At 41.9% G+C, this 144,179-nt stretch overlaps 1 protein-coding gene across 3 annotated transcripts; it reads left to right on the top strand.

The window, feature by feature from the left end:
- Positions 1-50,470: 50,470 nt before the first annotated feature.
- On the top strand, positions 50,471-95,340 carry POLD3 (DNA polymerase delta 3, accessory subunit). Of its 3 annotated transcripts, XM_057750208.1 has the most exons (13): positions 50,545-50,654; positions 52,010-52,065; positions 59,324-59,507; positions 63,585-63,687; positions 68,378-68,417; positions 69,631-69,763; positions 74,279-74,543; positions 75,680-75,752; positions 78,402-78,567; positions 81,032-81,138; positions 87,549-87,661; positions 88,763-88,841; positions 93,112-95,340. In XM_057750208.1, the coding sequence occupies exons 4-13, from the start codon at positions 63,586-63,588 to the stop codon at positions 93,312-93,314; spliced, it is 1,281 nt and encodes a 426-aa protein (XP_057606191.1). In that variant the 5' UTR covers positions 50,545-50,654; positions 52,010-52,065; positions 59,324-59,507; position 63,585; the 3' UTR covers positions 93,315-95,340. The 3 variants fall into 3 exon arrangements, with proteins under 3 accessions (XP_057606189.1, XP_057606191.1, XP_057606190.1); XM_057750206.1 differs by lacking the exon at positions 59,324-59,507 and having other exon boundaries at positions 50,471-50,654; XM_057750207.1 differs by lacking the exons at positions 50,545-50,654; positions 52,010-52,065; positions 59,324-59,507 and adding an exon at positions 58,900-59,145.
- The last annotated feature ends 48,839 nt before the right edge of the window (positions 95,341-144,179 follow it).

Raw genomic sequence — 144,179 nt, forward strand, 5'->3', positions numbered from 1 at the left:
TGAAAATGTTGATGATAATGGATAATTAGTGATTTTGCTGAAGTGAAAGCAAGAAAAATTTTTATGCAATATATAATCATTTATGAGTCATATGTTTCTTTTTACTCATATATTGCTGGCCATCAATAGGACACCATTACGTTCAGTCATCTTTGATATTTTGATAACTTTCAATCATAAAAAATCCATAGCTTTGAGCAAAAGAATCCTGATGCAAAAGAGTATACTGATAATTCCATTTCTGTGAAGTCCTGGAATAAATTTACGACAATGATGGAAATTAGATGAGTGTTTGCCTGGAGTGGAGGTGAGGGGAAATTGACTGCAAATAGGCATAAGGAAGCTTTCTAGGGTAATGGATATGTTCTATATCCATGCGTGATTGGGGTTGGGGTTACACAATATATTTGTCAAAACTCCTCAAACCATGCCCTTAAAATGTGTGCATTTCATTACGTGTAAAAAACACCTTGATAAAGTTAAGAAAATTTTATCTCTTATTAAGTAACTGATTTAATGTGATTTATAACTTTTAAATATTTAGACGTATAGTATATGAGCCCCACTGTATTTTTGGCCTGAGCCCCAAGCATAATGCCTTGGCTTACAGCAAGGGTACCTGGGCAGGTGGTGGTGCCATTACTGAGATGGGGAAAGCACAGGAGGGTTAGCTTTGGTGGGGGCAGGGCTGATGTGCAGCTGGTACTGGCCAGGTCCACTGGGAAAACCGCTGCTGCTTTGAGCCCTCTTGCTATCCCAGCTGGCTGGCCTTTCCCCTGAGACCCTCAGATCCCCCCCACTCTCCAGCATCTAAAGAGTTAATACCTGGCACAGCTATGGGCCTTCAGGATACTGATCCTAAACCTTGGGATCTCTAGTTGTCTGTGCCCTAAATGTTTTTAATATTACTGCTGGTGGGATTGGGCAAGGAAGCACATAAATCAGAGTTCATTTTGGGAAATGTAAAGTTAGAGATGATTATAAGATATCCAGGTGGAAATGTCAACACAATATTATGTAAATGGATAGACTATGAGAAGAGAAGTCTGGGCTGGAGATGGAAATTTTTGGCTCCCCATTGCCAACAGAATCAAGTCCAAACTCCCTTAGGTTTATCATTCAGCTCTCACTTATCTTTCCAGCTCCATCTCCTGCCATCTCCCTGCCAGGACCCCTGCCATCTTGCTGCTTCCTAATCATTCTGTGTTCTAGGACATGCTGTTCCTGGAGCCCTGCCTGGAATGCCCTACCTTGTCTTCTCTACTTGCCACCCTCCTCCTCATCCTTCAGGGTTAACTCACCTGTTTCCTCCTCCCAACGCCTGCTGGCTCCTAGTCTGCCCTCCAGGGGCCTCTATGCAGAGGAGAGTACCTTGCCTTGTACACTTCTGTTTAGACCCCTGCTTTCTGTACTAAGATGTCAGCTCCTCCAGGTCAGGATGGGGTCTGGTGGCTCTCTGGGCCCAGCAGAGACCCTAACGTGGAGCAATTGTCCAGTAAATACTGAAGGAATGGATGGTAATACAGAGTCCCAACTGTATTCACCACAGCCCCGCCTATGCTGTGTAATCTCTGTGCCTGTTGAGCCACACAGCCCCACATTTAGACAAACTAAACTTGCTCTTCTCAAAAGAATAGGCTCTTTAGAGGCAAAGACCACTCCTTCCACATCACTCTTCACTCTCTCACAGCCTGAGAAAGAGCCCACAAACGAAAAAAATGGAAGAGCCCGGTCAGATGGAATTGACTCTCAGCCTGGACTCTCATGAGCTGAGTGACCTTGGGGAAGTTTCTTAATCTCTCTGAGCCTCAGGTGTCTCAGGTGTTAACAATACCTACCTCATAAGGTGGATATGAGGATTGAATTAAATAGTGTATATAAAAGTATTCAGGGACTTCCCTGGTGGCGCAGTGGTTAAGAATCCACCTACCAATACAGGGGACACAGGTTCGATCCCTGGTCTGGGAAGATCCCACATGCCGCAGAGCATCTAAGCCTGTGCACCACAGCTATTGAGCCCATGTGCCACAGCTAGTGAAGCCCATGTGCCTAGAGCCCATGCTTTGCAACAAGAGAAGCCACCCTAATGAGGTCTGTGCACCACAATGAAGAGTAGCCCCCTACTCACTGCAACTAGAGAAAGTCCATGTGCAGCAACGAAGACACAACACAGCCAGTAAATAAATAAATAAATTTATGTTTAAAAAAAGTGTTCAGTGGTTACCAAGGATTTGGGGAAGGGGGAGTGGCAGTTGTTATTAATGGGCACAGAGGTTCAGTTTGGGATGATAGAAATGTTTTGGAAATGGATAGTGATGGTTGTGTCATCAGAGTAAATACAATAGTGCCACTGAACTATATACTTTTAAAAATGGCTAAAACAATACATTTTATGTTATGTATATTTTACCACAATAAAAATAAATAAATAAATAATATCGCGAGTAAAAGAAGCCAGACACACACAAAAAGCATGGTCCCAGGTACCCGTGGATGATCTGTGTGTCTGAGTTTCTTTCTTCCTTCCTTCCTTCTGGATTCCTCTTCACCTGGGTTCCAGGGCCATGGCCAAGAGGCAGGATGAGGGAGTGCATGACGGGTGTCGAGGGAGGAAGTGATTAAATGTTGAACGAGGATATGGTGGTTGTGGGGTCAAAGCCAGGACGGTCCACTGGGAAGGCCAGGCATGAGGAGGCGGGCGGCCTCCCTGCCTGGAAGGAAGAGGATGTCCGGAGGTCAGGGATGACACTAGTGTTTTTGGCCCTGGGAGAGAAATGAGATATCCAAATTAAGGAGGAAAGGCGGGTGGGAATTGCAGGATGTCCATCTTGGCCTATGTGGCAAAAATAAATGCTTCTGGAAGTAAATACATACGTAAATAAAAGAGTACAGTTTTTTTTTAAGTCTCCAAACCCACCTTCTCGCTCCACTTTACCAAGGACAAGGGCGGCATAATAAGCTGAGAAGGGAAACAAAGAGATTTCTAGATTCCAGCTGCTATGGGGAAATTGCTAATGAGGTCTGACGCTATCTTTGTTTCTTTTTCATTATGAAAAATACCTTGCCTGACATGGGCACCCTGCCACCATTGGGAGAACCGTGAGAATCCAGTTTGTTCCCAAAACACTGCCACAGGGAGGTGAGGTCACAAGGGAACATGGCTTTCCCCCAAAGCGGCTGAAACCAAAAATAAATAAATGAATAAATGATAAATAACGTCCTAGGAGAAACACTGAAATAGGAATCAGAGCACATGGCCTCTGGTCTTATGCTTTCATATTCTAGCTGGGTACCCTGGGGCAAGCCATTTCCGCTCTCTGCACTTCGGTTGTAGGGCGCTTCTATTTCTAATGTTCTATGGGTCTAGGATATAATTTTTTGAAGTCTTTGAAGAGAACAATGATGGAAGTTGAAGAGAGGAAAAAACGCTGAGCTGAATGGTGGAACTGAATGTCCCAGAGCTAGAAGAGAGTTCGCCTAGATCATTCATTCATCCACTCATTCATTCGTTCATCCGTTCATATTCCTATCTGAGCAAATACCCTGTGCCTGGCACCATGTAGGGAAGTAAGGACCAGAAATGGATCAGACTGCACCGAGCTTGCAGTCTAAGGGATAGAGGGGATGATGTCGGGGCAGGGCAAAAGGGTAAATAAATGATTATACCCCCAGAGGCTATAAGCCTGGGGACTGAGTGTGGAGGGTATGGCAGGAGTGCAGAGTGGGCAAGACTCACTCAGCTTACACAGGCCAGGTAGGGTTTCCAGAGGAAGAATCCACTCAAGGGACAAGCATAAGGTCACCAGCCAGGTAAAAGGGGGAACAGCAAAATAGCATACGCGTAAGTGTGTGACCCAGTCATTCCAATCCCAGGAGACCAACGCCTTATAGCTATTCAAGAAAAGACATCCTAGAATTTTGGAAAGGATTAGACCACGTATCTCAAGCGTGAGTCTGTAGACCCCTTGAGGCCAATAGATGTACTTTTTTGGAGCCTGAGATGTGTCTCTGAGATCTTCTAAATGTTCTATTTCATTTTGGTGATAATCCAAACAAGTTAAAACACACGTGTTCTGAACTTGCTGGAAGACCACCGCCTGCCTTGCCAGTTTGGCATTTATTTGTGTTTGTGATCTCTCTAGTGCCCAATAGTGCTATGTTGAGTGTAGCCTGACCAGGAAAATAGGGAAGTGGACTTAATGCAAATGATGTTCCTGTGCGTAGTGAAAGTCAAATGGAGTCTTGGGGTGCTACCAAAATGAAGATTTTCCAGGAGTTTGCCCAGGGAAGCATGGTGGGAGCTTGCCAGACTCAGAAGAACTGTGCCACAGTCAGGTTTCAAACAGCAGTTTAATTTCAGCAAAACAACATCTTCTATCACATTAAATTGTTTTGAATTTTGTAGGTTTTATAGTTTCATTTTCCATGTGTCTTGGTTTAGAGTTGAAGAGCTATATAAGCACAAGGAATATCTACTGAGTGCTGTGCTTATCAGTATGTAAGTGGTATCAAAACTAAAATAATTTAAGTCAACTCTGGGGTGAGTCTGTGAGAGTTTTAAAAGGGGGCCCATCCATTACTTGAGTTTGAGAAACATTCTGTTAGCTGCTTAGTGAACATTCTTATCGTTAAGAATTTTATTGGAGTCATGGGTATCTTTCCTGCTGCCACCTAAGGTCAAAATGACCTCCGAAAAGATGAACCACAACCTATTATCATGTAGTTCCAAGAAAAGGTGCACAGACCTCTAGGATGTAACTGCATCTTCCAGGATTAGGCACATCTGACATTGCCTTTTCCATTTTCTGCTGCTGCCAACATGTACCTTCTGCGGCAGCCATGCTGTGGAGGTTGATACCTTAGCGGTGTTTACTGAGCAGTTTGGGTAAAGTCCTTAACTTCTTCAAGCTTCAGGTCCCTAATTTGTAAAACAGTCAGGTAAATGAAACTTTCCCTCTCAGGGCTATTGTGAGGATTAATTGGACAGGTGCCTGGAATGCAGTAATAGTTGTTCTAATAGTCACCCTTAATGCTAAACACGTTTCCTCCTTTATCTCATTTAGTCTTCCCAACAAGTCTGCATGGAGATGGTTTAGCTTAAGAAACAGGCTCACAGAGGTGATGGAAATTTGCTCAAATGGCTGAACTGGGGTTCAAAACTAATTCTCAAACATGCAAATTGCCTTTGCTTGTGACCACTGCCCCAAATACTCTCACCCTGCCAGCTTCACCTATGGAAATCCTGCCTGCCTTTTCAAAATCCTTACCAGAGTTAAGTGCTCCTCTGTGCTCATACCTGCAGCTTAGCCTTGAGGATTGCAGGAATTCAATCTAGTTTTGTATTATACAGGGTCAGTGTACCCAGGACACACCTGCTGGGGTTGGGGGATGCGGACAGATTATCTGGGGTCTGGGAACAATCAAATGTTCTCTGGCTCTGAGCCTCGACCTAGTGAAGTCACCTACACCCAGAGCCCCTTCCCAGAAAACCCTCACCACTCTGTTCCCTTGGCTGATTTCCCAGGGACTCACTAGGTGTTTGTTATACTGAATGGAATTGAGTGGAGCCAGGAGGCCTGGGCTCCAGCCTCTGCCTTGTGACTATAATGTCTAATTTGGGCAAGCAGTTGAGCTCTCTGGGCCCCACATTCTGTATAATGTGGTGCGGGTGTGTGTGTGGGAAATGAGTGCTTGGTGAAGTCCTACCTAGCTTCAACAGCTATGATTTCTAAAGTCGTAGCCTGAGAAACAATACGAGACCTGTGGCCAGGTTAAGTTTCTTGGAGCAGGGCATTTCCTGCGATAACATTTATTGTAGTATATCTTCGTGGATTGTAGCAAGAAGTGGAAAAAAATGGATATTGAAAACGAAACTTAGCATAGTCTTGTTTGCCTTCTAGGGAATGCCATATTCATCAGTAGAGAAAAGATTTTGTTTAGAAAAATACCATGAACAGCCTTTTTGGATATGAAAAGTGGGTCTTTCTCCCTCACCCCTTGGATAGGGTCTGATCTGAAAGGGGAGGGCAAAACAAAGAAAGATATAAATTGTACTGTGTAAGAGAATAACGAGAGTTTAGGTATTGTTCATGGACAGCTTGAGAGACTAGAAAGTAAGAAGTGTAAGAGCAGAAAGCGGAGAAATATATGAACTTTAAAGAGGGAGAAAGAGCATACAGAAAGATGCAGCCAGGTGGGGGTGGGGGAAACCTGTGATAGGGGATGGCTAATAAACTTTTAGGGAAGCAATGTTTGACATTCAATTTCTTCTTGTCTGTGATGTGATTATTCTCCACCACCTGTAACTCTTCAGTAATAGCCATGTGTTACTGCCACTTTGGGAGAAAAAAGGACAGTGGGGCAGGGGGGTTGGTGTCCAGTGTGGGGCAAAGGTGATCAGACACAGAGTATGGCAAGGACCAAAGGCGATGGTCAGAAGCAGGATACAGCAGAGCTGCTGAAACAATGCAGCAGAACCTGGACTGACTGAGAAGAAGGTAAGACAGTCTTCCAAACCCTTGGAGATGTGGAGGAGGGATCTGAATTTCTGCAGTATATGGCATGAAGAATTGATTTATTTCACTTTTTATTCTTTAAAACTTTATTGAGGGATAATTGACATACAATAAACTATACATACTTAAAGTTTATAATTTGATAAGTTTCAACATAGTCACATATCTGTTTTGAGAGCATCATCACAATAATATTTCCATCACCTCCCCAAATTTCCTCATGCCCCTTGGCAATCCCTTCCTCTGACCCCTTCATCCATTCCCAGGCAACTACTAATTTGCTCTCTGAAACTATAGATAAGTTTGCATTTTCAATGTCTATTTCTTCTTGAGTGAAGCTTGGCAGTTTGTGCCAGCAAGGAAATCGTCCATTTCATCCAAGTTGTCGAATATGTTGACATAAAGTTGTTAATGATATTCTTTTATTGTCCTCTTAATATCTGTAGAATCTGTAAGGATGTCACAGGTCTCATTCTTGATGTTGCTAGTTTTGTCACCTTTCATTTTTCCTCATCAGTGTGTCTAGAGGTTTATCAGTTTTATTGATCTCAAAGAACTTTCTTTTGATTTCACTGACCTCTGTTTTTCTGTTTTGAACTTCATTCATTTCTACTCAATTTTTTTTCACTTTCTTTGGGTTTAATTTGCTCTTTTTCTTACCTTAAGGTGTATACTGACATAATTCTTTTGAGACCTCTCTTCTTTTTAACATATATATTTAGTACTATACAGTTCTGGCTAAGCATTGCTTTAGAGATAGCCCACAAATCTTGACATTTTGTGTTTTCCTTTTCATTCAGTTTAAAATAATTTCTAATTTCCCTTTTGACTTCTCTTTTGACACATGGGTTATTTGGAAGTGTGTTATTTGGTTTTCAAATACTTGGGAGATTTTCCAGAGAACATTCTTTGTATGATCTCAATAGTTTAGTTTTAAATTTACTGAAACTTGTTTTATGGCCCCGAATGCGATCTGTCTTGGCAAATGTTCCATGTGAACTTGAACAGAATGGATATTCTGTTGTTAGGGATGGAGTGTACTATAAATATCAATAAGGTGTTTAATATTATTGTTTAAATCTATATCCTTAATGATCTTCTGTCTATTCTTTTTTCAATTATTTAGAGAGAGAGAGAGTGAAATCCCAATTACAATTGTGGATTTGTTTATTTCTCTTTGCGGGCATATCAGTCTTTGCTTCATATTTGTAAACTTTCTTATCAGATATCTTAATGTTTAGGATTATGTCCTCTAGATGAACTAACTCCTTTATCATTATTAAGTGATCCTCTTTTGTACTTACATTATTCTTTGCTCTGAGTATTCTACTTACCCATCTGTTCTTTGTTTCCTTTTGCTCTTCTTCTGCCTTCTTTTGGTCTAATTAAATTATTTAAAATAATTCTGCTTTATCTCCTTTGTTAGCTAATAAGCTATAACTCTGTTTTGTATTTTAGTGGTTGCTTTAGGGTTTAAACTATATATCTTTAGATTTTTCAGTCTGCCTTTCCGTGATGTTATACCATTTCACATATTGTCTGTGTGAGATAATAGAAACTATATGTTTGTCTCTGCCCCCAGTTCCTGGCACAGAACTCTTAAAACTCTTATAACTTCCTAAGTGATGAGAACACTAGGAGTGTCTCTTCTTATAATATTGGTCTGTGACCACTGTTACTGATACAGAGTTCCTGAAACCCCTGTAATTTCAAGGGTGATAGGAGTGTCTTTTGTTCTAATGAGGTGACTCTGGGTAAGCTCCTGGATGGCTCCTGGATGAGGGCTGGTCACCAGAAAGACCAAGCCATGATTAGAAACTTGGAATTTTCAGTCCCATCCTCTACTCTCTTGATGAGGGAGAAGGGCTGATCAGTCATGGAGTTAATGATCAATCATGTCTTTGTGATGAAACATCCATAAAATCCAAAAATTATGGGCTTCGGAGAGTTTCCAGGTTTTTGAGCACATGGAGGTACTGGGAGAGTGATGCATCCAGAAGAGGCAAGGAAACTCCATGTCCCTTCCCATGTACCTCATCCTATGCATCGCTTCCATCCGGGAGTTCACCTATATCCTTTATCATATCCTTTAATAACATGTTAAATGTAGGTAAGTGTTTCCCTGAGTTCTGTGAGCTGCTCTAGCAAATTAACTGAGCCTGAGGAAGGGATCGAGGGAAATTCTGATTTATAGCCAGCTGGTCAGAAGCCCAGGTGACAGTCTAGGTTTTTGACTGACAGCTGAAGTGTGTGTGTGGCGCATGGGGCAGTCTTGTGGGACCCGCCTGGTATTCAAGAATTGCTTGTTGGTGTGGGGGAAAACCTCCATACATTTAGTGACCAGAAATGTCAGAAGGGAAGTGTTCTGTGTGAATAGTAAAGAAAATACAAGAAGAGAAACACAGTAAGGAAGAACTACGTTTTCTCCTGCACAGAAGGAGAAAAAAAAGACTGAGTTTTTCCGAGGGCAATGTACGAATTGTAAAATAGTATTCTTTCATCTCCCTTCTCCTGCCCTTGGTGCTATTGCTGTCATACATTTTGTTTTTACATATGTTACAAACTCTAATTGTTCTTTTTGTTAAACAGTTAATTTTTTTAAAAGAGATACAAATAATGAGAATTCTTATATATTTTCCCATGCAGATACCCCTTCTTGTACTCTGCATTCCTCTGTATAGATCCATATTTTCATCTGGTATTTTCCTTCTTGCTGAAAAAATTCCTTCAGCATTTCTTTTAGTGTTTGTCTCCTGGTGATGAATTCTTTCAGTTTTTCTATGTTTGAAAATATCTTTATTTTGATTTTTTAAAATGATGTTTTCACTGGATATGGAATTCTAGGTTCACAATTTTTTTTCAGTACTTTGAAGATTTTGCTGCACTATATTCTCACTTGAATTGTTTTCAATAAGAAAACTGTTGTCATCCTTAGCTTTATTCTTTTGTATGTAACTTGCCTTTTTCTCTGGCAGCTTTCAATATTTTCCCTTTATCATTGATTTTGAACAGTTAGGCTATGATGTGCGTTATAGTTTTCTTCATTTCTTGAACTTGGCATTCATTGAGTTTATTTATTTTTTGTAATGACAAATTTATTGAGATATAATTTACATGCGATAAAAATTGACCTTTTAAAAATCGAAATATAGTTAATTTACAATGTTGTATTAGTTTCAGGTATACAGCACAGTGCAGATATATATAATGTATATATATATATAGTGCATATATATATTCTTTTTCAGATTCTTTTTCTTTATAGGTTGTTATGAAATATTGAGTACTGTTCCCTGTGCTATACAGTAGGTCTTTGTTACCTCTTTTATATGTAATAGTGTGTATATGTTAATCCCAAACTCCCAATTTAACTCTCCATTGAGCTTTATGTTCTATGGGTTTATAGTTTTAATCAAATTGAAAAAAATTCAGCTGTTTTTTTGCAAATATTTGTTTCTGTTCTCTTTGTTTATTCTTTGGGAACTATTACATGTATATTAGACTGATTGAGGTTGTCCCACAGCTCACTCATGTTCTTTTCGTTATTCTTAACTCATTTTTATCTCTGTATTTCATTTGTATAGTTTATATTGCTATGCGTTTTTTGATTTTTTAAATTTTATTTATTTATTTATTGGCTGTGTTCTGTCTTCATTGCTACACACGGGCTTTCTCTAGTTGCAGGGGAGCAGGTGCCACTCTTTGTTGTAGTGCACGGGCTTCTCATTGCTGTGGCTTCTCTTGTTGCAGAGCATGGGCTCTAGGCACATGGGCTTCAGTAGTTGCGGCACATGGGTTCAACAGTTGTGGCTCGCAGGCTCTAGAGTGCAGCCTCAGTAGTCGTGGCACATGGGCTTAGTTGCTCCATGGCATGTGGGATCTTCCCAGACCAGGGCTCCAACCCATGTCCCCTGCATTGGCAGGCAGATTCTTAACCACTGTGCCACCAGGGAAACCCTGCTATGCCTTTAAATTCATTAATATTTTATTCTGCTATGTCTAATCTACTGTTAATTCCATCCAGTGTATTTGTCATCACAGACATTTGAGGTTTTCGTCTCTAAAGATTTTATGTGTGTCTTTTTGTATCTGCCATGCCTCTACTTTCTGAACATATGAAATACAGTCATAACAACTGTCTTCATGTTCTGCTCTGCTAATTCAAACATCTGTGTCAGTTCTGGGTGTTTCAATGGGTTGTTATTCTTCTCACCATAAGTCATGTTTTCCTGCCTCTTTGCATGCCACTGCTGAACCAGGGTATTCCTGATTGCTCCATCCAGGACTCCATTAAATATGTTTTCCTAGTAGGGCTGGTGGGAAGAGAAACTTCCTGGACAGTGCTGGCCGCTGTCACTTCTAGTCTGTTCAGGTGGTTCTTTCCCTGGTCTTGGTAGTTTCCTCACATTCGTGTGCTGATCATTACTCAGCTGAAAGACTCAAGTAAGATATTCTGGAGTTCTTTCAGTGGAAGTGCTCACCTCTCTGTACAGTGTCTTTTGAACTCTAGCCATTCCTCTCTATTGAACACTTGAAAAATCACTGCATGTTATAATCAATGAATATATGAATGAGAATATTAATTAACATGTATTGAACAGTTACCATTTCTGAAAGAAGAAACTGAGCTTAGGAAAGTTAAGTAATTTATCAAAGGTCATTAAAACAGAGGTAATCTGTCTCTAGCACAATTTAAACCATTAAACTGTACTGCCTTACCATACATTTTATGTTACTATTTCCTTATTTTTATGATGAGTTGCTATGAAATCTATGGTGTGGTTTATAATCAGTGGCAGTTTAGAATAGAGAAAAATCATTAAAAAAACTGACGATAGAGATTACGGAGTGTGAGGTCATAGGAACTGTCTGATGACAGTAAGTATCACTAACATTTATCAAGCACTTTTTGCAGGCCAAACATTTGGCTGAACCCTCTGAATACACTACCTATTTTATTCTCACATTCTATTCAGCAAATATTATCTCTATTTTACAGATGAAGAAATTGGGGCTGAGAAAGATTTAAGTAGGTATTTGCCTACAATCCCACAGTAAGATGGCAGACCTAGACTGTACCTAGGCCTGTCTGACTGCTAAACCCATGCTGTTTACGACTCCACTAAATTGCCTGTTTTTGGAGAGTAGGGAATGACAAAAATAGATAATGCATTCTCTGCCCCCTCAGAGTTTATAGTTTAACAGAGGAGATAGGTATTAGTTGCATTATACTGTCCTTTTTGTCAGGATCTTCTCGACTACAAGGGACAGAATTCTGCTTTGGTCTTGCATAGTAAAAAGGGAAAAAAATTTCCTAGGTAATCATGATGAGCAGGGCAAGAAATCAGCTGGGCCCCTTAGGACAACTGGACCCAGAAGCTGGAATCTCCCCAGGACTCTCTCACTCTCTGACCCTTGTCTATTTCTTACCCCCTCCTTCAATAATTTATTATCAAAAATTCAATATACAGAAAGTTGAAAATTTGTACATGTATATACCACCACTTAAATTTTACAACTGTTACCCTTTTGCTCTATTTAATTTATCACATATCTGTCCATCCATTTCTGTTTTATTTTGCATTTTAGATTTATTTTCTCAGATTAGCTTCCCCACTGATGCCTTAAATACCCATCTCATGCTTTATAGTTTTAATTCTGCAGCTCCAGTTCAAAAACTCTTATGACAGAATCAAATTCATTTAACTTGGATTGTACACCTGCCCCCTGGACTAACTAAGGGGAAGGTATACTCTAATAGGCAGCTCCCAATAGGACTACATGGTGGGCATGGAGGGTGAGTCAGGAAATGGAGGCAAGCAAACAATATAGATGTGATAAGTGTTGTGACCACTGGAACAGCGGGGGAGTGTGGGGATGCAAAGGGAGGCACCTAATCCAGTTGAGATAGTCAAAACATGGCTTCTTTCAACAGAGGCAATTCCTGAAATGAGACTTAAAAGACATGGGAAGTTAAGCATTGCGAAAAGGTTAGATGTTAAAGAGATCACGGAACTCAAAGTGCAAAGTAGCGAGAGAGCCTGGGGAGGTATTAACTAAGGAAAGAAGATTAATGTGGCCACATAGGTGTATCCAGTGTCGAAATACTTTATGGTGCAGGCAATAGTGAACTGGCTCTCAAAGCAGACTGTATGCATGTTAGTCATGCAGGCAGATAACATCAATCTTTGAAACTGGCCATTGTAGGAGTACTTGTACCAAGGAAATCAGCAAATCTACAAATACAGGCTTTCTTTTTTTCTTAGACTGGTTAAACATTTACCAGCACCACTGCTCCCAGGCTATAAAGACCTGAAGATAACTATTATATCTTCTCCTAATGTTCTCTAGTGTAGACTGAAGTATTTCTATTATAAAAGTGTCTCCTGAAGATTCTGTTTCTAGCCTGTAATTCTTTTCCCTTGATGATTCATTCATTTCACAAGCCTGCCTACATGGTGTCATGCTTGTGCTGGGTGCTGCAGATGAGTGAGTGGGTACTGACACCACCAAGAAGTCATGGCACCTGCGGTTAAATACTCCCAGGATCCTAGGGCCAGTGCACTTATTCCTGTCTGGACTTCACAGAGCATTTTATCAGGAACTAAAATAGAGAGATTGCTATCAAGAAAGAAAGATTTCTTAGCATGTGGGATTAAAAAAAAATAATCCACTAACGTTAATGGAGTTCTAGCTGGCTCCAGGGTACCTCCTGCCTGGATCCCACAGGAGATTACCATAGGGGTTGGCTAACTTTCCCAAGTACTCTGCTAAGTCTACAATTCAAAATTTTCTTTCTCAGTAGTGGTAAGTTTCTCCTATTCAAAATTTTCTTTTTTAGCAGTGGTAAGTTTAGACTATCTTCACTATCAACAATGATTTATCAAAGTACTCGCTGAACTATGTTAGATGACACTTCCTGTCCTTACAGAGAGTCAGGACCCATTTAAAAATATATAAAGAAAAATAAAAACAAAAACGAATAAAAACAGTACTTAGAGAAACATGGGTGAAAGAAACTATTGTGCCTCCATTCTGTGTGTTGTGTTTTCATTTTCTTAATGATGTACTTTGAAACACAGAAGTTTTAAATTTAAAAAAGAAGCTTATTTTTTCTTTGTTGTTTTAGCCTTTAATGTCATATTCAAAAAGTATACATATTGCTTTATACAATTGCTTTTAGAATCAGTTAATAGAATAAAGAAGAAATATATATTTATTTGTCTTTTATAACTATAAAGGTAACATAATTACCTTTACCAAGCTCTTTGTTTTTTCATGTGGATTTGAATTACCATCTGGGATGAGTCTCTTTCAGGCTGAAGAATTCCTTTAGCATTTCCTGTAAGGTAGGTCTGCTAGCAAAAAAATTCTCTCAGCTTTTATTATCTGGGAATGCCTTTATTTCACCTTCGTTTTTGTTTTGTTTTGTTTTAATTTATTTATTTAGGCACACGGGCTTAGTTGCTCCGCGTCATGTGGGATCTTCCTGGAGCAGGGATCGAACCCGTGTCCCCTGCATTGGCAAGCAGATTCTTAAACACTGCGCCACCTAGGAAGCCCTCACCTTCGTTTTTGAAAGACAGTTTCACTGGAGGTAATTTTTTTACTTTCAGCACTTTATGTCATCCCACTGCCTCCTGGCTTCCACTATTTCTTACAAGGAATCAACTGTTAATCTTACTGGGGTTGTCTTGTGTATGATAAGTCATTTACACTTGCTGTTTTCAAAATTCTCTTTCAGCATTTTTTCTGTAATACATCTGAGTGTGGATATCTTTGTGTTTATCCTACTTGAACTTCACTGAACTACTTGCATGTGTTTATCGGTGCTTTTCATCAAACTGGGGATGTTTTCAGCCATTATATCTTCAAATATTTTTTCTGTTCCTTTCTTTCTCTCCTCTTCTCTGGTACTTCGTTTACATATATGTTGGTGTACTTAATAGTGTCCCACAAGCTCCGTTCATTTTTCCTTATTCTTCTTTCTATCTGTTCTTTAATTTCCATCATCCCTATCAATCTATCTTCAAGTTTACTGATTCTTCTGCCAGTTCAAATCTACTGTTGAGCCACTCTATTGAATTTGTAATTTTACTTATTGTAGTTTTCAACTCCAGAATTTCCATTTGGTTATTTTTTATAATTTCTCTCTTTGTTAACATTTTCAATTTGATAAGACATTGTCAGTGTATTTTCCTTTGCTTCTTTAAACATGTTTCTTTGAGTTTATCACACTTTGAGTGCTGAACATGGAATGTATGAAGCATAATGGCTGCTTTGAAATCTTTATTCAGTCTGACATTTATGCCTCCTCATAGGCAGTTTCTGTTGCCTGCTTTTAAAAAAAAAGTGTATGTGCCACATTTTCCTGTTGCTTTGCACATCTCTTAATTTTTGTTGAAAACTGGACACTTTAGGTAATGTATTGTAGCCACTTTGGATCCTAATTCCCTTCCCTCCTCTCTGAGGCTTGTTTTTGTTGATGCTTGCTTGCTCATTCATTTAAGAACTTGGCTGCACTATTTTAGCAAAGTCTATTTCCCCCACAGTGTGGAGCCTCTGATGTCACTCCTCAGATGACACAGGCTTAAGTATGTGAACAGTCACCCTGGGTAAACAGTGGTTTTATCAGGGCTCTTTTTGTCTCTTTCCCTAATTTCTCTGTTAAGCTGTCTACCTCATTGGTATCACACCAAGATGTTAGGCTTCACTAATTGCTGGCTGATTGCTCTATTGTTTTCATTAATGCCCTGGGGCATAAATTGCCCCGCAGCCTAATTTAACATTAGAGATATGCTCCCTCAGATCTCACTTCAAGGAGAATTTGTTGCCCCTGTTGCTAGGAGTGCTGCTCCAGGACAACTTCAGCTGTCAGTTCATTCAGGAGTTGCCTCAGCTATCTTGTCCTTCCAGGGGCAGCCCATGCTAGGTGATGGAATGAGGCAGAGGTATAAAGGCTTGGCCATTTTGGCCCACCATAGGACAACTCTGATGGGTTATAAATGTTCCAGAGGTCCCATGGTTTGGCTAAAGCTTTGCCAGACCTGTATGGCATTTGGGTTTTCCCTCTGCCTAGTTTTTTCTTTTTTTCTTTCTTTTTTTCCTTTCCCTCCCTTCCACAGATATGGATCCCTGATAAATATTCTGCAGGCTGTACAACTACAATTATCAGCATTTGCATCTGGAGAACCCAACCTATGGAAATTTGTGCCAGGAGAGATCCAAAAAAGCAGGTGGTAAGATGAGATTTTAAAACTGTTAGCCACCTGGTTGGCAATAAGGAGCTCATCACTGCTGATAGGTAGAGCATAAAAGGTTGCAGTCCAGTTCTCACTGGTGATGAATTAGGGTGGTATGCCCATGGAGAGGAATGGACTACATGGTGAGATGTACTAATCATTTGAGAAATATAGGAGAAATGGTAACTATAAGGATAACAGAATTGAGTGACTATTGCAAAGTCCATGGATATTCTAGAAAAAGATAATAACAAACTGCAGGCCATTAACAGGCAATGAAAGCCAAGTGTGAAAGCTTACAAAGAGATTCTCATCCCCTTCAGCAGGAGGGCAAAGAAAGCTGAAGACCTGGACTGGGACTTAGTAGTCAAGTTCCAGAGAAGGTAAATGACTAACCAAGGCAGGTCTGATATACCAAGGTGAATGGGACTCTGACACTTAGGATGGGGATGTCTGTGTGTATTTTGAACTCCCAGAATCCTCTAAGCCTGCAGCAGTACCCCTCTTCTCCTTTTAAGAATTAGCACACCCTGCTTGCTTGAAGGCAATGCAGAGAACTCAGAACCTTAAGACAAAGTGTGCCTCCCTCAGGGACTGCCCCCACCTATACCCCTGGCCACGAAGCCTACACTTAGGGTGAAGTCATAGCATAATCCAGCTGGGGATGTGCTGGGGCTGTTAAAGGAAGACAAGGACTATTCACCAAAGGAGCTGCAAAGGAACTACAAGGCCCAGCCATCATTTACTAGCCTGAGCCAGGGTGTACACATGAGACTGGACTCTGAGGAGACTTGATCAGGGGAAGCTGAACATCAGACTGGATAGAAGAGAGTTTGATTTAGTAGATAGGCAAACTTTCTGTTAGGATGGCTCCTAGAAGCATGGGAAAAGTGATGGCTAACACTAAGTGAAGTTAAAATATCACAAGTGCCAACGCAGTTGGTGGAGGAAAGGATTAAAAGGCTCAGGGAAGTGGATACACTGTGTAAGGCCAGAAGACTCACAGATAACTGTGCTGCAGAGGAACTTTACACCATTTACCAAAGCTACAAGGAATGTGCTGCTAAAAGGGGCACCAGCATTACTGAAAAATTCAGTGGTGACTGCTCCATATGCCAGTGCTAGTGGTAGGAGAAACTGTTACAGAACTAGGCACACTAAGGAGCAATGAGGATGGTAGAACCACAAAATGATAGAAGCCAGGTGGCAGTACTTAACCACTAGATTATAGAGGTAACTAGAAACCAAGTGGATGCAATTATCCTAATGAGCCATTGACAGTTATGGCCCCGGTTAAAATCTGATGATCCTGAGCCACTTCTCAGACCGGAATCCACTGAATGAAGAAGATGCTCGGTCTCCAGAAGGAAAAACCCTATAACATTCTGGCAAGTATACACGGTAATAATTCCCCTCCAAGTCCTCCCCCTACTGCGGAAATGAGAATACCAAAATATTTGGGAGAGTGTTGAGTGTAGGGTCCAAGTTGACATTTATGCCCAGAGACCCAAAGCATTATCATGGCTCCTCTCTTAGAGCGGGGACCGGATAATAGATTGTTCAATTTGCAGTGGATCTACTAGGTTTGCTGCCATACTCAGTGATCATGTCCCCAGTTCTCAAATGTATGATTGAGATTGACATACTTGACATAGTTGGTGCAACCCTACATTGAGTCCTTGGCCTGTGTGATAGAGCTATCATAGTAGGAAAGGCCAAATGGCAGTCTCTGAACCCACCTCTTATCTAGCCAAGATAAATCAGAAACGTCATACCCTAGTGGGGAGGTTGGAAATTAGTGACAGCTTTAAAGATCTAAATGATGCAGGGGAGATGGACCATATCGTATTCCATTTAATTCATCAGAAACAACACAATCCTGGAGGATGACAGTAGATGTCACAAATCCAACGAAGTAGTACCTTCCATTATAGCCAATATGCCAGGTAGATCCTGGAGGATGAGAGCACATTAGAGCAAACTCAACCAAGCAGTCGTTCCAATTACAGGCTCTGGGCAAGTTGTGATTCCTTTGCCAGAACAGATTAATAGGGCCTCACATACATGATAGATAGTCACTGACTTGGCAAATACATTCTTTTCTATTTCAATCAGAGAAGAGCATTGGAAACAGTTCACACTCATATGGACAGGGCACAAAATACATTTACAATTTTGCTCCAGGGCTACGTTAATCCTCCCTTCTCTCCACAGGTGTTGACCCTAATAAATACCCACCACACCAGACTCCATCTGAGCATCTTCTTTTGAAGAAGCCAACCAGCAACAGCAAGAATCATGAAAGTGTTAGTTCTCTTCTATCCCATGATCCTGGTGTCTTCATGTGAGCAATACCAGCTCTAAATGCCATAATGCAACAGAGAGGGTTGAATACCCTACTAGTTCGTATGGTTAAATCTCAGTGGGGTTATATTAATTTCCTATTGCTGCTGTAAAAAATTACCACAAATTTGGTGGCTTAAAATAACAGAAACTTATTCCCTCATAGTTCTGGAGCCTGAAAGTCCAAAATCATTTTCACTGGACCAAAATCAAGGTGTTGGCACAGGGTCATGCCTCCCTCCATTCTTTGCTTCTTCTAGCTTCTGGTGGCTGCCAGAACTTGCCTGTGGCCGCATCACTTCAGTCTCTACCTCCACAGTCATATTGCCTCCTCCTCATCTGTGGGTCACAAATCTTCCTCTCGCTCCCTCCAATAAGGTTATATGCATTTAGGGCCCACCCTAATATTCCAAGATAATCTCCCTATCCCAAGATCTTTATGTATACATGCAAAGACCCTGTTTCTTCATGAGGTAACATTTACAGGTTTCAAGGATTAGGACCTGATACCTTTAGGGGCCATTATTCAGCCTACTACAGGGGCAAATCCAGGTTTTTACTTAACTTTCGTTTCAACAGGGGAAGAGTGGTCTTTGGAAAAGAGTAAGGAAACAGGGACTTTGCATGGTAATACAATGAAGTTATGTTTTGAATGATAGTATTTTAAAAGGTTTTGTTTGTTTCATGGGTTTCTCATTCTTCAGGATCTGCAGGACATGAGATTCCTCCAATGATGTATAGCTGTTCAAGAATCTGGTGCTCCTTCTTCCATGATGGGGAGACACTACAGGGAGGCAGAAGATTAAAGAGACCAAGAAAATGATAAGGGAGGAAGGGAAGAGGGAAGAAAACCAGAGAGAGAGAGAGTATGCTAATGGTAAAATATTTCTTGGTACTGATCTGTATTCATACACCCTCCCAGATGTTATAGGCATTATATTTATTCTTTTGAGGTATTGGTGACTTGTTCCTGTGGGTGGCCATGATTGTAGATGATAGGAGATGATAGAGTACAGTCAAATATTGTTAAAGTCAGCTCTGTCCATTCAGTAGAGAGGACAGATGACTGTAGGCCAATGTTTCACACACTGACAAGGTTTCAGATAGGAGCTGAGCTAGACTGTGTAGATTCTGAAGGATGACAGTAAATGAGAAATATTCAGACAAGCCACGAAAAGGGCATTCAGCCTGGGCCAGTGGCATAAGTAAAGCAGAACTGCTTTTTCTGAATGTGCTCCTGACTTCCAAAATACATTGCTGGCATGTAGGACATAGCACTACAAGTACAGAGTTGGGGTGGGGTGATTAATCTACCCTTTCAGTCTGATCACCCAGCTCTAAGCACTATTTGATATATTACGTAGGTACCTAATTAAACTCCACCCAGGATTTCTACTTGGTAGGTCAGTATTAATTTTCTTATCTTTCTTCACTGCCTCTACCACATTTTAGTGTCTTTTTGAGCCAGTTATCAAGTTTCCTTGCCCTATTAGTAGCCAGAGGGTTTTCCCCCCTCTTTTTAAATAAATAAGCTATATATGGAATTCAGAAGAACTCAGCTCATTTCCTTTGAGAAGTCTCCTTACCCTTGTATCACCAACCAACAAACCAGTACAATCCACTGAGTCAATTTCACTTCAGAACAAAAAGTTGGTGTATTGCTCAAGTATTGAACCCTTGCTTTATCATCTTATTAGTTAATTATTCTCATAGTTATGACTTCCTCAGAATTTGAAGCAGTATTTTATCTTTCTTCAGGATCTCCATTGTAGAACTTGGCCCATAATGGGCCCTTAATAAATCTTAATTGAAATTTAACACCTAGGTTGGGCCAAAGTATCAAACTATTTAATGTAAAGGTGCAGTTTTAACCTAAGTGTGATAATAACAATAAACCCTAAACTTAGCCTCAGAGTCATCAAAAATCTAACATTTTTGAAAACCCATTTTTAGTTTTTTTTTTTAAACTCTTTATTGGAATATAATTGCTTTACTCTCTTGTACCAGCTTTTGAGGTACACCAAAGTGAATCAGCTTATTTATACATATATCCCCTTATCCCCTCCCTCCCACGACTCCCTCCCATCCTCCCTGCCCTGGCCCTCTAAGGCATCACCCATTATCCAGTTGATCTCCCTTTGTTATACAGCAACTTCCCACTAGCTATCTATTTTACAGTTGGTAGTGTATATATGTCTATGCTACTCTCTCACTTTGTCCTAGCTTCCCCTTCACCCCCTGCCTCCAACCCTGTGTCCTCAAGTCCATTCTCTACATCTGCATCTTCATTCTTGCCCTGTCACTGGATTCATCAGTACCATTTTTTTAGATTCCATGTATATGAGTAAGCATATGGTATTTGTTTTTCTCTTTCTGGCTTACTTCGCTCTGTATGACAGTCTCTAGGTCTATCCACCTCATTACATATAGCTCCATTTCATTCCTTGTTATGGCTGAGTAATATTCCATTGTATATATGTGCCACATCTTCTTTATCCATTCATCTGTAGTTTATTAATCTTAAAAAAAAAAAGCCATGACTCACTTTGTTCATAGCTAAGCAAAATTATAGAATGCTGGAATTGTAAGGAATTTTAGGGATAATGTAGCCTAAAATTCTTATTATATACCAGAGGAAACTGAGGACCCAAAGATATAAAGTGAGTACCTAGAGTAAGGGGTAGGCAGCTGCACCAGTTTATGAGTCCAGTTTATAAGGGGTGCCCAAACATCTCTGGGTACCAAAACACTGCAGGAAATTCAAGGTAGGAAAATTTGTGTATGCATATGAGAGGCCTTCTGGGGCAGTGAACTCCAGTCACTGTAAGAGAGACTTCTTTGATTAGTAATTTAAGATGAGGATGAATAACAATGAACACTTACGCAACAGCTTCTGAAGAAATCTGGATTGGACAAAGGGCTTTTGTTTTGTGAAATGGAGTAAGCAGATTTGGCTCACAGATGGATTGCCCTGGAAAATAAAGGTGAGGATTAGCCTACCACCTCCGGTCCTCCTTTCTGTCCTTCCTCCATCTAATTGTAGAACAATAGTTAAAGAAATCTGGTTTGGGTAAGTGTGCTAGTATCTCTTAGCCGCCAGACTATACTTCCAAACCCTAAGATGGGCAGGGACTCTGCAAACCACATAAACCACATTTCTCCTTTGCCAGCCTGGTCCTCTATTAAGCTCTCCCTACAAGGGGCACTGGAGGAAGACTGCAACACTGCAGGAGGGAGATAGGACTTGTTCCTTTCAGTCTATTTCCTGTTCCTGTCAGTGTCACCCTAGCAAAGGCCATTGACCTTGACAGCAGCAGTTGGTACCAGTTTCCAGATTGGGGGTGGGGGTGAGGGGAGGGGCGGTAGGTACCTTCTCAGAACAAGCCTGAGCTCCAAATTTCTAGATTTTGATAACCCCATCCTCTTCCCTCCCTCCCCTAGAGGGGGATGTAGCCACTAATGCAGTTATTCTCTCTTTTTCTCCTTTTTCTCTTCTTTTAGTCCTCTAACACCCATTTAACTAAGTCTCTATATTAAAATTCTACTAACATAACTAGTGTGAATTTTATCTGAAGGGATAAAACTGCTGAAAGCTGCCAGATCATTAATCTGCTCAGAGTTCCTGTAAGTAATTCCATTCTTGAGTGGGGCTAACAATAGCTACCATTTATTAAAATACCTGCTATGGGGACTTCCCTGGTTGTCGAGTGGGTAGGACTCCTTGCTCCCAATGCAGGGGGCCCAGGTTCGATCCCTGGTCGGGGAACTAGATCTACCTGCCGCAACTATGAGCCCACATGCTGCAACTAAAAGATCCCACATGCCGCAAATAAGACCAAGTGCAGCCTAAAATAAATAAATAAATAAATATTTAAAATACCTGTTATGTGCTCAGCACTTAAATACATGATCTCTTTGAATTCTCACAACTCTACGAACTAGGTATCATGCCCGTCTTAACAGATGAGAAAACAGAGGTTTGAATAAGTTGTTCATGGTTACCCAGCTAGTGAAGGATAGAATTGGGATTCAAACTTAGGTTTTTTGAACTACCAAACCTATGTTTTTGCTCTTTCTTTAATTTCTTTTTTTTAAAGACTTTTTGACACAGACCATTTTCAAGGCCTTTATTGAATTTGTTACAATATTGCTTCTGTTTTATGTTTTGGTTTTTTTGGCCACATGGCATGTGGAATCTTAACTCCTCAACTAGGGCTCAAACCCACGCCTCCTGCACTGAAAGGCGAAGTTTCAACCACTGGACAGCCAGGGAAATCCCTCTTTTCTTTTAATTTTTAAACATACTTTTTAAAAATTAGAGTAATATGTATACTTTATAGTAAGTCAAACAATGGAAAAATTAACATATAAAGCACATGTTCATAAATTCCTCTTTCTTCCCTCTAATTCCTTCACCACTCCCTTACCACCATCCTCCACCCTACCTCGATTAACAGCATTAACACTGTGTTGTATAACTTCCCACACCTTTCTTTTTGCTGATACAAGTATATAAACATTAAAAGGGGATTCTTTTTTCCTTTTCTTTTTCTTAACAAAGTTAGAGACATGCAATTCATATTTTTGTGCTACTTGCTTTTTCACTTAACAATATTTTGGACTCATTCCTTCTGGTTGGTACATATAGATTTAATTTATGTTTTTAATAGCTAGATCATATTCCATAATATAATATAAGTGCATGAAAATGTATTCAGTTATTTCTCTCCCGTTGGACATTGAGGTTACTTCTAGTTTTCCTTTTTCTTTTTTTTTTTTTGCCACTATAAGCAATGTACCCATAAATATTCTTGTACATGTATTTTTAGGTACTGATACTTTTACTCTGATAGCATAGAGTCTACAATAGATTTTTGGACCAAAGGGTATGTACATTTTATTTATTTATTTTTATTTTTGGCTGCATTGGATCTTCGTTGCTGCACGTGGGCTTTCTCTAGTTGTGGTGAGTGGGAGCTCCTCTTCGTTGTGGTGTGCAGGCTTCTCATTGCCGTGGCTTCTCTTGTCGTGGAGCATGGGCTCTAGGCACACGGGCTTCGGTAATTGTGGCTTATGGGCTCTAGAGCACAGGCTCAGTAGGTGTGGCTCATGGACTTAGTTGCTCCACAGCATGTGGGATCTTCCCAGACCTGGGATTGAACCTGTGTCCCCTGCATTGGCAGGTGGATTCTTAACCTCTGTGCCACCAGGGAAGTCCCGGGTATGTACATGTTAAATTTTAATAGATTCTTCCAGAATATTTTCCAAATAGATTATGGTACAATGTAATACCTCTACCAGCAATGTGAAATGTGTCCATTTCCTTTCTCTTTAACAAGGGCTGGATGTTCTCAATCTTTTATTTTTTTGTTAGACATATTGTTGAAAAGCTATATTCTATTTTTTAAAATGTGCACTTCCCAGACAAATAGTGGGTTTGAGCATCCTTTCATATGTTTACTGTCCATTTGCATTTCATCTTCTATGAATATCCTGTTCATATTATTATCATTTGTCTTTTCTTCTCTGGGGGTTGTTTGTCTTGTATGCATTCCACACTGCAACTTATGTGGTCAATGAAAGAATCAGGACTACAATCCAATCTCTCAGCTTCCAGTCTGGGAATTTCTCTACTTGGACCACTTTCTGAATCATTATGTATTTGTGTTGTTGTACTGTGTATTTGTTTTACTGTATTTATGCCTCCTCTTTTAGAAGTGTAACTAGTTTGAACAAAATGGACCCATACTGTTGCAGTTAGACTATCATATTTTTTCCCACCAGTTTCTCTAAAATTCAATTTACTAAATAGGTCTTTCCTTGCTGCTTGAAGAAATCCATAGGTATTTTTTGGTCCTCGGGTAATGAAATTTCTCCAATTCCTTTTAAGTATTGACTTTAGAAAGAATATGAAGTCAGAGGGATGTCCTCTGTGTGGTCTGGAAGAAAGCAAACATCTGTGTTGTGATCTGCAATGGGTAGGGGATGGGGGTGGGGGCCTTGTAACAAAATACCACAAGATGAGTGGCTTAAACAAACAGATTTATTTCCTCATAGCTCAGAAGGCTGAAAGTCTGAGATCAGAGTGCCAGCATGGTCAGTTTCTAGTGAGAGCTTTCTTCATGGCTTGTAGATGGCCACTTTATCTCTAGCTGCTCACATGGCACACAGAGTCTGCTCTGATGTCTCTTCTTGTAAGGACACTAATGCTGTTGGATACCTCACTTAACCTTAATTTTAACTTCCAAAAGTCCCATTTCCAAATACCATTCACACTGGGGTTTAGGGCTTCAACATATGAATTTGTATGGAGGAGGGAACACAAACTTTTCAGTTCATAACAAGGAGTCACATGGCAAAATATTGGGAGTGGACTACAGGAGCTGACAGTGGTCCCCAGCTGATAGCCAGCAGGGAAATAGGGATCTTAGTTCTGCAACCATAAGGAACTAAATTCTGCCAATAACCAGTGAGCTTCAAAGAGGACCCTGAGCCCCAGACCTGACCAATACCTTGTTCAGCCTGGGCAGAGAATTGAGTCACACATGCTATGCCCAGACTTCCAGCACATAGAAATAAGATAATAAATTTGTATTGCTTTAAGTTGCTCAGTTTGTAGTAATGTGTTACACATCAACAGAAAACTAATACACCCTTGAAGAAAAAGAATAAACATTATAAATATAAAATGTATGGGCCTCAGGGGGCCCATGCAAGTGAGAGGCTCTGAAATATAAGCTTCATTAGTTTCAAGGAACATCATCTCTGCCTCCAAGGAAGAGAGAAGATGAGGAACACAGGGCACCAATTGCAATATGATGCTGCTGTCTGGAGCAGGTCAGATATCCAGAACCAATTTTTTCTGTTTAGAAGGCTTTAGCAGGTCCTTTGGACATCCAGCCTTGGAGCTCCACCTACACTTCCCTTGACAAGGCAAGGCCTCTCCTCCAGGTTAGCACCTGAACTTCTGGCAGTCCATCCTCTTTGTTGGGGCCACAGTGGCCTCCATGCGATTCTTTTAAGGGCAAGTCACTCTTAAGAGGGTCCAGGTCAGCTCCCTTCTTCTAGGTCCACATCAGTCCCCAGAATACACCTGTGTTTGCCCCATGGCCAGTGAGAGAACAATACACTCTCAGCATAACCACCTCTCTCCTTGTCCTATGTGTTCCATCAGTCTCTCATCTTTAGGTTCCTCAAGCATGTGTCAAACTCTGTGTCTTATGATCATTGAATTTTAGGGTCTCATCAAGTGCCCTGAGCAGTTTTCTTGAAATCCCCTGTCTTCTCCAATGTAGAGAAGGAGGAGAAATCCCCTCCCATCCCCTGTGCACTGATTGTCACCAAGTAGGAACAACATTGGTCCGGGATTTAGGGACTCTGAGCTCTCGTCTGGTTTCTGATACTAACTCACTGTGTGTCCTTGGGAAACTTTTTTTTCTATTCTGGGCCTTCTTCTCTGGCTCAGTTAAAGAAAAATTTTGGACTTTATTTATTCAGTAAATGCCAACTGAACCCCTATTATGTGCCAGGAAATATCTGGGTACTGGAAATCAGCAGAGAACATACTAGATGACCTCTGGGGGCCCTTTCTGCCCTCACATACTCTGATGCTACCCCCAACCCAGTTTCCATACACACCCAACCCCCCACTGTAGGCAGTCACTCTTGGCCTTTCCATGATCGCCTTTTCCACCGCAGCTGTGCGTAGCCTCCTCTTGCTGGGACCTTTGATGGAACTAGGGGTGAGCTTCCTCTGCGGGCACCATTGCTGTCTCCTTCTGTTACTGCCCATCAACCTGGTCTGTCTGGCCTGGAAGTACTGCCTAACCAACGACAACGGAAAGGTTTATTTGTAGAGGTCAGGAAGTCCCCCATGACCCCTCTCCATCCACCTCTGGGACAGGAAGCCCCAGGAGGAAAAAACAAAAGATGAAACGCTGGCTGACTTCCCAGCTTCCAAGCATTCAGCAATACTTTGGTCTGGAGGATCCCTTCTGCCCAATGGACAGTGACCTCCCTCAGCCACCCTTCCTTGTCATTGGGCCCCAGGCTCTCAGTTCCTTTCCAGGGGATCCAGAAGGACTTAGGTGACGTAAAAGAGGTAAAAGAAATGAAGATTGACTCTCTGGGAAACGATGCATGTTGTCTTATCCTAAGCTAAGCCTCTGTGTCTGGAAGGGAGGGAGGCTGAATTCACAGAGTGGGAAAAACATTCTCAGTGGTTAAGGAAGCAAGTGACTCACCTGCTGTGACCTTCATCTATGGCCAGGGTGGCTTCAGGGAGGGGGTGGGGATGGAAGAGATTTCCAAGCCTCAATTTTTGCTTCCTGAGTTACTTGGAGACCCTTACTGATGACATCCCCTCCCATCCATCACTCTTCTCCCAACACCTTAGCTAACCTGCCTGGAAGAAAATTAATATCAAGAGGATATGACCTGTGTAGATGCCCAGGACCCTGTGCTTAGAAGGGCCTTGTGCTTGGTTTAATGCTCTGTTCTCACCATCTTGAAATTCTTAATAATTTCTGAACAAGAAGCCCACATTTCCTTTTTGCCTTAGGACCCGCAAATTACATAGCTGGTTCTGATTTTGGTGGACCAAGTATTAGGCTCTAAGTCAGGTACTTGACACACTCCTTCCATTCCAGTCTCTAACTATGCTGAGTTAGCTCCTTGCCACCAGTGATGAAATTCAGGCTTAGGTAAATAACTTGCTTAATGTCACATAGCAAGTACAGGGTGGAGCCAGGATTCAAGTGTTAGTGCTTGTTCCTGTCCGCAGTGCTGTCTCATGAAGGGAAATGCTTTCACTTACTTCCCACTTTATGGGAGAGCTCAGTCTGGAAAAGTAATTCAGGTGAGTCAGGCAGGGGTGGGTGAAGATCTTTCACCAGATCTGGAAGTTCATGCAGGCCCTGAGTGTATCTTTTTTGATAATGACCTGCATGCACACTCACACACTCACTCACACTCAAACACTCATGCACATGCACTTGTACCTGTTAACATCCACCCACACACACCATCTAGTCCAGAACCTGCCTCCAGAAGCAGTTCAATTACATGTACCATTCCAGTCCTAGAGTGTGTCAACACACTGGGACCATTTAGCAAAACATCTAATCTGATAATTAGATTCCTTTGTCTGATGGATGAGAAAACTGAGTCTCTGAGAGGGGAGAGATTTGTCTAGGGCACACATTTTACTAGTGGCAGAGCTAGGGGTCACACACCAGCCTCCAGACTCTCAGCTCAACAGCACAGCATGAGAGTGAATTGACAGGAGGTAAGACGGGGCCACTACAGGTGTATCTGAGCAGAAAGGAAGCTAGACCTTAATGTTAACCAGACTTTCTTTCTCTCCTGACCACCCTTCCACTGCACCCTAAGCAAAACTTACCCATCAGCATCCGAATAATGCTCTGCTTCTGACACTGGCTGGGCACAGAGTCCCTCCACCTCTGTATATGTATTTATAGTAATGCTATTTCTTAAGACCCAAAACACCTGCTTTAAGGGGTTAAGCAGTTGGATTAGTTTGAATTGTTCTTTCATTCATAAGCAAAACAAAAGACAAAAGCAAAATATAAACAGGATGAGCCATGAGGACTTAATTATCCTATAGAAACAAGAGAGTTACTATGAAGTAAAAAACAAAATAAAGTACCATGATCTGCCAGGAACTGCCCTGGGGGAGCAGGTGACCTGGTGCTGGGCCCAGCTTATGACCTTCTCTAGATAGTCTCCCAGCACCAACCCTTGACCAAACTGGGCCAGAGTCATAAGATTAAAAGAGCAGGGTTTTGATACCCTCTTTCACTCTAAAGACTCCTTTTATATTTCCTTTATGAAAGCTCTGGGTTCAAATTTTGACTCTGTCACTTGCTAAATATGATTTGGGGAATGTTGCATAATCTCGCTACCCTCAGTTTTCTCATCTATAAAATCAGCGTTGTATGCAAACCTATGGTCAGATCTCAGGGGATTCCCGGGATGTGTAGCTTTCAGGGGAGTTCCAGGCAAATTGGCAAGATTTTTCTCTTTAGGCTAGTAGGAAGATCATTTTAGTAAAGCACTTATAATGGTGGCTGCCACACAGTAACTGCTCTAAAAATGATTATTATCCTTTCTTCTTACTTCAAACATTTAAAAAGCACCTCTGCCTTCCACACTGTGTGCTTGGCACTGTTAGAATAAATTACTAGAGTAAAGTGTTAGAGCTCACTTTATAGTTTATAAAGTATTTTTGTACCTATTATTTCATTTAATCTTTACAATAGCCCTATGAAGGAGGTAAAACTCAATATCGCCATTTTACAGGTAAGATAGCTGGAGCTCAGAAAGATGAGTGACTTGTTCCAGGTCCCTCAGTGAATAGGTTGTTATGACTAAATGTTTATGTCCCCCCACCCCTGGCCATTCATATGTTGAAGTCCTAATTCCAATCGTGATGGTATTTGGAGGTGGGGCCTTTGGGAAATAATTCAGTTTACATGAGAGCATAAGGGTGGAGCCCCTTATAAAGGACTGGTGCCCTTATAAGAAGAAGAGACCAGAGCTCTCTCTCTCTGCCATGTGAAGATACTGCAAGAAGGTGACGCTCTGAAAATCAAGAAGAGGGCTCTCACCAGAAACTGAATCAGCTGGCACCTTGATTTTGGACTTCTCAGCCTTCAGAACCAAAAAGAGTTGATTTCTGTTGTTTAAGCCACCTAGTCCATGGTATTTTATTACAGCAGCCTGAGCTGACTAAGACATAGGTGAAGGGCTAGGATATGAACATGAGTCTCTTGGCTCCAGAGTTTAAGAACTTTCACATCATACCACATTCCCTCTCTTACTACCCCTCTCCCTCCTGGTCCACTGAGGCCATTGGTAACTCCTGTTCCTTTTCACCTTTACTGAGCAGGATTCCTTGCTGCAAGCAGGGAACATATTTGGCTGATTTAAGCAGTGAAGGAATTATTGAAAGTGAAACTGTGCAACTCAGATTGGGACTTGAACCCAAGGTCTTTTAATTGAGATCACACACCTGGTCTCAGGTGAAGCTCAGGTTCTTGACGTCTTGTGGCAGAAAGAATTCAGTGAGAGACAAAGTGATAGGTAAGAAGTGGATTTATTTAGTGAAAAACACACTCCACAGACAGAGTGTGGGCCATCTCAGAAGGCAAGAGGCCCCTAAATATGGTGTGGTTTGTTTTTATGGGCTGAGTAATTTCATAGGCTAATGAGTGGGGGGATTATTCCAATTATTTTGGGGAAGGGGCAGGTATCTCCAGGAATTGGGCCACTGCCCACTTTTTGACCTTTTGTGGTTGGCCCCAGAACTGTCATAGCCCTGGTAGGTGTGTCATTTAGCTTATGCTAATGTATTACAATGAGCATATAATGAGGATCAAGGTTCACTGGAAGTCGAATCTTCCACCATCTTGGCCCTCGTTGGTTCTAACCAGCTTTTTTTTTTTTTAGAACTTTTATTGAGATACAGTTAACATACAATAAACTGCATATATTTAGAGTGTACGATTTAGTATTTTTTTTCTTATTAGTAATGTATATATAGCAATCCCAATCTCCCCATTCATTCCCCCCCAATCCTCTCCACTTTCCCCACTTGGTGTCCCCATGTTCTCTACATCTGTGTCTCTGTTTCTGCCTTGCAAACCAGTTGATTTGTACCATTTCTAACCAGCTGTTGTTGTGTCTTATGGCTGTGTCATTCTTTTAAAGGTTGTGCCCTGCCCCCTTCCCTCCTGTTTCAGAAGAATACTTGGTAGCTTGTAGAATCTCCTGGAGGGTGGAGAACCAGGCTTGCACCTTTCCCCCAGGTTCAACTCCCAAATTCACCAGGTATAACTGGCCCAGTGAACACATTGACAGTCACTGCTCTGGGAATTAGGACCACTCATGTACCATCAAGATGACCAATCCAAGATCCTGGGCTCTGCCACTACAGCTGATGCCTCTGCTGCCAGCCATGTCTCACACTAATTCTACACATCTCAGCTTCTTTGCCTCCCTAGCTTCCAATTCAAAGTCTGTCTAAGGCAGATGTACCTGACTGGCAGGGCATAGGTCATGTGCCATGTCTTAGTTGCAGGAGGTACTGGGAAAGTGAGTTGGCATTTTCAGTTTCTGTAATGGGAAGCCAGCTCTACCCATCTCATAGGATGGGGAACTCTCCAAACATGAAAAAGTCCTAAAACTTGGCAGCCCAAATAAATTACAGTTGACATAGGTTTGAACTCTGTGAGTCCACTTATGTGCAGATGTTTTTCAATAGTAAATGCTATAGTACAACACAATCTGTGGTTGGTTGAGTCTGTGGATGTGAAACTGTGGATAGAAAGGAACTGTGACTAAGAAGGAATCATGGGTATGGAGGGCCATCGGTAAAGTTATACTCAGATTTTTGGCAGTGCAGTGTTGGCACCCCTAACTTTTGCATTGTTTAAGGATCAAATGTACAACAATTTGCTCTCTTATACCTTCTCCACTCTCTCTACACCTCTAGGCCATTCACCTCCAAACTTAAAATTTTATTGTGTCTTATTATACTTTACAAAAGACTCCCAGGTCTTGTGAATTAGTCCAGAGTGAAGTCCAAAGTCCTTAAAGAATATACACTTTTACACAGGTGTGTTAATATGGGTCCTCCAAGAAGCAAAGCCAAGCAAGGACTAAGCATCCAAGATTTTATAAAAATGGGAAGGGAGATTTTGATTGAACCATAAATCCTCCATTCAAGTCTGACTCTGAGTAAGCAGAAGGAAAAGCGGGGTTGCATGGAAGTGTCCCAGACCATGACATAGTCTAAGGAAGGTTAGCTTATCCTGAAGCCAAAGTTGGCTGTCAGAGGTCAGAGGAATCCCTTGTTTCTCAGGAATGCACCTGCCTTAGTCTCCCTGCTGTGCCTAGTCCTCAGCTGAGAGCAGCTCATGGAAGGTGATGTCTCAGCGCAAACTGGAGCTGGACTCTAGAGAGCAGCATCTGGGGCCTTTGATCTGTTATACTCCTATAGCTGGAGGACTGCAAGGCAACTTTTTATGGTTGCATAAGATGCTCTTCTCTCTGTCCCCAGTGCCTCCTTTCCAACATCTTTTTGGCCAATTCCTCTTGATTTTTTATAACATGTCTCAAATCTTCTCTGTGAAGTCCTCCTTGAACTCCCCAGTCACAATGCTCATACAGTGTCTTCCATCCAGCATCTCCTAGCAGCCATCTCACTCTTTATAACTGTCTGTTTAGATGCCTGTCCCCTCTCCAGACAGGGCTCTTCTAAAGTGGGAATCATTTCTGTATCCTCAGCACTTACACATCAGTAAATGTTGGGGCAGGAGTGAGAGGGCGTGTAGATAGGACAGATAGGTGAATGAGTTGATACCATGTCATCAGGGTCCTGCTCTCCCTTAAGCAGTTCTGACAAGGTAAGGTGAACGAAATTTTTCCTTATGCATTATCTCATATTCATCTCTGTCCCTCTCATTGACACTGCTACCACCCTGGTCCAGGCCCTCTTCTGTCATCTAACATCTGGGCTACAGCAGCAGCCCGCTACCTGACATTTTGCCAGAGATCTCCTCCAGTTCATTCTCTACACAGCATCAAAATGATGTTTTGACATGGAGGGGAGGGCTAAATCGGGAGCTTGAGATGAACATACACACACTACTATATAAAAGATAGATAAACAAGGAGCTACTGTGTAGCACAGGGAAATCTACTCAATGTTCTATGATAACCTATTTGAGAAAAGAATCTAAAATAGAATGAGTATATGTACATGTATGACTGAATCACTTTGCTGTACACCCGAAACTAACACAACATTGTAAATCAACTCTTCTCCAATAAAATTAACATATTTTTAAAAATTATGTTTCGAAAACAAAATATCCTTCAATAGCTCTCTGTTGAAAAGAGAGAAGACCAAACTGTTTGGTGTGAGCTTTATGACCCCTTATAATCTGGCCCCAGCGACCTTTCCAGCCCCTCTCACTGCGTCCTGTGTCACACCCTGAGCTTCCAGCACAGTGTCGCTCCTGGTGTCCCCCCTGCACTTGGCTGTTCCAGGCCCCTCTTTCCTCCCTTCTGCCTAGCAAGGCACCAACCCATCTTTTAAGATTCTCTTCAAAGTCATCTCCTCTGTAAAGGCTTTCTAACCTTCTCGCCAAGGAGAGTTGACCAGTCCCTCCTTTGTGCCTCTGTTTTACTCCTTATACTTTTAGTCTGTGACCCATAACACTCCATTTTTTCTCCTGCTCACTGTGATTGCCTTGAGGGTCAGGTCAGTGTTTTATTTGTTTCTGAGTCTATGGGGCTTAGCATAGAGCCGGCAAAGAGTTTTTAGGTACTTGATAAATGCTCACAGTGATTGCAGGCATGCATGAACGAATGCGGGCTTAAAGGACAGGTTAATTCAGAATATTTGCATTTTAATTGGGATGTTTATTTTTGTTTGTTGTTTGGTTTGCTCATTTGCCCAACCCCTTTTTTATATTTGGAGAATTCTCTGCATTATGAATCTTGGAGGAGGAGCAGATCTTATCTCCCACTATAAGTGATGAATGTCAAATATTTGCTTTCCCAGCTCCCCCTTACCTACATATGATCCAGACTCAATCAGGGATATTCTCCCAAAACTTAGAGTAAGAAAGACATTTGTGTTGCAAGGAAGTGGGGACAATGGAGAATTCATTTTGGTGGGGGGTGAGCGGCAGTAGTAACATCTAGGTTTGGGAGCAGCAAGGCCAGAAGTCAGTAGTGGCCTGAGTCCAGTGTTCAGGGCAGGGGTTGGGGTGGCAGTGGTGTTCTTATTGAATTGCTTCGGCAGCATGATTTGGGCTGAGGTTGTACCTACCTTGGCTGCCTTTGTTTCTGCCAATGTTTTAATAGCTTAATTGAGATATAAGCCACATACTACACAATCCACCCGTTTAAACTCTACAGTTCACTTTTTAGTATATGCATAGGTGTGTGCAATCATCACCACAGTCAATTTTAGAATATTTCTATCTTCTCAAAAAGAAACCCTATTCCATTTAACTATCACTCCCCTACCCCTTGTCCCTCCCCAGTTCACAGCAACCCCTAATCTACTTGCTGTCTCTAGATTTCCCTATTCTGGACTTTCATACGAATCATATAGTATGTGGTCATTTGTGACTGGCTTACTTCACTTAGCATAATATTTTCAAGGTTCATCCATGTTGTAGCATGTATCAGTACTTCATTCCATTTTACAGTTGAATAATTTTCCACTGTATACCAGATGTTGTTTATCCATTTGTCTGTTAATGGAATTTGGGTCTGTTAAAAAGAAATAAGCCCAAAATGGAGTCACTTCTGCTAAACCTCACCAAGACTTAATACCTAACCTAAATGCAGTTTCAGCCACTCCCAGGAGTGGAATTGTAAATCGATCAGTCTGGAATTTCCTGTCAGCATTAGTGAGGTAATAAGCGTGATAAGATACCCCCTTTGCTGCTCACTTAGGGAAGGTGACCTAGCCTAAAACAATTCTTTCTTTTCTTTTGCAAGTAACTTCCTTATCCTGCCCTGTTTTCTGCCCATAAAAACCTTCTATTTTGTTCAACTCCCTGGAGTACATCCCATCAGTAAATACACTATTTACTAGGTGGGATGCTGCTGGATTCATGAATCATTGAATAAAGCCAATTCAAGCTTCAAATTTACTCTGTTGAATTTTATTTCTTAAAGACCTTTTCAATAGTTTGGCCATAATGAATAATGCTGCTATAGACATTTGTATACAGGTGTCTGTGTGAATATATGCTTTCATTTTTCTGCCCATTTTTTTTTTCTGCCCATTTTTTGAGCCTAATTCTCCAAGCTTTCTGGTGACTCCATGAGCTACAGAAGATTACCTTAATAAATTTATTTCTTATTCTAATCAGCCAGAGTTGATTTCTGCTCTTTAAGTGACATCTTTACTCTTTTCCCTTGGGGCCCAATGCTTAGCCCCAGGACAAAAGGGCTATAATTGGCTAAGATGACACACTTCCCAACTAACTTTCAAAGTCTTGAGTTTAGCTTTCTCTGTACTTTGATGTGCAGAATAAGGTCCACAGAGGGAAAGTGACTTGCCCAAGGTTACACAGTCAGTCATTGGTATAGCTCGGACTAGAATATAGGACACTGTATCCCAATTTAATGTTCTTTCCACTACACTGTGCTGCCCTTCAGCAACTCAACACATGTTGTCAAGCTCTGTGGCCATAAAATATATGGAAGGAGCAAAAGATATAGAGTCCAAAGACATGATTCCTATCCCTGGCTTTGCCACTTCCTAGTTTTGTGACTTTGGACAAGTTACGTTTCTCTGGGCCTCAGCTATCTTATCCATAAAAGCTGGGGACTCGGGGGCAGGGGTTGGGTTAGAGGATGCAATCTCAAATGCCTACAGCCTCCTGTGGGTGTTACTGTTTCACTTATTCAATTATATTTTATACACTTATAATTTATTCCCTTAATTGCAGTTTATAGCAGAAACATTTATTTGCATTCGAAAGAATAAAGTCTGTTGAAATTTCAGTCCTTTCTTCCACAGTTGCTTTTTCATCTCACATCTTTTTCTGTATTCTTTTTGGTTCTTTTTGTGCTTTATTTTTGTATTATTTCAACACGGACACACTGCTTACTTCACTTTCACAAAGAAATGGGTTCTTCCCTTCCCCCCTTTTTTGGAACGTGTGGGCCTCTTAATCTATCTCTTATTTTCTTCCTTTTGTTGGAGACATTGGTTAAGAAAGATTTCACGTATAAGAAAAAGATTTAAGAAAAATGACAGTACAAGTACTTTGGTCAATGGCAAAAGACATCTGGCCTAAGTGTTAAGACCATAGGGAGTGGCAGGGACTACCTACGGGAGAGCACAGCCTGGACCAAAGATGGCAGCCAGATGTCTGGATTAATAATTAAAGCCTGAAATCCTATTTTAATATAAAATCCTCTATTCTTTCAATTCGGGCAATTAATTCAATTAAAGTTTGGCCCACAGAGCATTTTCTAATTAGTTGCTGAGGTCTTATCCTCATTGTTATTCTTCCTGTGAGAAGGAGCACCAGCAGCTCCTGGTGGGAGATGACAAAGGAAGAGCTGACGCTGCCATCTGCTGCTCAGGGATGGTATGTACCTGCCAGTCCTTTATTAGGGTTTGGAGATCTTTATTAGGGTCTGCAGAACTGATCAGATCTGGAAGGCCTTCTCATGGGCCCTTCGTTTCATGGATTGGATGTCTGAGGCACTTGGAGGGCCTTCATTTCAATACTTGGAAGCCATCTAGCCAGCCCCTGGGTAAAACCTACATGCAGAATCTGTCCACTGGTAAGCATCAGGGATGTGCCGACACAGAGCCCAAAGTGTAGAAGATGCAGGGAGAGGAGAAAGGATTGGAACAGGAGACACCAAAGGAAGTTGGAAGCTCCAGAAATGGGCACGGGTTAAGGAAAGAAAATGGGGAGAAAAAGTGGATTTGAGAAACAGTACAAACAAAAAACCAGACCTGGAGAGACATGGGATCCAGAGAATGAAGGGGTGGGACTACCAATGCTTGCCAGTGACTTGTACTTTGTGCTACCAAATTAATCTTCATAAAACTTCAGTTTGATCATTCATTAACTTTAGCTGATTTTGGCTTTCATACTGCAAGGCAATCTGTCATCAGGTGGACAACAAATACCCCTCCCCTCCCCCAGTCAATCTCCCCAACTAGTCTATCATGAATCCTAAATTTGGTGGGGGTCAAGAAGTCCCACCGTGAGTCCCAAGTTCAGTCATTTTCTGGCTGTGTGATCTTGGAGAAAGACACTAAACATCTGGGAGTTACGTTTTCTTGTCTTTCGTTTACTCATCTGAACAATGGCTCCCTCTATTAGGCAGTTATGCCGAGCCCAGTGGCACATGAGCTAATGTCTGACATTTATTGTCTTATCGAATCTTTGCAACTGCAGGGAATGGGCACTGTCATTACCCTCTTTGTTCAGATGAGGACACTGAAGCTCAGAAAGAGATGGAGTAGCTTGCCCATAGTTACGTTGCTAGTAAATGGCAGAGCTAGAATTTGTTTGCTTATTTATTTATTTTTAATTTTTTTTTTGGCTGCGTTGGGCCTTTGTTGTGACTTTTCCTAGTTGCGGCGAGGGGGCCACTCTTCGTTGAGGTGAGTGGGCTTCTCAGTGTGGTGGCTTCTCTTGTTGTAGAGCATGGGCTCTAGGCGTGGGCTTCAGTGGTTGCAGCACATGGGCTCAGTAGTTGTGGCTCACGGGCTTAGTTGCTCCGCGGCATGTAGGATCTTCCCGGACCAGGGCTTGAACCTGTGTCCCCTGCATTGGCAGGCGGATTCTTAACCACTGCGCCACCAGGGAAGTCCCCAGAGCTAGAAATGAAACCCAGCCTGCTTAGCTCACTTTATTGCACTGGATCTCTGTATCGTTAGCTTTTGCTATAAAATGACTCACCCTGAAACATAGTGGCTTGAAGCAACGATCCCTTTATTTAGCTCCCATTCTATAGGTCACTTGGTCTTGGTCAGCTCAGCAGATCTGTGCTGGGCTCCCCCATGAGTCTGTAGTCAATGGGCAAGTTGGGTGGTGACCTCACTCACATATTTGGGGCAACTTTGTTCTCCTCCAAGGTGGCCTCTTGTCCTCCAGCAGCCTAGCCTAGGCTCATTCACATGGTGGTCTCTGGACTCCAAGTGCGACAAGAGAAGGAAAGCCCCTGTACTTGAGCATGTATCTAGTCAAAGTGAATCACAAAGCCAAACCAGTCAGTGTACAAGGGCACTTTCAAAAGCTGTAGATAGAGGGAAGGGCCATTTTTACAATCTGCCATAGCTGCTAAACTATAATCTCTGACTATGTGACAGAGTTGATCAAAGGAGATAAAGATGTGAACAAGCTTTGTAAACTTTTATAAAGTACTGTCTGGATGAGAGTTACTGTTTATTAGATTATATTCCACTAGCATCTCAGACTCAATATGTCTGATTATTATCTCCATTTTACAGACGAGGAAATGAAAGTCCAGAGAGGGCACAGCATATGTAAAGACTTGTAAGTGAGAAATAGCATAGTATATGCAAGGACTTATGAGCAATCTCTGGTGCTGAAGTGAAGGTAAGAAGCAATGAGGGGTGAGAGGTAAGGTTGACGGTGTAAGAAACTTAAACTTGATCTTAGAAGCTCTGGGACCTACCTAAGAGAAATGAAAACATATGTTCATGTGAAAACTTACATGAAAACTTTTTAGCAGGAGTTTTAGCACCAAAACTGGAAACAATCCCAATGTCTCTCAGCTGGTGAATAAATAAAAAAAATATGGTACATCCATGAAATACTACTGAGCAGCAAAAAATAAAGAACTACTAATATTTACGCTACTATGAAAGAATCTCAAAAACATCGTTCTACATGAAAGAAGCTATATTAGTTTGCTAGGGCTGCATAGGAAAGTACCACAGACTGGGTGGCTTAAACAATAGAAATTTATTTTTTCACAATTCTAGAGGCTAGAAGTCTGATATCAAGGTGTTATCAGGGTTGACTTCTTCTGAGGGCTCTCTCCTTGGCTTATAGATGGCTATCTTCTCCCTGTGTCTTCACATGGTCTTCCATCTACAGTGTACATGTGTCCTAATTTCCTCTTCTTATATGGACACCAGTCATATTGGATTAGGGCCCACCCCAATGACCTCATTTTAACTTAATTATCTCTTTAAAGACTCTATCTCCAAATACAGTCACATTCTGAGGTATTGGGGGTTAGAATTTCAACATATGAATTTGGGGTGGGGACACAATTCAACCCACAACAGAATTCTTACCCAGAAAACTGCATATTTTATGGTCCCATTTATATGAAATTTCTAGAAGACACAAAATTATGGAGACAGAAAACAGATCAGTGGTTGCCCGGTGTTGGGGGTGGGAATAGGGATTGATTATGTAAGCAGGGAATGAGGACACAAGGGAACTTTTGGGGGGCAGTGGAAGTCTTCTAAAATAGGATTGTGGTTTTTAAGCAGGGAGTAACATCATCAGTTCTGTGTTTTAGAAATGTCATCCTGGAACTGGTGTTAAAAATGGACCAGGCTTGGGGAGGGGGGTTGCGGAGGGAGGGCAGGTTGGAATAGAGATCAGGCTAGAGAAGACGTGGATGAGCATGAATTTCCTTTATAAGCTGAAAAACAAGTTAAAAAAAAACACAAAAACAAAAAAGACTGATGATAAGGAGGGTCTGAAATAGGGCAAGTCCAGGGAGATCAGAAGGGTGATGGAGGCATTTCCTTGTCAGACAGAGAAAGGAGAAATGAAGAGAATTAGTTTTGGGGGAGTTTACAATCTGATTTTGTCTCTTACTCTATGGAGTCTTGGAAGAAAATATTGAAAGGTAAGATACTTCAAATTAGTCAACCCAAAATGTATGGAGTGTTTACTAGATAAAAATCCTGTCTATGAGGATTGTACATATAGGAATGCATGGAGCCTCCCTTCGGGGTCTCTTTGCAGCTGTCAAGCCTGTTTAGGATTTGGGCTTGGTCCTGACTTTTGTTCCTAAAAAGATCGGTCACCCCTTGGAACTTCCCTAGTGGCACAGTGGTTAAGAATCCGCCTGCTAATGCAGGAGACACGGACTCAAGCCCTGGTCTAGGAAGGTCCCACATGCCTCAGGACAGCTAGACCTGTGAGCCACAACTACTGAGCCTGAGCTCTAGAGACCACGAGTCACAACAACTGAGCTCATGTGCTGCAACTACTGAAGCCTGTGCACCTAGAGCCCATGCCCTACAACAAGAGAAGCCACCACACTGAGAAGCTGGTGCATCACAACGAAAGAGTAGCCTCCACTCACCACAACTTGAGAAAGTCTGCATGCAGCAATGAATACCCAATGCAGCGAAAAAAAAAAAATGTCACCCCTCTCCCCCTATTTCCAATCACTGAGCCTTTGAAGGCAGCTGAATTTCCCCAGTTAACTTATCAGTAATGCTCCTGATAACAGACTATGTACCAATTTCAGTGGTGGAAGGAAAGGAAAGACAACACCTTTCACAAACAATGTTCTGTAAATCAACAGAAGGGATTATAGAGCAGAACAATATTTAATTCCATTCCATTCATCCATCCATCCACTCATTATGCCATTCAGTTATCAGTCAGCAAATATTTGCAATGGGCCTACGCCATGCCAGCTATGACAACGCTGAGTGCTGGGAATCCAGGGATGAAGACACTTTTGAAAAATTCCCATTCCGTGGGAATTGAGGATCTACCACACTCTCTCTACCTGCAGATCCAGACCTGCAGTTTCTGAGGCATCCCTGACTGAGGGCCTTCTCCATAGAAAAGACCCCAGAATGCCTATCATACTTCCTTCTCAGACAAACAACCACTACCACCTCCTACCCCTGTTGCTTAGGCAAACCTGTTGTGAAATTCATGACCACTTTCACTCCCACCCGCCTCTCTGTTTCACAGAGTTAATTGCCAGAGTTGTCTCTACCCTCTATTTTCAGTTCCTTTTCTCAGTCTTCCTCACTCCTTAACTAACTGCAGTCTGGCTTTTGTGCCTCTCACTCCTCTGGCCAGTGTCACCAGAGGCCCCCTAACTGCCAAATCTAATGCATTCCTCTCAACCCCTACCCAGTGCTACTTTGGGGAGCAGTTGACACTGTCAAAAATTCCTCCTTAAAAAAAAAAAAGAATTCCTCCTTCAAGCTCATGTCTCCTCTTGGTTCCACTTTCAACCCTCTAAGTGCTCCTCCTTCTCCCTCTCAGTTCTCTTTTTAGGCCTTTTCTCCTTTGCGTGTCCCTTGACTGCTGCTGTTCCCTGGGGTCCTGCCTTAGGTTCCATCCCTGGTTCATCTAATCCCCTCCAGTGGCTTTAGTTCTCATCTACACGTATGGCTCCGCAAACTAATTATGCATCTGGGCACAGACATACCCCACAGTCTACTAGATATCTTCGATGGGTACACACTGTTTGTTTCCTCTCTTGTAACATGATCTTGTAACTCTCTGTTAACTTATCTGTTTCCATCCAGGGCCACATGTCTCTTGTATTCTACCGTATCTCACAGACATGGTCAGCTCATAGAAGGAACTCAGTCAACAGTTGGAGAATGAATGAAGGAGCAATTATCCCAGAGGAATCGTTCCACTGGCTGCTCAGTATCCTGAAAAAAAAAATATTGCTAATCTGAGATTTAAAAGAAACAAAAGCCTGAGATAAGCTGAGCACATCAGGTTTAACAATTTAGGAATCACAAAATGGGGAATTGTTGAGAAAATCTGCAGTGACGGGGCAAAAACTGGAGGCAGTGGGAGAGATGAACCATGGCAACCTATGTCTGTGTTTAAACTGAAATTATGAGGAAGTAGAAACTGCGGTTAAGCCAAAGAAGAAAACCGAATATTCATAGAGAGAGAAGCAGTGATGCCAGGAGACAGACTGAGAAAAGAGAGCAGCCCACTCCATCAGGACTGTGTCTGGAATGGTCTCTGCTCCTTCTTCACTGGAAACTAAAGCTGAGCCCACATAGCATTTCCTCAGGAAGTCTTCCCACCCAGCAGGGTTTGGGAACCAGAGAGCAATGGTCTCTAAGAGAAGGATCATATGCTTCTTTATAGCCCTGAAAGCCAACACCCTCCTCCCAATTTTAATAATTCAGAAATGATATTCTTGAGACAAAACTTCTCATAGCCAATTTCCAGTCATCTTAACTTTCACCTTCAGCACCAGTCCCCCACCAGAACCCTTCCAGCCCCCAAGGAGATGGACAAAGGAAAACAATATACAAAGCAACTGCAAGATGGGGTGGGGGTGGGGTCCTCCTGCTCTTTTTTCTGAATGTCCGAGGTGACAAAGATGGTACTGTGAACCTCTGGTGACTGAGCTGAGGGATAGTGGGCTGGGGTGTGAGTGTGTGCTGGGGGTGTGGGGGCGTGGCAGTGGGTGTGAAACAAGCAACAGTGTCTGATTGTCCTCTTGGCTCATCTACCTTGTTTTGATAACTGAGAGGTTTTACATTGATTTTTACAGAACTGATAAAGTGTTTTCAACAGCACCTGGATCCTTATCTTGCCCTCCCCCGGGCTCCTCCCTCCCAGCTATCAGGAAGATTGATGTGTCCTGGCCTTGGTGGCTGCATATTCCACAAGACAGTCTGTACAAGGTACATGTGTTCTTATAAAATAGCCTTTTTTTTTAAAGAGGAAATACAGGGATGTTGTATATTGTTAAAAACTATAAAAATGGCAGCACCCTGATATCATTTCTTTTATAGTTTGCCTGGAGTGAGAGGAGGGATCACACGGTATCTAGTCCTGGATACCCAAATCCACCTTTCCCCACATTTCTTCTGATCCTCAGGCTGGGTTAGTTGTTTCCTCTGTGTTCACAGGGCACCCTGTGCATCCCTTGCACTGTACTGCTGTTTATTCACCACCACCACCACCAACTCTAAAATCCCAGGAATGAAGACCATGCTGTGTTCCCATTAATCACATAGAGTCTGATAGGAGGCCTTTAGTAATGTTTGATGAATGAATGTATGGACAATCTGATGCTAAATACCTTGGTGTTGATAAGTCCCGGGCCTCTGGGACTCTGGAATGGCCCTCGGACAGTTATGTGGCCTCTGCCAGTCGTAATTCTTAATCTTGTACTCCTTTGTTCCAACCTGTTACTCTGACTGGAATGCTATCCTCCAGAGATCTATGGCAACCCTGAAGCCCAACCAGCTCGTGGGGCTCCTGAGTTGCTCTTACAGGCCCTCTTCCCCTACCTGTAGTCTGGGGATCCTGCCCACATATAGGTTGACGGCTCCTCATTCTCTCCCAATATTGAGCCCTGTCTAGATTTCCTGTCCCATGCCCTGTCAGAATCATTAGACCCTCCGATGCCAATCATTTCTGGGGTGAAGTGGGATGAAGAGGAGGGTCAGTCTTCTATTTCTAACATCAACCTTAGGTTCTGTTTTGAGACATGGAACCTTGATGCTATGGCTCCCACTACTGGTATCACCTGACACCGCCATCCCCAGAACTGCTCTTGTTCTCAAAACTAATGTTAAGCCTCATCCTTAAGGAACGAGGAGTGAGTTGTCTTATTTCAAGAAGCAGCATTTGAGGTGAAGGAAGGAATGCTGGTACTTTTCCTTTTTGGAGATTTGCCTTTAACATTTCAAATAGGGAAAATATTACAGATGCCTGGAGTAGGAAGAGGAGTTAATTTTACGTTGCTAAACGCACTTTTTCTTCAGAATGAAAATATGTTCATTTTTTCTAACCATAAAAAATGATACTTGTAAAAATGACTCGCAAAAATTCAAAGACGCACAAGAAAAAATAAAATAAGAAAAAGAATAAAAATCAGCCAAATGCTCTCCTCTAAAGACAACCACAGTGTTTGAGCATGGGCTCTGGGCACACCTGGGCGGAAACCTGTCTCCACCACTTACTACCCAGCTGGTTTGGGCCAAGTTACATAACCTCTGTGAGCTCCAGTTTCTTCATCTGTAAAACATGGATAATAGTAGGTAAGTAATAATATTTATTTACTTTATAGAATTATTTTGAAGATTAAATGAGAATATTCAAGTAAAAGGCCTAGTGTGGTGCCTGTACACTTTCCACACTCAAAGAATAAGTAAGAGGGAGCACTGTCTCAGCTCTCCATGTTTCTTTCTTCTTCTTCCTCTTTTTTTAATTTATTTTATTTGTTATTTTATTTATTTGTTGCACCAGATCTTACTTGCGACCAGTGGGCTCCTTAGTTGTGATTTGCTGGCTCCTTCGTTGTGGCACATGGGCTCCTTAGTTGCAGTTCACTGGCTACTTATTTGTGGCATGCATGTGGGATTTAGTTGCCCAACCAGGGATCGAATCTGGGTCCCCTGCATTGGGAGCACAGAGTCTTACCCACTGCGCCCCCCGGTAAGTCCCTCCTTGTTTCTTAATCCAGTGTTTTTCCCCCTCAAATCTCCCTTCCTTCAGTGTAATTGAACTTAAGTCAATAAACATCACTGAGAACTTATTAGATGCTAGTGAGATTGTTATTATTTTAGAAAGAGGCCAGTTCTAAAATTCTACTTAGTTATTAGTTTAAGAAAGCCTTTTCTTGGAACCTATAAGAAATCACTTCCCATTTATTCTTCCTATTAACAACATAAAACTGATTTCAAATCTGGGTTCTTTTTTGGTGAAAGGATAATAGATTTTAATAGCATTGTTGGAGGATTAAATGAGTCATTTTCTGCAAGGTCCCCACAACATGGTAGGTGCTCAATAAATGGTAGTTATTAACAATCCAGTGAGGCACATGAGCTGAAGGAGTTTCACACCTATGATTTATGGGCAGGAAAGTGCAGAGCGGTCCTTTGTTTTCTGATTTAGCTTTGACCCTGGAATTAAGCTTTCCGGCATTATTTAGGAAAACACTAATCTCCTGGCCACAGTCCTAGGCTGGTACACTGACATTTGTTAACTGTGGTTTCCTCCATAAACCTAATCAAATGTTCATTCCCCCACCCCACCACCTTTCCTTCCTCCACCTTTTCCCCCCTGTACCCACAAAAACTGCCTTGAAAACTTCTAAGATTAACTCCTGTTTACCTGGACTCTGTATTCCCACATCCTATAGATACTCAACATATATAATTTGTTACTTGGCTTCCAACTGAAAGCAATTCTCACTTGACTGATGTGCACAGGGATTCCAAAATTCTGCAATAAAGTGTGTTAGAGTTCACAGTACTTATTATTTTCCTATATGCAGTTGTAAACTAATAACGAGGCAGCAAAATACAAAATTTAAGATCATGGATGTTGGAGCAAGACTGGGTTATAACTCTGGCTTTGCCACTTTGTGATCTTGGGTGAATTACTTAACCTCTCTGTGCCAATGTTTACTTATCTGGAAAAAGGGGGTAATAACACATCTTACTTTCTAAGATTCTTATGGAGATTAGATGGGTTACTATTTGTAAAGCACTTGGAACAGAGTCTGACATATAGTTAGTTGTATGCAAGTGTCAGTTATATAATAATAGTTACCATTTTTAGAGCACTTAGCTATCTGCCAGGCACAGAACATGTTTCCTTCAATCCCCTCAATCACGCAAGTTCGATTATATTTATAGTAGTGTGTTAGAGCTGGCCTGTACTTACTTATGAGAGCTGAACTCTAAGATGGCGGAGTAGGAGGACGTGCGCTCACTCCCTCTTGCAAGAGCACGGGAATTACAACTAACTGCTGAACAACCATTGACAGAAAGACACTGGAGCTCACCAAAAAAAACCACCCCACATCCAGAGACAAAGGAGAAGCCGCAACTGAGACGGTAGGAGGGGTGCAATCGCGTTAAAATCAAATCGCATAAATGCTGGGTGGGTGACTCACAAGCTGGAGAACAGCTATACCGCAGAAGTCCTGAGGGTTTTGAGCCCCATGCCAGGCTTCCTAAACTGGCGGTCCAGCAACGGGAGGAGGAATCCCCAGAGAATCAAACTTTGAAAGCCAGTGGGATTTAATTGCAGGACCTCCACAGGACTGGGGGAAATGGAGACTCCACTCTTGGAGGGCACACAAAAAAGTGTGCTCACCAGGACCAGGGGGAAGGAGTAGTGACCCCATAGGAGACTGAACCAGACCTACCTGCTGGTGGTGGACAGTTGCCTGCAGAGGTGGGGGGCAGCTGTGGCTCACTGAGGAGACAGGGGCACTGGCAGCAGGGGTTCTGAGAAGTGCTCATTGGCATGAGCCCTTCCAGAGTCCACCATTAGCTCCACCAAAGAGCCTGTAAGCTCCAGGGCTGCCTCGCCTCAGGCCAAACGACCACCAGGGTGGGAACACAGCCCCACCCATTAGCAGACAAGCAGATTAAAGTGTCACTGAGCTCCACCCACCCAGCCCAACCCACCATCAGTCCCTCCCATCAGAAAGCCCCCACTAGCCTCCTAGACAGCTTCCTCCACAAGAGGGCAAACAGCAGAATCAAACAGTATCAGCAGTATTTCATCTTGTGGAACTGAAAATCACAGCCACAGAAAGACAGAGAAAATGAAAAGGCAAAAGACTTTGTACCAGATGAAGGGACAAGATAAAACACCAGAAAAACAACCAAATGAAGAGGAGATAGGCACTCTTCTGGAAAAAGAATTCAGAATAATGATGGTGAAGATGATCCAGGACTTTGAAAAAACATTGGATTCAAAGATTGAAAAGTTGCAAGAAAAGTTTACCAAAGACCTGGAAGAATTAAAGAACAAACAAACAGATATGCAACACAATAACTGAAATGAAAAATACACTGGAAGGAACCAATAGCAGATTAACTGAGGCAGAAGGATGAATAAGTGACCTGGAAGACAGAATGGTGATAATCACGGATGAGGAAAAGAATAAAGAAAAAAGAATGAAAAGAACTGAAGACAGCCTAAGAGACCTCTGGGACAATGTTAAACGTACCAACATTCGCATTATAGGGGTCCCAGAAGGAGAAGAGAGAGAGAAAGGACCTGAGAAAATACTGGAAGAGATTATAGTTGAAAACTTCCCTAACATGGGAAAGGAAATAGCTACCCAAGTGCAGGAAGCACAGAGAGTCCCAGGCAGGATAAACCCAAGGAGAAACATGCCAAGACATATAGGAGTCAAATTGACAAAAATTAAAGACAGAGAAAAGTTATTAAAAGCAACAAGGGAAAAACGACAAACAACATACAAGGGAACTCCCATCAGGTTAACAGCTGATCTCTCAGCAGAAACTCTACAAGCCAGGAGGGAGTGGCATGGTATATTTAAAGTGATGACCGAGAAGAAACTACAACCAAGAATACTCTACCCAGCAAGGATCTCATTCAGATTCAATGGAGAAATCAAAAGCTTTACAGACAAGCAACAGCTAAGAGAATTCAGCAGCACCAAACCAGCCCTACAACAAATGCTAAAGGAACTTCTCTAAGTGGGAAACATAAGAGAAGAAAAGGACCTACAAAAACAAACCCAAAACAATTAAGAAAATGGTAATAGGAACATACATATCAATAATTACCTTGAATGTAAATGGACTAAATGCCACAACCAAAAGACACAGACTGGCTGAATGGATCCAAAAACAAGACCCATATATATACTGTCTACAAGAGACCCACCTCAGACCTAGGGACACATACAGACTGAAAGTGAGGGGATGGAAAAAGATATTCCATGCAAATGGAAATCAAAAGAAAGCTGGAGTAGCAATACTCGTATCAGATAAAATAGACTTTAAAATAACAAATGTTACAAGAGACAAGAAAGGACACTACACAAAGATTGAGGGATCAATCCAAGAAGAAGAGAGCTGAACACTAAAGTTTCAAAAAGTTTACAAGTCAGTTGTTAAACAGAGCTGTTACTAAAAATTAAATTACATGAATTACTATAAAATTATATTAAAAACAAAGATAATATTCCAATCTTATTTCTCAATTATATTACTACATTTTACTATCATCTATGCTCTTGAGGTTATTCGTTGATTGTATCTGTACAGTGGAAATAATGGTGTGATAGTGTGTGTTTCTTCCTAACTCTGCATTCTGTGACATCACTATCTGAAGCTTGGAATCTGCTATGTTGGGAATATTTACACAACAGAAGATGGCAACCACTACAAATCAGGGCTTTTTTTATTTGGTAAATTGGCTGTTAAACATTTATCAGAACATATCATTGTCCCTCCTTTAAGATGCTGCAACTGAGGCCTAGTGAGGTTAAATGATTTGCTCAAGGCTACACAACTAGGAAGTGGTAAAGCTGGGATTCAAGCCTAGATTTTTGTTTGTTTGCTTTGCTTTCTTTTTAAAAGAAAAATATATTTCCAAAGCCTGCATGCTTTCCAGTCAGCTGCCCTCCTCTGAGGTAGGAATGTTCAGGCTGGGTAGGCCTCGCCATAAGCAGAAGAGATTTCCCTTCCCCCTCCAGCCCCCTGCCCTTAATGTACAAGCCCAACTCCCAAGCTGCCCCCTTCTGGGCATAGTAGTGATCATTCCTTTCTAGTCTCATTATTCCAACCCAGTCTTGGAGATGCCTATGATCATTTATCTAAACTTGATAATTCCATTACTGTCTTGCCTGGGGTCCATTTGTCCATTGTCCCTTCTTCCCAGAATCTCTCTTCTTTTTTCCAAGGTTAAGACTAAACCCATCCTTTCCAACATCCATCCGTACCTGTACCTGTTTTCTGTTTTCCTGATTTGAGAAGACCTGGCACAGTAAAGATTTCCTGAGTAATCATTTAAACTTTTTATAGATGTAAACATACATATAGAAAACCATATATATCAAAAGTGTACAGCTCAATTTTTAACAAACTTGACACACCCATGAGACTAGCACCCAGATCCAGAACCAGAAGACTACATTATTCTCAGACACCTCCTCCTACTCCCTTTCAGTTTCTATCATCCCAAAGACAACTACTAATCTGGCTTCTAAAATTTATGCAACATAGAACAGGGAGATCAACTCTGATGCTTGGTGATGACCTAGAGGGGTGAGATAGGGAGGATGGGAGGAGGGCTCAAGAGGGAGGGGATATGGGGATATATGTATAAATACAGCTGATTCACTTTCTTGTACAGCGGAAGCTGACACAACTTTGTAAAGCAATTGTACTTCAATAAAGATCTGAAGAAAATAAATAAATAAAAAGTTATGGAACTCTTTATTTACTTATTTATTTACTTATTTATTTATTTATGTTGGCTGCGTTGGGTCTTTGTTGCTGTGTTGGGTCTTCGTTGCTGCACACTGGCTTTCTCTAGTTGTGGAGAGTGGGGGCTACTCTTCGTTGCAGTGCTTGGGCTTCTCATTGAGGTGGCCTTTCTTGCTGCAGAGCACAGGCTCTAGGTGCATGGGCTTCAGTAGTTGTGGCACTTGAGCTCAGTAGTTGTGGCACATGGGCTTAGTTGCTCTGCGGCATGTGAGATCTTCCCGGGCCAGGATTCAAACCCATGTCACCTGCATTGGCAGGCGGATTCTTAACCACTGCACCACTAGGGAAGTCCCAAACTTATGCAATTCTTTTAATATCAGCAGATCTAGGACCATGTTGGGCCAGGTAGTCTATAAGTATTATCATCTACTCCCTTTAGGCAGGGAGGTAGTATCAAGACTCTTCTTTGGTCAGTTTTGACTTCTTTCCCACTCCTGTGGAAAAATGACAAGAAACTTGAGTTCCAATTCCAATACTACTGAAACCGTGCATCTCAGATTGGGACTTGAACCCATTTGCCAGGACTCAAACCTGGCCAAAACCCTGACTGGGACTCAAACCTATGCATCCGGCACTCAAACCTGGCCAAAACCCAAGTTCTTCCAACTGAGATTGCACACTTGGTTTCAGGACTTAATGAAGCTCAGTTTCTTGATGTCTCATTGCAGAAAGAATTCAGTGAAAGACAAATTGATAGGTAAGAAGTGGATTTATTTAGAGAGAAACACACTCCAAAGAGTGTGGGCCATCTCTGAAGGTGAGAAGGCATCAGGGTATGGAGTTGTCAGTTTTTATAGAGGTGAGTAATTTCATAGGCTAATGAGTGGGAGGAGTATTCCAGCTATTTCGGGGAAGGGGTGGAGATTTCTGGGAATTGGGCCACTGCCCACTTTTTGATCCTTATGGTCAGCCTTGAAACTGTCATGGTGCCTGTAAGTTGACTTGTCCGTCATCTTGGGCCCATTTGGTTCTAATGAGTTTATGTCATGTCCTCGGGTTATGTCATTCTTTCAAAGGTTGTGCCCTGCCCCTTTTCCTCCTGTTTCGATACCACTTAACTCTGTAACCTGTAAAGTCCATGTCTCCTCTCTTGAGTCTCAGCAATCTAGTCTATAAAATATGGACAAACACAAATCCATTTGCAGGGATCCTATGAGAATCAAATGAAATTTCACTCTCAAAGCCTGGTGCAGTGTGCCTGGTAAACAGTCATGTAATAACTTCTTTTCCCCCTTACTTTAGTCATTTTATTATTTCCCAATTCCAAGTACAGATACTAATTGTTGATTTCATTGTGTGCAGGCATGGCATGAGGGATATATGTATATTATCTCATTTATCTGGCCAAATACAATTCTTTAATTTTTTTCATCTGCTCTTTCTTTCTGTCTTCATATCTCGGTAGTCAGAGGCATAACCATTAACCTAAAGATTTAGGTTCCAAATCTAGGCATTTTCCTTAATTATTGTCTTTCTTATACTCCACTCATGTAATTCATTAGCAGGTTTTGCTGACCCAAAGAAAACCCAAGATCTCAATTTCAGTTCTCAATTTCCAGTACATATGATCCTATTTTAAGTTGCTACCATTCCTCACTTAGAAATCTCCAAGAAAATGTAAGCTGCATGTGAACAGGCTCTGTGTGTTATTGATCATAGCTGTATCCCCAGGGCCCCAGCACTCAGAACAGTGCCTGGCGCTTAGTAGGCTTTTGCTAACTATATCTTGAATGAATGCATGTTGCAACAGACATTTGAAGTGGGTGCTATTACTATTTCCATCTTATAGATGGGGAAACAGGCTTGCAGTGGTTAAATAACTTACCTAAGTTGTTCACACAACAAATATCAAAACCAGGATTCAAATCCAGGGTCTAACTCTGGAGCCTGCTCAGTTATCCACCATGCTGCCCTACTGAAATACACTGACATGCTGAAGGGTTGTTTTTAGCTGATGTTAGGAGATATTTTAGTTGAAATTCCCCAATTTGAAATTTTAGTTGAAATTTCCCAATTTCTCGAGAAAGAAGTTCACGTGCCCCTTCACACAACCTTATAGGCATAGCATGATTTGGCTTCTTCGGTTGCATCTCTCCTCATTGTCCTTTTCTCCCAACATCCCAACCATAATGAAAACTATTCTCTTCCCAGCAAACTGGAAAACCTTCCCTAATTTCTCAATTCTGAGAGATTATGAGGCAGTACTTTATTCCAGCTGACAGGACTTTACTAAAATACTTGTTTATTTCTGTCTTTATTGTTCACTGCTGTGTTCCAGTGCCTAAGAAATGCCTGGAATACACTAGGTACTTAACAAATATTTGTTGAATAAACGTATGAAAGGGTAAGGATTATTTTATCAATTTGCAGGTGGGAAGCCTGTGGTTCACAGAAGTGAGGTATTTTGCCCTGCGGCAGTCACTAAGTCGCAGAGCTGGGGTTTGAAACTAGGGCTCTACAGCCAGCCGCTCGAGACCACGCCTGCGCACAAGTCCTCGCTTCCATCCGCTCTATCAGCTCCGCCTAGCTCAGCCTGCGCTGTCTCAGAGACTAGTTTGACCCTCCGGCGGCCGCCGTAGCGCGTCGCCTCTGTTGCCGTGGGAAACGACCCCGGACCTGGGAGGGAGGAAAGACGTTTCGCGCCGGCGGGAGCTGCGTTGGTGGTGGCGAGGGGAGCGCAGAGGCGGCGGGGCCCGGCGCTGTGGCACCATGGCGGACCAGTTTTATCTGGAAAATATAGACGAGTTCGTCACGGACCAGAACAAAATCGTGAGGAGCTGGGATTGGGGAATGCGGACGTGCGACTAGGGTCCTGGGCCCAGCGAGGGAGGCGGGGGCCTTGACCCCTCTGCGTGTGACGCGTAGGGACTGGCCCAGGGGAGACGGTCCCCACGCCTGCTGCCTCAGGGCGAGCGAGGACTCGCCGGGGAGGACCTCTGGCTTGCGTGCAAATCCGCGTCCCTCGGGTGGGCGTGCTGGGCGCTGTGCACAGACCAGGAGCCGCGGAGTTCAGGCGGGGAGGGAGGAGCATTGGTTGATAATGTTTCTAAGGCGTCTCTACATCTGTGTGACAAGATGGTTGTTTGACGTTTCAAGTTTACAGTTGAGGAACTTGTGTTTTGACCGGGTTAAGTGACAAGTAGTTTAACCTTCCGGCCGGCTGTTGGTTTCCTCTTTCTGGAAGTTTGGAATTGATACAGGCTTGATTAGCCTCACTGGGTTGGAGTAAAGATCAAGTGAGGTGATGGATATGAGAGCGTTCGCCAGTCGTGATGATTGAGTGCCTGCTGTGAGCTTTGGATACACATTATTGCGTTTAATCTTTACAATGACGCACCTAGAGGTCGGCGGAAGTCTCCCTAGAAAGGGCAGTCGAAGCAGAGAGACCAAATAATTTATTTGTGATTAGTAAGGGATAGTCAGTTTTCCAGCCTAGGTCTGTCTCTTGCTAGTGCTTTCCCCTACATCACACTGCCTTTACCTAACCTATGTAAGTCTTCTAAGTATTGGAAACTCACCGTTTAGAATTGGAAGACTTTGAGAGGAGGGTGCCAGGTTACAAGGAAGTGGCAAATGACAGGAGAGTTCAAGGAAGGATGGAAAGAAGATTAAAGCTTGATGCTAATAGTTCCCAATCTAACCTCTGATACAGTATTCATCCACTTCACTCATTCCCTGACCCCTGCACCACCTATGCCCTTTAATGTTTGTATGGCTGCAAGTTTCCTCAGAAGTTTCTGAGTCATACACTCCAAAGTAACCTAGTTTCTGGGTGAGGTTGAGGATAGTTTTTGGTGGTGGCCCCCCAAAAGGGCAGAATGTGAAACAAAGGGCCTTAGTAAAACAAGAAGTGTGAGAAAAATGAGACTTTTTTTCTATGTATATTTAGCCTTTTTTTTTTAGATTTTTGCATTAATCTGTGATACAAACTTCTCAGTATTTGTAAGATAAATATCTGAGTCCTATCTGCCCAGATGGATGGTTCTTGGCAAAACTGGGGTGGCATCTAATGTAATTTATAAGCCTTAATCATCTAAGAGTAAGAATCTTTAGGAGCCCTTGGGACTGACTTGCATTCTGAAGTCATCTAATAAAACCTTAAAAAAAACTCCTCCTTCTTGCAGGTGACATACAAATGGCTGAGCTATACGCTAGGCGTTCATGTTAATCAGGCCAAACAGTAAGTACAATTTATTACTAATTTTATTCATATTGGAATTTTTTGTTTTATTTTCTTTTGCTTTGCTGTTAGCTTTGCAGGTAGTCTCTAGGTTACAACCCACACCCCACCCTCCCCAGGGGGCGCAGAATGGGAAAGAATACCTTTTTTACTACCCTTTACTGCTTTTGTCTATTATTTGGGAGATAGGTGGACTTGTATACAGATGTGTGGTGATATGTTTACTGGATGTATTTGTAGTCTTGCCCTCTGGTTAACCTCACTTTGTTATTTCAAATTTATTAAATGGGTTAGGCAATTCTGTTTACATCCCAGATTTATATGTCTTCATTACATTTTCACATGTGCTCCTTAGGCCCATCTCTGGGTGTTATTGAAATACTTTCATAATGAGGTCAACAGGTGTTTGACACAGGCTGTGTAACAGTGTAAAGACAAGGGAGAAGTATTTAGGTTAAACTAAAAAGGGAGTGTTTCGGATGACACAGAGCATTGCCTTTCTTGAATTCTGCCCTTTCCTTGTTGAAACTTGTAGTCCAGCTTGAAGCCGAAATGGAGAAGGCAGGCTTTTGAATTAACTTCAGAATTTCTTCACCTGCAAATGTACAGGTTTTGTCTATGTCCAGTGGGTGGGAATTGGTGAACAGGCTGAGAGCACATATATTGAGTTGAATACTCATTTCATTTGCTTTATTCCTAAAGCTGGTCTGTTTTTTTCCCTAGTCCTTGAGTCATAGAAACACTCTGTGAGTCTTAGAAAAATTCCTTATCCTTAGAATGGGTTGATTTGGCTTGATTTGGGTTGCTGTTTGACAGATCTAGGAGTTTAATTTTGACTGTCATGTTTATGCCCCGAAGACCTGAAACTCTTGTCTCAGGGATGGGTTTGGACTGATTTTGACTATTTGAGATTGCCGTTGCTAAGACCAGTCCTGGCCCAAACCTAACCGGTTCAGGTAACTTTGGGATTGGACACCCGTAAGAGTAACTATTTGTTATGGTTATGGATGTTTAAATATGAAATGAGGTAACTATTACTATATAAGTCTATTGAGTTTAAAGGTGCATATTGAGGCCTGGAGATGAAATGAGGTTGCCTGCAGTTTTACTGTAGCTGTAATTTTTGTGGAATTAATATGCTGTCTAGACCCTGCCTGACTACTAACTTCATCCCATACCACTCTCTACCTCACTTATACTGTAGCCATATTTGCCTTTTTTTTTAAGTTTTGATTATTTTATTTTATTTTAGGCTGCATTGGGTCTTCGTTGCTGTGCACAGGCTTTCTCTAGTTGCAGTGAACGGGGGCTACTCTTCGTTGCAGTGCACGGGTGTCTCGTTGCAGTGGCTTCTCTTGTTGAGCACAGGCTCTAGGTGTGCAGGCTTCAGTAGTTGTGGCATTCGGGTTCAGTAGTTGTGGCTTGTGGGCTCTAGAGCGCAGGCTCAGTAGTTGTGGCACATGGGCTTATTTGCTCTGTGGCATGTGGGATCTTCTTGGACCAGGGATTGAACCCGTGTCTCCTTCATTGGCAGGCAGATTCTTAACCACTGCACCACTGGGGAAGTCCCGTATTTGCCTTTGTGTTCCTCAGATATGTCAAGCTCATTCTCAAGGAAGTTTGTACCATTATCTCTGCCTGGAATGCTCTTCTCAGAGCTGTTCTCATCGTTCAGGTTTCAGCTCAAATTTCACACATTACTTCATATAACAACTCTTCCCTAATGCTCTATTTCAGGCATCCCTATCCCTCTCTCTCTGTCATGTCATCCTGTTAATTTCTTTCATAATTATTTTTTTTAAAACAGCCTTATTTAGATATATTTCATATACCATACAATTCACCCATTTAAAATGTATAATTCAGTGATTTTTAACATATTTGCAGAGCTGTGCAGTCAGCACTACAGTTAATTTCAGAACATTTTCATCACGCCCTAAAAGAAACCCTGTATCCATTAACAGTCCCTCATCATCCCCCCACCCACCCCCACCCCCGCCGGCCCCAAGCGTTAGGCAACCACTCATATAGTCTCTGTCTATAGATTGGCCTATCCTGGACATTTCATATAAATGGAATCATATAATTAATCTTGTGTGTTTGGTTTTCTCCACTTAGCATAATATTTTCAAGATTTGCCCGTGCTGTAGCATGTATCAATACTTCATTCTTTTTTATGGTTGAATAATATACCATTATATGGTATATTAGTTCTCTAGGGCTGCCATAACAGAATACTAAAAAGTGGGTGGCTTAAAACAACAGAAATTTATTGTCTCAGTTCTGGAGGTTAGAAGTCCAAAATTAAGCTGTTGGCAGGGCCATGCTCCCTCTGAAACCTGTAGAGAAAAATCCTTCCTTGCTTCTTCCTAGCTTCTAGTGGTTTGCTAGAAATCTTTGGCATTCCTTGACTTGTAGTTGCATAACCCCAATATTTGCCTTCATAGTCACATGGCATTCTCCCTGTGTGTCTGTATCCTCACATAGCCATCTTATAAGAATACCAGTCAGGCTAAACTGGGAGACAGATGAGGCACCAGGCTTGGTGTCTCCTGTTTGGAAGCCTAACACTTAAAGGGCTTATCCTGGCTCCCTCCAGCCAGTGCCAGCAGGGCAGAATTCAAGGCACTAGAGCCTTAGGAATACAGACACTGGCTTTGGAGGCCATGCATCCAGAATCAGAATCCACTCATTTAGCTGAGTAACCTGCTTGGGTCACCTTTCTTAGGTTCTAAGCATCTGTCTCAATTTGAAAAATGAGAATAATAAAAACATGCAGCTCCTAAGATCAGGGTACAGATCGAATTTTATAGAAAGTACTTAATATGTGCTCAATAAAAAACAGTTGATACCATTAAAAAAAAAAAAGGATACCAGTCATAGTAGATTAGGAGCCCACCCTACTCCAGTATGACCTCATCTTAACTTATTATATCTGCAAAGACCTATTTCCAAATAAGGTCATACTCTGAGGTACTGGTGGTTAGGACTTCAACATATCTTTTTGGGGGGGGGTGGGGGGGACACAGTTCAACCCATAACATATGGATATACAGTATTTCATTTATCCATTCATCAATTGAAGGACATTTAGGTTGTTTCCACATTTGGGGTATTATGAATAATGCTTCTATGAAGATTTGTGTACAGGTTTTTGTGTGGACATGTGTTTTCAGTTCTGTTAGTATGTACCTAAGATTGGAATTTCTGGGTCATATGTAACATTTTGAGGAGTTGATGAACTGTTTTTCAAAGTGGCTACACTATTTTACAGTCCCACCAACAAGGTGTGAGGATTCTGATTTCTCAGCATTCTTGTCAACTCTTTCCATTATCTATCTTTTTTAATTTTAGCCATCCTGGTGGGTGTGAAGTGGTATCATTATGGTTTTGATTTGCATTTCTGTAATGGCTAATGACATTGATCATCTTTTCATGTGCTTATTAGCCATTTGGGTATCTTCTTTGGAGAAGTAGCTATTCAGATCCTTTGCCCATTTTTTCCATTGTGTATATCTTTTTATTATTGAGTTGTAAGAGTTCATTGTGTATTCTAGGTACAAGTCCCTGATCAGATAATGATTTCTCCCATTCTGTGGGTTGTCTTTGCACTTTCTTGATGGTGCCCTTTGAAGCCAAGAGGTCTTATTATTGGAGTCGAATTTTTTTTCCTTTTGTTGCCTGTGCTTTTTATATAGTATCTAAGAAGGCTTTGCCTAACCCAAGTAAATCATGCAGATTTACTTCTGTGTTTTCTTCTAAGATTTCTGTAGTTTTAGCTCTTAAATCAGTAATTATCACTTTAACATTTCTACATATTTTGTGCTTGTTATACTAAAAATGCTTCAGTCCTCACAATAAGAATACACTATAGTTTTCAAATTAGGTGTTGGCTCAAGCTAATTTATAAAAGAAGCCCTAAAATGTACATAGGCAATACCTCATTTTGTTGTGCTTCGCTTTATTGTACTTTGCAGATAGCTGTTTTTTGTTCGTTTTGTTTTTGTTGTTTTTTTTACAAATTGATGGTTTGTGGCAACCCTGTGTTGAGCAAGTCTGTGGGTGCCAGTTTTTCAATAGCATTTGCTTATTTGTTGTCTCTGTGTCACATTTTGGTAATTCTCATCATGTTTCAAACCCTCCACCAACAAAAAGATTATGACTTGCTGAAAGCTCAGATGATGGTTAGCATTTTTAAACAATAAATTATTTGTTAATTAAGGTGTGTACATTGTTTTTTAGACATAATGCTATTACACAGTTAATAGACTACAGTATAGTGTAAACATAACTTTTTTTTCCCTTCAGATCTTTATTGGAATATAATTGCTTTACAATGTTGTGCCAGTTGCCGCTGTACAACAAAGTGAATCAGCTGTATTTATACATATATCCCCATATCCCCTCCCTGTTGAGCCTCCCTCCCCTCCTCCTGATCCCACCCCTCTAGGTCATCACTAAGCATCGAGTTGATCTCCCTGTGTTATGCAGCAACTTCCCACTAGCCTTCTATTTTACATTTGGTAGTGTATATATGTCAGTGCTTCTCTCTCACTTCATCCCAGCTTCCCCTTCCTCCACTGTGTCCTCTAGTCTGTTCTCTACATCTGTGTCTTTATTCTTGCCCTGCCACTAGGTTCATCAGTACCATTTTTTTAGATTCCGTGTATATGCGTTAGCATGTGGTATTTGTTTTTCTCTTTCTGACTTATTGCACTCTTAAACATAACTTTATATGCATTAGGAAACCAAAAATTTGTGTGACTCGCTTTATTTCAATATTCATTCTATTGCAGTGGCCTGGAACTGAACCTGCAGTATCTCTGAGGTGTGCCTATAAATAGTCATTATTTCTTCCAGGAATCATTTTGTACATGGTGTAAGGAAAGGGCCCAACTTCATTCTTTTGCATGTGGATATCCGGTTGTTGCAGCATTCCATAATTCTTATTCCTACCTGACATTTTCTTGCTTATTGTTTGCCCTCTTCCCACTAGATTATAAGCTCCTTGAAGGCAGGGAAAATGTTTATCAGGTCCATCACTTTTCCAGTTACTATTGCTATGTAACAAATTGCCCCCAGATTTAGTGACCTGAAACAGCTATTTTATTATGTTCATAGATTCGTTTGGTTGGAACTTAGGCAAGGCACAGTGAGAATGGTTATCTTTGTTCATGATGTCTGGTGCTTCAGCTAAGAAGCCTCAGTGGCTGGAGCCTGACCATGTGTACACATCTTTATGCACATGTCTGGCAGTTGATGCTGGTTCTCAGCTGGGACTTCAGCAGGGACTATTGACCAGTCATTGCATGTGGTCTGTTTACATGGCCTGGGCTTCCTAAGAGCATGATGTCTTCAGGTAGTCAGACTTCGTACACAGCAGTTCAGGACTCCAAAAACTCATGCTCCAGTGCATGGCAGAAGCTGATTGCCTTTTCTTACTGGCCTCAGAAGTCAAGGGGTGTCATGTCTGCTTCATTCTTTTGGTTAAAATGAGTCACTAGCCTTCCCAGATTCAAGGGGTGGGTATGGACTCCACCTCTCTGTGGGAACATGTAGAAGAGCAGGTGGAATGGGAGATGTTGTGGCAGCCTTCTTTGGAAAATACGATATCCCACAATCATTTTATCTTCATGCCTGGCTCATAATAGTTGCCAGTAAATGTTTGTTGAATGAGTACTGAGCACTGTGGTAGATATTTTCACAAATGTTTATCTCACATAATCTTTATAATAGTCCAGTGTGATGGATGTTATCAGCCTTTTTTTTATATAAATTTATTTATTTATTTTATTGGCTGTGTTGGGTCTTCATTGCTGCACATGGGCTTTCTCTAGTTGCGGTGAGCGGGGTCTGCTCTTCCTTGTGGTGCACGGGCTTCTCATTGCAGTGGCCTCTCTTGTTGCAGAGCACGGGCTCTAGGAGCGTGGGCTTCAGTAGTTGCGGCACATGGGCTCAATAGTTGTGGCTCACAGGCTCTAGAGTGCAGGCTCAATAGTTGTGATGCACGGGCTTAGCTGCTCCACGGCATGTGGTATCTCCCTGGGGCAGGGATTGAATCCGTGTCCCCTGCATTGGCAGGCGGATTCTTACCCACTGCGCCACCTAGGAATTCCGTATCAGCCTTTTTTAACATATGAGAAAACTGGGACTTAGAGTATCCTGTCACCCATTTTTCTTTCGACTATAGTGAGAGCATTTAAAATATCACTATTGGGGGCTTCCTTGGTGGTGCAGTGGTTAAGAATCCACCTGCCAATGAAGGGGACACGGGTTTGATCCCTGCTCCAGGAAGATCCCACATGCCGCGGAGCAGCTAAGCCTGTGTGCCACAGCTATTGAGCCTGTGCTTTAGAGCCCGTGATGAGCCACAACTGTTGAGCCCATGTGCTGCAACTACTGAAGCCCACACGCCTAGAGCCCGTGCTCCGCAATAAGAGAAGCCACAGCAATGACGAGCCCGTGCACCACAACGAAGAGTAGTCCCCACTCACCGCAACTAAAAGAAAGCCCGTGCACAGCAAAAAAGACCCAACACAGCCAATTAAATAAATAAATAAATTAATTAATTAATTAATTAAAATATATCGCTATTGGCACTGAGGGCAGTGACTGGGCATGGGTGAAAGGGAAGCTGAGACGAAACGAGAGAGTAGCACAGACATATATATACTACCAACTGTAAACTAGATAGTCAGTGGGAAGTTGTTATATAACAAAGGGAGTCCAACTCGAGGATGGAAGATACCTTAGAGGATTGGGGCGGGGAGGGTGGGGGGGACTCAAGGCGGGGGAGTCAAGGAAGGGAGGGAATACGGGGATATGTGTATAAAAACAGATGATTGAACTTGGTGTACCCCCCCAAAAAAATAAAAAAAATAAAAAAAATAAATTAAAATAAAATAAAAGTGGGCCAAAGACCTTAAGAGACACTTCTCCAAAGAAAATACACAGATGGCAAATAAGCGTATGAAAAGGTGCTCCACATCACGTCATCAAGGAAATGCAAACTAAAAGGAGATACCACCACACACCTATTAGAATGGCCAGCACCTGGAACCCTGACAGCACCAAATGCAGGTAAGGACGTGGAGCAGCAGGAACTCGCATTCACTGCTGGTGGGAATGCAAAATGATGCAGCCACTTTGGAAGACACTTTGGTGATTTCTTACAAAACTAAACATACTCTTACCATATGATTCAGCAACTGCACTCTGGGTATTTACCCAAATGATTTGAAAACTTCTGTCTGCACAGAAACCTGCACACGGATGTTTATAGCAGCTTTACTGCCAAAACTTGGAAGCAACCAAGATGCCTTCAGTAGCGAAAGGATAAATAAACTGTGGTACATCCAGGCAATGGAATATTATTCATCGGTGCTAAAAAAGAAATGCGTTATCAAGACTTAAAAAGACATGAAGGAAACAAATGCATATTAGTAAGTGAAAGAAGCTAATCCGATAAGGCTACATGCTGTAAAATTCTAACTACATGAACTTCTAGACATGGGAAAACTCTACAGACAGTGAGATCAGTGGCTACCAGGGATTGGGAGTGTGGGTAAGCTTGAACATGTAAATAGGAAGAGAACAGATTTACAGGGCAGTGAAAATACTCTGCATGGTGGATTCACGCCATGTGTTTTTTCAAACCCATCAAATGTACACCACCAAGAATGAACACTAAAGCAAACTATGGATTGTGGGTGATTGTCATGTGTCAATGTAGGTTTGTCCATTGTAACAAGCGTCCCACTCTCATGGCGGATGTGGATGATGGGGGAGGCTGTACGCGTGCAGGGCTGGGGGTGTACAGGAAATCTCAGTTTTGCCATGAACCTAAAACTGCTCTAAAAAAAATGAAGTCTTTAAATAAATAAAACCCTCAAAAAAGTGAAAAAAAAATTAATTAATTAATTAAAAAATATATCACTATTGGCACTGAGGGCAGTGACTGGGCATGGGTGTTACTGTTTGCTTGGATTTAAAAAAGAAATATTTTACAGCTTTTATTATATTTTTAGCATTATTTTAGGCTTTGTCATATAACAGCAAACTTGATAGACAAGGTCCTTCCCATCATTGACTTAAACTTCTTAAACTTAATTTCAGGTTATAAAAATGCTGTGAAGAAATTAGATTAGGGAAGACAATATAGACTATACACTGTATTCATCCTATGGGAAAATTATGGGTGGAACTGATCAGGAGGGATGAAAAGATGGAAGGTATAGTTAGTCATGTGTGTAGGAAGTGCATCTAGTAAGAAGTCATGTATTGTCATTCATATTTAAGAATGTTTTGTTGGTAAGATATGTGGCATAATCAAATTAAATGAACGTCTTAGAGATTTAAAAGGTATGCAGAAAATTTTTTTTAAGAGTTTGTGTAGTTTTGACCATCTTGTTAATATGAAAGAGAACTGGGCCTGATTTGGGGAGACAAGTGCACAGAGGACAATGACTTTGGTGATACAAGCAAGACTATGAATTGTTGGTAAAAGATGTGTTTCGCCAGCAAGCTGAAAGCACCTTGGGCATGGTCCGTGCCTACCATTTCTTCTGCTAGCGTGATCCTGACTAGCATAAATAAACCAAAACGTTCATCGCTATGTGTTCCTCATCTTTCCTAACATAATTGCTGCATGGAAGGAAACAGTAAAGAGAACAAGATAGAGGAGTCAACAAAAATGCTGATTTTTCCCCTCAAGACGTGTACAGTCTAGTGGGGATGGCAGATACATAAACTAAATAATTAGAGTACAGTGTGGTAAGTGCTGTAATAACAGATATGGGATAGGTCCTATTCGAACTTAGAAGGCAAGGGTACCCTGCTGGCCTAGTGGCGTTAGGGAAGGCTTCACATAGAAGGTGATAATTGAGCTGCTGTCTTGATGAGATGGATGAGGTCTGAGAAGAGCATTCTAGGCAGAAGGAGGTGGGGGCATACGGAAGAGCCAGGGGAACTGCAGAATGTCTCACAAGGCTGAAAATTGTGAGTGTGGGAGAATGGTGAGAGGTACAGGGGCCAGAACAAGAAAGGTCTTATGCGTAGAGCTGCTCCTTAGGGGATGGGGCGCTACTGAAAACTTTTGAACAAAGAATAACACTTCAGATAAGAATAACGAGCTACCTTTTCAACAGCACTTAATGACTTATAGGCATCTCAGATTTAACATGCCCCAAAACTTAACTCCTAACTTCTGCCACATCACTTCTTTCTCCTGCTTTTCTCCGTCTCAGTGAATGACAGCTTTATTCTCTGAGTCGCTTAGTCCAGTCATCCTTTACTTCTCTTTCTCTCATACCCCACAATCAATACACCCGCAAATCCTGTTGTTTTTCCCTTTAAGATATACCCACAATTCATCCACTAATTACTACCTCCATTGCTACCACCACAGTCTGAGCCACCATCATCTCTAGCCCAGATTACTACAGTAGCCTTATAACTGGTCTCCTGCTTCCTTCCTTGCCCCTTAGCAGTCTGTTCTCCACACAGCAGTCAGGAATCCTCCTAAGAGGTGAGATCATGTTATTTCTGCTCTAAACCTTCTAATAACTTCCTTCCTACATAGGGCCACGAAGCCCTATATGTCTAGTGCTTGGCTATCTTTTTCCCTTCTTCCTTATTCAGCACACTTACCTCTTTTCTGTTCCTTGAATCGTGCTTACATTCTTGCCTCAGAACCTTTGAATTTGGTGTTCTTTCTGCCTGGAACGTTCTTCCCTGAGATATTCACATTGGTGGCTCTGTAACCTCCTGCAGGGCTCTGTTCATGAGTCCTTCTCTAATCATCTTATATAAAATAGCAAAACTTCTCAGTCACTCTCTATTCTCCTAATCTTTTTTTTTTCCCCATGGGTTTACTACCATCTGACATATATTTACTTGTTTGTTTATTGTGTCTTTCTTTTCTGCTGTGCAGACTCTGAATGGGTAGAAACTTTGACTGCTTTATTCTCAGCTCTATCCCCAAGGCATAGAGCATGAAGTAGCCACTCAGTGAAGTTTTGTTGCCAGAATGACTTGATTTGCATTTTTAAAACTTCACCTTGGCAGCCTGGTGGATAATGAATGGGAAGGGGGTGTGAGGAAGGCATTGACACTTGGAATTGAAACAGTCCAGTAAAGAGATTTGGAAGGCATGGAGTCAAGAATTACTTAGGATGGAAAACTGACAAGATTTGACAACTCACCGGACTGGGAGAAGTGAGGGATAATGACTCCCAGATTTCTGGCTTTGGTGGTTTGAGCAGATGATGTTGTTGTTGGGAATAAATGAAGCCATGAGGATGAATGAAATGGATCAAGGAGAAGATGTAGTAAGGTGACCAATCATCCTGATGTGGCCAGGACTATTGGTTTTAGCACTAGAAGTCTGTGTCAGGAAACCCCTCAGATCCAGGCAAACTCAGATCATTGGTCACTCTAATATATAGAGAGAAAGATAGCTGAAGACAAGCCCAACAATACAGAAAAGGAGGAGGTAGTCACGTCTGTGCAGGAAATGAACAGAGGCAGTTAGAGAGGTCGCAGGAGACTCAGTGAGGCACTGGATCAAGGAAGCTAAGAGAATATTCAACAGTGTAGGTTGAGTTTGCCTTATTCTTGCCAGAAGTATGACATGTCTTAGAGGCTCAGTAAATGTTTCTTGAAATAAAGGACACAAATGATGCCTCTTTGTTGATGTTTTTGTTAAACTGTAAGGTATTGAGGGGAGTCAGCATCTGATACTAATTGGATCATAAGGATGGAAATGGATTTAGGGAATGTTACTAAAATCAGCATTGTTTCTATGTCGAGTGTTTGGCAGTCGCAGGTTAGTGAATGATGGGCAGTAAGAGCTGTTACATTTGCAGTTTTGAAACAGCATTGATTCTGAATGATCATAAAATTGGAATTTCGGAGCTGGACACTTGTGATCATCTACATACTGGTTCTTAATGTTTTCTAGTAATCCTTTTGCAAATCTGTTGAAAACCTTGAACCATCTCCACCCTCTCCCCTCTTTCCCCACAAAAAAACACCTGCATTTTGCTTCCAGTTTTGAGGAATGGAGGATTATGGATGGCCACAGGAATCCCAGGTTAACAGAGAATTGCCAGTCTTGTACAGTCCTCCTGAATTATACCTCAGGATATAAAGAGGCCTAGAAAAACTAATTAATTTATCCAGGATCACATGGCTAGATAGTGACTGAACTTATTCTTGATTGATTATTCTATCCATTATAAGTGTTTGCCTTTTTTAATGCAGGTTCAGTCCCACTTGACCAATTATTAGATTTCTTTTATTTCAGTTGGTTGGTCACTGTGCCAGCTCAGTACAAGTTGACCCCAACCCGTGTGTTCCATTCATCTTTTTTTTAACTCTGTCCATAGACAGAACAAAAATATTCTGTAGAGTATTTGACGTACTGTCAGATTTAATATATCTAACTTTTAAGTCATGAATTAAGAGTTGATGAGGTAGACTTTTACTAATGATTTATTTGTGCCTTTTGTTTGTAACAGGATGCTGTATGATTATGTTGAAAGGAAGCGAAAGGAAAATTCAGGAGCCCAACTGCATGTCACTTATTTAGTGTCTGGCAGTCTCATTCAGAATGGACATTCCGTAAGTTCTCAGAACCTTATAATGAGTTTAAATGTGTTTGAGCTATAAATAGTGTTATATAAAATAAGGCAAAAACAACAAGATTCAGTATTATGGATGTTTTAAAAAACTACTTGAAGATGGTGATTATTTTGGATTTTTAGACTAAACCTAAAACTCTTGAGAAGTTTGGGTAATATCTCGGCTGTGATACAGAGACTGTATCATCATTGTGCAATTTTCCTAGGCAACAAGACATTCGGAAATTGCTTGTTATTCCTCTCTCTTCCTTTTGAAGGTATATTGGGGACAGTGGTGGTTAATTTCCAGCCCATGTCAAGCCACAAATTCAGGTGTTCAGCAATTACAATTTTTTTTAAAGTGAACTTGATTTTAATTTGAGCTTTCATCCCAGAAGTGTTGCTGAGATAACTCTGTGCCTTCTCCTGTACCAGACTGATCCTTGGGAACTTTGATAATTCCTTCTCTCTTGCTTGCTCCCCAAACTGAGGCACACCTCCTCTGTTCTCACTTCCCAGACCTCTTACCTGAGGGTTCTTTTGCTCCCATACCACCAGCCCTAGAGAATTTAGCCTGAGGATCAAGACTCCTTCTCAGAGATCCACTGATACATGTTTTCCTCTTCCCTTTTGACTTTCCCTAAGACTCATAAGTTCAGAAGTCAGATTTATCAAAATACTGACTGAATTTGTCTTGTATCAATAGAGTCCCAAGCATGTGAGATTCCAAACTGGAATGGTGATTTAGTAATTTACAAGGAGAAACAAAACTTCTAGGGGTATCAGATCCTTATATGCTATGAGTAGCATATTCTGTCCTTGATGGTAAGCTATTTGGCAAGCCAGAGGTTAATTAAGATATTTCAAGTGTAGATGGAATTAGATATCATTGTATATCTGAAGCAAGATTAAGCAGACCTGATTCATTTGCTCTCAGAAGTAAACCTGACCAGAATCATCTCCCTGTATGGCCCTTGAATGGATTCTGCCAAAGTTTGCATCTGAATGTCTTCTTTCCTTTTGTTTCCAGCGTTAACTAGCCCCTTTCTGTCTCTTTCTTGAGTTTAACCAAAGCCTTCCATTTAGTCACAGTCAATTCTTTTTTTTTTTTTTAATATGTTTATTTATTTATTGGCTGCATTGGTTCTTCATTGCTGCACAAGGGCTTTCTCTAGTTGCAGCAAACGGGGGCTACTCTTCATTGTGGTGTGCGGGCTCCTCATTGTGGTGGCTTCTCGTTGCGGAGCACAGGCTCTAGGCACGCGGGCTTCAGTGGTTGCAGCACACAGCCTTCAGTGGTTGCAGCACACAGACTCAATAATTGTGGCACATGGGCTTAGTTGCTTTTCGGCATGTGGGATCTTCCTGGAGCAGGGATCAAACCCATGTCCCCTGCACTGGCAGGTGGATTCTTAACCACTGCACCACCTAGGAAGTCCCCACAGTCAATTCTTTACCTGGGAATCACTGTGTACCTTTAAAGCAGTGGTTTTTATTCTTTTTTTGGTCACTGATTCCTTGAGAATCTGACAGGAAAAGGCATATGTTGACATATTCATAAAATTTTCAGTGTTCACAGATCTTTGAACAAGGGTCCAAGGTTAAGAATTTATGTTTTAAGATAAAGTTGTAGATTTTTATTCTAACCCATGTGACAGAGGTTCTTAATTTTGGATCCTTGGATGGTCTTCAGGATTCAGGGGATTCTAGGGTGAACCCTTGAAAGTACATTCAAATTGTGTTCCTCAGTGCATTTTTTTTAGACCATTTTTCAAAATGATGTGTAACCCATAATCAATTAAAAACATCTATGCTGTGGTTTGCTTGTGTAATGCCTTCTGCTTCCAAGTTTAAGAGGGCATTTAAGTTCTTTTTTGTAAAAAATAAATAAATGAACTTTATTTATTTATTTATTTATTTATTTATTTATTTATTTATTTATTTATTTATTGTCTGTGTTGGGTCTTTGTTGCTGTGCGCGGGCTTTCTCTAGTTGCCGTGAGTGGGGGCTAGTCTTTGTTGCGGTGTGTGGGCTTCTCATTGCAGTGGCTTCTCTTGTTATGGAGCATGGGCTCTAGGTGCGTGGGCTTCAGTGGTTGCAGCACATGGGCTTAGTAGTTGTGGCTTGAGGGCTCTAGAGCACAGGCTTAGTAGTTGTGGCACACAGGCTTAGTTGCTCCGAGGCATGTGGGATATTCCTGGCCCAAGGCTCGAACCCAAGTCCCCTGCATTGGCAGGCAGATTCTTAACCACTGGGCCACCAGAGAAGTCCAGAGGACATTTAAATTCTGCCCACCTTTTTTTCTCCCCATCTTTTTAAAAACAGAATGCTTTATCAAATGAAATCTTAATTAGGATTCTAAAATATAAAACATATTAAGAGTAGGGTTGCTGTGGTTGAAGTGGTTGTGAACATTTTAGAGCCCTGCGCTGTGGAACCCTGTAGAACTACTGACCAAGTTTAGATGCTTACCCGTGCTTTTTTCTTTGAAGAGAGCCAGCCTATGAAAAGGCAGCTTGTTAAGCATAGTGTCAGGTTTTATTCTTATTCTTTCTAATTTCTTTTTAAAGTTTTAAGTGTTTCTAGAAAGACAAAAGATACAGGCTTTTTTTTTTAAAGGCTTTGTATGGATTTTTAAACATGAATAATTTCTATTTTTCCAATGATCATTATTATTGTAAAAAGTTCTTTATAACACACAGAAACTAAAAGCCTCCTTCTAATCTCATCCTGGAGAGTCTTCCAGAGAATTATTTGAAAATCTCAAGGAAATGTTCAGTCAATTCTTTTTGTGATGTTAGAGGTCGTTAGCCTGATCCATTCCTTATTAGGTTCCCCATTAGCTTTTCATCTAATGATTTTAGCTGAGATTGATTTTTATCATTGCCTAGATCATTAATTCACTAGGAGTTACAAAATGGTGATGTTCTAATTTTGTCATTCCTTCTGGATGTGTTGGCTGGAATGTTTCTGCAAAGGAGAACTTTCTCTCATCAACTAGCCATATTTCCCCTTTTTATTTAACTGATAGAAATCTTAGGGGGCTTGCCTGTAGCCAGCCTCTGGGTTTATGGTTACTGAACCTACTCCTGTGTCCCCCTTAACAGGAACCTACTGAATCAGCGCTCTACTCTGGTCTACGTTGTTTTAGCACTGGCATTTCCACTGTGTTGTTTTTATGCATTTCTAATATCCCCTAAGGCGGCGTTTAGTCACACTGAACTGTTGGTACCAATTATTGTTTTTAGGGCTCCTGTTACATGGCTTGAGTGATTAGTTCCTAATGCTCTTTTTCCCATAAACTCTGTAATTTTTATTGTACAATTTTGCAGAACGTGACATTTTTAAGAATTTTTTTTTAAGAGAAAAGGCATTATGAAGACATACCAAATTCCCAGTTCAGGTTTACAATTATATTTTTTTGAAACTTAATTGATTTTATATTGTTCTTTTTTCTTATGTTGTGAACTTTGGTTGTTCCTAACATTAAAACAAATATGTATTTGCTTTAGCCAAATATATGAGGTTTAGGAAAACAAAGCCAATAATTTTACTGATAATGTGATGACTGAAAACAGTTTAAGGTTTCTAAGTGATCCCAAGCATCACTCCATGGCAATTATAGAAATATTTCTCATTCCTTATTACAGCTACATGATCCTACATTGATAGATATACCTTAGTTTATTCACCAGTCCTTTATTGGTAGTTATTTATATTGTTTACAATCTTTGGCTATTACATATAGTGCTGCAGTGAATAGCTCAGTGTATATGTGTTTTGTATATTTTTGCCAGTGTGTTTTAGGGTTATGTTCCTAGGAGTAGGACGTATATGAACTTTGTTGGGTATTGCCAAAACCGCTCCATTTTTTATTCCTACTAGCAATGTACGAGAACTCCTGTTTCATGGTCATCTGCATTTCTCTTCTGTGAACTGTCTCTTCATATCTCTTGCCTATTTTCTTTTTCTGGAGGAAGAGAGAGATGGCTTTCTCTTGCCTATTTTCTAAAGGATAGTCTTTGTTTTCTCTATTTTACAAGCTATATAGTAATCCTTTGTGATGTAAGTTGCAGATTATTTTTCTCACTTTACCATTTGTCTTTTTATTTTGCTTAAAGTATTTTTTTTTTGTCATCCAAAAAATGATTTGTTAGTTTTTAGTGGGTTATTTTAGTTACTTGTGAATTTTGAATTATAGTCAGACTTTTCCTCATTCTCAGGTTGTATTAGTTTATAGAAGAATTCACTCATATTTTCTTCCTATGCCTATATGGTTTCATTCTTTACATTTAGATCTCTGATCTATTTAGAATTTATTTTTTTATATGGTGTGAGAGACAGATCCAAATTTTATCTAGTTCCATATGATTATACAGTAATTCTCATTATATTACTTACTAAAAAGTCCTCTTTTCCTTACACTAGTTTGAGATACTGTGTTTTTTGAGTTTTGGGGAGTTTTTTTGGTACTGATATCTATACTCTCTCACTTTCCTTAACCTGATTGAGAAGTTTCAAAGTAAGCAAGTTAAAAATGAGTCTGACTTTCTTAAACCGTAACATGTATTTTCAGGGGTACCTAGTGTTTCTAATTTCACATCCAAGTGTAAGTGAATTTTTGGTAAGGAAACTTTAAAATTGCAAGTTGTACTACTTTAAATACTAATGAAGTGTTATTTCCTTACAGTGCCACAAGGTTGCAGTAGTGAGAGAAGATAAATTGGAAGGTAAGTATTTTAGCGGTTTAGCAAGTTTTTCTTCTTATGGCATCAGTATCATTAACATCTCATATATGTTTAGCTGTTTTACTGGAGAGCCATATATTTCTTTTTATTAGTAATTTCTGAAACGTAAAAATATGATACTGCACTAATTTCCCACTTTTAAGGCCAAGAGCTGTTGACATTTATAAAGCATTTTATCATGGGATTTGAAAACTTGTGACAGACATGTAAAAAACTATTATGAATACCATCTGGAACACCTCATCAACTGTAAAAAGACAATGGTCTCTAAATATTGTGTTGTATTCCATTACAATATTTTTAGGAAGAAAATTAAAGAATGCTTTTCTGAAGTCAGAAGGACTTAGTATAACTTCTAGATTAAATTTGTCTACCCATTTCAAGACTATTAATGCTAATGTTCTATTTTTTAATACCCAGAGCAAAGGAATTTTGCAATAGCCAGCCATGTGATTTTGGATTATGTCTCAAGACAAAATCTGCACTTTTACTTAGTATATAAAGATGCCTACCAGTGGCATAGTTTTCTTATAAATTAACTTTGAGGTATTCAAGATGGTGGAAATGGCCAATATTTTCTTTCTGAATTCCCACAATGGTAGATTTATTCATTCAGTAGATACAGTGAGTATCTACTCTGTGTCAAGCTCTGTGCTAAGCACTAGAGTCTTGGAACAAGTTAGGCATGGTTCCTTCCTTCATGGAACCTAAAATTTGTTCTTGTGATGTTCTTTTGTGTTCTTCCTCTGCAGACTTAGCTGGTTAGTAGTATTTTTGTTATATAGAGTTTCTTTTTGTAAACTAAAATTGAATTATGAGACTTCTCAGATAGAAATTACTTATTCCTCATTTGCTGTGTATATATGCTAGAGTATAAGATTCTTCCCTGACTGGAAAAAAAATATCACATCATAGTATCATTAGTTATTCATTAATATTTACTAAGTGTCCACTGGATGAGTGATACCCTCACAGTACTGTAGTTAGAACTGACTCACCACCACTACCTTTCATAATGTCCTTGTTACAGACAGAAGACTTGGTATTATACTGGATATATGACTGTTTGGCCTTTTAGAGCTTTTTGAACCACCACAGATTACAAATGGTTTTAATGCAGAAGGGTTTCTTGTTAAAGTCCCCACATGCAATGAAGTTTGTGTATTAACAGACTGCTTTTCCTGTTGACTTGTAGCAGTGAAGTCCAAGCTAGCTGTGACTGCCAGCGTACATGTGTACAGCATCCAGAAAGCCATGCTAAAGGACAGTGGGCCTCTGTTCAATACCGACTATGACATCCTTAAAAGCAACTTGCAGAACTGCAGCAAGTGAGCTCCTTAATGTTTCTTGTGGGCTTCTTTACGAATTGATTTTGTAAGATGTTTACACAGTGGCTGCCTCTTAAGAGTGAATGCCAAGTCTAGTAAAACCCCATTTATCTTGCAGTAAGACACATGCCTAGTTTTATTAGAACATCATAAGGTGAAAAATAGCAGCCACAACCCATACTGAACACCTCAGTAGACTCCCCATAAATCTATTTCTCATGTATTTATCCTGTCATTACCTCCAAAAATGTTGTTTGTTGTGCCCCCTCATTACTCCTTTACCCCAGTCTCTGCTTGTCTAAATCCTACGCATCCATCAAGAACCAGTTCACATGTTGTCCTTCAAAAAACTATTCCTAATTTGATATACCTCTACCTTCCATCCAAAACCAGTTGATCTTCCACAGCCAGGATCAGGTCTTGTTCATCTTTTGTATCTTTCACAGCACAGAGAGGAGGTGGACTATAATACACGTGGGTTTTAGAAACTGATGGTCATGGGTTTCGGCTTTGTTGCTAATGGCCCAGTGGCTTTGAACAAGTTACTTAAACTCTTTTGAGCTTTGGTTTCTTCATCTTTAAATTGGATATAATAATGCCTACTTTGTGAGGTTGTATGGAGGGTTAAGGCCAGATCCCCAGACATATATTGAATAGCTACTACTTTGACAGGTACTAAGCAGGATAATTTGAATTAATTCAACAAAGATCTGATGAGTACTTGTGACATGCCACATACTATAGAGTGAATATGGCCCAGGAACTGATGGTCCTATGAGAGGCAATTACAGTGTAGTGTGACAGTGCTGTAATATGAATAAGGGTGTGGGAGGGTTTGGGGGGCACTCATCCCCCCCTTTATGGTTGGGGTGGAGTGAGGAGACAAGACAGAGATGGCTTCTTGAAGGGTATGGCATCTAAGTTGAGGCCTGAAGGCCTAGTAGATGTAGCCAGTCAGATGGAAGTAGGAGAGTAAGGACAGGCTAAGAGAAAACACGGTGCTTGTGCAGAACCACAGTAGTTTTCTGTGGCTGGAAATTAGAGTGAGAGGCAGGGAATAATCATACAAGGAATCAGACTATGCTTTGACCACTAGGATAAGGAGTTTAGGCTTTATTCCAGGGGCATAGGGGAGCCTCTGAAGATTTTGAAGCAGATGATTGAAATGATCAGAATTGCATTATAGAAAGATCACTCTGACTGTGATAGTGAAAATGGATCTGAAGGGAATAGTCTGAAGGCAAGGTCATCAGGAAAGAGAAATGTTGCAGGATGGAGGTGACAGTTGTCTGAAGTATAGTAGTGGTGTTGGAAATGGAGAGGTACACAGGTTAAAGGGTCATACCGTCAAAACCTGGATGGTGTGGTAGTGGTTAGCGACCAGGAGAGTGTATGGTGGGGATGGGGGTGTGGTTCATGATATTAAGGATAATGGTAGTGTTTCTGGCTTGAATTGCTGGATGGGTGATGGTACCATCACTAAGAACAAGGCTGTATGAGGAGGAACATGCTTTGGGAGAAGGGAAAAATGAATTGGGTTTGGCCATGTTGTGTTTGAGTACCCTGGGGAGAGTCCAGTTGGAGATGTCCTTTGCAATAGATAGGGCAGTCTAGAGCTACGAAGAGAAATCTGAGGTAAAGATAGAGATTTTGGAATCAGAGAAAATAGGTAATTAATTGAGCTACAGCAATAGATACAGTCATGCAGAGAGAATGTGTAGACTGAAAGAAAGGCAGAAAGTTAAACTCTACCCACAATTACTAGCTCTGTAACTTTGGACAAATTATTTAATCTCTATGCTTCAGCTTTCTCATCAGTAAAATGAAACTAAGATATTAGGATCAGTCTGAGAGTAGTAGAGTATTAAATGAATTAATGTATGTAAAGCACTTAGAACAGTGCTTGGCACACAGTAAGCACTATTTAAGTGATAGCTGTTTTTTAAGGGGTGGGCAGAAAAAGAGGGACCTAAGGGGGAGCAGCCAGAGAAAGGAAAATCGTGAGAGTGTATGGAATTCTAAAAACTAAGAAGAGAGTTTCAAGAAGGAGGGATGGGTTGACAATATCAAACCTTGCTAAGAAGCTAAGTAAAATAGGAACTGAAAAGTGATGGCCTTGGTAAGAGCAGTTTCAGTGGAGCAACCAAATTCTGGTCAACTGGATAGATGGGGATATAAGGAAATGAGACAGCAAATAGGGACAAGTTTGCAAGAAATTTGACAGTAAAATGGAGGAAAAAGAGAGGTAACCTGCTGCAGAGGAATTGAGACTTAGGGAGGATATGTACATTTTTAAAGTTGAGAATGCCTTGAACTTGTATTGTTAGGAAAGAGCCATAAGAAGAAGGGTTGAAGATACTAGGAGGGATGAGATTACTGATGAAGTTAGGTCCTTGAGGAGAAATAGATATAGGATTGCCAAAAATAATTTCTATAAGTTCCATGAGCAAAATAACCATGTCTATTTTGTTAACTGCTATGTACCCAAAATGGTGGCTGGCAAATGGTAAGCATTCAGTAAATAATTATTGAGTAAATTAATGGTAGATATTGGTTCTTTTTTTTTCTTCAGCAATAGGCATACAAATATTAGATAAATAAGTATAATTATACAGCTAAAGAGTAATTATGTCTCATGTCTTTTAGGGAAGAAAACATTAACACCTGGATATGTTTATGTAAATTGTATTATTAGACTTGAGAAATAATCTGTATTAAAATCTAGTTGCGGCACGTCAGTCTCTAAAAATCAATTCTGTTGTGTCAAGCAAGTAAGCAAACAAGAATAAAAGTGACTCAAAAGTCCAAAATGAAATTTGCATAGGGACTGCTGAAATAAACATGGCAAGTAGAAATGTAATAGTAGGAAGCATTTTAATGAAACTTTACTTAAATAAGGTATCCTCAGTAGAAATGTGAAGAATTTATCTCCAATAAAGAAGTTTATGTTTGGTCCTGAGAATTATGGGCAACTGAGATCTGACTTATTGTTTCATGTGTTTTCAGAAGTGCTGTGATAGGAAGAAAGTTGAAATTTTAGATTGAGCAGGTTCTCCTCTCTTCGGACATGTTCCCAGCCTAACTTGGTCTCTTCCTCATTGCCAGTTCCTAATCCTGACCCTAAGGTGTGGAATGTAGACCAAATGGAGAAGGAGTTGTCTCGGGGCCAACTTTAGATGTTGACAATGAAATAAAACATTGCTTTCTTTCCTTGTACATGGAAGCACTGCAGGGCCAGAGAGGAAGAGTGGTGGATGAAAGGAAATGATTTCCGTCTGTTCTTAACTCTGATGCACAAAATATTTGTGTTAATGTGAGGTTTTCTGTGTGGACTGTAATAAATCAGTGGAAGGGTTTTAGAGCTGTGGACGCTAGCTTGGGGCTGTTCAGCCTAAAGTTACTTCAGAAATTAAGTGATATCAGGGATTTTTTTCTTAGGCCAGATAATCTCAACTTGTGCCTGGTTGATCTCTAAGATAATTGCTATCACCACATAGTTTCTTAACCTCCATCTTCTCCTACTCCAAGTTGAGATGAAACACTAAAGAAGGGAGAGAAGCCAGAGGACTCACCTTCAGTGACTTAAATGATCTTTCTTTCAACCTGTATTTCTCTGTGCCAGGTCTTGTACTGGGTGCCTGTAATACAAAAGATGAATAATACACCCACATTCAAGGCTCTCTTACCTACCCTCAGTAAGCAAAAGACTGAGGGAAATAAAATGTTCTTCATTAGGAAATGTTGGAAAACTTTGCTTAAAAACAACCGTTTGAGAAGGTTGGATCAGTTACCCATTCACAATGTAGAACATAACATTATGGATTTTTGTGAAACAGGCACATCTACAGTGATTAGAGACAAAGAGATGAATGTTCCCTTTAATATGTCATGCAGATTGTTCCAGATTTCTTCACTTGACTATGGGCATATTTGTCTGGTGCTGTTAGTTGGGATTATTATAAATTATTAACAAATGAGTATAAAGGATCACAGTTTGTAGGAGCAAGTGGCTCTATTCCCAGCTTATTCCATGTTTTAAAGCATGATCCATTCTGGCTAGGAGAGTTGCCAGGAAATTTGTTAATATTTAAAGCTCTTAATTTTGATTCAGTCAATATTTATGGTATATCTAGCCCTATAAAGTGAGGTCTTTAAAAACAAGAGATAACCATTTGGTTTACTAAAGATGGTGAAATTACTAATCTTTTGTTATTTTGGTATATTCTTACTACTTTGAATTAGGATGCTTTTTTCAAAAAAGCAAGGATAACTCATATGGTTTGGTAGAGGACAGCTGCTTCCAATCTTAGTTTTATTACTAATGAGATGTATAATCTAGGACTTCACTCACTTCTCTCCAGTACTTTTTGCACAAACTAATTTCTAAAATCCATTCTAATTCTAAAATTTCCTAATTTTATAGTATTAGGGTTAGAAAGTATTGTGTGGAAGAAGCAAGAGTTTAAAAATAAGGTTTGATGTTGACATTAATTAATTTAACATTTCTGTCCTCAGGTTTAGTGCCATCCAGTGTGCAGCTGCAGTTCCTAGAGCTCCTGCTGATTCCTCATCTTCTGAAAAGTTTGAGCAGTCAGATCTTCCAGTATCACCTGAGACACAAGCCGATAATGAGTTGACCACCAATGGTCATAGCCCATCTGTCCCCAAACAGAGTTCCCAGCAGCCCAAAGGAATCATGGGCATGTTTGCTTCTAAGGCTGCTTCTAAAACCCAAGATGCCAACAAGGAAACCAAAACAGAGGCTAAAGAAGTAACGAATGTAAGTCTTCTTTAAAAATATGCTTTTACAGCTCAGAATAGGTAACTAGAGAAGCATTCCATAATTCCAGTGGTAGTAGTTTAATTATTTAAGGTTCTGATATTTAGTTCTGCCTTTTCCACTTTAGTGTAAATCCTTTAATTCTTGATATTCTAACCTGAAGTAGTCCTTTTTCTTTTGATAATGCTTCTCACCAAGCCTCAGATTCTCCTGTAAAATGTAATGCCTGCCCTGTACACATCACAAGATTATTGTGAGGCCCAGGTGAAATAATGCATGTGAGAACACCTCAAAAACTGTAAACTGCCAAGAATTGTACATTAGCACTTGTGTACATTGTGTTATTTGGGAACATGTTATATTTTGGACTTTGCCATATATGCTTTCCTTCCTAATGTGTTTAACATTCTCATTCTATTTTATTAATTTTTCTTTTTTTTCTTTCATCACTTTCCTTAGTTTTTCATTGTTCAGTCATCTGAACTAACTTAAGTGCATTGACTTAAGAAAAGTCTCATAAAATACTATTAAAAATAATCTAGAAAAGCATAATTATTGTCAATATTATTGTTATTAGTGTCATTTTAAAGCTTCCACTTTGGGAAAGGAGAGGAGAGGTAGAGGGAAAGCGCTGACAATTATAGGACTGCTACTGAGTGCCAATAGTTTGATCTTTGTTTAAATCCTCTTATCGGTTTTGTGAGGGAGATATTATCATCTTATTAAGTAATTTGGGTGTCATATTGCTCTTAAGTGGTGGACCCAGCATTTAGTTCCACTTAGGATGATTACAAATGTAATGTTTTGGAGGTTTTCCCCTATTTTATATTATATTTCCTCTGATCTGTTTTAATTCTGTCAAACTAAGTAGTTTTAAAATATACTCAAAAAAAGTTTAGACACATTCATGGATAATAATTTCATAAAAACTATGGGAAATTAGGCTTTGGAGATTAACACCAAATACTATCTGGTCTGGATTTGTTCACATTTTGGCATGGTAGTATAGAGACTGTATGATCGTGACAGTGTGCTCTGCTGTTGAAGAGATTTTTTGACTGTTACTTGAAGAACAGCCTAAACACTAAAAAAAAAACCCCAAAAATCATATGTGTTTTCTTTTTCTCTGCTTTTAGGCATCTGCGATAAGCAGCAAAGCACCAGGGAAAGGGAGTGTGATAAGCAATTTCTTTGGAAAAGCTGCTATGAGTAAGCATGTTCTTACCTTCCTTTGACTAATATGTGAATGTTGATACAATAACATTATATCTGAGGTGAAGGCACCTTGTCCAGTTTTTACCCATCTAACACACTACAACGTGGCATCCCTGCAGCCTCACATACACTTGCAGTCTGCGGACCTGTGTACTGATGAACATAACCAACTGGAACAGTGGATTTTATGGGTGAGCTGGGTTCAGTTGATGTATCCTGTAGGGTAGTTTACTTATTTCTATTTTTACTTCCTGCCTTGAAAAGAGAATTAAGTATTTGTTTCATAGTGTTCTTGAAAATGGGTGATAACATAAAAGGGAAGTTTATTTATAATGGCCATTTATAAATATTTACTTTTTGAGAAAGCAAATCTCCTTTATTTAAAAAAGTATATTTAGATGAGAATTCTTTCATATAGAAAGAACCAATAATCACATATTTTCATACTTCTCATATCAAGTACACGTCCCCTGAGGGTATGTGGCCAGAATGCCAGGAAGAATGCAGGAATTGCAGGATAATTATGGCACACTTCTTGGAGCATAACGCTTTACAAAGATTTTGTGGGAAGCATTTTTGTTGTATGCCTATGCAAACAAAATTAGTCAGAAATCTGCTTTTCTGTGATGGTCAAAATGGTAGTTAGGGAACAGATTGGGGTAATCGTTTTTTAATTTGCCATAAAAACTATCAGAGAACATTTTCATGTTCTGAAAAAATATTGAAAATTTGCTACTTTCAGGTTATTGGGACACACGATTGTATTATTGCAGGCACAGTACGTAAGGAGGGCTCCCTACTTCTCTGAAAATATGTGATGCTAATGTCACTGACCTGCACGGCTGGTACTAGTCCACTATACCCAATCAGATTATGTAGTTTCTTGGCAACTTTGATGAGGCCCACATGTTTATTTGTTGTTGTTGTTTTTAATGTGTTTGTAACCTTAAAAAACAGTGAATTTTAAAATTACTATTATTTCTAAAATACATAAAACGACTATTTGCAAAGTGTAAAAGTTAAAAAGAAGTATACATTTATTTACTCATGTGTTTATTTAGCAAATATTTGTTGAACACCTACTATGTGCTTGGCACTATTATATACTAGTGATACAATGGAGAAAATGCCCTCATGGCCCTTATATTCTACTGGAATAGAAAGACAAATAAATACAGAAAAAATAAAATAGTTAATAATTGTAAGAGCTAGGCAGAGAGTAACCAAATATTATGATGGAATGCAGTAGAGGGAGGGGGTAAACCTGGATAAAATAAAGGAATGAAATATTTGCCTAATTAAAAGAATGGCTTACAAAGCTGATTTATTTAACGGATTTTTTTTTCAAGGCTTAATGTTTAGAGTAAAATAATGTTTTTATTGTATTTGACACATGACAAGATCACTGCAATGAAAATGGAAGCTTGAGAGTTGGATGAGGAGCGTTGATTGTTGGTATTTGAACCATTTAAAACTTTATGCCAGACAATAGCAAGTGTTGGCAAGGATATGGAGAAACTGAATCCTTATACGTTGCTGTAGGGAATGTAAAATGATGTTCTCACTTTGAAAAACAGTGTGGCAGTACTTCAAAAAATTAAATGTAGTTACCCAGCACTTCCACTCCTAGGTATCTACTCAGGTGAATTATCAATAAAACTGTGTGTCCACACAAAAAACTTGTACACAAATGTTCATAGCAGCATAATTCATAATGACCAAAAAGGTCTATCATCTGATGAATGGATAAATAATATGCGATATATCCATATGATGGAATATTTTTCACCCATAAAAAGGAATGAAGCACTAATACATGCTACAACATGGATGAACCTTGAAATGTTATGCAAAATAAACGAAGACAAACACAAAAGGCCACATGTTATATGATTCCACTTATACAAACTGTTCAGAATAGGGAACTGTATAGAGACAAAGTATATTAGTGGTTGTTAAGGGTTGGGTTGGGGAGTGACAGCTAATGGGTACAGAGTTTCTTTAGGGGCAATGAAATGTTCTAAAATTGGATAGTGATGTTGTTGCAGTTAAAAACCACCGAATTGTACACTTTTAAAGGGTAAATTTTATGATCTATGAATTCCATTTCAGTAACAAAAACCTTAATGCTTTATATATTTAAAAAAATTACAACATTGGTGACAAAATTAAAAAGTCATCATCTGTTATCTTTTTTTGCTTAAAAAGGTGTTTCATATATTTTTGAGTATAAAAAGGAAATGCTTTTCTATTGTCACAATTCATAAGCTGCATACTCTTGGGAAACATCTTTTAATCCGTCTGACTCAATTTCCTCATCTAACAAAGGAGAATGTTGGTACTTCATAAAGTTCTATTCATTTTTTTCTAAGTCTTACCTTTACTATCATTTGGGTTGGGGGCTGTGATATAATGAGGGATTAGCAGGAGGCAGAAATGAAAGCAGTTATAGCTAGAGTGGTAGTTGGAAAGGAGAAATGTTCTCTGACTAGACCATGAGCTCTGTTAGGACAGGGACTGTTTTTTATCCTTTTAGCCTCTATTCCTAATATGTTACCTGGCACTTAGTAAACTGTCAAAGGAGTGATAGATTAATATTGCATGATGGGGTTATATATATCATCTGCTATACTTTATTTATAGATAAACTTAAAGTCAATTTGGATTCAGAACAAGCAGTGAAAGAAGAAAAAAAAGTAGAGCAACCTCCACTGTCTGTCACTGAACCAAAGCTGGCAGCCCCCGCAGGCCTGAAGAAATCTAGCAAAAAAGCAGAGTCTGTTAAGATGCAGCAGAAGGAAAAAAAAAGGTAGGAAAATTTTGTTACTTGTGGCGGAAGAGTGTCTCTGCTGGGGGTGAGAAGGCCTGTTTGGGCTTATTGACAAGCAGGCAGTGTTCAGTTGAGCACTAAATCCTGCTTAATGTCTTAGGGATACAGCTATGTAACCAAAATGAAGAGAGAAGCTCCATAGCTTATCTAGTGAAGCAGAACTCGAATCAGCCAGTTCAGATGATTTAGAGCCCAAAGCCAGTTTCTTGGGCCCCATTGATCTAAATTAATTGTCTTTTGTCCTTTACTTCATTTTATATTTGTGGACGTGGCATACGTGTGCCTGATTGTATGTCTCTGTGTCTGTTTTTCACCTCAGGTTGCCAAATGAGAGGTTACTATTTCCAGTGAAATTTAAGAGAAAAAGTTCTTTGTTTTCTTTTTATATCAATGAGTTTATTTTTCAAGTGGTAAAATGTAATTAGAAAAGAAAATAAAAAGCACACAAGCTGTTAAAAATGAATCCAGGAATTTGAGACACTACCTCATAGTTGGTAGAAACTAGTCTGTTGAAAGAAATTGTAAAAGACACTGTCAGCACTGATAGGCCCAGAAATACTTGACTTTTGTGGCAAGGTTGGGGCTACTCTATTAGAAAACACCAACAAAATGCTGAAGTTTCAGAGGGTCAGAGCTCTCTGTCCAGTGGGCCTTACCTCCTAGGAACATGTGATATGGATGGGTGAAAATGTCTCCAACCATGGGTACAACACTCATTGTTGATGGTTATTGCCAGAAATGCATTCAGTATTTCACCACCAAGTAGGGTGTTAACTGTGTGTTTTTAAATAGATGCCCTTTACCAGATTCAGGAAGTTCTTTTCTATTCCTAGTTTGCTGAGATGTTTTATGAATGAGTGTTGAATTTTGACAGATACTTTTTCTGCATTTATTGAGTTGATCGTATGGTGTTAATGTGGTGAATTACACTGACTGGTTTTCAAATGTTAAACCAACCTTGATTCTTGAGATAAATCCCGCTTGGTCATGATGTATTATCCTTTTTGTATATTGCTAGACTTGATTTGTTAATGTTATGTTAAGAATTCTTGCATCTACGTTTACGGGGGCTGTAATCAGTTATTTTCTTTGCTGGTAGTGTCTTTGTCAGACTTCAGTATCAAAGTTATGCTCATTTCAATTGAGAGGAGTTTTTTCCTCCTCTGTTTTCCAAAAGAGTTTGTGTAAGGTATGTATTGTTTCTTTCTTATAAGTTTGATAAAATTCACCAGTGGATCCAGGCTTGGAGTTTTCTTTGTGGGAAAATTTTTATTATGAATTTGATTTCTTTAAATAGAGCTATTCAAATATTCTTATTCTTTTGGGGTCAATTTTGAATGTGTTTTTAAAGGAATTTATTTCATCTAAGTTGTTCAGTTTATTGGCATAAAATTGTTCATAATATATATAGCCTTATTCTTTGAGTATCTATAGAATCTGCAGGTATTGCTACAGATTTCTTCTTTCATTCCTGACATTGGTAATATACACTTTTCTCTTTATTAGTCTTATCTCTTACTAATTTTATTAATCTTTTCTTGAAAAATAACTTTTACCTTTTTAAATTTTCTATTTCATTGATTTCTGCTCTTTATTATTTCCTTCTACTTATTTTGGGTTTAATTTATTTTTATAGCTTAAGGTAGAAATATAAGTTGACATTAGTTACATAAGAAATAAGATTGAAGGTAAAAACTATGTCATGTATTTATTTGTGTCTATAACACACAGTGGGCCCTTGATAAATTATTGTTGATTGAATGAATAGTGTGGTGGAGTATCTAGACAGAGGAACTAAATAATGTCAAGATGGATGTAGGTTTTTCATTATGTCATTAGAATCACCTTAATGTCTTCTGAATATGCCTTTGCTCATAGTGTTCTTTCTTTTTAAACTATGTCTCCCTTTTCTATCTGATAAACTTCTTTTGAAGTTTTTGAAGTTTTAAAGTAAGACTCATGTCCCTTAACATTTAATTTATTTGTCCAGTAAAATCTACCACATAGTAATTTTATAGTTAGTGGTATTTATATCTGTTTTTCCTGTCAGAGTTTCTTGAGAACAATGGTATTTTCTTGATATTCGCATTTGAGTGTTTAGCAAAAAGCCTTTATGTAGATAGTAGCTGCTTATTTAATGCTTGTTGAATGACTGAAAGGCTTAGTAGGGGAAGTAAGAGGGAACTTGGAAAAATTTTCAAAAACCCTGGTAAGTAGCTCACAGTGGTCTTTGGAGAGCTAGAGAAAGTTTTTATTCTGGTTACCCCATGAGGTGACCTAGTTGTGATCAGCTAGCAGAGTATTCTTATGGGTCTATTATGACTCTTATTTTCTACCCTCTGGAGTTAAGATCATGAGTTATGAAGCAAGGCCAATAGTAGCATATGAATACTTATATTTTTATTTTGTGTAACATGTTTAAATTATTCCTGAATGGCAACAGGAGGAAGCAAGTGGAGTTATCTGATGATGAGACAAAAGAAACTGAAAACATGAAGAAAAAAAGGAGAAGAATCAAACTTCCTGAGTCTGATAGCAGTGAAGATGAAGGTCGGCATTGCTAATTTTTTAAATTTTAATTTTCAATTTTAATTTTAATTTTTGGCTAGCAGGATTGTCTCAGTCCATTTGGGCTGCTGTAACAAAAATATCATAGACTGGGAGACTTAAAAAACAGGAATTTATTCCTCACAATTCTGAAGGCTGAGAAGTCCAAAATCAAGGTGCCAACTAATTCATTTCCCCATGAGAGCTCTCTTCCCATTTATAGAAGGATACCTTCTTGCTGTATCCTCCACTGGCACAGAGAGATATCATCTCTTTTGTATCTCTAATCTCATTCACGAGGACCCTATCCTCGAGACTTAATTATCTCCCAAAGGTCCGCCTCCTGCTTCTATCATATTGGGGATTAGGGCTTCAACATATAAATTTCAGGGGAACACAAACGTTCCGTCCACAGAAGGGTCAGTTCTTTTTATGATGATTTTAGCTCAAGGAGCTAAAAAGTTACTTATTATGGGTCACAGTGACAATAGTAATCCTAGCACTGGGAGACAGTGTACCTCTTACTGTTTAAAACTTACTGTAACCTTTTGATAAGAACCATAATCTTCTGATAATTTGCCAAAGTAACAAACACAAAGGGAAGGAGAATAAGGATTATTATTATATTTATTATCAAAGATGTTTTCTTTTTTAAAAAATAAAATGGAGCTCTTCCTTTGGGTACCTTCTTGTGAATCTTATAAAATGGGTGATATTGTAGGCATCAGAGGTATTGGTGGTGTTTTGTACCACAGAAGTAAAACCATGCTAAGATGAAGAATCTGCATTGTCATTGTTGAAAGGGAATGACACTGTGGACCCTTCCAGTTTTTTTGGTTTTTTTTTAAGGAACTTTTTAAACTCAATTAATTAATTTATTTTATTTTATTTTTGGCTGTGTTGGGCCTTCATTGCTGCATGTGGGCTTTCTCTAGTTGCGGAGACGGGGGGCTACTCTTCGCCGCAGTGTGCGGGCTTCTCATTGAGGTGGCTTCTCTTGTTGCGGAGTGCAGGCTCTAGGCACGTGGGCTTCAGTACTTGTGGTACATGGGCTCAGTAGTTGTGGCACACGGGCTTAGTTTCTCTGAGGCATGTGGGATCTTCCCAGACCAAGGATTGAACCTGTGTCCCCTGCATTGGCATGCAGATTCTTAACCACTGTGCCACCAGGGAAGTCCTGACCCTTCTACTTTTAAGTTGTAGACACTGTTGTATGATAAGTGAACAGAATAAGGGCAACAGTCTCACCTGAAAAATTAATGTGCCTTTTAAAAGAATATTGAGTGTTCTAAAAGCCAATATCAAGTATTCTTTCCAAATCATGTAAATGAAAGTATATAGAAAAAGCAGACCAAAGAGAATGTACCTGGGTTGGACTGATATGCCAGATGACTTTGACCCTGAAAAGCCTGCTTTGAGAACCAGTGGTGAAAAGCTTTAGCTGCTGTCATTGATTCTCCATGAATTCATGGCATAATGAGTATAAAACATTTTAGGTAATGGCCAGGGGAACTCTTGTCCGAAGGGATTCAGCATTGTATAAAGGTAGACAAAAGCAAACAAACTGACACTAAAAGAGATTAAAGAAAAATGAATGCAAAAAAAGGAACCTGCTATGCTGTTGAAGGACAAAGCTAAACTTGTTAGACTCTACTCTTATCAGAAACTACTGTAATTACAGAAGCACTGAAAATGGTAACAGAGGTTCCCTAAAAGGGGAGGGATATTAGCTCAGGTGAGTAAAAAAACAAATTATATATACTGGTAACAGTAATGCAAAGGAAATGAATATACCCAAGAAATTGTAGGGGCTTCCCTGGTGGCACAGTGGTTAAGAATTCGCCTGCCAATGCAGGGGAACGGGTTTGATCCCTGGGCCGGGAAGATTCCGTATGCCGAGGAGCAACTAAGCCCGTGCGACACAACTACTGAGTCCACGCACTGCAACTGCTGAAGCCCATGCACCTAGAGTCCACGCTCTGCAACAAGAGAAGCTACTGCAATGAGAAACCCTCGCACCACAACTAGAGAAAGCCCGTGCACAGCAACAAAGACCCAATGCAGCCATAAGTAAATAATAAATCAATAAATCTTTTTTTAAAAAAGAAATTGTAAAAGAAAAAAATACATAAAAAAAAAGAAATTGTGCAAGAAAGTTGAATATGTCTATGGCAGGAGGTACATCTTTGACTCTCCCATGGATTTAGGGTTTTCATTGACTGTGGAATGGATAGGGATAGAGTATTTTGAGCATCCCAGTGGGGCAGTTGCTATACACTCATTCCATGTCATTTATCAAAATGCTTTAACCAAGACTACAGAAGGGAAGATTCCCAAGTGTGTGATGACACATCCATCAAGGAACATTCTTACTGGTTAAGAGTTGAGGAAATAGAGGCAAATCTATGCAGACACACAGGAAAATAACTTAGGAAGTAACTTAAGAATGTGTGCTAATTGGAACAGTCTTCCCTAAATTCTAATCAGGAAAAGAACTTGAGGAAGATTCTAGAAAAGTCTTTGAAGCCATCAGCCTAATGTGCATTTAAAAAATTAAACTAGATACTCTACTATTAGTGAAGGAGTCAGCTCTAAGTCAGGGAATTACTGTGGTTGATTTGAACACTCTTTACATACTTCTGAAATATTCTCCGTAGTTCTGATCCCTAGCTCACAAAAATAATACCCTTAAGTGATTAGAAATATGAGTGGAGTTATTTAGTTTGAAAGGGAGAAGAATTGTGAGAGTGGACAACCTATAATAACAGATGATATAGAGCAGAGGCTCTCAGATTTTTTTTTCTGGCAAAGATAATCTTTGGCATCTGGCAAAATTTATAAACCTTTGCCATTTTATTCCTAGATTTCTTCTTTGTCTCAAAGCCAGTGGATTTTATTTTAAACCTTCAAACAGTCTCTAACCTATTGTTTTATTTCTGATATACTGAATATGTATTAATTCAATCTGCTGTCTTCAGCTAGAAGTTAGTACGTGAGCAGCAGGAGTGGAGGAAATGGCGGAGACTTTGCCATCAGACAGACTTGGGTTTATCTTAACCTCCACCCCTGACTGTGTGACTTTAGGCAGATTACTTAACTTCTTCAGTTCCTTGTTTTCCCATCTCTAATATAGGGGGTTATCACAAACTATGTAGGCCTCTTATGAACATCAAATAAGATGCTGTGTCAAAAGTACCAGAACAGTGCTTAACATATAGTCAGTTTTCTTATTATTCACCCCACTTTTCCTATTGAAATTCAGTAGGTGTTTAATGGTAATAGACACACTAGAAAGTACCTTCTCTTAGAAAATTCTCTTCAACTTCATATCCTTAACTCTCTACCCAAGGGACTATTTCTTTCTCTTTCTCCCTGGCGTAGGCACCTTTGGCAGTTCTATTGTACACACTCTCTTTGTAAAGCAAGAAAAGGCCAGACCCAGAAAAATAACATTAAGAGTAATGTCTATATTGCTAGGAAAAAGTTTTAACTGATATGCTTGAGTCTTTGATACCATTTTCAGTCCTTGCAAATTGCTTATAGAGCATATTAAGCAAATGACACCCGGTCCCCCCCTTTTTTAAAGGTTAAGATAAGTAGTTAAAAATTTTTCCTAGGAAGCTATGAATGATTTCCAGGAATTCTAATAACCCATCTCTTCCAGAAAACTCTCTGATAAACAGTGGTTACATTGTTGGATCCCTGCAGTTAGTTTTACCACAGTTCTTATTCTGCCCTAACAAAGGTTGCTTTCCTGGGGTAAGTGATGTTTCACTATTTGAGAACCTTTCATCTGAAGAGCTGCAAATCTGTTACAAATATATTTAAAACACAGCAATGTATCCATCATTCCTTATGCATATGGCACTAAAAATATATTGAGAGAAAATGCTTGGCTTAGTAATAAAGACTAAGGCAGACAGACGTGGATTCTAGCATATGAATGTGGGGAAGCTTAAAAAAAATCTCTTTGAACCTTGGTTGTAGCGATATAAAACAGAAATAGTAATAGTGATTTTGTGGGGTTATTATGAAAATGAATGATTAATGTTTGTACAGCCCAGAAAATTCTTAGTTGTCCCTATCTTTCCTTTCTTAAAATATTTTATTTAAACATTTTTTTAAACAAAGTAATACATATACACAATTTCAAAAATCAGATAAAATACAGGTTTTATAATATATAGTAAATTTTCTATCAGACTCACCTAATTGACTGATGCTTCTCTTGTCAACTTTTTCCCATCTGCCTTCCATCTTCCAGGGGTTTGTTGAAATTTCTTATTCATTAAGAGCTCTTGGCTCCTCTGATGTTCTGTTCCCTATAATGAGAGGGTTACAGCATTTCTTTCCTTTATTATCGCTGTAATGTTATTCGTTATAATGTTTCTCTTTGGGGGGGTGGTGTGGAAGGGAGAGGGAGGTATGTGCTGAGTCTTCCTTAGCCTAGAAGTCCCTCATCCCAAATTTAGTTCAGGAAATGATTCTTTTCCTTTATTAAAAAAAAAAATTGTTGCTGTATATTCAGTGCTAGGGAAATCGTGGTGCCTCTGCCCATATGGAGCGTAGAGTCTGAAGAGGGGCTGTAGATAAACAGTTCCATACAGTGCGGTGAGAGGGGTCTTAGAGGGTGCCACCAGGATAATGTGTTTTCCTTGGGTAAGTGGTTACAGAACTGGAAATAGAGTAAGAACTCGTAAATTTATTAGAGTATTCAAATTCCTTTTCTTTGGCGTCCTCACTGCATAAACTTCCCTCCCAGCACTATAACACATTGTGACACGGCTTTCTTAATAGCTATGCCTTCAGAAAAATGGGTGCTTGGTTCTGTGGTTTGACTGGACTTTTGCTTGCTTGAACTCCCGTCATATTCTAGCCTCCCAGAGCTGGTTAATAGCTGGACCACTTTCCTTTTATGTTTCTGTTTCCTAGAGCTTATAAAGTTTTGGGGCCCATTTCATTCTTGAAGTGTATAATTTATTGTTTCTTTCTGGCTGTTGTTCTGCTTCACCTCTTTAGGTCACTTGGCCTTGAACTCTCCACTGTCATAATTTTTAACACTGACCTAATCAGTTGGGAGAATTTCACATCCAAGACATGTGCTAAGAATTTGAATACAGCCAGGAGATGCAGGGAGCAGGTGAGGCTAAGCAGCTACCCAGTCCTTGACCAGCAGTTTCTCTGTGGTGATTAAGCAATAGGTCAGCTGAGGATTTTCACTTCCCTTCTTATGGGCCTTATACTAAGACCACTATTTCTGGAACTATTCAGAAATGATGGGATCCCTCTGGTGGCGCTCTTTTTTCAGGTGGTGGAACCTCCACTCCCACAGTGGTATTTCTCTCCTTAGAATATTCTTTCTTGCTAATCTCAGTGTAGCAAAACAAGCCTCATCAGTGAGGCAAGTGAAAGGTAGTTCCCAAACACACATTAATAAGCAAGTCTTAGTTGTTAGAGCTGTAATTGTGATCATCGTTTCGAAGATGATTCCCCCACCCCCACAGTTTATGCTTTTAATATCAGCTGGAAAATTCAGTCTAACAAACATCTCAAGTGATTATTGCAAATAAATAATCTTCAGGTCACAGTCACAAAATCACTGTTACTATTATTTCTGTTTTATACAACTGAAGTTCAAAGACATTTTTTTAAAACTTGCCCACGTTCATATGCTAGAATCCATGTCTCTCTGCCTTAGTCAAGCATTCTCCTGCAGTATATTTTTAGTGACATAGGCATAAGGAATGTGGATGCGTTGGTGTATTTTAAATATATTTGTAACAGATTTGTAGCTCTTCAGATGAAAGGTACTCACATTTGGTGTAATCTAAGGATTATCTCCACTTACTTGATCTTAAGAAAAAATGTCTGGCCCTGAGTGGTAAGGCAGCATGGGATAGTTGGAATAGTAAGGCTATGGAATCAGACTGACTGGCTTTTAAAACTTCCTGCCTCAACTGCAAGCTCTGTGCCCCTGACAAGTTAATTAACGTCTCTGAATCTCTGTTTACTCAACTCTAATGTATGAATAATAATATTTGTCTCTTCGGTTTGTTGTGAGGATAAAGTGAAATAATGTAAGTGAAATATGTGACACATGGTAGATAATCAGTGGATATTTATAAAACAACTTCATACCTCGACTTATCTATAAAATTAGAAGCTTAGCTAAGATGATCTCTAAGATATATTCCGGTTCTAATAATTCTTGATTCTTTCTCTTTGTATGAAAATTAATAAAATGTGTATTTTCAAGATATTTATAGGTATATAACTGCAGAGTCTTTGGTTGTCATGAATTACTGCTTGCAAAATATCCTTTGCTGGACATGGAAGTTTAGACAGCCAGTGGAAAAGGCGTTGTATCAGACACTGCTGTAGTTCTCTTATCTAAGCTTATTTCCTTATTTCAGTCATACCAGACTCTCCTGGGGCTTATGAAGCTGAGTCACCATCCCCACCTCCTCCTGCTTCTCCATCTCCTGAACCAGTGCCAAAGACTGAGACAGAGCCTCCTTCTGTCAAGGTACAACTTTACTAGGATGTGTCCTTTATCACCCAAGGATAAAACTACTCTGCTGTGTTAGTTTGCTGCTATAGACTACACAGATGCCAGTAGCTGGCTCCTGTCTCGTCCCGCTCTCCGATGGGTAGTGCAGAATTGTTATTCCCTCTCCTCTCACCTGAAGAGGGAGTTCAGCCTTAGGACATCATCTCAGGAATGTAGCCAAGGTCAATCCTGGGAGCTCTTTTGTTTTTCATTACCTCCAGCTTTAGGGCAGCTGTGTTACCCAACTCCTTTTGGCATTGTGGAAAGTGAAGTGTTGCAGCAGAGTGTGTGAAAGAGTAGAACAAATAACTTATACATGTTTGTTGCTCTTCCAGAAAAGGGCTGCAAATGGGGAAATAGTTTTCAGTGATCTTCAGCTGGCTCTTGTCTGCATCTATTAGTGTAGATAATGAAGGTCTGAGAAGTTGGGTTTTTTTTTTTCTTTATGACTATTAGTTTTCCTTAAGTCATTGTGTTATGACTGTCATTTAAATTTTGCACTAATCTCCTCATTAGCTGAAGAGAAAATGGGGTGAAAGACCAGTGGAGAGAAAAGGAAGTTGGTATAAGTAAAAAACCTTTTTGATACAAAATTAGGTGGTTGTAATGTTGCAGTGTCGCCGGAACTAGCAGGTATCCACAACAAGGGTGCATGCTGTGGAGACCTCTGGTCTGGTTTAGAGGCCTTCCCTGTGTGCTTCCATAGTATCTGCTGTGGCCTTCCATTAAAGCCCTTACCACAGTGGTTTGCGATGGTCTGTTTTCCTTGTCTCTCTCCACTAAGGCCCTTGTCCTATTGGTCTTTTTAACCTTGGTGCCTGCACTACCTAAAAAAAGTTTGTTGACTGAATGAACAGTTCTTTGCTACTGTTCTTCTCATAATGAGGTATCAATGCACATAACTCATCTGTGGTTGGGCTGGTCCCCTAAAGGGAAATTTGTAGATACCTTGTTTAACTTTTTATCATCATAGAATATTGGAGGGTGATTGTTATAGATTAAAAAGCTTTTGTTATTTTTCTCTATAGCTTAATTGGTCAGTTTAACATATCTGCTGATCTTCCTATGGTCTTTTAGGGCTCAAGTGGAGAAAACAAAAGAAAACGAAAACGTGTGCTAAAATCTAAAACCTTTGTGGATGAGGAGGGCTGCATAGGTAAGAAAAATTTTTTGCTCTAAATCCAGAGATAGAGTTATTGCCATAGAGACCACCTTAATCCCTTACAGAGTAGGGTGCCTCAGACTTTAATGTGCACATGAGTCATCCCCAAGTGATGCTGTGCTGCTGGCCTGTGGCCCACACTTTGAGTAGCGGAGTGCAGGGAACACCACAACCAAAGTCAGAACACCTGGGTTCCCGTTTGGGTCATATGCTTGAGGTCTTGGATGAAAGTCACATCCCCTCTGGTGGGGAGTTTCTTGATCTGTGGAATGGAGGGAAAATATCCATTTTGCCTACACGTGGGATTGTTGTGAAGATTCACGTGAAGTAATATATTTTAAAAACCTTTTCAAGATGGAAACCACAATACCAATTTTAAATGTTATCATAGACTTTGAGAAACATTTGGGTTTTTTTTTTTAATGTTTGTTTTATACATTTGAACAGTGGAAAAGAAGCTCCTACAGATGATTAGGCTCCGAGGAGAGTGTCAAGAGTCTTCTTTGTATTTTGTCCCATTTGTTCTATAGAGGGGTCTGACTCTTCCAAATCACTTCCTTTATGTTTCCTGTTGTGAGCCATGTTGCGTAAAAGCATGTGCTTTTTACGGAGGCCTAGAGGGAAGTTAGAATTTAGGCTTTGAGTCATTGCTTGATTCTTCAGCCATGTTTTAGCTTATTCTACCCTTTCCACTATTGACCAACTTCCGTGGGGCTTTTAAGCCCAACGAGATATTCAGATCCTGGTGCTGTCTTTTGTGTTTGTAAAGAGTTGTGGGTTTAGGCTCTTCAACCTCTGGTTAGTGAGCCTGTAATTGTTTCTCCTTTTCTGTGGCACCTGCCATGCCTTGGCTCTCCTAGAGAAGTATTTTTTCCCTCTGGTTCAAATTTTTGTCTTAAAAAGATGGACTCTGAAGAATCAACTTTTACTAGGCAATGTGGTAGTTAAAACTAGTGAAGACATCTCATTAGTCTTGAGCCCTCTCCCATTCCCCACCTGCCACTCATCTGAAAAGGCCTCTGCCATTTTAATTGTAGTATATGATTGGGGAATAAAATTCCTTACACAGGAAATTTCTGTTTTTTCAGTGCCAACTTTCTTGTGAGCCTATGAATTCTGGACTTTGGTCTTTTTTGTTTTATTTGTTTTTTGCTTTCAGTCTTCTAGTAATGAATTGCAAGTCTCTTGGTTTGACTGTTAATGGTAATTTATGTATTTACTCTTGAATTTTTTATTCTTTTTTTCTTTTAAATTTAAGAGGACAGAAGCATCAGTGCCAGTTTTTCCCTCCTGCTACCCCAAAAGCAAAGTGTCAAAAATATCTTTATGAGAGTTCATTGGGAATTTGTGGCTAATTACCTATTGCTTTGTTCAAAACATAGTACTCAAGTTTTGGCCAGGTATGGGATGTGAACTTTTTTGTACTCCTGTCTCCAAACAGGACTATTAAGAGCCTTGGATGCAGCAATGAAAACTGTGCTCACATAGCACATTTTTTTTAAGGTTTTTAGTCCAAGCTCAACCTAATGAATCTTGGCTTCTGTAACCAACAAAGGAGTTCTGCTTTCCTCTCTCTGCTCGGACTGTTCCAGACATACCAGCACAGGGGGCTTGTCCTGTCCTGTGCTGGATGCGAGTTGGTGTGTGGGTTTAAAAAGCTACTTTCCCTTTCCGTGCGTTTACTACAGGGACTGGGGAGTTGGTTCCCCAAGATAAGTTTGGGGTGGACTTCTAGACAGGGTGGATTTCTAAGAGCAAAACAGTTGAGTGGAAATAAATTCTTTTACCCATGCAAACCAGGCCTTTTTTATGGTAGCCCAGAAAAGTGGCATGTTGTTCAGCGAAAATAAAGGTCCTGTATTTTTATGTTGAAGTCTCCTTTGTTCTGTAGTTTGAAGTAGCCACAGCTTTGAATATAGAAATGCTCCTTTTAGCTCTTAGGGTATATACCAAGTGTTCTGCTTAAGAAATTCTGTTGATGCTGCCCTGAGTGGTTTTTAACTCCCTCAAGCAATGCATTGCACAAAATTGGCAATGAGACAACCAGTGGTTAGTCATGAAATAATGAGCTAATTGATGCTGGAGTTTAATATTATAGACATGCTGCCATTTGAATACAGAATATAGCTTATGAAGGAGCAAGTCTTGTAGTAAGTCTTGTCTTTTTTGTATCTGTAGGTGGCTCTACAGATTTCCCTAATTTGAGATATTTAGTAAATAACAGCTCATGATTTTGTTCCAAAATCCAGTTACATAATGCTTTTGAAGTTGCATCAGGATGGGAATGATGTTCTGGGATCATAATTGTTGAACTAATGGGTCTACCATGGACATTCCCTAAAATATCTTAGAGCAACATTTCTTAAACTTTACTGAGTATATGCATTACTTGAAGATCTTGCCAAAATTCAAATTCTGGTTCAGTAGGCCTGGAGTAGGACTTGAGATTCTGTGTTTCTAATAAGCTTATGGGAGATTTTAATGCCTCTGGTCTGTAGAGCCTTAAGGCCTTCAAGAACACTTAATATATATTTAAAGCTTATTAGTGTTTTTTTTTTAGCTTCTAAGTTGGCAGGAGTCAGCCATAGTGAATTCTAGGCTCTTGAAAGTAAATCCTAGGAACTCTTAGGGGACTGTTAATTTTGCAGCCTTAATAAGAGTAGATGGATAAGGTGAAGGAATACTCCACTGGCTATAGCCAGTTGACCTCTAGCATGGCCCATTGCAAGGGGAGAATATAGCGTTGAAGAGTGTTTGCCAAAGATTTACTGGTGTATTTGTACATTCTGTAAGGCAGCATATCATCTTTTACAGGGGAACAAAGAGCAGTGATTCTCAGGGTGTGGTCCCCAGACCAGCAGCATGTCAGCATCACCTAGGAACATGTTAGAAAAGCAAATCTCAGGTCTACCCCAGACCTATTGAATCTAAAACTCTGGAAATAAAGCCCAGCCATATGTGTTTAAACAAACCATTGAGTAATTCTGATCTACATTAAAATTTGAGATTATGTAAGTGACAGATTAGGTATTAGAACACAGGTGTATTTGATTCCAAAGCCTATGCCTCTAAAACAGTTTGATGGATATATTTTATTAGAAAGAAATGATCAGTAATTGAGAGCTTAAAACTATCATTGTTCATTAGTGGGAAAAAATACCTTTCGCTTTACTCATTTGAGTATTATGCATATTAGGTTACTCTGTTCAGCTAAGAAAAGGTGTTTTCCTTTACTTTTTCCATCAGTTGCCGAGAAAGGATTTGGATTACATTGGTTATACAGCTGCTGCACCTCTCTAAAGTCACAGGAGGTTGGCATTGTACTATTTCTTGTGTTTGGTGTATGCACTGCAGTGGTACTGAAGAGACCCTCACCAGTTCTGGGACGTGATTGTTGGAAGCCGTTGTCTGTGCCTGTGCCCTTTGGGGCTTCCTTATAGTGACTCCACACTGATATAATTTTTTTTTAAATTTCCAGCGGAGAGGGTTCAGTGAATTTTATCGGTAGGAGAAAAGGCAAAATATACCCTTGGCTGATAGGGAGTAAAAACATTGGTAACTTTTTTCTTATTTTATCATTGTCCTTCCTTAAAACTATCAAGTTTGTCATCTGATCAAGTTTGCTTGAGATAGTTATCTTCATGATGCAGACCACTACTAAATCTTAGGTCATTGAGAACCAAGAACTGAACAATTGAGTAACTAATCTCCAGTTCACAGTGGGTGACATCAGGGTAGTGCTAGCCAGGAGGGTCCATGGCAGTGAGTCTGGCTAGACAGGATGGGGGCTGGCAGGTATAGCAGAGATTAAGACCAGGAAAACCAGTGATGGAAATGGCAGGCATTGTTGGTTAGGGAGGTGAGACTGAAGAAGTCAGTCAAAGCATGGAGATAGAAGTAGGTGTTTGAGATACAGATAGTTCTGATGGAAATTAGCTAGCATAGACCAAGGCCCAAATGCAGGATTTGGGCAGTCAAATGATAAGGGCCCACTTAAAGGCATGGGGGCATAGCAGTGACGAAATAAGGGTGAATGTTGATTCTGAGCCCCAGCTAGAGGTTGCGCGAGCTCAAAATACTGCTTCCTACCTGAGGTGGGATCTGATCTCCCAGTGGGATTAAGCTGCAGTGGTCGGTGAGCACACCTCCCTTGGTCAGTTGGTCTGAGGGGATTGGAATGAACCAGACATCTCATTCTCTTGAGAGAGCTGTGTTCTAAATGACTCAATCCACTCACATCCCATTTTTTCCCTTGTTCTACCAGTGACTGAAAAAGTCTATGAGAGTGAATCCTGCACAGATAGTGAAGAAGAACTTAAGATGAAGACTTCCCCTGCACAGAGGCCTCCCTCCATGACTGTGAAGAAGGAACCCAAAGAGGAACGAAAGGGCCCAAAGAAAGGAACTGCTGCTCTGGGCAAAGGAAATAGACAAGTGTCCATTACTGGCTTCTTCCAGAGGAAGTGAACTGCCATCTCTGTTAGGTCAGAGATGTGGAGTGGTCAAGGGACAAGACCAAGACATACAGACTCTCTCACTTACTGTGTAAGTTCATCCAGCGCCTCACCTCACCTGTATCGAAAGACTGTTCTCCCGTCCTGTAAGGTTTATGTGCCTTCAGGTTTTCAACAAAAAGGAAATCACCTGGAAGCAAGAGGCAAAAGAATATTTAAAAAGCTGTTATCTTCTAATGACATTTTTAAGCACAATTTTGACCTGTCCAGGAGAAGAATTCACTCCAAAAATAAATTGGAACAGGTTTCAGAATTATCACTGAACTCATTAGTGGCTAATCCACTGTGCCCGACCCACCCTATGCCCTTATCCATCCATTTATGGCTCAGGAAGTGATCCTCCTTGTTCTTTTGTATTCCGTGGACTTGTGTGGGTATTCTTTTATTCCTGAATTTTACTGGATGTGTTTACCACCCCTCTATCCTGCCTTCCCCACTACCACACTTCTGTGTGAAGTGTTTTCTGTAGTCTTTTAAATCTTGGTTGGACTAAAGGCTGAAACAGAAATCTCCCTGTAATCCTCTTTTCCTCCATTATAAAGTACACTGACACCTGGCCACAGATCAGCACATTACTTTTGTTCTAGCCCTTTCACAAAAGCGCTTACTCTTTAGACCTTTACTTGCAGTTAATGGTTAGGGAAAAGCCTCAGGCAGAGCATGGATAGAAATGTAATGATGTATTCAACCCCACCAGAAATTACTTAGAGTCAGCATTGATGATATTAGAGGACTTGTCATGCTGCTGACACAGGGTGTGTTTATAATACTCTTTGTGATTTTTGTCTTCACCCCTCTCTCCCTTTCTCACTCTCAGTACCTAGAGAGGGAAACCCATACAGTGAAATGAAGACTAAAAAGAGAAGTCCTTTCTTACATACAGTGTACAACAGTTAAGTAAAATTTCTCCTTTTCAAGGACTGAGTGGTAGAAACAGCAATTTTCCAGAAAGGTAATGAGGAAGAGGTAAAGCACATTGTCTATTGATGCTGCTTCTCTGTATTTTTAACTCCTTCATGTGCTTAGAAATACAGGCTCCCCAAGAAGAGATGGAGAGACTGAGTCATTGGTAGATCTAAACATTTTCATTTGTTACTTATGGAAAGTCATTTATTCCAGTGATAACTTGGAAGCGACTTCCTTTATGGCTGGACAGTGAGCTCAGGGGATGGAGGTTGTGTGGCGGTGACCTTGCACAGTGAGCTCTGGGGAAAGGAACACAGGCTCAGCTGCTGGCATGACTCATGACTAACAGATGAGAGATGTCTGACTTGATCCTTGCTCCTTCCGCCTTCGCCTGGTGTATGTCGTAAGTGATGCAGTCAGCCGTCTACTGTTTAAGGTTTGAATTGTGACTGACCTTGGATTAATAGGAGCTTCTTTAGCAACTGTCACCCAGGGCCTTCCAGCCAGGCACCCCGTGGACTTGATTAAAACCAGAGGTTTGGGAGATGAGTCCCAGCATTACGTCTATGACTTGAGAAGGCAGAAGCTTTGTGCAGCAGGCTGAGTAAAGGTTGACACATACCAAACCCCTTTCTTTTTAGAATGTAAAAGGATGGAGAGAAGGGTGGAAAGCCTGGACTTAAACCTTTACAAAAAAATTCTGGAGCGGAATCCCTTTTAAATGGTTATTTTTGTCATTGCCTCCAGTCATTTTTTTCTAAATAGAAATGGAAAATTAAAGAAAAAAGCAACAATCCAGTCTTTTTAAAAAAAATTATTATGCTGGGATCTCTAATAAAATCACATTTTGAATTGGAAAACTCTGGTGCTGGTGTTCTGTCTTTGCAAGGATGATGCAAATCCTGTGATCACTGTGCCCAGTACGCTGCCTACGCTCTGAGGCGTCTGTGAGGCTTAGTAAGTAGTAAGTGCTAGATGTTTTCTTCTTTTTGTAAAAAAAAAAACCCCAAAACTCTACCATGTTATCCATGAGTTAAATAAATTTGAGAAGTTTTTTAAAACAGTGCTTCAAACTGAATGTCTGATGAGTCTGTTATTTGACAGGACGGCAACAGTGTATGCAATTATTTAAACTCTGAACAGGAACAAGGCTGGTTTTCAGTTTATATTGTTAAAACTGCATACCCATAGCCTGAGATGGAGAAGTTATTTGCTGTCTTCATCATTTTTTAAGCCCTGTGGGAAATCTTAGATTCAGCCAACCTCAGTTTTTAGTTCCTTTAGGAGAAAGTCTAGTCCTGATCTTGTACATTGCGTTAGTCTGACTTCACTGTGACCTGGGGCAGATTTCTAAGCCTCAGGTTCTTTATCAAAATACAGCTCAAACAAGTTATGGTGGGTTGTTGAGAGTAAAGTCGTGTATACAGAGTAAATTTGGCACACATAGGTATTCTGCAAGTGATGGCTTCCTCCTTGATGTCTTAAATGATGCATTCAACCACCAACTTCCTGAAATGCTATCAAGGATATGACCCAGATGTTATACTCTTTCAAAACCATCATTCTGGCCATAAATGTGGTCAAATAGGAAAGATAGTTATCCTGTTTTATGAAAGGTTTTTTTTTTTTGTTTTGTTTTGTTTTTTTTTAATTTATTTTATTGAAGTACAATAATTTAAATTGTTGTGTTAATTTTGCTGTACAGCAACTTGATTCAGTTACACATACACACACACATATATATTCTTTTTCATACTCTTTTCCATTATGGTTTATCACAGGATATTGAATATAGTTCCCTAAGCTATATAGTAGAACCTTGTTGTTTATCCATTCTATATATAATAGTTTGCATCTGCTAACTCCAAACTCCCAGTCTGTCCCTCCCCCACCCACCTCCCTCTTGGCAATCACAAGTCTGTTCTCTATGTCTGTGAGTCTGTTTCTCTTTTGTAGATAAGTTCATTTGTGTCATATCTTACATTCCACATATAAGTGATATCATATGGTATTTGTCTTTCTCTTTCTGACTTCACTCAGTATGATAATCTCTAGGTCCATCCATGTTGCTGCAAATGGCATTATTTCATTCCTTTTTATGACTGAGTAGTATTCCATAGTTATATGTACCACATCTTCTTTATCCATTCATTTGTTGATGGGCATGTAGGTTGCTTCCATGTCTTGGCTTCCTTGCAAGCAGGTTGGCTACTTGAGACACACCCACGTGGCCAAGCAGAAGCCACGCCAGCCACTGCTTCCCCCACTCCATCCAGAAGCTCCACTCTAAGTCGGCTGGGTCCTTCTTTAATCCTCCAAATAAAGTGCCAGTCTCCAGGTCAAATTCTTGGTCCAGTTGCTCTTCATGTTCTCTGGAGACTTTGTAAACTTCACAGAAAGAATAGAAGTGGAAGCCGAGGGAAGCAAACAGGTAAAAAGACAGTTCCCATCTTGGCAGCATTGCTCCTTGTGACAAAGGGTCCCTGGTCCACACTGCAAGTTTCTCCGGGGCGGGGGCGGCGGCGGCGGCGGCGGCGGGCTTCCCGGGAAGCCGCCCTCTTCCTTGGGAGCGGCGGTTGGAGGCTATGGAAGGTTTTAGAGAGTATATTTTCTTATTGAGAGAAAGTGAGATTTGTAGATGGCTGTATTTACATTAAAACATTTATCATGTGTCTACTATATGTTGGGCTTCTGTCCTGAGCACTAGAAGATAGACACCTAGAATATGGCACTTGTCCTCAGGAACTGGTGGAAGAGACAAGAAAGTAAAATGAAATTATAGCATCATATTGTGAGTGCAGTGATAAGTAAGCACAGGGTCCTCTGAGAGCTCATAAGAGGGTGGGTGTTGAGGACCTCTACCCAAAGGAGAGAAAGCCACACAATTGTTTTGAAGGATGAGTAGGATTTTACCAAGCAAAGGGGAATAGAAAGGATTTTCCAGGTAGAGGAACATGTCTTTTGAGGAGAAATGGACTATTACGTGTAGAATTTGGGAATAGGGAGGAAAATATATTGGGAAGTGAAGCTGGGGTCCTGCTAAGGAGTTTGGATTTTATTTGAAGACTGAGGGCCAATGGGAGGATTTTAAGAAGAGGAGTAAGGTTAGAAGTTGATTTTTATTTAAGCGTGACAGCTGGCATTTTCTTTGATTTTGTGTGCCATGTAGGGAGTGTTTCAACACATGCTTGCACATTGTATCTTAGTTCTAGTAGTATTCAAATTAAAGTTCTCATGGAATTAAAAATGTCCTGGTTAAAGTAAGACTGCTTAATTCTGGCAGTCACGGTAGGCAATTGCAGTATTTTCCCTTGCCTTCCCCCATCAAAACAGCTTTCTCCAGCAGAAATGATTTCAGTTTTTAAAAAGTGATTTCAAAAACTGGTAGTTCTCTGATGCTCTCAATGATATGAGCCTCTACTCATTTCCTTGAAAAAAACAGAAGAGGACGAGTGGAACAGTTCTATTCCTTTTCTTTGTTTCCCTAAGAAGACATTAGTTATTATACAGGAGAGAGCTGAAGAGAAGGGCCATATAAGGAAACGAAATAGTTGCTCCAGGACCTGAGTAGAGGGAGTGCATAATAATGTATTTGCCAGAAACGTACTCTGTGTCAAGACTCGTTTTGGTAAACTTGTCTCCTTTCATTGGTTCCGGGATCTCAGTATGCTGTAATGCAGCTTTTTACCACCACGAAACATTCTGGGGCTGCCTCGTTTTGTTGTGAGAAGGCAGTATTGCTTTCTGAGTTATTACCCTGGCGGCTCTGTAAATTAGCCCCTGCTGTCACCATGCCCTCTCTGAAGGGCACATTGTACCCAAATGACTGCATTTAGGATCGACTCTTGCCACTCCCTGCTGCATGACACTTCTCACCGCTTGTATCTGTGTCCAGTTTTTTTGTGTTCCTAAGTGTGGGCCACCCACAGATTGCCACCCAGGCTCTTTAGCCTGAGAAACTTGGGAAGGCTTCTGATCCAAACCCACCTTAACTCTAGAATTCCCCTTCATTTCAAACCCTAAATATCGTCTGGCTCCTCTGCCACCTCTCCCCTTCTTTTTTCTCATTTGCTTTTGCCAGACTCCTTGTTTCTTGAGGCTTCACTTTGGCTTCTTCCCCTCTTTTTTTTTTTTTTTAATACTCAGAGTTCTTCATGGCTAGTCCTTCTTTAACTTTTTTTTCAGTCTTTTAAGGCTTTCTTTTTCAAGGTTCTTATGTCTTTTACTGAACTGCTCTTGAAGAATGGAAAAACCACATTGTTTAGCATCTACTTTGGGTCATTCAAATCCAAAGGGTCAGGCAGTTGTTGAATACTAGTTATGTTTAGTCCTTGATAAGATACTTGAGGGATTGCAAGAACTCAGAGGTTATCATTCTGGAGTGGAGGACAGGCACACTAAATAGCATTATATAGCAACTGAGATGATTCTTAGATGAGTGGTGACAGGGACTTAATTCAGGATAGAAGCAGGATAATCATAATGGGTGAAATTTATAATCTTGTGTAAAGAATAACAAAGGATTTAAGACAAACAGGCTGAAGAAGGTTCATCATTTTAGTGGATTTTTATCTGGCTTTTGAACATCCCCATTTACACAATTTTGTGGTGTAAGTAAACCATGATAAAGTGAATCCTTAATGGGGTTATTTCTGCCCTACATTAAAAATGAGAATATTGACAAGATAGCAAGCAGGTTCCCAGGATTATTCCAAAAGGTAGTTTTTAGGATCTGCATATATTGGATCAGCATAAATTCAACCAGTTTTGCACACACGCAACAATTTTGACATACTGGGGAAGCAGGGTGCTGTGATGGAAACATGAGTTGGGAGGCAGAGGGCTCTGGATTCAAACCCTATTTAAGGCACTGACCTCAGGTAAGATCCTCACCCTCTGAGGACTTGTTTCCTCATCTTTAGAATGAGGTACACCATCAGCCTTAAAGGGTTGTTTTCAGGCTTTAATGGAATGCTGCATGGGCAGTCAGTCCCTAGGATTTTGACATATATTAAGCTAACACAAAGCAGGATAACTCTTATTTTTTGCACACCTACTATGTGCTGGACACTGTTCCAAGAATATAAAGGTATTCACTTTTTTTTTTAATTGAGATATAGTTGATTACAATATTGGGTGTACAACATACTAATTCACAATTTTTAAAGGTTATATTCCATTTACAGTTATAAAATATTGGCTATATTCCCTGTATTGTACCATATATCCTTGTAGCTTATTTGTTTTATATTCGTAGTCTGTACCTCTTAATCCCCTATCCCTATCTTGCCTCTCCCCCCAGATATATTAACTCTTATCCTTATAGCAGCCCTAAGAGACAGGTACTTTTATTCCCATTTTACACATGAGGAAACCAAAGCAGAGAAATAATGTTAACTTGTTCAAGGTCACCGAGTGAGCAAGTGACAGAGCCAGGATCTCAATCTTGACAATTTGGCTTCAGTGCCTGCGGTCTTAACCACTGTGCTATACTACTCTTGGCTATATATTAGTTCACGCTTCCATACTGCCCAATGATGATTCATGTTCATTTTTACAAGTGAAAGTACAACTAAGTTGTTCGGATCCCAGATTGTCAGATTTGGAGGCGATCTTAATGTTTATCCAACTCAGCCACCCATCTGCTGCATGGGTCCTCGCTACAGGATCTCTGCCAGTCTATAAACAAAGATTCCATTATGTTCAGTATACCATACTTACTAAATTACAAAGTTAGATAAGTAGACTAATAAATGTTAAGAAGAATTTAAAGAGAGGCTAGAATAAAGTTTTATGATTAATTTTAGATCATCAGGGAACTCTTCTGAACAGAGCATAGTTCCCTAAGTAATCCATTTAGTTGCTTTTAGCTTAAATCAGGAACACTGTTTTTCCTTGGAAAAGACTGTCCAGTTCTTGGCCTTGCCTTTGACTTAACCTTGTAACAAAATTAGGAAGAAAATTTGGCATTTTTTGCCCCATTTAAGCCATGCTGTGAGTTCACAGGTAGTAAAGTGGCCCCAGGACACTTGTTAGTCACTGATTGCTCTGGGTTCGGCCCAGGGAGTCTTCTCAGAAACCAGGTTTAGCTGAAAGATACGTGACGATTACATAAACATAGCATAATCGTGGTATTGTGCTTTTTTATTCTCTCCTGGAATGGGATGTACGGGAAGCAGAACCATTTTCCTGAAAACCACAAAGCCTCATAGGAGTGTTTCCCTTGTCCCTCTTATATCACACGTTCATGTGGTGCTTTACTTGATCTTATTTCATCCTTGTGATAACCCTCAAGGTTTTTCTCTCCCCTGTTTTGCAGAAAACAAGCCCAGGCCATTTAACGAGTATGCCTAACACCTTACTTACATTTAAGGGAGTGGACTAGGGCTAGAACCAAGGCCTTCAGACTTCACATCATGTAACTTTTCCACCGTAGAGCAACCACTAAGAAGAAGAATGTTTTGGTCTACTCATGAGTGTGCCTTGAATGAATGCTTACTGATTTGTTCAACAACCATGGTAGCTGCTGTGAAAGATAAAAACACACAAGTTCTCTGCCTTCCTGGAACCGACAGTCATTGGAAAGGCAAAACGTGTGTGTTTGTGCATCTCACAGACTTTTGTCAAACGTTTACTATGTGCCCAGCACTGTTATGCTAGATGCTGGGAGATATAAAGATGAATTTCTTGCCCTTAAGGAACTTACTATCTGGTGGAGGGAGAGTCATAGATAATTTAAATGTGCTATAATGATAGCATAATGTTAGTGCTTACCACAGGCCAAAATTTGTGCTAGATCCATCTTCTCTAATCCTCACACTTTTCATCTACAAATGAAGATAGTGGAGGCTCAGAGTTTAAATGATTTGGCCAGTAAGTGGCAAAGGTGAGGTGCATTTATTTTTAATAATAAATTTATAATGAAAAATTGGAGGAACTGGAATACTCGAGTGGTTGTAATTAACAAACCTGTATAGGAAGCGGACTTCCTCTCAGATGGGTGTCAGAGCAAACGTGGAGGTTGGAACAAAAGGAGTAAAACAAAAGGACTACAACTTTATTGTCAGTCTCAGATAGGGGTGATCTTACCAGCAGTTCAGGTCGCTGAATCTTTTGGCTACAAGCTCCTGCATCTGTCTTTACATAAGGAAAACCACACCAGTGGACTATACGTTAGGCTAGAAGACTATGTCTTTCCCTCTGGTTGGTGTTTGCTGGCCTGGGAGGAGGGCCAGAGTTTAAACTCTAGACTTTCTGACTTGAAACCTATATTCTTTCCACTGTACCATGTCCTTCCTCCCCTGCATAAAGGAGGTATGTGCCCACAGTTGGTGTGGGCCCAGGGAAGGGTTGTCTGTGACTGCCTTAGGGATGAAATGCATAAACTAAAAGTTTGCCAAATGGAAAGTGAAAGGCACCCCAGGCAAAAGGAACAGGACACACTACATAAGAGGCATAGACAGATGAGAAAGGATGGAGTGTTTAGGGAGTTATAAGTGGTTTAGTGAGAGATGGAATAGTGGGCTATGAGACAAATAAGTCGGTAGTGGCCAGATCACAGAGGTCTTTGCTAATAAGTAGTTTGGACTTCACTCTACAGGCAATAGGAAGCCACTGAAGAATCTTAACGTCTCAGATTCGTCCTCGTACATTAGAAAAATCTCCCTTTGTAGCCTGAAGAGAGAATCACCCGTATGAAATAGGTCATAAATAAAGGTCAAATTGCACCTGCATCTTGAGATAGAACGAGCAGAGGAAAATAATGTGAAGTTGGATTTAGTTCAGTTTTAGGCAAGTGATTCCTTTGATCCCCTCGGAAACTCAGGACAGGATAGAATTGGGAGTGACTTCAAATGTGGAATGATTAGCCTTTTGCTGGGTCATCTCATGCTTGGAAATCCTCTGGCTCTTGCCTGAGCCATGGTCCTCGTTAAACCATGGAGATGGGATTGGTTCCACGGTTCCACTAAGGATCCGTGTAGGCCATTCTCTGACGCACGAACACACACTCCGATTTAGACCTGGAACTGACTGCATCTCCCTGGAATTCTTTGAGCCAAAATAACCCATAGTCCCAGACTGGTCAACCAAGCTCGTCCTATGAATAGCGAATAAATATGATTTATTGTACACCTATTCCATGCCAGGTGTTTCCGTATACTTTATCATTTACTCCTCATAATTTTGTGAAGTGTAGGTATCAGCCCAGTTTTGTGAATTAGGAAATTAAGAGAGGCTACCCAGCTAGGATATGGTAGAGCTGGGATCGGAGGGGCAGACGGAGTGTCCCGTCGTCATCCACTCCTGACGTGAGTTCTTTTCCAGTGGGGCAGAGGGCAGTAAGCAGTCTTGCTTATCATAACCAAGTTTCACCTTAGGCACTCACTGAAGAGCCGTTAAACTTGAGGCTGTACATTGATATGCTTCTACTCTAGCAGTGAGTTTTTAGTTGCAAACTCCTAATCTCACCCCTAAAATAAGGGACCAGCTATCCTGAAGCTTCTGCATGAAGCCTCCACCCTTCCTTAGAATCATACTCACAGCATGAGTTACGTGGCTTCCCAGCCAAAAACACATTAGAAGCAGCGGAGCAGCTAGAGAGGGTCGCTTTTTGCTATCAAGCAAGTGGTTGTCACTTTTTGTTTTGTAGAAAGTACTTGGATTTTAGAGTCAGACAGACTGGAGCTCAGTGCCCATTCACTACCAGTGTGACTTCTTGAAAGTCGCTGAACTTCCCTGAGCCTCAGTTTGCCCATCTGTAAGTTGAAGATAACACCTATGTCAAGATTAGTGTGAGGATGAGAGATCGTGAAGTGTCTAGTTCGTCGTGGTTGATCAGTAAATAACTATCATTATTAGCAAAGCGGTGTTTTGGATTTTAATCTTACCTGTGTGAGAAAAATGAATTATCGTTTGTTTGTTTTTCAACTAACCTGTATTAGAGTATCTAGTTTCTCATAGACAACACAATGGACTATCAATGTGATGCTCCACCAAAGTGAGGAGGGAGTGTTTCAGTGGGCAGCCTGTGATTCTACTCACCTGTCCAACCCACGACTCCCCCGATCCACCAGCCCCTCCCTCTCCGTGGGCTGCCGTGTCATTCTGCATATGTTCTGTACTTGTTTCAACCACATTTCTACTTGAAACAGTTTAGAGGAGAGTCAGTGGTCTGAGTACACGTTCTACTTCTCCAAGTACAGACATCAGAGGGCGCCTTTACAAATGAAAAAATAAACAGATCTCCGGCAGCGCAGAGGCCTCCGCCTGCCTCCCCTCGTGGTGGCGGTGGGGGCGGGGGGTGCGCAGGCAATGGTCACGCCTGCCGTTTGAGCCCGTCTGTGTTTTCTGTCCGCCTCCTGAGGACTGTCCCCTTGTGGTTTGCATCATTCCCACAGACGAGCCCACGCCAACCCTCCTCAGTCCGCTTGGTCAATAGCTGTCTTATTTAAACATACTCCCTCTCTCTTTGGGCGCCAGATGTGAAGTTTCAAGGCAGTGGAAGCCAGGCTGGCTAACGCTGGGACACCTGCTTTCGCAGGCAAGCCAGTCAGCTGCTGCTTCTGATGATGTTGGCCCTTTTTCATGGACTTCGTGAGGGTTTCACCCCACCAAGCACACACACAGGCAGCTGAGGGAGCCTCATAAATTATGGTTTTGTTTGTTTACTTAGGGCAGGCAGCGTGGTATAGTGGAAAGAGCCTGCACTTGGAAGCAGAAAACGGGTTTGAGTCCTTGCTGGTTATGTGATTTTGTCTTCAGAGCACCTCTTTCTTTATAGATATCACTATCTCAGATGTTCTGTGTGTTGTTTATCTGCTTATCTCCTCTACTATGATGAAGTCAGTTCTAGGAGGTCAGGGCCAGCTTTGGCCATCGTTCCATCTTTAGCACCTAGGATGGTGCCTGGAACATAGTAGGCTCTTAGAAAAGATTTCTTGAATGAATGAATGAATTCTAAAACTGCCTCTTCCACTCATTGGCCATGTGATCTAGGAAAAGTCATTTATCTTCTCTGGGCCTTCATTTTGTCAGCTGTAAAATGAAGCATTAGATCTCTATCCTTGATGCTCTAAGATGATAAGAATTCATTCATTTAAAAAATTTCCTTGGGAATTCCCTGGCGGTCCAGTGGTTAGGACTCAGGACTTTCACTGCCACGGCCCCGAGTTCAACCCCTGGTCAGGGAACTAAGATCCTGCAAGCCTTGTGGCACGGCTAAAAAAAAAAAATTAAAACAAACAAACAATAAATAAATAATTACCTTGTGTCTCTGGGCTGGGTACTCTGCCAAGCCCTGAAAATAAACAGCCATGAACAAGTCAGAAACAGAACCTGCCCTCATGGAGTTTTGAAAGGGAGGGGCAACCAAATAAATTATGGTGTAAATAAGTATTGAAGGACCGTTGTGATAAGCCTTATGAAGGATCTGTAAAGGGCACCATGTATGACAGGATGTAATGGGGGGACCTACCCATGTTGGGGAGTGTCTGGGAAGATATCCTGGTAAGAGTGACATTTAAGCTTAGACTTTACAGATAAGTAGGAGTTGGCCAGGCTAAGGGGGTACAGGATTTCAGGCAGAGGGACGGGCACACGTGAAGGCCCTGGGGGGATGTGTGGCTGGAGCACAGGGACCAACAGGGAAGCTGTACCCAAGATGAGGCCAGAGAGGTAGGCTGAGCTGGACTGTTGGGAAGCTTGTGGCTGTGGGAAGGATTGTGTCATTCTAAAAGCGGAGGGAAGCAGTGGAAGACAATCCCTGTCATTACAGAGAGCGCCCTAGTATAGACAAAAGGGCACGCTGGACCCCCTCTTTACATGCCTGTCCAAGATAAGTGGGCAGATTTCACCCCATTTTATAGATGAAGAAACAGCCCACGGAGGTCAGGTGACTTACCGAGGACCACCAGGTCCATCAGTGGTGGAGCCTCATCTTGGACTTTTCAATCCACTCCTCTCAATACTCTACCACGTTACAGAGCTGAGAGCTCTTTTTCCCTCTAAAATCCTCTAGATGGCTAAACTTTGGAGCTAAATACCTTGTAATAATAACTCTGATCTGAAAGTTGAATGTCTCATAAGCAACTTTTAAGCAAGTCTGATAGAGACAAACTTCTCCCGAGCATTATGTCTGCATGTGGGGTAACTGCAACCGAATCTTTGGTGTGTTTTAAATTATCCTTAGGATTGATTCCTAGGACTAGAATCACTGTGTAAAAGGATATACATTTTTAAGACACATACTGCCAGACTGCCCCTGCAAAGGTTGCACCGATCTTGAAGTTCATTGTTAGTGCATGAGAATGACCTTCTCACTGCTTCAAGTCACAGAGACCAATCTAATTTAACTGAAAACTGAGTTGCCAGCCATACTTGATTTTTTCACTTAGAGACAGGAAATACACACAAGACTCTGACAATTTTAACTGAGGAAAGAAGATGAAGCTATAGAGGGAGTGTCCAATAGAGGCAGGAAACTCCCCAAGGCCTAGGAGGAAGCCGAAAGCTGCCTCACATGGGTGTGGTCATTTGTGGACAGTGAGGTACTCAGGTGTGCAGCTGCTGCTGCCCAGAACTTGGCATGGTTTCTAAAGGCGGAAGCAGAGGGTCTGTGAAGTTGATAAAACCCAGTGGATTGAGGGCGTTAGGACTACTGGGAAGGAAGAAAACTGCAACAGAACCTGAGTTGGTAGGGAGAGCAGCATGAGTTTTCATTGCCAGAAGACTCTAGAGAGTGTGATAATGGGCTTGTGAGTTCACCAAGTGGGGTCATGAGCGATCTTGATGGTTGCTACTTGCACTTGGCTGGTGAGATAGGCCTGTATCTTTATCTCCTACAGGGCCTTGCACAGAGTATGTGCTCTGGGTATGTTTCAGAGCCAAACTGACCTTTCAGCAATTTGCTGTTAATTCAACAAATATTTAATGTGCTAGGCAGAGGAAATAAAGTGAAGATTAGGATAACATGGTTCATGCCCCCACAGAGTTTACAATCTAGTGAGGGTTAACTGTAGGTGAGGGTTAACAATATTTAAGAGAAGGACTGTGAGAGAGAAGTACAGGACACCGTAAAAGTATGTTAGAAGGGGCCCCAAGTTGAGACTTGGTGGATATGGTAAGGCTTCAGGGTAAATTCTAATGAGGACAGGGACTGTATACCTTGTTCACTGCTGGATCATAGTGCCTGGTACATGATGGGCCCTCTATAGATGTTTGATGAATGAATAAACAAATGAATGAGTGACGAAAGTGATGCCAATATCTAAATTGTTAAGCCAAGCTGGGGATAGAAATAATGTTCCACCAAGAGATAAAGGTAGTGCAAAGTCCTGGATAGATTAAGAAAATAGTTCAATGTGGCTGAAGCAAAGTCAAGGAAGCTCAGAGTGGCAAGATTCAAGGCTGAAGAGGTAAAAGGAGGTCAGGTCATGGAGGGTCTTATATTAAGGAGTTTGGATTTTTTCTTAAATGAAATAAGAAACCAAAGAAAGTTATTAAGCAAGGAAGTGATATAATCAGATGATATAGTTATTACATGTCAGCTATATATCAGACTTTACATATAGCATCTCTTACTTTCAGAACAACTTTACAAAACATATATTATCCCCTATTTTAGAGAGGAGATTATGTGGTTTACCTAAAGTCAAATAACATTTAGGATTAAAATCCAGGCCTGTCTGACCCCAAAGCCTGTGTATTCTTTCCACTATATCCCACTGCCTCCATTGTGCTTGATGTTCTCACTTTCATTTCTTGTTATGAACAGTGGCTTTCACCTGGTCCTTGGCTCCAAGAACACCATCCTTTAGCCAGGCATGTCACCAGCTGGTTAGGACAACCCCAAGCCTACAAGCTGGGACATTACTGCTGAATTTTTGCTATGTGGGATGGTGAGAGCTTGTGGTTTCAGATATGATTCTTCACCTGATTGTCTGTTGATCTCCTGTTCTCCTTTTCCATCACATCTGTCTGATAGAGATTTTAACACACTGTAACATTACCACAGTGATAAACAACAATCATTTGTGAAGCTTCTGCAAATGCTCTATGCACTAAGTTCAGGGATTGATATGTATTACTTCTTTGTATCTTAACAACAGCATTTTGATTTAGCAATTATTAGCCTCAATTTTCTCATGTCCAAATCAGGCTCAGAGAGATTGACTTGCCCAAGATCGCACAGTTAAAAAATGATAAATTTCTGCTTCTGGTCATGCAGAGTAACTGGTACTGAATTAGCCCCCCATCACAAACAACTATAAAACTGGATATGACATATGAAAATATTGTTTTCAGACACTGGAAAACAGGCAAAGTAGGAATATTATCCCTAATAGAAAGAAAACAAATGTGATGTGCCTCATTATCACCCAATTTGGAGGCATTTTCTAGACCCTGATGCTGGGAAGGGGTTGCCAAACAGAACATTTGATCAGAAGAAGAAACAGAAATTGAATTCAGGGTTAGCTGAAATTTGCAGGGCAGGGTTTCAGAGAAACTGGAGCTGCACAGAAAAGGGTCTCCAGAAGTATCCATAGATGTCCCCAACACATGCAGAGGAAGACACGCCATAAGGCCAGGCAACTGTGGAAAACAACTACCAGAGAACTGTGAGCTGAACAACTACCACTGCATGCAGAAAGCTAAGGTACGGATGAGTTATAACTAGTAAGAATATAGAGGTCTCACTGAGTACTCCACACATTCAACAGAACTCTCAGAAAGGCCAAGCCTTAAGGTCAAGGCTAATCTAGCTCTAGAGTAAAGGCTACTCCGGCTGCACCCTAACACAACTTTAACACCAAGCTCATCCACAGTAAATTATCTTCCTGCCAGAGCAAAACTCAGCACCCCATTAAGGAAGGCAACAAAATCTAGGCACCCAACAGTGTAGCATCCATAGTGTCCAGCATAAAATAAAATATTAATAGACATGCAAAGAAGCAGAAAAATATGACTCATAATCAAAAGAAAATAATTGAATAGAAACAGATCTGTAAATAACATTAATGTTGGAATTAGCAGACAAGGAGCTTAAAATAGTTATAAACATGTTCAAGGCATTAGAGAAAACTCTAAACATAATGGGGGAAAGTAAGGAACCTCAACAGAGAACTGAAAGTTATAAAAAGACAAATAGAAATGATAGAATGGGAAATAAAATTTTTAAAAATGTCACTGCTTGACCTATGGATTCAATGCAGTCCCAATCAAAATCCTAACAAGTTATTTTGTGGACATAGACAAACAGATTTTAAAGTTTATGTGGAGGCTTAAAAGATCCAGAACAGCCAACAATATTAAAAGAGAAGAACAAAGTTCAAAGTCACTGTCTGACTTCAAGATTTACTATAAATCTATAGTAATCAAGACAGTGTGATGTTGATAAAAGAATAGACAAAAAGATCAATGGAACAGACTAGACAGCCCAGAAGTAGAGCCATATAAATATAGTTAACTGATCTTTGACATAGGAACAAAGGCAAAACAATGGAGTGAACAGTCTTTTTAACAAGTGGTACTCGATCAACTAGACATCCACACACAAAACAATGAATCTAGACACAGATTTTACACCCTTCACAAAAACTAACTCAAAATGGATCATAGACCCAAATATAAAACACAAAACTATTAAAATCCTAGAAGATTACATAGGAGAAAACCTAGATGACTGTGAGTTTGAGGATGACTTTGTAGACATGACATCAAAAACACAATCCATGTGGACCTAGAGACTGTCATACAGAGTGAAGTGAGTCAGAGAAAAACAAATACTGTATATTAACACATATATGTGGACTATAGAAAAATGGTACAAAGCAACCGGTTTGCAAGGCAGAAATAGAGACACAGATGTAGGGAACAAACATATGAACACCAAGTGGGGAAAGCGGGGAGGGTTGGGGGGAGGAACTGGGAGATTGAGATACCAAATTGTACACTCTAAATATATGCAGTTTATTGTTAAAAAAAAAATAAAAAAAAAATAAAGAAGGAACCAGGTTACGAACACACACACACACACACACACAAAACCACAATCCATGAAAGAAAGAAATGATAATTTTAGACTTAATTTAAATGAAAAAATTCTGCTCTTTGAAACACACTAAGGGAATGAGAAAAGTCACAAAGTGGGAGAAAATATTTGCAATAGATACACCTGATACAAGACTGTTATCCAAAATATACAAAGAACTCTTAAAACTCAACAGTAAAGGGACTTCCTTGGTGGCATAGTGGTTAAGACTCCACAATCCCAATGCAGGGGCCTGGAGTCTGATCCCTGCTCAGGGAACTAGATGCCACATGCATGCCACCTAAAAGTTCACATGCCACAACTAAGAAGCCCGCATGCCGCAAATAAGGAGCTGATAAGCTGCAAATAAGAAGCCAGTGAGCTGCAACTAAGGAGCCCTCCTGCTGCAACTAAGACTCAGTGCAACCAAATAAATAAATTAAAAAAAAACTCAACAGTAAGAAAATGAACAACCCACTTTTTTTGTGGGCAGAAGATTTCAACAGAAACCAAAGAAGAAATACACGTGGCAAATAAACATAGGAAAAGATGCTCTACGTCATATGTCATTAGGAATTTACAAATTAAACAATGAGATACTACTACACACCTATTAGGCCAAAATCCAAAACACTAACAACACCAAATTCTGGCAATGATGGGGAGCAATAGGAATTTTCATTCATTGCTGGTGGGAATGCAAAATGGTAAAGTCACTTTGGAAAGTCTGACAGTTTCTTACAAAATCAAATAGTCTTACCATAACGAGCCAACAATAGTGCTCTTTGATATTTACTGATTTTCAAATCAATTGAAAACTTATGCCCACACATCAAAATCTTATATCCACACAAAAACCTGTATGTGGATGCTTAGAGCAGCCTTATTCACACATGAAGTAAAAACTAACAGAACTGAAAAAATAGATAAGTCCACAATTTAGAAGGATAAAGAATGATGAGGGCAGGCCTTCTGAAATGGCAAAGTAAAGCTCAGAAAATCCTCTTAAAAAACAAAAAATCAAACCCAAAACATTAAAACTGGACAAAAATCAAAAAAACAAAAGATTAAAACTGGACAAAATTGTCAAAACCAAAAATGGTCAAAGGCTTACAGCAAACTGAGAAGGCTGATTCATGAAAAATTATTGAACCTTTGGTAAGAAATGTAAGTAGTCTGTGACATCTTAGCCTGTGGCTCCTCCTAACCCTTTCACCTCACACCACCATCCCAGCTCAGTCTTCGTGGTAATTGTTTTACAAGGAGAGGCAAGCCATGAAAAACTGCAGCTTTGTTTCCAGAAGGGGCTCACGATTTGAAGTAGAGCTTGAAAAACCCCATGCCTGGGCATTGAGAGGAACAATAGTAATCTTAGTGACAGGAAAAACAAACAAACAAAACAACAATCAAACAAAAATTAGGGAAAGCAAACAACTCAGGTACTCTGATTTTTGAGGTGTTGGTTGGGGCAAGCAAAAGAACCAGAAATTTAACAGGGATACACCAGGAATGAGCCAGCTATAGTGGACCTTGATAAGCTCCCAAATAGTTCCAGCAAAGCACATGTGCAGGAAAGACCAAAGAGTGCCCTGGCTATCCATATATTCCTGGTAGAACTTGAGGCCAGGTAAGCAGGTAGAAGGGACATGAGAGTGCCCAAAAGATTTGTAAACTTCCAGAATTTTGAATGTACTCTCTAACCCACACATTAGATTCATCATAGAGCCACTGATGAAAACAAAAATCTTATGGGCTTAAGGTGTTTGAGTACAACCTCTAACCAGTCACTGGTTGACTACTTAGCAATACTGACACAGAGGCAATCCCTAGGAAGCAAGTCTTAAAAATAAACACAAGAAAAAAAAATAAACACAAGAATTCAAGAAACAAAACAAAAATTAAGACTGACACCAGTGGCTGCACACTACAGGCTCCACAGATTTATTCCAGGCCAGTTACTGAAGAACCAAAAGCAACAACAACCCCTAAAAGAAGCAAGAGCTGATTTCAGAGTTGCTAGAATGTATTATCTAACAAACACAAGAAATGAGATATGCAAAGAAATGGGAAAATGTGACCCATGTTCAGAGCAAAAGAACAGTCAATACAGTAATATACAAGATTTGAAAAACCTTATCAACCAATTTTACCAGATTGATATTTACAGAACACTGTGGTCAATAACTGCAGAATACCTGTTCTTTTCAAGCGCTCATGGAAAATAAACTGTGTATATTTGTACACAATCCAACACCTATTCTTGATAAAAAAGTAAAAGGACACAATTTTCCAAAAACTAGGGACTGAACAAAACATTCTATATCTATAAAGCAGAATCTATGAAAAACCTATGGCTAATTATATACTTAATGGTGAAATACTGAACACTTTCCTATTAAGTTTAGGAACAAGGCAGTGATATCTGCCATTATCAATTCATTCAGTATTATATCACTGGAAGTTGTGGTCAAAGCAATAAGACAAGAAAAGTAAATAAGGGACATACAAAAGGAAAGTATGCCTTCAAAAGGGAAGAAGTAAATTGTCTTTATTCTCAAAGAACATGATCATGGGAACCCTCCTGCACCATTGGTGGGAACGTAATTTGGTACAGCCACTATGGAAAACAGTATGGAGTTTCCTTAAAAAACTAAAAATAGAACTACCATATGACCGAGCAATCCCACTGCTGGGCATATACCCTGAGAAAACCATAATCCAAAAGGAAACATGAACCACAATGTTCATTGCAACACTATTTACAATAGCCAGGACATAGAAGCAACCTAAAAGCCCATCAGCAGATGAATGGATAAAGAAGATGTGGCACATATATACAATGGAATTGAGTTATTTGTAGTGAGGTGGATGGACCTAGAGTCTGTCATACAGAGCAAAGTAAGCCAGAAAGGGAAAAACAAATGCTGTATGCTAACTCATATACATGGAACCTAAGAAATGGTACTGATGAACCCAGTGATATGGCAAGAATAAAGATGCAGTTGTAGAGAACAGACTTGAGGACACAGGGTGGGGAGTGAAGGGGAAGCTGGGATGAAGTGAGAGAGTAGCATTGACATATATATACTACCAAATATAAAATAGGTAGCTAGTGGGAAGCTGTGCATAACACAGGGAGATCAACTTGGTGGGTGATGACTTAGAGGGCTGAGATAGGGAGGGTAGGAAGGAGTTGCAGGAGGGAGGGGATATGGGGATATATGTATAAATACAGCTGATTCACTTTGTTGTACAGCAAAAACTGGCACAACAGTGTAAAGCAATTATATTCCAATAAAGAGCTTAAAAATTAGAAAAAAGAGAACATGATCATGAACATAGAAAAACTTAAGAAATCTAAACAAAGAAAGCAAAAAAACAAAAAACAAAAACCCAAAAACTATTGGAGCTAATAAGTGTATTTAGTAAAGTGACAAGATACCAGGTCAACACACAAGAATCAATTGTATTTCCATACACTGGCAATAAGCAACTAAAATTTTTTAAAAGTTTAAATACTATTCACAATAGCACTGAAAACAAAATATTTAAGAATAAATATAACAAAATATGTGCAAGACCGCTGCATCAAAAACCATAAACATTGAAGAGAGAAATTAAGCAACTTCAAAATTAATGGAGAGATATCATGTTCATGGGTTGGAAAAACCCAGCATCGTTAACTTGTAGATTCTCCCCAAATTGATCAATAGGTTCAGAGCAATATCAATCAAATTTCTAGTAGTCCTCTTTTAAGAAATTGACAAGTTGGTTCTAAAATTTATATGGAAATATGAGAGATCTAGTATAAAGCCATCTTGAAATAGAACAGAGGTAAAGAATTTACACTACAATTACAAATGAAAATGCATTAAACTAAAAAGCTTTTGCATCGCAAAGGAAACTATCAACAAAATGAAAAGTTAGCCTACTGAATGGGAGAAGATATTTGTAAATGGTATATTTGACAAGAGGTTAACATCCAAAATATACAAAGAACTCATATAACTCAGCATCAAAAAACCAAACAACCCAATTAAAAAATGGGCAGAGGACCTGGATAGATATTTTCCCAAATACATACAGATGGCCAACAAACACATGAAAAGATGCTCAACATCACCAATCATCAGAGAAATGAGATACCAATGAAATACCACCTCACACCTCTTAGAATGTCTATCATCAATAAGACAACAAATGATAAGTGATGGCGAGGATGTGGAGAAACAGGAACCCTCATGCACTCTTGGTGGTATTGTAAATAGGTGCAGCCACTATGGTAAACAGTATTGTGGTTCCTCAAAAAATTAGAAATAGAATTAACATACAGTCCCATTATTCCATTTTTGGATGTTTTCCAAACAAAATAAAAACTAATTCAAAAAGATATACGCACACCAATGTTCATTGCATCATTGTTTATAATAGCCAAGATTTGGAAGCAATCAAGGTGTTCATTGATAGATATATGGCTAAAGATGTAGTGTGTGTGTCTGTGTGTGTGTGTGTGTGTGTGTATACTACTTAGCCATGAAAAAGAACGAAATCTTGCCATTTGTGACAACATGGAAGGACCTAGAGTGTATTATACTAAGTGAAGTAAGTAAGACAGAGAAAGACAAATAGTGTATGATTTCACTTATATGTGGAATCTAAAAAACAAATCAACATACATAACAAAACAGAAGGAGACTCATAGATACAGAGAACAAAAATGTGGCTACCAGACAGGAGGCAGTAGTGGGATGAATAAAATAGGCAAGAGAGATTAAGAGGTACAAACTTCCAGTTACAAAATAAGGGAGTCACAGGGATTCAATGTACAGCATGGGAAATATAGTCAATTACATTGTTTGGGGTTGATGAAAAAGTTCGTTCAGGTTTTTCCATAACATCTTACCAAAAACCCAAACAAACTTTTTGGCCAACCCTATAACAACTCTGTATAGTGACAAATGGTGACTAGACTTATCATGATCGCTTTACAATGTATAGAAATACCAAATCATATGGTGTATACCTGGACTTCACATAGTGTTGTAGGCCAATTACACTTTGATTAACAACAATAAATAAGGATATATAATCACAGTTTTCTAATATATTCTGCTGTGAACAATATTTACATTGTTATAATGATGCAAAAGCTAATTATTGATATAATTAAAAGTATGATAAAATTTGGGGAAGAGGATGAGGAAGGAGAGGTGGAGGTATTAAGTCTTCATCTCATTTATAAATTTAAAAATTACTTTTTTATTGTGTCTATATGAGATGACATTAATGAAATGTGGTAATCATTTCACAATATATGTAAATCAAGTCATCATGCCATACACTTTAAATGTATCCAGTGACATATGTCAATTATTTCTCAATAAAATTGGGAAAAAATTTATATGGAAATATAAAAGATCTAGAATAGTCTATGGTCCATCCATGTTGTCATAAATGGTAGTCTTGTAATAGGACATAGTTGAAGAATTTACATTACCTGATCTCTAAGCTTACAGTAATGCCACAGTAATCAAGACTGTGTGGTATTGGTATAAAGATGGAAAAAATAGATCAGTGGGACAGAATACTTAGTCCAGAAATAGTGAGCGGTTAATTGATTTTCATCCAAAGAGCAAAAGCAATTCAATGTGGAAAGAAAAGTCTGTTCAACAAACACTGCTGAAACAATTGGCTATGAAAATGTTTTCTAGAAGAAAACATAGATTATTTTAATGATCTTTGGATAGGCAAAGATTTCCTAGACAGTTCCCAAAAAGAAATAACCATAAAAGAGAAGTCAATAAAATAGAAGTCATCAAAATTTAAAGTTTAATTTAAAGCTTCTGCTCATCAAAAGACACCATGGAGAAAATGAGTAGGAAAGCCATAGACAGAGTAAATAGTCACTATACATTTATTTATCTATATCTATATAATGACAAAGGACTTTTATCCAGAATGTATAAACAGCTCCTACAGCTCAACAGTAAAAAGACCCAAGTAAAATCCAATCTTTAAAAAGTGGGCAAAAGATACAAACAAACTCTGAATAAAGGAAGATTAAACAAATGGCCAATAAACACATGAACATGTGTTTAATACCATTATTTATCAATAAAACATAAATGAAAACAGCACTGAGATATCACAACATGCCCACTAGAAAGACTAAATTTAAAAGACGGGCAACGTGGTGAGGATGTGCAATAAGCAAAATACATTGCTGGTGGGAGTGTAAAGTATAGTGATGCAATCACTTTGAAAATTAGTCTGGAATTTTCTCATAAAGTTAACATGTACCTACCAAATGACTCAGCAATTCCACTTGTAAATATTTACCCAAGGAAATGAAAACATATGTCCATATAAAGATTTGTACACTAATGTTCATAGCAGCTTTATTCCAAAACTGGAAATAACCCAAATATCTATCAACAGGTGAATAGGTAAACAAATTATGCTATATTCATATAATGGAATACAAATTAGCAATAGAAAGGAATGAACTCTACCAAACATTTAAAGAAGACTTCACACCAATTTTTCCAAACGCTTCCAAAAATTAGAAGAGAAGACACTTCTCAACTCATTCTATAAGATCACTGTCACCCTGCTACCGGAAACCAAAGACATCACAAGAAAACTACAGACTAATAACTCTTATGAGTATAGATGTAAAAACCCTCAAGAAAATACTACCAAACTGAATCCAGGAAGATGTAAAAAGGATTATGCACCAAGACCAAGTGATATTTATCCTAGGAATGTAAGATTGGTTAAACATCTGAAAATCAGTTAATACAACACCTTATCAATAGAATAAAGCATAAAAACTACATGATCATCTCAATAGAGTCAGATAAAGTATTTGACAAAACCCAGTACTGTTTCATGATAAAAGAAAAAACACTAAAAAAATTAAGAATAGAAGGGAACTTCCTCAGCCTGATAAAGGGCATCAATGAAAACCCACAGTTAACATCATATTTAATGGTGAAAATCTGAAAGCTTTTCCCATATGATCAAGAACAAGACAAGGATGTCTCATCACTGCTATTTAACATTGTACTGGAAGTTCTAGCCAGAGCAATTAGGCAAGAAAAAGCAATAAAAGGGACCCATATAGGAAAGGAAGAAGTAAAACTATCTCTACATTCAGATGACATAATCTTCTACACAGAAAATCCTAAGGAATCCACTAAAAAACTATTAGACCTAATAAACTAGTTCAGCAAGATTTCAGGATACAAGATCAATATACAAAAGTCAATTATATTTCTACAAACTAGCAATGAACAGTCTGAAAATGAAATTAGAAAATAGTTCCATTTAGAATAGCATCAAAAAGAACAGAAATACTCAGAAATAAATTTAACAAAAGAAGTTCAACACTTGTATTCTGAAAACCACAACACATTGTCAAAAGAAATTAAAGAATACCTAAATAAGTGGAAAGACGTCTCATGTTCATAAATCAAAAAACTTAATATTGTTAGGGTGGGAATGCTCTCTACATTGATCTACAGATTCAGTGCAATCTCTATCAAAATCCCAGATGGATTTGTTGCAAAAATTGACAAGCTAATCCTGAAACTTAATGAATATGTAAGGGTCCATAAATTGTCAAAACAGTCTCGAAAAGGAAGAAGAAAGTTGGAGGTCTCATATTTCTTGATTTCAAAACTTACTACAAAGATACAGTAATCAAGATAGCCTGCTACTGGGATAAGGATAGACATAAAGATTAGTGGAACAGAGTTGATAGTCTAGAATTAAACCCTTATATTTATAGTCAACTGATATTTGACGAGTGCGAAGACACTTCATGGGAAAAGAATAGTCTTTCCAACAAATGGTTCTGAAACAACTGGATAGCTATATGCAAAGAAATAAAGTTGGGCCCCTTTCTTACATTATACATAAAATCAAATTGAATAGGGGTTGGAGGTAGGGGGGAATAGGGAGTTCTTTAAGAAGAGCTTCAATTTCACAAGATGAAAAATCCTGAAGATTAGCTACACAATACTATGAATGTACTTAACAATACTGAACTATGTACTTTAAAATAAATTTTATGTTATGGATATTTTACCACAATTTAAAAGTTTTTAATAAAAATATTTAACTCAAAATGGATCATAGATCTAAACATTAGAGCTAAGACTATAAAACTCTTAGAAGAGGTGTGGGAAGACATTCGGGAACCTTTCTGAAACCTTGAAAATGTTAAAGTATGTGGGCTGAGCGATGGGATTCAGAATGTCCTGCTTGAGCAGTGGAGGAGCTGAGGGTGCGGGGCGTGGAGACTAATAACACCCTGTTTGGCCCTGAAGGACGGCTGGTTAGCCAGAGACGGGTAAGATTCCTCAGAGGAGGAACAACCTAAGACAGGCACAGCCGCAGAGGGGCCAACAGGGGTGATGCATAGAGCCTTCCTTATATCATCCTGTTTGGCCCTGGAGGATGGCTGGTTAGCCAGAGACGGGTAAGATTCCTCAAGGGAGGAACAACCTAAGACAGGCACAGTCGCAGAGGGGCCAACACGGGTGGGGCACAGACCCCCAATATCTGAGAGAGGTCTCCTGCCCCCAGGGCTGTTTTGCGCTCCAGGCCCAGCTCAAATCCACACCTGCTCAACTCGGACCCAGGAAGCAAACAAAGATAATTGCCTCAGTCATGTGAGGCCTTTGATTGTTTATGGGTGTAACCTGAGAATGTTAGCCGAAGAACTCAATAAAAGCAACCTGGGATGAGTCAGCAGGGCTCTTGATCCGAGAGGTCTTGAGCCCCCCGGTCCCACTTTTCTCTTCAGTCTGTGTCTGTGTCTTCTTCAAGCTTGCGGCACCTGTCACTCACCTCGAGTCGCCGAGCTGGTCTCGGCAAAGAGGGACTTCCTAGGTGGCACAGTGGTTAAGAATCTGCCTGCCAATGCAGGGGACACAAGTTTGATACCTGCTCCAGGAAGATACCACATGCTGTGGAGCAACTAAGTCTATGCACCACAACTATTGAGCCTGTGCTCTAGAGCCCCAGAGCCACAATTATTGAGCCTGTGTGCTGACACTATTTAAGCCTGCATGCCTAGAGCCCATGTTCTGCAACAAGAGAAGCCACCACAATTGGAGCCCACACACCACAATGAAGAGTAGCCCCTGCTCTCCGCAACTAGAGAAAGACCCAAAGCAGCCAATAAATAAATAAACAAATTTAAAACAAACAAACAAAAACTCAGAAGAAAATGGGTAAAATTTTGTGATCTTGGGTGAGACAAAGCCCTCTTAAAACACCGGAAGCATAAGCAACAAAAGAAAAAATAGTTAAATTGGACTTTGAAGGATGCTTTCAAAAAAAAAAAAAAAAAAGACCACCCAAGGAATGGGAGAAAATATTTGCAAATTATTTATCTAATAAGGGAATTGCATCCAGAATATATAAAGAACTATTACAACTCAACAATAAAAAGACAAATAACCTAGCTGAAAAATGGGCAAAGAATTGGAATAGAATTTCTCCAAAGAATATACACAAATGGCCAATAAACACATGAAAAAATGCTTAGCATCATTAGTCATTAGAGAAATGCAAATCCTAATTACAATAAGAAACCACTTTACACCCACTGGAATAGCTATAATAAAAAAGACAGTAACTCATGTTGCTGAGGATGTGGATAAACTGGAACACTCATGCCTTGCCGGTGGGAATGTAAAATGGTGCAGCCCTTTGGGAAAACTGTTTAGCAGTTCCTCAAGAAGTTAAACATATAGTTACCATATGACCCAGAAATTCTACTCCTAGGTATATACCCCAAAGAAATAAAGTATACGTCCACACAAAAACTTGCACACAAATGTTCATAGCAGCATTATTCATAACAGCCAAAAAGTAGAAACAACCCAAATGTCCATCAACTAATGAAGAGATAAATAAAATGTGGTATATCCATACAAGAAAATATTATTCAGCCATAAAAAGGGATGAAGTATTGACACATGCTACAGCATGGATGAACTTAAAAACATTATACCAAGCAAAAGAAGCCAGGCACACAAGACTGCGTATTATGTAACAATGGGATGCAGAGTAGACTGGAAAGGTATGGCACGTAATCAGTATTTGTTGGATGAATAAATGAATTACGTTAAGTGCCCAGGACCTGGCCAAATGGATTTAGAAGGTGAAAGAGAAAGAAACTAAGGTAATGCTGAGTTTTCTAAGCTGGGTGAGTGAGGGACAGGTGGGAACGTTAAAGACACCTGGAGAGGCCAGGTAGGCTCTGAAGACCTCAGGTCTCAGAGGCAAGCACAGATTTGAGTCATTGGCTTAGAGGTGATACTTAAGGTGAGGCAATGGTCAAGTTTATCAGAGGAAAATTTCATAAATAAAAAGAACCAGGGGCAGGGGTGCACCTGAGCCTTCTGCTCTTTCTGGTTTTTGGAAGAGGTTGTCTGAGACCCTCAGTATTCAAGTGACAAGAGGGGTGTGTGGTGCACAGGAAAGAACCAAGGACTTGGGTCCGAGGACCCAGGTTCTTTGCTTTAGTTTCATCTTGTTGCATGGCATTGGGCAGCTGATCTTACTGTCTGAGGCTCAGTTTCCTCACCTGTAATCAGGGACAATAATGACAGTTTTCTCTCCCCCCCCCCCCCAAACTATTGCCTGGCCTAAAAAAGGAGAAAGCATAAGAAAGTGCTTTGTAAACTGTAAAAGACTCACCAAATGTAACGGATTATTATTATTGCAGTGGGAGATGCAGAAGGCCAGTAAAATGGATTTGGTTGCAGTAAGCACAGGGGTTACTTTCTGTTTCTTAAAAAAAAAAAAAGAAAGAAAAACCAGCAGCAGCAAGTACTGCCAGGTGCACAGCGTAGTTTTTCCAACTTTGAGAAGCAAATAACAGAGAGGGGCCAACTGGCTCACCCCAGGAGGCCTGTCTTCACCAATTGAATCTGAAATCATGGCCCAGGGAATGGCTGCAGGCACAGGCCCAGGACAGCAGGCCCTGTCCTAGCCAGGCAGGACCCAGAGAATGCGGGGCCAACAGAGGCTGTCCACATGGCTAGAGACCTGGTCCCTGGGCCCCTGTGGCTTGGAGCTTCCTTCGGGCCCTGCCCAGCCAGATGTACTCCTTAGAGTCCCAGGTGGCCCATGAAGGGTGCTGCCCAGCCCCCAGTCCACGTTGGGGAGCATCACCTCAGGGTTAGGCAGAGAAGGGACCATGGCTTCATCACAAAATAGGCCAAGCTGGGCCTCTACGGCTCTCCAGGTGGCCGGCCTCATTAGAGCTGAGGGCCGCACCGGGCATGCCAGCGCTGCGGGACGAGGGCCAGCGCGGGAGGCTTGGGGAAGCTGCTTCCAGTTCTTTCCAGGCCCAGAGACACGTCTCCCCAGTGCCTGGCTAGATGTGAGCCCCAGCACTTGTGTGCCAGCCTGGAGACAGTCCCCTCATACAGCACCTCTAAGCAGCCTGGAGACAGTCCCCTCATACAGCACCTCTAAGGCAGCCACACTCCTTTCAAAGCTTCTTGGCCAGGGAGAGAGCGGACCTCAGCCACCCCCTAGTCCAGCCCGTTCACCCCCGTGTTTAGTTGAAGGACCTGAGGCCCAGAGAGACAAGAGCCTACTGAAAGGTCCGATCGGGGGAGCTTCTCTGAGGCCGAACGATGGTGCGGAGAGCAGAAATCAGGACTCCGGCCTCCTGGCCGTTCACCTCTCCCCGTTACGGTTATTTTCCAGTCTGTTCCCCTTGAGGCCACTGCTCTCTCACCTCCCTGAGCTGCCTGGCCAGCCCTCCCTGCCCAAGGCCTCCACCTGAGGCTGAGCCTCTGCTCCCCACCTCCGTGCTGCACTGGCCTCCCCGTGTAGGGGGCAGGGGCACAGGGGAGAGAGGAGGGTCAGGAGCTGCAACCCCAGGCCCACGTCTGCCACTAACGGGTATCATCGGGCACAGAAAGAATGTCACCTTTGGCAAAACGACCCCACCACTGAGGGCCTGGGTGGGAGTTTCTCCCGCTCCTGATGCTGCCTCCCTGAGCCCTGTCCTTCCCCTCGACATTCATCCTCGTTCCCCGAGACCTGGCCGAGGACTTACACCCGGCACCGTGTCCTGGGCACACGCCAGGGCACAGACACACCTTACCAGCTCTGCCCGGCCCTCGGGGGCGCCCAGTCCGCGTGAGGAGACATCAGAACGGGCACCGGCCATCCGCGTGACCAGCAGAGGAGGCAGCGAAGCCAGGGGAGGGGACGGTAGAGGCCCAGGGGATACCCCCTCCGCCCCCAGCCTGGGCCCATCAGGGAAGGCCTCGAGCCCAAGGGGAGCTTGAGGAGACAGTTCGCAGGTGGGGCGAGGCGTCCTGGGAAGCCCACACTGAGGTGAGCAGGGAGGACAGGCTCCGGGGATGGTGCCGGAGTGCCCGTGCCTTAACCTGCAGGCTGAGCAGGGGTGAGGCTCAGGGGTAGGCAAAGGCCACGGGTGAAGATGGCTGCAGGCAGGTCGGAAGTGTGTTTTCCAACATCACCAAGCAATGAACGCAATTCTGATGTCCTCTACCTGGAGACGGCGCAGGTGAAGGGCGCCGTCCCACAAGACTGGCCCCACCTGTGCTACTGGCTGATGAGCTGTGAATTGGTGGTTCCCACAAGCTCCTCCTCGGGCTCGGTTAATTTGCTAGAGTGGCTCACAGAACTCAGAGAAACACTTACATTTACCAGTTTATTATAAAGGATATTATAAAGGATAAAAATGAACAGCCAGATAAAGAGGTACAAAGCGCAGGGTCTAGAAGGGTCCCAAGTGCAGGAGCTCCTGTCCCCGCGGAACTGGGGTAACCCATCCCCACCTCCCAGCATGTGGATGTGTCCACCAACCCAGGAGCTCTCTAAACCCTGTAGGTTAGGGCTTTTTATACAGGCATTATTACGTAGGCACAATTGATTGAATCATTGGTCACTGGCGATTGATTCAAACTCCAGCCCCCCGCCCCTCCTCAGAGGTCAGAGGTCAGCTGTGGGGTGGGGGGACTATTTCCCACCCTCTAATCCAGGGTTGGGGGGGGTCTCCTGGCAACAACTCAGGTGTGGTTGAAAGGGACTTGTTATAAATAACAAAAGACATCGTTATGGCTCTCATCACTTAGAAAACGCCACGGATTTTAGGAACTCTGTGCCAGAAACGGGCAGGAAGACCAAATGTATATTTCTTATGATAAATCACAACATCACAGCAGGTTAATGTTTGGACTTGATCCTGTTGATGACTGGGAAGCCACTGAAGAGTTTTGAGCAGGGGGGAGAGATGGTCAAACATACATTCTAGAAACACCCTTCTGGCTTATGGGGTAAAAGCCAGGGGACAGGGGACTGTGGTTGGGAGTCTGGCGACAGCAAGTCCAACCCTTTTGCCTCAGGCGCCAAGGCCTCCTAGAGAGGTCCTGGGCGGGTCCAACACGAGCCCACACGCTTCGTGGAATGCCAGGCCTGGTATTTCTTTTCCTTACTGAGCCTGAGGCTTCCCATCGGGCAACAGGAAGGAGGACATCCAATCATATCTCAGGAGATTTCACCCTGAGATATGAATGAGAATTAATAATGGAAATTTCTACATGACAGACTTGTGGGCCTCACTGCAAACTTACTAATCATCCCTTCATTCCCCAAATATTTATTGAGCACATTCCACATACTGGACACAGTCCTAGGCAGTAGGGATGCAGTGATGGGCAAAGTCCCTGCCCTCGTGGAGCGTATTCATTCTCTCATTCTCTAGGAAGGGGCCCAGACACCTGTACTTAGAAAAGCTCCCCTGGTGATCAGAAAATATTGGGAAAACCCAGTGTTATGGGCTAAAATGCATCCCTGCAAATTCATATGTTGAAGTCCAGCATCTTAGAATGTGGAGGCAGGCTATATTTGGAGACAGGCTTTTAAAGAAGTAATTAACTTAAATGAGGTCATCGGGGTGCACCCTAATCTAGTAAGACTGGCGTCCTTATAAGAGAATAGGACACACAGACACAGCAAAAAGACTGTGTGTGGACACAGGGAGAAGATGGCCATCTACACGCCAAGGAGAGATGCCTCAGAAGAAACGAGCAATGCCAGCACCTTGATCTTGGACTTCCAGCCTCCAGAAATCCGCTTCTGTTGTTTGAGCCACCCAGTCTGTGGTACTTAGTAATGGCAGCCTTAGCAAACTAATACACCCGGCCTCACCCAGGAACAAGGGCTTAAAAGAACTGACCAAAGATGCAGAACCCAAGCGGGAAGAACACCTGGGCAGCGTGTGCTAGGTAAACCACAGCTTAGAGATATTGCCACAGGTCTGACCCTGACAGGAGCCAATGAGCTTCACGTGGGTCCAAAAGGCCAGCCTCTCCTGCAACTGCGGGTGCTTCAGAACAGCCCTGCCCTACCGTCTAACGGGCCTGGCTTGGACTCCTGCTCACCCGCAAAGAGCCACATCTACAGGAAGGATTAGAAGAGCCCAAGGTTCTTGCCCTTTGCAAGGAGGCTCCAGTGGGAACGGGCCTTGGGAACGGCGCCAAGGACTCGTGCGGCCCAGAGAGACCCAGAATGGGCAAGGACCTGGCCTGAGGTCACACAGCATGATGGATGGCACCCAAGCTGGAGTCTCACCCCCTGCTGGTCCCAGCTGCTTTCTCCTCCAGCCCCGGCACCTTGCCCAAACCTGCTGCCACCCACTCTGCTTTCCCATCCTCTCCTCCCCTCCTCTCTGGCTCTGGCTAAGGCCAGGAGCATGATTTCAGAATGATGAAACCCAGCTCCTAAGGTCACACCGGCCTTTTTGCAGTGGCTGTAATTTTGCACGGCCCCAACCCCCTGGGGAAGCTGCCAGGCCTTTGGCACATGTCTGGGGGAAATGTGAGGATGAGACAACCAGAAAGGATCACTTCAAGCCAGGTCAAGAGGAATTGTATGTTACAGATCATCTCCTGACCCAGCACTGGCTGGGGGACACACAGACCCGTAATGCAACCTTATGCTCACGTCATGCCTTCGCCCATCATCCCACTTAATCCTTGTGGCATCCCGTTTACACTCAGGCTTTCCAAGTCAACACCACCAAGCTGTTTGTGCCTCTGTCCCCAGGCCATGCTGATTCACATCTCTGGGGTCTTGCTTCTGCTGTATCCTCTGTCTAGATTGTTCTTTTCCCCTTTCTTCCCAATCTTCCTTGTCTCCTTTACTTGGCTAACTCCTAAACTGTCCTGGCTTAAGCCTGTCATCCCAGGGTGATTACTGATAGCACCCCCGTTCACTCTCAGAAGTCTTCTGGTTTGTAGGATAAACTGTGTGGTTACCCCAGTCACAGACTATTAGAGCAGGAAGTCCAAGCCTACCATTTTGTAGATGTGATGAGGAAATGGACACAGGGAAGAGAAGGAACTCGCCTTCTCTGTCACACAGTTAGTGACAGAGTTGAGACTAGAATGCAGATGTTTTGCCAGGAGGAGAAGGCCAGCTTGATGCCCAATTCAGACTGAAATCTTTCATCAAGTCAAGGTATCCTGGAGGAAGTGGTAGATGGTCATCAGTGATGACAGTGATGAAGATGCTGCTGATGACAACTGATGACTGTCTACATTCCAGGTGCTGCTACTTAGTGCTGAATATTTTGTTTCATCTCTTTTGATCCTCAAGAAAATCTTCGATCATTTTGCAAAGAGGGAACTGAGATTTAGAGTAGTTAAGGGACCAACCAGTAGCAACTGAAGCTGTTTCACACCCATATCTTTCTTTCTTTTTTTAAAATTTTATTTATTATTTTATTTTATTTTTTATTTTGGCTGTGTTGGGTCTTCATTGCTGCTTGAGGGCTTTCTCTAGTTGCGGAGAGCAGGGGCTACTCTTCGTTGTGGTGTGTGGGCTTCTCAGTGTGGTGGCTTCTCTTGTCACAGAGCACGGGCATGCCTAGGCTTCAGTAGTTGTGGCTTGTGGGCTCTAGAGCGCAAGCTCAGTAGTTGTGGTGCACGGGCTTTGTTGCTCCCTGGCATGTGGGATCTTCCTGGAGCAGGGATCTAACCCGTGTCCCCTGCATTCACAGGCAGATTCTTAACCACTGCACCACCTGGGAAGTCCCCATATCTTTCTTATTATAAACCTAATGTCTTTCCTGTCAACTTAGAGGGTTATTGGGCTTGGGGAACTAAGAGGACTGGAAGCTTTACTTTTGAGAAGCATCAGCTTTAGGGTAGAGATGGAGAGTGAAAGAGGGGGCTTGTGATTTATTGAGCCTGGGAATCTATGAGGGAAAGAACATGAGGATGATGTGGCTCAAACAGTTGTGTTCAATTCCCACTGAAGATTAAAACAATGGTCATGGCAGGAGGAATGTATCTACTTATTTTAAAAGGTTTAGTTATTTTTTCCGTATCTGCTCAATGTAGAACATTTGGAAAATATCAAATGCAAAAAGAAGATAATAATAATCATGATAATTCTATCCTCCCAAAGAACCACTGTTAAGATTTTGGCAAATTTTCTTACAGGGAGTTTTAAAGAATGAAATATTTTACATATGAAAAAGTATAAGAGCAGTATTATTGACACCCACGTACCCACCCTCCAGCTTGAGGAATAAGCTGTTATGTATATAATCGAACTCTGGTGCACCTGTTTCCCCACGTGTTCCCTGCTTCCCTGACAAGAGGTGCTTCCAGGCTTTTCTCTATGCGTATTGCTTTTACCTAGTCGATGTCACTGTGATTTACAATTTCATTCCAGAAGAGTTCAGAATAAACATCAGAGGGTCCCCAACCCTCCCTCAGTCAGTGGTTCCAATTTTTTTTCCTTATGGAAAACAGAAAGTGGCTTTGGACTAGCTCCACCTCCACACGTCTGGCTCTTGGTGGCCTAGCAATGTCACACCACCCTTGGTGGTTCCTGCCCCAAGTGTGCAGTTGAGGACCTGGTTCAGCACGGCCCCTTCCACCCCCTCTCCACCTGTCTGACTTCTGTGCTCCCCATCCTCCCTCTCGGTTTTCTCCCCCTCTCAGCCTCACTGCCTTCTCCGGCCAGTCTCTTCCTTTGTCGTCCCATCTCCTGTCTTGGGCACCTCTTCTCACCTAGGCTTCTGCGCCTCCTCTGCTGTGATGCTCTGTTAGGCCATGCAGCTGCCCCGGTCGACAGAGCTGCGCTGCTTCCTGGCAAAAGCCCTGCTGCCCAAGAGTTATAAAGTCCCTTCCCTCTTTCCCGCTGCTGCTTGGAATTCTTCCACTTCAGCTACATCCCTGATTATCAGGACTGGAAGCACACTTAGAGACCATCTAGCATCCTCTCTTCCCCCCACTTTACAGCTAAGGAAATAGGCTGAGAGGGGAGAACTGATCTGCCTGATATCACTCTGCAGAGTGGACAACAGAGCAGAACAAGAACCGGGGGTTCCTGCCTCTTGTTCCAGTGCTTTTTTTTTTTTAATAAATTTTATTTATTTATTTATTTATTGGCTGCATTGGGTCTTCGTTGCTGTGCTCAGGTTTTCTCTAGTTGCAGAGGGTGAGGGCTACCCTTCGTTGCGGTACGCGGGCTACTCATTGCAGTGGCTTCTCTTGTTGCAGAACATGGGCTCTAGGCATGCGGGCTTCAGGAGTTGTGGCACATGGGCTCAATAGTTGTGGCTCTCAGGCTCAGCTGTTGTGGTGCATGGGCTTAGTTGCTCTGCGGTATGTGGGATCTTCCCGGACCAGGGATCGAACGTGTGTCCCCTGCATTGGTAGGCGGATTCTCAATCACTGTGCCACCAGGTTCCAGTGCTTTTGAGACCCCTCTCACTGTGTAGCACCCACCAGGGTTGGACCACCCCCCAAAGTCTGCTTCCAGGGAACTGTGTATTTTGTGTTGGGGGTGAGGTGTTGGTCACTGCTGCTGTCCCATCTGGAGTGAGGAAGTGCCTGCAGCAGGGGTGTGAGCAGGGTGGGCCAAGACCTGGCAGCTGCATCCATTCAGGGGAAGAGGGTCAGAGCTGGCGAGGTCTCAGATCATCCAAAGCCCACTCCTTTCAGATAGAAAGAAGCTAGAGCACAGAGGGGCTGTGCTTTGCCCAGGATAACATGCAGTCTGTGGTGTTCAGTCACCTGATTCCCACTGACTGTCTGCCCAAACTGGCATGCGGTTGGGGAGAAAGAAACCCATACGTCCCAAGGAGACACAGCCTCTCCTGTGTTCATGTATCCCCTCTTTCTTGTTTTCTGAGACACAGATGTGGGTTGGTAGGAATGAGCAGTTCTGCTTGGGTACAGTGAAGAGAGAGACCACTCTGCTTGATGGTTTTGAGGTCATTCTGCAAAGTCTTGAGAGCCAGATGAATCTGATCTTTACCCAAAAGGATGCTGTGGGATGTAGGATGTCAGGAAACAGAATGGAGCCCAGCTCCATCATTTACTAGGTGTGTGACCTTGGGCAAGTCACTAAATGTCTCTGTGTCTCCATGTCCTCATCTGTAAAATTGGATAACAATAACATTTCATGTACAGGTTAGGGACTTCCCTGGTGGTCCAGTGGTTAAGACTTCGCCTTCCGGTGCAGGGGTTGTGGCTTTAATTCCTGGTCGGCGAGCTAAGATCCCACATGCCTTTGGGCAAAAAACCAAAACAAAAAACAGAAGCAATGTTGTAACAAATTCAATAAAGACTTTAAAAATGGTCCACATCAAAAAAAATCTTAAAAAAAAATAATGTTCAGGTTAAATAAGATGGTGCAGGGCGAGCACCCACCACATTTACCTACAGTAAGTGGCACCCGTGTGACTCCTGCAGATGTCCTGGGCTCCCATGGGGTGCTGCTGCCAAGACCCTGAGCTGCACCCAATTCTGTAGACCTTGCTAAGCATCCCCCACTGAGGGCTTGACCCCATGGAAGGTCAGAGGTGAGGGGAATTCGTTCTCTCTAACCTGTCAAACCCAGAGCTCACAGTCTTTCTGAGGAGCTAGCTGTGTGCCTGAACAGGAGCTGTGATTGTTACTGGTGAGGGGCCAGATGTGCCAGCACGGGAGCAGATGTCCTGGGAGGAGCACCTGGAGATGTGGGGCTAAAAGGCAGTTCTGGCCATGCCACATGCGCTTCAGGGGTAAAAGCTCAAGATTCCACTCTGGATGCCAGAACCCGGCACAAAGGCCAGACCGGAACAGACATCAGGGAGTGACAGAGGGCAGCCCCTCCTGCTGCACCCAGACCCCTCTCAACAACATCCACAGGCAGCCAGGGATGCTGCGGAGACCACACACTCAGAGGCAGCTCCTCCTGGGTGCAGCCCAGCTCCTCTGCCACTAACAGCACGACATGGGACAAGCCTCCCAGCGGCCTCCCTGCATCTCAGTTTCTCATCTGTGGACTGAGGATGATACCAGCCACCTGATGGGGTTGATTTATTCCATGAAATATCATGTATAGAGCACACTGCACAGTGCCAGCACAGAGCAGGTGCTTCCAAAAATGGTGGTGATTATGTTCTGTGTGAATCTCATCTTCCCTGACAGACTGAGCTCTTGGAGAACTCTGCTGGGGTCTTTTTCTTTGGTGCCCCCTCAGACCCCAAATGGTGCCAGGCACCCAAGGGGTTTTCTTCTGAACCCATTGACCAAATGACTGAAGAATCTGCTAACCTGAGAGAGGGGAAAAGGCAAGGATTTGCCATTTGCTGTTTTCACGCGGGTGAGGTCATAAACGATGAATCACGTGTAATTGGATGCTGAGTCTCCGTGTGGTTTCCAATTTGTGATCTCATTTTCTTGGCGCAACCCCGCCCCCTGCCAACATCATGTTTTGAGGGAGGATATGGAGAAACCGGGATTGTTCGCCCCAATTTGCAGATGGGAAAATTGAGCTTGGGAGAGGCTGAATGACTTATCTGGGTCACCTGGCAGTTAATGCCATGGCTGGGGCTTGCTTCTCCTTTCCAGTCTGAGAGTTTTTGCAGGAGTCCAGGGCTAAGTTTGGGCTGCTCAGGTTGCAAGGAATGGAGACCCACTGATTATTGTGGGTACATGCAGGGATGGTGAGGGAGCACAGAACTTCTCGGGAGGAATGGCCTTTTTGATACCAGCCTCTAAACTGCAGCTTTGCTGGCCCAGCAGCCCCTCCAGCGCCCTCCAGAGGCACAGCCTCCGCTCCCACCTTAGCCTCTCCTGGTCCCATGACCCAGCCTCTCGCAGTCTCTGCTTCTCTTTCCTGCCTGCTCTCTGGGCCTCCCATTTAAACCCCCTAGAAGACAGAACTCTGTTAGCTAAACAAGCATTTTGGTTGCAAGGAGCACAGGCTCTCTCAAGCCATCGTAGGAATCCATTTCTGGGGGTGGGGGTGGGGACACATGGTCTGGAACTGGGAAGAGCTCAGACACCAAGGTAGTCCTCCACCCACTCCACTCTCACCTGCCACTGCTCTGACCAGCCCAGTCCAGACCCCTGGAGGGTGCATTCAGACAGGCCGAGCTATTCACCACTGGTGAGCTAATCACTTCACCAGCCAACCCTTCCCAGACGCCACCTTGGGGCCCAGGGAACTTGAGAGCTGATGCTCTATCCACCTCTGGACAGATCAGTGGCCTTCCCTGGGCAAACACCTGCCCGGCAGTGCTTCCTTGAAAGGACATGGGGTAGCTGTTTCACCAGAAGAAAATGTTGGACAGGTAAGGCTGTGAACATCCTTACCGCCTTCAGGTTAGTGCCCCTAGGGGGCAGGATTCCCAGGCCAGGGCACCTGAGAGAGCAGTAGCTTCTCTGAGGTCCAGCAGAAGGATGGGTTGGTTTTTTTGTTTTTGTTTTTGTTTTTGCCTGAAGTGTAGCTAGGGTGGAAGGAGTATATAACTCAAACCTGGTAATTTATGTGTCCACAGTGGCCATTTTCATTGGCAGGGACTATGCAGGTAGCAGGCTCTCTGAGGCAGGAGCTGCCCCTCTATTGCAGGTGGATCTCAGAGTGTAAGCAGAGTGAAACAGCCAGTGACTCCCTGGGTTCACAGTCAGAGCCCTGTCAGCCCACCAGGTGTGTGACAGATGGGGACTCAAGGCAAGTGTTGCATCATGGTGTTCTGGAAAGTTCTAGGCAGCAGGTGGGGTGGTGTAGATGTGGCGAGGTGCCCCGGTGGGTGTGGGGGAACGGCTGGAGTGAAGGCGCAGGCCCCAGATAAGCCTACCTGGAATGAGTCCATTGCAGAGTAGAATTCACTGTGACATCAAGAGAGGAAGAAATGGTATGCAGACCCGCAACCCAGGTGAGCCTGAGGTTCTAGAGACCACAGAGGGCAATGCCCGAGGGCTGTGTGAGGAACCCAGCACAGTCAGGCCCCCTTGAGGGAGGTCACGTGTCTTTGCGTTGCTCATCACTAGCTCTTCCTGCTCTAGACCCTGAATGGGGCTTGTGTGAGGGTCAGGACGATTGCAGCTCTGGCTTTACTTTCCCAACCCAGGAAAGGGTATCTGCATCTGGTCTGATTGGTTTACGGGAGGGTTAGAGAGAGCAGGGAGAAGCTACCTAGTAGGGAGTGGCCAGGCTTTGACTTGACTCTATGAGGGCCGGGATCTACCTATGCAATGTGTTCAGGGGATGCCACCAAATCAAACTAAAAGCAAGGCACTGAGGGCAACCTGGTGTTTCTGGTCCTGGGACATCCCAGTGCCCTCTTAGGTCTCATCTATGGGGACATCCAGAACAGAAGGCTTCCAGAGGCAAGTGATGCCTCCTACAGGCTGTCCCCATTGATTTAGAAGGAACCCAAGGCCTCCTGAGGTAACATGGCGAGGCTCCAGTCCCAACCTTACTGCATGAATCTCGGACAGATTATTAACTGTCCAGAGCCTCGGTTTCCTCATCCGTCACCTGGGAAACACAATACGTGTTCTGTTTTGTGAGTTCATGTAAAAGCACCTTGAACATAGCAGAGCTCTGTGCACACCTGAGCAGATCTTGACATTAGACTGTAATGGAACTTACCAGAAAGCAGGGGCCTGCCTGTCCAGTTCACCTTTGTGAACCCAGCGTCTGGCATGCAACAGGTGCTCAGTAAATCTTTTCTAAATAAGCCAATAATGGAAAAGGAGCACTTTGAGACTCATTATTAACGATGGTCATTCTAGCAGCCAGCAGAAAGGGAGGCCGAGGGGCCTGCTGGAAAGGGCATGGGGCCAGCGGACCCAGCCCTGCCACTGGCTTGCTGAGGAACCTGGGGCAAGTCAGACCACCAATCTGGGCCTCAGTTTCCTCATTTGTTCAACGAAGGAGTTGGACAAGAGGAGCTATCAGGCTGCTTCTCAGTTCCGAGGGCCCGAGGATTTGCTGGGAGGTGACCGCGTCCTCACCCCCATCTGCATCCATGAACCACTCTTCTGGCCCCGCCCTCCTCCCCTCCTGTTTTCTTCTTTCATCTTCTTGGTCCTTTTTACTCTGATTGGGCTGTTTGCTTTTGCAGGAGTTTAAACACCACTTTGGTCTCTTTGTACGTATGTGTTCTCCCCCCCCCACCCCCCATCTCTGACCTCCACCCCAGTTTGGGGAACTCCCTGTGGGCCGCACTGGTTCCTCCAAACACCTTATAGGCAAGACTGCCTTTCCCCTCAGCCTGCACATCCCCCGCCCCTGATCAGACTGGGACAAGCCTCATCTTCTCTCTTGGGTTGGACCCAGGGCCGTGGCCGCCCTCACGACGGGTAGGGGGGAGGGCAGGGTGACACGCTTGCTGACAGACCAAGGCGGCGCTCTGAGGGGCGCGGGCCAGCAGCCGCAAAGGTGCAGCCTGTGCCAGGTGGGTCTTGCCAGCTGGAGCTATTTTTAGAAGCCATGTTTGCAAATTTTGTGTTAATAGTGTCTCTGTCCAAGCTCCGGCTCCCGGGGCTTAGGGAGGGAGAAAGCCTTTGAGAAACCCTCCCTCCCTTCTTGTTCTCCTCCTCGTCGTTAGTGTTCTTCTCCTCACAGGTGCCTGGGATCAGTGGGGGACTCCCATCTAGGTCGGAGCCCTCGGCAGCCATCCATCTGCAGACGCAGGGCAAATGGGGGGTGGACATGGGGGGAAGGGAGGTGGAAAGGCTTATAGCTCAGGTTGTTAGAGGCCCCGTCTCAGCGGGGGCGGTTCCCAGACACAGGACCCCTCTGTCAGCGCTCCTGTCACTGGATGGAAACTGTCAGTTGCCTGGTCTGTCACCCCCCACCAGGTTCTGTATCTCTCTGATGGCGCCCACCCTCACCCCAAGTCCTCTGCCAGGTCTTCACTGAGCCTGTTCTGGCCTAGGCTGAGCCCTGATCCTGAGGCACCAGAGGAAGCACTACTCAATCAGGGTATCTTCCCAGCGTCAGTTCATGAAGGGAGGGGACTGGGGCAGAGAGGTGAGCAAGGCCCATACAGTCCCATCCTCAGGGGCCCCAGTCAGGCAGGGAAGGCAGCGACCTTGCGCACATTCATTACCACTGTGGTTGGAGGAGACAGCACTGCCCACAGGGAGCTCCCCAAGCTGGGGTTGGGGTCAGGGAGTGGTGTGAGACATTTACCGAAGGAGAAGTTGTGGGTGCTGAGAATACAACCTGCTTAGAGCTGACAACGGAAGGATGAGCAGAAGTCAGGTGAAAAGTGGGTGAAAGGGACATGGTGGGGGCAAGTTCTCACCACTGGAGGCCCAGAGCCTGAGCCCACGGTTCAGTGATTCTGTGACCCGAGCGGCTAGGGGATCCTTCCAAACACAGCCGCTCCCAAGGAGGAGGCTCCCATCTTTCCCTGGTCTCCACCCATCCACACAGACCCGCACCCCTGCAGGCACACGCACTACCCCACCCCACCCCACCGCCCAGTACAGTCTCCCCTGCAGGGCAATGCCCCTGGTGCCTACCCAGGGGATTCCTAGAGAATCAGCCTGGAAGGGACCTCAGAGAGATGGGCATCTTGACAGGCAGTGAGCAGGTTCTGGCCAGGGAAAATCTTCTTGCTGAAACCCACCTTCCTGTGACATCCCAGCTGGCCCTAGCCCTGCTCTGCCTCTGCTGGGAGGCAGCCTCCCCTAGCTTCTGGAGTCATGGTCTTGGATTCCAGGCCTTGCTCCTTCTAGAACTCTGTGACCTTGGGCAAGGCACTCAACTTCTCCGGGCTCCATCTGTAAAATGGGGCTATTAATGGAGTTAGGAGACATAAAATGAAGTGGGAAAAGCTTTAGCACAGGACCTGGCATACAGAAAACGCTCGGTAAGTATTAATTCTTAGCAATACTACTAGGTTACCATCATTACCATGTAATACATGGGGACACCGAGGCTCCAAGGGGGAAGGGGCTGGCCCAAGGTGGCCCCCAGAGTGGAGCGGGGGGCGAGGGCCGCCGATGGCGGAGCAGGCCGGACGGGGGCGGCCGGTCGTGGCCTCAGGGGCCCTCTCCCGGCTCCGGGGCCCCCCTCGCCGCCGGGGCAGCGCTCGGCTGCCGCGCTTTACGAGCAAAAACAAACACGTCCCACAAGCGGCCCCTGTGCGGCGCGGCCCCGCGCCCGCCAGCGCCGCCGCCGCCCGGTCAAAGCCGGCTTTGTGCCCGCCCCGCCGCCCCCGCGGCCCAGGCGATTTTAATTAGTGTCTGGGTCTGCGCCGGGAGATGGGAATCAAAGCCCCCGTTCTTCCAGCGGCCCCGCCCCGACCCCCGCCTCCCGCCTCCCGGATCCCCCGGGCTCCGCGTACCCCTGCTGGCAGCTGCGGGAAGTGGGACCTTCCCGGCCGCCGCCTCGAGTTCGAATGTCGCCTTTTCCAGCGGAGGGACCCAGGGCGCGTTCTTGGCGCTCTGAGCCTCAGTTTCCCCAGTAACAATAACATTCACCTGGTCAGCCGGCCCTTCCCGTGTGGCTGGGAGGGTTTACATCAGAAAATAGGAGGGCTGGCCCTTGGGCAAGACACCGAAAACCCTTCTTAGGGGAGAGGAGGCTGCGTCTTCGGTAAGTTGAGGTGTTCACCAGGGGAAGAGAAACACCAGGGCAGCCCAGGCCTGGGGGGAACAGGGTCGCCAAGGGCTGGTGTGTCGCAGCCTCTGGGGTTGGGCCGGGGAGATCAGGACTTTGATTTGTGTGGAAGGGGTATGAGCAGGGGAGTGAGAAGATCAGATTGGCTCTTCGGAAAGTCCACTGGGGCAGCCCCGTAGAAGAGGGGTTGACGCTTTGGGAATGGAGGCAGTGGCTCGTGATGAGGTTGGATACGAGAGGCTGAGGCAGAGGAATGGGGAGGAGGGGACCCTGAGGGGGAAGGCCTCATCATGGGTTTTCCTACCTGAGGTTTTGATTCTTACACTCTTGAGGGTATAGCCATAAAGGGTAGCCAGGACCTTTGGGTCCACCTGGGATGCTTGTTTAAATATGCCAGAACGTGGCCCTCTTCCACACCTGCTGACTCACAACCTATGGCCTTGGGTCCCCAAATCCACATTTCCAACGATCCCATGTTGATTCTCACGGGTGAATATGGGATGTGCAGAGGATGAATTTGCCATAGTCTGTAGGGAAAAAAATATAATCCTTGGTCCCCATTTCCCCAGCGCCATGACTGAAGTGGGACGTTGGGCCCCACTACCGAGCCTCATTCCCTTCATAGAGCAGCACGTCCTTCAATAGACCTCAGTGTCCTTGCCCATAAAATGGGCACAGCCCCTCTCATCCACCCTCCCTTTTGGGGCTTTCGGAGGACCAAAGGTGCCCTTTTGTGGAAAAGGCTGTTAGGGGCAAGAGAAATCTAAACAGTCCCCTCTCCACACACTGCCATGAACCCTTCTAAGGGCCTTTTTGTGCACAGCTGCTGCTGCTCAGCATCCTTCTGTGAATCCCAATTGCCTTCAAAATGAAACTCTGACTCCTCAGCCTGATGTTCCTGCTTGGGTCCTGGCCACATCTCCAGCCTCCTTTCTCACAGCCCCCATCTTGGTCTGAAACAACCCTCCATCTGCACGCTGTCCCAAACAGCTGTGCTGTCCTGCTTCTTTGCCTTCATCCCAGCTGGACATACACTTCCTCCCTCTGCCACCTCCCCCATTTTCAAATAGACAAATTCTCTCATTTCTTTATTACCCTGTTGAAGGGCTACCTCCTCCATTCCTGCCCCACCCCACCCCTGCCTCAGCCTCCTACGAACTACTCCAGCACTCTTTAGTCCTCTGTTAAAGCACTAACTGCCACCCACACTGGTTAAGATCTTGGGTTTGGGAGTTTGATAAACCTGGTTTGTTGCCATGACTCTACCACTGTGTGACCTTGGGCAAGTTTCTTAACCTCTCTGAGCCTCTACTTCCTCTTTGTGATTATTGAAGGGATTCGGGGACGTAAGGGAAGGGAAAGTGCTTGGGGCAGTCACTGCAGTGTCGTGGTTAAGACTGCGGGTTCTGAACTAGAGTGCATGGATTTGAAACCACATTCCACCTCCACTCATTGGCAGTATGACTTTGGGTAAGATTCCTAAAATCCCTCTTTGCCTCAGTTTCTACAGCTATATAATTTGGATAATGTTCGTGTAGCAGATAGATCATAGGGTGGCCCCCATGATTTCACACCATGTATAATCCCTCTCTTTGAGTGTGAGTGGAACCTGTGATTTGCTTCTGGCCCGAGGAGTATGGCAGAGGTGAAGGGATTTTGCACATGTGATTAAGGCCCCAAATCAGTTGATTGTGAGTTACTTAAAAGGAAGATTATCCTGCCTGGGCCTGATTTAATCAGGTAAAAGTTCCTAAAAGAGGAACCAGACCTCCCTGGAGTCAGAAACTCTCTGTTCCTGGCTTTTGAGAAGTAAGTTGTAATGTTGTGAGAGAGCCCATGAAAAGGGCATGTGGTGGTCTCTGGGCACCGAGAGTGGCCCTGACTGGCAGCCAGCAAGAAAACAGGAACCTCAGTCCTATAACCACAAGGAGCTGAATTTTGCCAATAACCTGAGAGTGCTTTGTAGTGGATCTTTACCTCAGTCAAGTCTTTGATGAGACCACAGGCCCTCCAGACACAGGATTGCCGACTGGTGAGACCATAAAGCAGAGAACGCAGCTAAACTGTTTTCAGACTTCTGACCTATATAAACTATGAGATAATAAATGTATTTTTTTAAAGTATAGTTGACACACAGTGTTGTTAGTTTCAGATGAACCACATAGTGATCTGACCATCAAATACATTACAAAATGCTCACCGTGACAAGTCCAGTAACCATCTTCCACCATACAGAATTATTACAGTATTCCTGACCCTATTCCTTATGCTGTAGATTATGTCCCTGCAACTTATTTGTAACTGGAAGTTTGCATCTCTTAATCTCTCTCACCTATTTTACCTATTTTGCCCAATGCCCCAGCTATTTAAATGTTTTAAGCTGCTAAATTTGTGGTAGTCTGTTACTCAGTCTAGAAAACTGATACAAATATTATCCACTTTATAGGGTTCTGGTAAAGATTAAATGAGGTCACCAAAGTAAAGCCTTAGGCTGATGCCAGGCTCGTGGGAGATGTTCGGTAAATGGTTGTAATTATTTGCCATCGTTATATGCTTAGAATATAGCACTTTACAAAATTAAGTTTTTAATCATCAGTTTATTAATTAGTGCATTACAGAAATAGAATTTGCAAGCAGGAGACCTACATTTGAGCAAATTTGCTGTGAGACCTTCATCTTGCTGAGTTATGTCTGTTAGGATGCTTTAGGCTGCAAGTACAGAAACCTGACCAATGGTGGCTGTCTTATGTTGAAATTCCTAGAAGCACAATTTGAGATGAGGAATCATGTGAAAGTGATGTATTAGAAAGTATTTCCAAGACAAACCAGTAGTAAGGAAGTGTAGAAGTGGGAGCAGGAGGGCGGGTATGACATCAAGCTGAGTCCCACAAAGGGAAACTTTGGCTCCATCTTGCAGAAGAGCTCTGGGGATAGTACAGATCAGTGCAAGGCAGCTGGAGGACTGACACCTCCATATTCACCCGTCATTGGTTAAGGGGTACCTTTGAGTGGGGGGGGGGGTATAAATTCCCAGGCTTTTCTGGCTTTCCAAACTCACAGGCAAAGTTGGCTCCAGCAGCCTGAGGGCAGTCTTCTGACAAGGAGAAGCCGATGCTGGCTGTTGGGAGTGAAAGCACATTGGAAGCCAGCGTCTGTGAAAATATTAAAGCGATGTGAGGGTCATTGGCAGTACTGCTATAGTGGCCTAAGCTATGAGGACATCTGTTATTTTCTTAACAACAACAAAAAATAGGTGATACCCCGGTTGGCTCAGTGTTGGGTCATCAGTGTCATTGAGGATTCTGTTCTCTACAGCCTTCCTTAGCATTGCTGGCTTTCATAATCCTTGGCCTCATGGTTGCAGAATGGCTGCTGCAGCTCCATGTCTCATGTCCTTAAATGGTAGCATTTGAAGCAGGAAGCAAAGGGAAGGCATCAGCAAAAAGACTTTCTCCTCATGTGACTCTCTACTATGCAGAGGAAAATCTCCCCCTACCCCACACCCCACCAGAAATGGGGTCATGTGCTCAGCCCTAGACCAGTAAATGGCAGAGGAGATTTGGGTTGCCAGAGCTGACTTAGGTCAGTCATGGTTCACTCCAGATGCTAAGCACCTATCCAGATGGGGTTTTGTTAGCAAAGAGGAGGTTAGGGAATGGCTGACTAAATGACCAACCAACAGCATCTGCCATAGAACATCACTTTTCCTCAGCTGCAAAAGAGTAATTTCAGTACCTGCCTCTGAAATTCATAGTGAAGATGAAATGAGCTAATTTGTTTTTCTTTTTGGCTGCACTGCGCAGCATGCAGGATTTTAGTTCCCTGACCAGGGATCAAACCCCATGTCCCCTGCAGTGGAAGCATGGAGTCTTAACCACTGGACTACCAGGGAAATCCCCAGAAACGAGCTGATTTTAATTGCTATGTATGTCCATACCGTTTCTTCTCTGCTGCACTGTGAGGTAGAAGCCATGTCTCACTTACCTTAGCTTCCCTTGATTCTACCCTCTAAATGGTACTTAACCCCATCTACATCTCTGCATCTCTATTGCCACACCTTAGTCCCTACTGCCATTATCTCTCTCATGATAGTTGTGATAAATTACTCATGGATGGCTTTACTTCCATTCTTGACTCCCTCAAAGGCCTTTTCTCCCACAGAAGCCTGAGGGATCTTTGTAAAACACAAATCTGATTGAGCCACCTCCTTGCTGAAAACACTTCCAGGCTCAAAAAAAAAAAAAAAAAAAAAATAGGGGTAATGTTCAGAATACTTACTGATCTGGAATAGGCTCTGGGCAATCAGTATAGGCATCAGCATTGACAGCCATGTGGCGGCATCCTCCCTGAGCACCATCCCTGTTCTGAGGGCCCTGGGAGCTGGCATCTGACTACCTCCCCAGGTTTTTCTCTAGAGACTGTTGCCCCCACTCCCTGCTGCCTGTACCACCCACCTCCACTGCTCAGCCCGACTCTCTTGCCAGGCTGATCTGCTTGCACTTTCCCAAATGTACCACTCTTACTTGTCTCCAGGCCTCTGAACATGCTGTTTCCTAGGACTGGTATGTGATTTCCCCACTTTCTCTGGCTACTTCCTTAAAATCTCTACTTGGGTATCCCCTCTTCCAGGATGCTTTCTCTGAAACCCTTCTTCCCATCACCATGGTCTCTCACAGCCCCCCTATGCTTTCTTCTGTCAGTGCTTGTCACCCTCAATCGTCATGTGTATGTCTTTCTTCCTCACCAGACTACGATCTTTGGAGGGTACATAGGGACACGTTGGAACACAGAGGACTGTTGCAACACCGGTGCTGGTAGTAATGGGTGATGATAGTGGTGGTGGTGATGGTGGAGGGCAGGACCACCCTTAGACCCAGGCGAGGGGGACCCCCAACCTGGGCCACACCCTCTGGAGGGCCCCCACTGACCCCCTTTCAGCTGCACCCCTACCCATATAGCACAAAGAGCCCATGGGATCAAAAGGATGTGTCCCCCCACCCCCCTTTTAGAACAGGGAGCCCAGGACCCTGGAATTCTCTGCCCAAACAACCAGAGTCTGCTTACAGGACTGTGCAGTCCTCTTACCCAGGTCTGTTCTCTAAGCCTGAGGGATAGTTTGCCTGGGGGTGGGGAAGGAGGGTTTGGATGAAACTTAGACATTTTTCTAGTTACTGTTGCTACAGAACAGATTACTCCAAAACTTAGCTTAAAACAACTATTTTTGGAGGGAATTTTAAATATTTTTAATTGAAATATAGTTGATGTACAATATTATGTTAGTTTCAGGTGTACTACATAATGATTTGATATTTGCATACATTATATTATGAGATGATCACCACGATAAGTCTGGTAACCATCTGTCCCCATATAAAGTTATTACAGTATTGTTGACTGTATTCCTTATGCTGTATATTACATAATAAATAAATATCGTTTATTATTTAACTAGAGGTTTGTACCTCTTAATCCCCTAAACCTATTTTGCCCACCACCCACTTCCATCCCTTCTGGCAACCACCCATTTGTATCTATGAGTCTGTTTTTGTTTTGTTTTTTAGAATCCACATATAAATGAGATCATGTGGTATTTATCTTTCTCTGTCTGACTTACTTCACTTAGCATAATACCTTCTAAGTCCATTCATGTTGTGAAAAATGGCAAGATTTTGTTGTTTTTCATGGCTGAGAAATATTCCATTATATATATCTCACATCTTCTTTATCCATTTGTGTGTTGATGGACACGTCCATATCTTGGCTATTATAAATAATGCTGCAGGGCTTCCTAGGTGGCACAGTGGTTGAGAATCCACCTGCCAATGCAGGGGACACGGGTTCGATCCCTGCTCCAGGAAGATCCCACATGCCGCGGAGCAACTAAGTCCGTGCACCACAACTATTGAGCCTGCGCTTTAGAGCCTGTGAGCCACAACTGTTGAGCCCATGTGCTGCAACTACTGAAGTCCACGTGCCTTGAGCCCGTGCTCTGCAACAAGAGAAGCCACAGCAATGAGGAGCCCGCACACCACAACGAAGAGTAGCCCCCACTCACCGCAACTAAAAAAGAAAGCCCACGCAGAGCAAAAAAGACCCAACACAGCCAATAAAATAAATAAATTAATTAATTAATTAAAAAATAAATAATGCTGCAGTGAACATTGGTGTGCATATATCTTTTTGAATTAGTATTTTTGTTTCTTTGGATAAATACCTGGAAGTGGAATTGGTCGGTCATATGGTAGTTCTAATTTTAATTTTTTGAGGAATCTCCATACTGTTTTTCATAGTGACTGCACCAATTTACAATCCCACTGACAGTGCACAAGGGTTCAGCTTTCTCCATATCCTTGCCAACACTTACTGTTTGTTGTTTTTTTGATAATAGCCATTCTGACAGTTGTGAGGTGATACCTTACTGTGGTTTTGACTTGCATTTCCCTGATGATTAGTGATGCTGAGCATCTTTTCATGTGTCTGCTGGCCATATGTATATCTTCTCTGGAAAAAATGACTATTTGGATCCTCTGCCCATTTTTTAATTGGGTTGTTTGGTTTTTTTTGATGTTGAGTTGTATGAGTTCTTTGTATATTTTGGATATTAACCCCTTATCAGATGTATCATTTGCAAATATCTTCTTCCATTCACTTACGCTGCCTTTTCTTTCTTCTTATTTTTTTTTACCTTTTCATTTTGTTGATAAATTCCTTTGCTGTGCAAAAGCTTTTTAGTTTGATGTAGTCCCATTTGTTTAGTTTTGCTTTTGTTTTTCTTGCCTGAGGAGAGATAGCCCAAAAAAATATTTCTAAGACTGATGTCAAAGAGCACACTGCCTATGTTTTCTAGGAGTTTTTTGATTTCAGGTCTTACATTTAGGTCTTTAATCCATTTTTAGTTTATTTTTGTATACGGTGTGAAAAAGGTAGTTCAGTTTGATTCTTTTGCATGTAGCTCTCCAGCTTTCCCAAAACCATTTATTGAAGATGATGTCTTTCCCTCATTGTATATTCTTGCCTCCTTTGTTGTAGATTAATTGGTCATATAAGTGTGGGTTCATTTGGGGGTTCTCTATTCTGTTCCATTGATCTATGTGTCTGTTTTTGTGCCAGTACCATACTGTTTTGATTACAGTGGCTTTGTAGTATAGTCTGAAATCAAGAAGCAAGATACCTGATTTGTTCTTCTTTGTAAAGATTGTTTTGGCTATTTGGGGGTCTTTTGTGTTTCAATACAAACTTCAGGACTATTTATAAAACAACTATTTTTTAATGCTTGTGCATTTTTTGGGTCAGGAACTTGGACAGGGCACAATGGGAATGGTGTGTCTCTGCTCCATAATATCTAGGGCCTCAACTGCAAAGACTTAGTAACTGGGGGCTAGAATCATCTGGAGAGGTCTTTATATATCTGATGGTTGATGCTGGTAATTGGCTGGCAGGTCAGTTGGGGCTGTTGACTAAAGCATCTATGTATAGCCTCCCCATGTGCACTAGGCTTCTTCACAGTATGGTGGCCTCAGAGCAGTTGGACTTCTTATTTAGAGCAAGTATCTTAGTAAACAGAAGTAGCTGCATTGCCTTTTATGGCCTAGGCTTGGAAGTCACCCAGTATAATCTGCTGGTTACAAATGAGTTACAGCTCACCCAGACTTAAGGGAAAGGGACATGGACCACACCTCTGAATGAGAGGAGTATAAAAGCATTTGTAGACATTTTAAAACCGCTAAAGACTTGCAGACTAGGGTATCTCCACCTTGTCTGTGTGTATATGAGGCCCCCTCATAGTTCAGGATAGAGCTGGAATGAGAAGAGAGTTGGGCCAGGAGCTGGAAGCCAGGTGTTGGTCTTCCTGTGCTTCCATGTTCTGGCAAAGAATTCAGAGAAATCAGAAATCTTAAAATTTGAACTTGGCCTTCTGGGTCATTAAGAAAGTATGCTTGTCAAGGTAGGAAGATACAATATATTTATTTAATAGTTTGTTACTTTGACTTAGAGCTTTAAAATATTTAGGATATGATAAGTAGGCTCCATTTGTATTCCTGGTGGTGCCCTGCAAATGAGAGGGGTGGTCCTAGTCGTGGAGGTGGCAATAATGGTGGTGGCAGCGGTGGTGATGGTGGTGAAAATGGTAGTGGCAATCATTTGAGGGCTCAGCGTTTATTGAGCAGCTACTATAGGTCAGCAGTCAACCACATCATACGACCATTGTCTTCACCGTCATTATTTCCCTTCCTTCCCTGGTTTCCTCCCTCAATTAATACGTATTATTAGGGCTATGCTAGGGGCTGGGAATGCAAAGATGACCACCATGTGGTCTCTGACTCAAGAAGCTTACTGACCAGTAAGAGATCACAGCGGTACAAAAAGTTGAATTCAATTACAGAAGAGTGTGCAATGCTGGGGCAGCAGAGGCGACAAGGGAGGGCTATTCTGAGGAGGGCTTAAAGTCTAAGCTAGACAGAGAATAGGGAAAAGCATTCCAGAAAGTGGAAACAGCATGTTTAAAGCGTGGAAAAGAGGACACTGGTTTAAGAAAGGGTCTGAAGGTGTAGCAGTGGCAGCCTGGCAACAGGGATTCCTTTTGTGACCATGTATGTGCTGTCCACCCCCCTTATTTGGGAGGACTGCTCCCCCAGTCCAATCATATGATTCTAATACCTCCTTCCTGATCACCCAAAGTGGACCAGTCCAAATCCTTCCCTAGAATCTTTGTATTGGAATTGGAAGGGAAGAGCGTTTGTATCTTATCTGATTGAGAACTCTCAGGATGCTGAGCAGTGCACGGTGTGTCTGCTTCTTGTAAGAGTTGGTTGGAAAGAAAGTGCTGATATGCAGGGAGCAATATAGAGAGACCATCCTGATGGGGTCGGAGCCCGTGATCCAGGTCTTTCTGGAGCCCACATCCATCCCAACCTGATTGGGTGGGGCAGCAGACTGGACCCTGGAATGCAGCTGGAAGAAAAAGTGGGGGAATTGGGGCTGAAGAGGCAGCAGGAATCAGATCCTGACAGGCCAGGAGAGGAATTTTCAATGCTATTCTGAGGGCAGAGGGAAGCCATTGAAGGAGGGGCTTAATGGAAGGGAGACAAGGTTAAGATTTGTGTTTTTAAAAGATCATTCTGGTTTGGTAGGCAAGACTTGCTAGGAAGGGAAAAGGGTGGAGAGGAGAGGCTTGTGGCAGGGAAGCCGGCGAAAAGAGCAATCTCATCCTCATCCTGGACATCATGGGGCAGAGGGAGGGGACACGCTTTGGGGTCAGACCCTGCAGTTTCTAGTTACAGCCTCAACTCTTCATATCTGTTTGACTTTGGGCAAGTTACATGGGCTCTGTTTTGTGCCAAGGGTGGATAAAGGTGGGGAGAGACATTAGATGTCATGTGGTCATTCAAACAGCCTTGAGCTGGGGGCCAGAGATCAGGTCCTCATCCCCATTATAGAAGGTCTGAGATAACCCCTGTGCATAGAAACCCATGCCACTCCCACCCCATCCCGGCCTCAGCCAACCTCCTAAAGCGCTTCCTGTTCATCTTCCACGAACTGATCCTGCGGGAAGAGAAGGCAGGCAGTGGGTATTTTACAGAGACCAGGGTGAGGGGAAGGAGGGTGGCTGGGCCTGCCCTGGAGAGAGATGCCATTGTGCCTGGTGGGGCCCTAGGCCTTCCCTCACCCCCAGGCCAGCTCCAAACCACAGCCCACGTCCTGTTTCTCAGAAATACTGCCATTTCCCAAAGCCAAGCGTTTGTGGGGGGATAGGGGGAGGTGGCTTCAGAGCTGCTGGAGGAGGAGGAGGAGGTGAAGGAGGAAGAGGAGAAGGAGAGAGCCTCTCCAGGAAACCTGGAGGCCAGGCTTGGCCTCATAATAGGATGATCAAGTCCGGGGGCCAGGAAGCTACCTGAGAAGGTTGAGTGGAGCAGAGGCTGCCCCTGCCCCAGCCCAGGACCTGGCCACTCC

The sequence above is a fragment of the Hippopotamus amphibius genome, chromosome 9, assembly GCF_030028045.1.
Source record: "Hippopotamus amphibius kiboko isolate mHipAmp2 chromosome 9, mHipAmp2.hap2, whole genome shotgun sequence".
NCBI classification, from domain to species: Eukaryota; Metazoa; Chordata; class Mammalia; order Artiodactyla; family Hippopotamidae; genus Hippopotamus; species Hippopotamus amphibius.

Coding starts and splice junctions, on each gene's coding strand:
- POLD3 (XM_057750206.1), top strand. CDS start 50,595: ATGGCGGACCAGTTTTATCTGGAAAATATAGACGAGTTCGTCACGGAC. Junction 68,418..69,630: donor GAGAGAAGATAAATTGGAAG/GTAAGTATTTTA, acceptor GTTGACTTGTAG/CAGTGAAGTCCAAGCTAGCT. Junction 75,753..78,401: donor CTTTGGAAAAGCTGCTATGA/GTAAGCATGTTC, acceptor CTTTATTTATAG/ATAAACTTAAAGTCAATTTG.